This window comes from Dasypus novemcinctus, chromosome 1 (assembly GCF_030445035.2).
Source record: "Dasypus novemcinctus isolate mDasNov1 chromosome 1, mDasNov1.1.hap2, whole genome shotgun sequence".
Lineage (NCBI taxonomy): Eukaryota > Metazoa > Chordata > Mammalia > Cingulata > Dasypodidae > Dasypus > Dasypus novemcinctus.
Genome location: NC_080673.1, coordinates 53,507,730 through 53,651,908, shown reverse-complemented (window position 1 = coordinate 53,651,908; position 144,179 = coordinate 53,507,730). Strand labels below are relative to the sequence as shown.

General features: G+C 38.0%; 2 protein-coding genes across 2 annotated transcripts; one reads left to right on the top strand and one right to left on the bottom strand.

Annotated features, from left to right (window-relative positions):
* The first annotated feature begins 1,011 nt into the window (after positions 1-1,011).
* SCOC (short coiled-coil protein) lies at positions 1,012-54,163 on the top strand. The gene is made up of 4 exons (XM_004471942.5): positions 1,012-1,132; positions 50,591-50,662; positions 51,025-51,108; positions 52,551-54,163. The coding sequence occupies exons 1-4, from the start codon at positions 1,060-1,062 to the stop codon at positions 52,691-52,693; spliced, it is 372 nt and encodes a 123-aa protein (XP_004471999.1). The 5' UTR covers positions 1,012-1,059; the 3' UTR covers positions 52,694-54,163.
* Positions 54,164-65,161: 10,998 nt separating this feature from the next.
* On the bottom strand, positions 65,162-134,845 carry CLGN (calmegin). Its single transcript, XM_004471941.5, has 15 exons — positions 134,711-134,845; positions 100,377-100,526; positions 95,446-95,519; positions 94,736-94,794; positions 90,780-90,921; positions 87,491-87,572; positions 85,868-86,060; positions 82,984-83,173; positions 74,334-74,447; positions 74,061-74,211; positions 72,163-72,378; positions 70,968-71,093; positions 70,607-70,766; positions 68,959-69,059; positions 65,162-65,683 (listed from the first exon to the last, which is right to left on the bottom strand). Exons 2-15 carry the CDS (start codon positions 100,515-100,517, stop codon positions 65,603-65,605), a joined length of 1,830 nt encoding a protein of 609 aa, XP_004471998.1. The 5' UTR covers positions 100,518-100,526; positions 134,711-134,845; the 3' UTR covers positions 65,162-65,602.
* Between the last annotated feature and the right edge of the window lie 9,334 nt (positions 134,846-144,179).

Sequence of the window (144,179 nt, the reverse complement as noted above, 5' to 3'; positions counted from 1 at the left end):
TTGGAAAACTCGGGGGGATGATTTTATTCTGGAGAATTTAATTTTTAATATTCAGTATTCCTAGCAGCATCTATTTTGCTTGATAGAGATACCATGAACTCAGGTGAATTTTAAAGAATCCTATGTATCAAAGCACTTAGGGTAGAATGTAGCAGGTAGCAACTCAAATTTCATATTGGCTTAAAATTCTTCAGCAAATATGGCTGATATTTTCCCCCTAAGGATTGATGATGTTAAATTCTAAAATAGTTTTGGTTTTGTCTATATATATATATTTTATATATATATATAAAAGGAAAAGTAGTTGTAAAATAATTTTTCCTTCTATATCAAGTGCTCTTAATAAGGACTGGTGAGATCAACATTCCTCCTTAGAAATAGAGGAGGGAGGTCATATCATTGTAATGCACTTTCTGGGAGTGAGGTGGCTATGTAGTAATAGGAGAGGGCACCAATGAGCTCAACACGTTGAGTATGTTGTTTCTTCCCACGTGCCTCATTGTTTGCTGTGGTGATTGTTGTGGCTGATATTTATAAAGTGGATGCTATGTACAAGGTACTTTTCATAGAGAATCTCATTTAATCCTTACAACAGACTTATGCCCATATTACAGACAGGACATCGAGGCTCAGGGAGGTGAGGTGACTCGTCTCCATGGCATGCTGCTCAGTCACCGACCAAATCTTTGAAGAATTTATCAGAGGTGTCCAAAATATCTGTCAATCATATAAATTCAATTTCTTCCCCCAGTTTTGACCTTAGGTTTTTTGAAGATTGAAGGTAAGGCCAGGGTACTGTGTTGTGCCAGCTCCACGGCCTCCAGTAAAGGGTTGTGACTCTTTCACTTGTGCTTCTAACCATTTCCAGTTAAGGACACAATACTCAGATAAAACTTCTCAAGTGGAAAGCAGGAACAGGATGGCTGGTACAAGGATCAGAGAGCACCTGCTTGCACGGACGCACATTTATTAATGATTTAACAAGGGTGATCACATGGGACAACTGCCACTCTTCCCTGCCCTCATTTCTCTCACTAACAGGCCTGAAAACTAAACAAGATGGATGGGCTCAGCAAAGAGGAGGAGGAGGAGGACAGCACGTTCACTAACATTTCTCTGGCAGATGACATAGGTAAGGAAAGAAACTCATGAATTCTAAACCATAAAATTCAGCAACTGCTCAGCATGTATTTAAAACTATAACTTTTATTTATTTTTTGGTAAAATATACTTGTAGGAAACTTGAAAAAATATAGCTACAGAACAATTTTTAAGCAAAAGCTGTTTTTCTTTTTCCTTTTAAATGGACTATTTTAAAAGTTCCTGCAGTTATATTATATTGGCTTTTAAAAATAAAGCAACAAATGAAAATATAAAACGTTTATTTCCTAAAAGCTGGAAATGAGATCTGAAAGTTGTTGCTAAAACAACCTACGATTTTATTACCATATTTTGTTAATTTATGGTCATTTTCTTCTCTATTTCATGAAATAATTTTATCATTTCTGAAAAATAGAACACAATATGATGCAGTTAGTTATAAGGATTATTTAATAAAATATCTTCAAGGAAGGACAAAGTTGCTGAATTCAATACAGAGAAGGGAATAAACTGGGAGTGGCTCTAAAATGTGGCTGGAAGGGATAACTATTGTGGACCATTCAACATCTCCTAGAAGACAGACAGTGCTGAGTTGCACAATATTAACTGGACACGCTTCAAACTTAAACGCACCTAAGCCTTGTCTTTTGCTTTATCTTTGCTTCTTGTTTTTTTGCTTTCGGTGGAGGCCGTTGTTTGGTATCCAAGTTCCCTTAGCACAATCATAGGAAGAAACCAGCAAGACTGCAGCTAAGCAATGGGGGTTACAGATTTTGATTAACAGAGAGCAGAGCATGAATATTTAACATCAATTGCTCTTTCATACAGCCACACTTCTCCACTTTCTCCCTAAATGCTCAGATTCAAAAAGCCTCTTTCCAACGTGCGGCCAGACAATTAGCACAAACCGCCAGGCAGAGCTAAGCTTCCCCTCCTGGCACCGTGTAAACATGCTGGGGCTTTGGAAATCAAAGAGGAACATTTTTAGCCTCTATAAGGGGGAGGAAAAGGTACAAGGTACTGGTGCTGTTGAAGAAATGGGATACCGCCGGCCTTCGCGTGCTCGCACTAGGGTGTTTTAGAGAGTGACAGAGCTACAGAAGGCAGTGAAGGAAACAAAGCGCAAGGGAGACCTAAGTGTCTGAGCTTCTAGAAGGCAGGAGGAGCAGTGAGCATGAGGGTGGGTAGTCCTGTTTGCCGTGGGCGGGAGCGGTTCGCACTGATTGCTTGTCTGCTCTGGGTCTGACTCAGCCCAGAGTTCTTTCTTCATTGTACCGTGGGCTGTGCCTGCGAGCAGAGCAGAGACAATCCGCGTCTCTGGGTAAAAGAACCTTTCTGAAACCACCCTCTCTCCTCCCTTTACTGCGCCTCCTCACAGCTCCCCTCCATGTCTCATGAAAAGTAGCAAGAAATTTAAATTCAGGTGTCTAGCCCCCCGTTGGCAGGAGATTTGAGTGGGGCTCTGTCAGAGATGGTCGCCAGCTAAGCCTGACAATGTGGGCGTGCGCGCGTCACAAGGCTGCGCGGGAGGCGGGTACGCGAGGAACCCGGATGTATAGTCATGGCGATGGCGGCCGGCTTTGGGGGCTTTACTCCCACCAGGACTTTATGCCGTCAGTGAGACGCATCCACGGGATCTCAGTGCACAGAGGGCTTAAAGGACGGCCCAGCGGGGTCACCAGCGGTGAACTGAGAACCTAGGACTATTTTGTTTTGTTTCCGTATTTCAAAATGCCAAATGGAAATTGTTCATATACTCGTGACCTAGCACGCATTTTCTTGGCTTTGGGAGAAAATTTTATCAACTTGATGTGATAGCCCTAGTCAGCTTCTGTTAATCAGAGGTTCTTGGCCTTTGATCAATAAAAATAGAACAAATTATGAAGTACCAGCAGCTTGTTTAGTAGGCATTAATTCATTCTAATGGTGGGATCCATCCAAGAGTAAACCATTAAAAGCAGCAATAAAATATTAAAAGGGTATTGCTTATATTATGGAAAAGTTTAGTCCAGTTTCTTAGTTTTCTTCTTGATGAATGTGTGTGTGCACACATGTACGCGTGTATATACGCGTATGTACATATACATGAAAAAGAGGCCCGGAGAGGCTAAGTGACTTGCCCAAGTTCACAGAGCCATTTAGAGGCAGGGCCAAACAGGACAGGAAGGAAGCATTTATTGAAACCCTATTGTATCCCAGGCATAATGCTAGGTAATTTTTGCATCTTACTTAGTCTTCTTCACAATGTAATTGTCCTCATTTTACAGATGATAAAACTAGAGCTCAAAAAAATTGATAGATTAAATCAGGGACACTCCCCCTAGAGCTGACATTCAAACCTAAGTCTTAAGGCTGCAGACACTTCACCTGAGCACCCTTCTCATCTTACTATTTCACCTTGCTAGTTCCTTGTGGAACATAGGGAGTGCTGGGGAGAAACTATATGAATACTGTGTAGTAATGGCCATGTTTGTTCATACTTAGCTCTTCAATAGTTTATTGGAGCTGAGTGCCAAAGAAAGCCTTGCCCTTTCCATTAAACTAAAAAGTGCAAGGATTATAGGCCCTAATGGGTTCTTTGATGATTAACAAAAACAAAAACAAACATTGGGTACTGGGTGCTAGCCAAATGTGGTATTTGCAGCAACTGGATATGGAGGCTATCAAGTGAGGACAATTTAGTTGTACTTCTGAATATACAGTCAGGTCTCAAATACTTGGGCACTGATACTCTGTGTGGCTGCTTCAGGCCCAGTCAAGTCTTCTTTAATCCTGCCCTCACCTGACCATGTTTTTTATTCAGAGGACACAAGGGAAAGGAGAAGAAAGCATTTGCTAATTCAGGGACAAGGTTTGTTTTGGGAGAGGTCAGAAAGCTTCAGTTAAACTGAAGACTTTCAGTTTATCCTTGTTTCCTTTTTTAGGTAATCTTGCTTCTCCATTAATAGGGGGTCAGTGCCAGCAGTTATTCACCTCATGAGCCAGTTGTGTTCAATAAATTCATCTCAAATGACCCCCATAGAAGTGCAGATATACATGATAGTTAGGACACCAGGCATGGTCCCCAAATTGTTGCCCAGGGTACTCCAGGCCACCACAGTGAACTCACAGGGTGCCTCAACTTCTGTCGGATACCGTGAGAACCACTAGCCAGAGACTGGGCAGAGTTTCACATTAAATTGTGCTACGTTCCTTTTGGTGATGTCATATCTTTTCAAGCTGGGCTGTGGTTGCTGTGATAAAATGCAAATTGTGTGAAAATCTATACAGAACAGGAAATGAGGGAGTTTCTTTGAGAAGGTTGGGGAAGCTGAGCGATGCCCAACAGGCCCACCCATCCCATAAGTAAACAGTCGTGTTTATTTAAGAATGAAAGAAAAACATATTTTCTTTGAATTTAGATGTGTTTTTTCAAATGGCTACTACACTATTTAGGACATAAATACTTAAGATGTTGGGCCTAAATACTTGGGTGGATCTGTTAGGTATTTCTCTTGACCTTTGAGGCACTGTGCAAAAATTAGTGAGACACTGAGGGTGCTGTGAACCAAAATACTTTGGGAACTTCTGGTCTCAGCTACACTGTAGCTGACCAAATTGGCTCTGCCCCTGCAACCTCAGAAGAGGGAGCCCTACAATGCAAGACAAACTGCACGTTTCATTTCCTTTCCTGTCCTGAAGGGTTTGATCGTATTGACCTTTCCTTTTTTTCCTTTTCCCCTGGCTTCTCAATTTCTTCTTTGTCCTCTCATCGTTTTCAGGCTCCTTTGGGTACTTCTATCCCTCAGATGTTTCCTCAAGATTCCATCCTTGGCCTACTTTCTTCTCTCTTTAGAAACATCCTCTGGATGATCTCATCCACAACCCCTGATTCCATTTTCACTGTCCATGCTAAATACTGGTGACTCTAAACCAGAGGTGGCAAATCCAAATGCCTCAGGAGCCAGGCAATGTATATGTGGGGAAGAAGTAACAGGATTGTTTTGGAAATTGAATGATAAAATACTAAAGCTACCCTTTACCTTTTCATGATGGCCCTCACTTCTTATGTGTTGATGTTCCTCCCATTGCGGTACTCCTTTATTCCAAGGCTTCTCCCCGACTCTGTCCTCTAAACCTCTTCTGAATGATCAAATGATCATATCAGTATATGATCATTTATTTCATTCAATTTCCAAAACAATCCTTTTTAAAAAGTTTATTAGGCTTTTCATCATGTATCTTTTTTAATATACTGGACATTGTTCTTAATATGGTTTATTTCACAATGGCATCTGAAATTTAATCCTTTCAAGAAGGACACATTTTGTTTATATGTGAAATAGATGGGAATATTTTTCATTTCTCACCATCCTTTTCTTGAAACACTTAGTTGTCTTGGGCTATATTTCTTTTTCTACTTTCAAGAGAGAGAACCACTGAAGAGCTAGTTTACTTTCCTCTTAACTCTAAGAAAAACAGCAGGGCAATTGTGATGATAAAATGGCATCCAACGCTGACGTCAGGGATACAGTCAGAGGTGGTGAGGACAGTGGTTCTGTTTAGACACGTGTCCTGCTCAGAGGGCAGAGCCACTTTCCTGTTCTAGCTGAACGTCTCCATAGAGTAACAGAAGTGCAAATATTCTGAATTTTCAAGAGACACCAGAAGTTTTTCACTTTTGTGCAATTTCCTGATTTTTCCATGTTTTTCACTTAATTCTAATTTAAAAACAACATGGATCCAAAAAAATACAAATGCAAGACAGATGTGCCAATAGAAGACACTATTTTCGGACTTCTGTTCTTGAATCTTTACCGCTTGTCTTTATCTTGCTTTTGAGTTTCAGATTCATAGTCCAACTGCCTGCTAGTCGCCTACATATCCTCCAGGTATCCCGAGTAAACTCTTCATCTTTCCCACTCACCCCAAATCATAATTTTACTGACTGCCCTCATCATTCCCGTAGGTATTTAAGGTAGAAATCTATGTGCCATCTTCTCATTGCTTCATCCTTCACAACCGCATCTATCACCGATTCCTGTTGCTTTGACCTTGAAAATGTTTTGGAAATAAATCTGGTCATACCCATCTTGATACCATGTCCCTGGATCAGGCCCTCATTATTCCCCGCATAAAACACATCAACCTTCCAACTGTTCCTCTTATTTCCATTCTTATCCCTTCAAATCTACTCTCTACACTGGGGGTTGTTAACCTTTTTTTGTTCCAGGACCCCTTTGCCAGTCAGGTGAAAACCATGGACCCCTTCGCAGAGTGTAGCAGCAGATAGTTTGATGATGCTCAACTAGCACCAGGTGTAACAACTACCGTAATTTTGTAGTATGGATGAGCATAAGCGATTTTTCGAGATACGCAACAATTGTAATGTGATATGAAATGAGTACTACTGTAATTTATTGCATACATTCATAAGTGAAGGAAATGCTAGACTGAATTAGAAGTCAGAGAAAATAAAGATAATAAATTGATTTTTTTTCAGTTAAAGCTCATGGACCCTTGTTAAAGATCCTGCTCTCTAGTGACTATGTCATTCCCTCTCTCTGCATAGAACAATCACTTCCTTGCATCCCCTGTGGATGAAGTTCAAGCCACTTAGCATGGCATTTGAGCTCTTCCTACTTTCCCTAGCCCTACTGATCTCCTTAGTGTCATTTCCTGCCGCACAATTTGGGCTCTATAGGAAGAGCCGTTACTGTTCTATGCACACACTGGCTAGTTTATGCCTCTGGATTCTGCTGTGCCGCACCTTTTCCTGGAATAACACCACCGGCCGTTCTCGCCTGCCTCATTCCTACTCATCTGTTAAGACCCCATTCAGGCATCATCTCCTCCAGGAAGCCTTCCTTGATCATCGTAGGTTTTGTTAGGTTTCCTTTCTCCTTCTTGAGCACCTGAGCTTACCACTGTTTTGTTTTCATATCATACTGTATATGTATATGGGTCCTAACCAACAGACTGAGAGCTACCTGAAGACAGAACCTGGGTTTGAAATGTCTGTACTTCTAGTACTCAGCCCAGCGCCTGGCACATAATATGCATTTAATACATTTTTACCAAAGAAATCTGGCTGTTTTCATTGTGTATTGGGGTAAGGCCAGTTAGGCAGGCCAGTCTTAGCTGAGAATTGACTCCTAAGACCAGCATTCCTAAATTGTCTCCACTTTTTTGAGCTTCTTTCCTTCTTCCACATCAGGGTCAGTTTAATTCAGTTCTCAGAAAACATTTATTGAGCACCAACTAGTACCTACCAGGTAGTAGATAGGACCAGAATATATGAAAAGTTGGCACAGGTTGGCCTAGTGGGAAGGACTTGAACTTTGAGTCAGAAATGCCTGGATTTGAACAAGTTATTTAACATCCTTGAGCTTTACTTTCCTCTGCTGCAAAATGACCATAGGAATATGTTGCCAAGTTGTTTTGAAAATTAAATGACACAAAAAAGGAAGCTTCTTATACTAGCCTAGTAAGTACACAGGACATTTCAGTTCCTTCTCTGCCCACCTCAAGGAGTTCCCACGAAAGTTTCTTGAAAGGCTGCAAGATTTGTGCCCATCAGTTCTCATGGTAACGGCGGGGTCAGGGCCCAAGACCGCTGCGTGTGTCTGTGGATGGTAGCCAGCATTGCACGCTGACTTCCTCCTGATCAAGGAAATTTGGAGAAGAGGAGGGAGGTGAATGTGAACAAACTCTTTAAACCAGAGCACGGTTCTTTCTTGATAAAAATACTAAAGCTACCCTTTTACCTTTTCACGATGGCCCTCACTTTACATGTTGATGTTCCTCCCATCGCGGTGCTCCTTTATGCCGAGGCTTCTCCCCGACTCTGTCCTCTAAACCTCTTCTGAATAATATTCAAAGCTGCTTCTGCATCTGCTTTTGGCATCAGCCAATTAGCCCTCATTGTAAGGTTGTAATAAGCTTCCCAGAGAAGTGGCACAATTGTTGTGCGCTTTTATTCAGTGCTGCTTCCGACCACTATAAGGAAAATGTAACAATACCCCCTCTCGCCCTGCTGAAAGCAGCCTCAGTTTGAAAAGCTTTCAGAAGGCCATCTGCCATCCCTCAGCCAAGCTGAAGATCAGACACGAGGCCCTGCATTAGTTAGCACTACAAGTAAAAGGTATCAAGGGTCTGTACTCCTTTTCATCTCATCCTCCATTATAATATGGGCTAAAGAAGGAAATAGGCTTGTGGCTACCCAGCTGAGAGAAACACTGAGGCATAGCATGAGGATTGTCGGTGAAAAGGGAGCAGGCCTTTCTTTTCTGAGGGTGAATGGAGCCAGTGTTTGCAGCCGCCACCACACTCCCCGGTGTGTGTTGCGCCGCTGCTAATGGCTTTGCCCGGTTCCACTGGACATCTTGAGAGAACGTCGTGCAGATGAGAGAGTCAGCGCATAGATACCATTAAACAAATATGCAAGGATGGGCAAGCGCCTGGGTGTGTGTGCTAGCCAGGGACAGCAGAAGCTCTTCCTAAGTCATCACTATTTACACTGTCCAGTTAATTCGGCCATGAATATTAATTTCAAAGATTATTCCGTCATCCTTAGGGGTGTCAAAAAGATCATCTCTAGTGTGGTGGAAATGTTATTTTTAGTGAAATTGAACATGCATCTTCATTTCACCAGCAATGGCAGAAAGTTCCTGCAAATCTTAATTGGCATTTGGGATCCATGTAAGTATAGATAATGACCTTGAAAGAGTGAAACTCTCTGTTCCTGTAAGCTGAAGATAATATGGACAGTGGCATTAGGAATGCCTCCCCCGGCCCAGGAAAATGCTTTAGAGACTTAGTATAGGAGATTCAATAAGAAAAAGAAGATTAGCTGTGCTTCTCAGCAGCTTCTGAGAGTGCTGTGGCTCTGGGGTCACTAATGTATTGCTAGAAATGATAAGTGCCCTTACTGTGAAAAAAATCTTCAATTAGAGGAAATCCATTTAAATGATCTAGTATAATGCAAAAATAGTTTTAATAAACAAGCTTAAGAAATGGAGTATTAGGGCAGTAGCTAAATGTTTTCAGTAATCTAGTGTGTTCTCTAATTTTCTCATCAAAGGATAAGTATTAATATTTTGACTCTTGCTTTAAAAGACAAAACCATCCATCAGTTGCCTTGTATCAGCAATGTGTTTTTTTCCTTCTTCATTAGATGAACAGCAAAGGAAGAGGAGTCAGATTTTTTTTTTCATGTTAGAATTACTTGAAATCCTTCCTCATTGTGCTCATTTCTTTTTCCAAAGAAAAATCCAGAGCCGATCCTGAAAACCAAGGCTGACTTACTTACCTGATCTCATGAGCAAATGAGAGACTGACCTTTCCCAGGTCTTCTTCCCATCACGAATGGGCCGGGTGGCTCCAGTGCAGCCTCTTGGTCCTTTTTCTATGGACAAAGACAGATTAGATGAACCAGCTTCTGCTGGGCTCCCCAATCCTAGAAATAAATATTTTAAATGATCCCGAAGTTCTGAGTGACCCTCAGAACCAGAGTTACTGTAAAAGTGATTCCAGAAAATATGCTTTGCTTTCACAGACAGACTTTAGGATTCATTTTCATTCCTCTACATTGGAAATATAAAGGACTCAGTGGCAGTCCACATGAACGGTCCAGGAGAGTGAGTCTCCCTCGCCGGCTTTCTCTTACTGAGGCCAGGTCTTCCCTCCCCCAGCCTTCTTGGGATGCACACAGCCAGCACCGGCTCTTTCCAGCCCTTACCAGACTTTCTTCTCATTGAATCATTGAATCATTGCTCCCTTCTTCTCCACACACAGGTTTCATTGTCATCTTAGTAACTTGGCTGTGCATATGTGTGGTTCTTGCATTCCAGTAGCATGATATAAGTAAGAGCTGTTGGAAAAAGCTTGTATTTTTTTCTTCCCTGCTGTTTTTTCCTCCCTGCTGTTTTTGCTGTCTGTATCCATTCTCTGTATCTATTTCTCTTTTTTGGTCTTCTTTTCACTTCTTTCTCTTCTAGAATTCACCAGGATTCAATCCTGGGGACTTCTGATGTGGAGAGATGTTCCCTGTCCATTGTGCCACCTCAGTTCCTGGTCTCTGCTGTGCTTCACCTTGACTCTCCCATTTGTCTCTCTTTTGTTGTGTCATCATCTTGCTCTGTGACTCATTTGTGTGAGCACTTGCTCACCACACAAGCACTCTGCTTGCCGTGTGGGCATTCGGCTCACCACACAGGCACTGGCTTACCACGTGGGCACCCACATGGGCACTCAGCTTGCCATGCGGGCACTCGGCTCGCCATGTGAGCACTTGTGCGGGCACTTGGCTCACCACACGGGCACTTGTGTGGGCACTCGGCTTACCGTGTGGGCACTTGGCTTGCTGCATGGGCTCTCGAGCGGGCACTCAGCTTACCCCGCAGGCAGTTGGCGTGCTGCTGCGTGGGCACTTGGCTCACTGTGCAGGCACTCAGCTCCCCATGCAGGCACTGGCTTGCTGCGCAGGCACTCTTTCTCTTCCTCTTCTTCACCAGGATGCCCAATGATCGAACCCGGGTCCTCCCATATGGTAGGTGGAGGCCCTATCACCTAAGCCACATTCACTTCCCAAAAACCTTGTATTTTAAAATACTTCTGTCTTTTCTTATCCCTCCTGAGATTCTTTACTGCCTTTTTTCCAGGGGATAAAAGGCTTGACTACTAGCTGGTCATCTGTGTGAATATTTTGCTTTAATTTTCATTCTTGATGGCAAGGTAAGTTTTTCTAAGGACATGATAACTATCTAGAAAGGTTCATTTATAAAAATATTTAGAAGATTTTTTTAACAATGTTTCTTATCCCTTGCCTATTTTGGAATTTTAAATGGTTTGAAATTTGTTTTTTTATAATGTTCATCAGCTCACACAGTGGATTCCTGTCCCATCTACTTTAAACACTTTAAAGAAGGGAAGAACAGAAAATCTGTAAATAAAACGTTATTGGTGTATAATTTGAAATACCCTTTAGTTGGCAGTGTTTAGTGATTCTTAAACTTCTCATCCAGTGCCTCTCTGTGAGATACATCATGATTATCAAGCACAAATGCACCCTCAAAGATCCTGTATTTCCTGGAATTTCTCAAAGAATACTTTTTACACAATATTTTTTATTAACACAAACAGTAATTCCTTTATTTATACAATTTGTAAGGTGGGACATTATCTTTCTTCTGTAATATGGAATCATCTGCCTGTGAAAGGAATTACACAAATTCATAGCTGATCATTTTCTAAAAGGAAACTGTGGATGTAATATTTCTGCCATGTTCCAGTGATTACATATTTAGGGGCTCTTTTTTTCTTTCTCTTTTTAGAGAAGCAGAAAAACTAAAGCAGGTGTTGGAGAAAGATGATTCATCAGCTGCCATTCTAGTTATCCTTTTGGTTCTCAGTTCTGGTGGCCATTAAAAAATCAGTTGGTTTCTTTATAAATCCTTCATATTAACAACAACAACAAAAACCCATCATCACATATCGCAAATAGAAGTGAGTTGTGAAATAAAACATTGGTCACAAAATTATATATTTGGAGTAATCCCACATTCTATTAACTAGTAACATGGTTCTTAGACAAATACTGAAATAGCAAATATTTATTGAGGCCTTATTACATGCCAGGCACTGTAGTAAAGACTTCACATTCATCATCTCATTTAATCCTCACAAAAATCATATTGGTAGGTATTATGTTCCCCTGTTTTTCAGACTGAAAACAGAGGCTCAGAAAGTTTATTCAATAACCTGTACAAAGCAGAGCTGGGATTCCAGGCCAAGTCTGAGAGGTTTTAAACCTCTGCGAAATGACAGTGCCCAGGAATAAAAATTACTAGATAGGTAGCACAACCGCATCATACTGTCTAGGTAGAAGCAATGAGATGCCCACACTGCAAGTATTGAATAATAAAATATGGACCTCTAGTTATGTTATGAGGTCAGTGTTTCAAAAATGTAATCATAGACTCAGAGGACAAGAAGAGCCCCAGAGGTTCTCAACAATACTGGAATACACTCAGACAGGGAAGGCAGAATGTGAAATTCTATCCATGTTGTGACTGCAACCATGTAAAAGTAATTTATGTATATGGACTAGGATAGGAAGGTAACTTGGAAAAATGTATTTATTAGTGTGAAGGGATTACAGGTTATTATATTTTCATGTTATATTTATGAAATAATTTTTTTCTTAGAAAACAAGATTAACCCTAGAGTTTTTCTAATATACAGAAGGTATTCATCCTAACATGGGTACTGATTTTGAGAAACATGAAAATAACAATGTTTGAATGACAGACATCTCTCAAAACATCACTATTGCCTTTTGCATTTTTACTGATGCATGCAAAAAATTGCCTTAGAGAAATAAACTCTAGAAAGTGGCAGATGCAGCCATTGGACATGCAAGGAGAGGTTGGTGGAGTGGGGGAGATAATGCATTAATTGTAGTTGCCATGCTTCAGCACAGTCATACTTCATTCGTTTAAATTTTTTAAAATTTCAAAACACTCTCAAAGTATAGAAAGTTTGCAAGTACAGTACAAATAACATTTTTCCTCTGAATCATTTGAACATAAGTCGCCAACCCACTGCCTCATCATGCTAGGATACTTTAAGGTGCGTTTCCTATAAACAAGGACTCTCTCCTTTATTACTACAGTACAGTCAACAAAATCAGGAGAATTACACTGATACATTATTATCACCTAATCTTCAAACCCCATTTAATTGTCTTGATAAAATCCATTATAGCAAAAGGATCCAGTTTGGAATCATGCATTGCATTTTGTTGTCACGTCACCATCGCCTCCTTCAATCTGGAAAAATTCCTCAGTCTTTACTTGACTTTCATGATCTTGACACTTTTGAAGATTATAAGGCAGTTATTTTGTAAAATATTCTTCAGTTTGGGTTTGTGTGATGTTTTCTCATGATTAATATGTTTGACAAGAATATCACAGAAGTGCTGCTCTGTTCTTCTCATTGTATCCTGTCAGGTGATACATCATTTCAATTTGTGCCTTTACTAGTTATATTAACTTGATCCTTTGGATACAGGAGAGTCTTACTCTTTTTTCCTTTTGTAATTAGCAAGTATTTGAGGGGACAGTATTACTCTTTAAAAGAAAGGTAAGGAAGGACAACCAACAAGGAGAAGTTGAATATTTATTCACGCATTTATTAATTGCAAATATTTAATGAAAATCTCCTCAGTGCGAGGCATATAATTCAGGCTGTCAATTCAGTTTCTGAACTGGGTGCCAGGCTAGGTTTCTCCTGCACTGAATGGCCCCTGTGTTGAAAGCAGGTGTAGGCTGCATGCATTATATTATCATGGGGCTGGGTTCTGCAAAGATGTTAACCTCCATATCCCACAGGAGATGGGATGCTTATAAATTGTACCTTAGTATTTTCCCATGGATCTCAAAATCAGTGCTTACCTTGGGATTGTGACTTTAACTTCTACATATCAGACATATGACTTTGACAAAATGGTGATAGAGATCAGAATTACCTTCATCATTTCCTTATACTCCTTTTTCTGACCCTTCCTTCTATAATTGTTTTAAGGAAAACATATCTTCAATTTTCTTCCCTTTTCAACTTCTAAGTGGTTGATTAATAGGAGAAACCAGGTTGTTGTACCTCATGCCTTCTGGTTTTCTTCCCTTTTCATCATTCCTGCCACAAAGTTTTTACCCACTCTGTTCTTTTTCTTTACCCTGCCTTTTATCCTCTTCTGAGTGCTCCCACTGGCTTTGCTTCTCCTTTCCATTGTTTTCTCTATCCTCCCTCCCTTTTCCCTTCTCCCTTTCACATCTATGTTTTCCTAAATTTTCCACCTTTCTTCTGTCATCTTTTTAAAAAAGATTTATTTATTTCTCCCCTTACCACCCCCCGCCCCCGTTGTCTGTTCTCTGTGTCCATTTGCTGTATGTTCTTCTGTGACTGCTTCTATCCTTATCAGCGGCACCAGGAATCTGTGTTTCTTTTTGTTGCGTCATCTTGTGTCAGCTCTCCGAGCGTGCGGTGCCATTCCTGGGCAGGCTGCACTTTCTTTCGCGCTGGCAGCTCTCTTTTTGGGGCACGCTCCTTGCGTGTGGGGCTCCCCTATGTGGGGGGACACCCCTGCATGGCACAGCACTCCTGGGCACATCAGCACTGCGCATGGGCCAGCTCCACGCTGGTCAAGGAGGTTTGGGGTTTGGACCGTGGACCTCCCATGTGGTAGGCAGACGCCCTATCCATTGGGCCAAGTCTGCTTCCCTCTTTCGTCATCTTGATCTCATCTTTGTATTTTTTGTTCCTCTAGTCCTGCCACTGATTTTTTTTTTAATTTTTAAAAAATATTTTTAAAGAAGCTTTAGATTACATAAATGTTACATCAAAAATATATGGGGGAGGGAAGTGGATGTGGCTCAAGCAGTTGGGCACCCAGGTTTGTTTCCCCATGCCTCTTAAAGAAGAGAGGCAAGACAGCAAGCTGACATGACAGGCTGACACAGGAAGCTGATGCAACAAGATGACACAGCACAAAGATGCAACGAAGAGACATAGCAAGGAAACACAATGAGAGATGCAATAAGCAGAGTGGAGGTGGCTCAAGTGAGTAGGTATCTTCCTCCTACATGGGTTCGGTTCCCAGTGTCTCCTAAAAAACAGATGAACAGAGAGCAGGCAATGAGCACAAACAATGAGCATGAGTGGGTAGTAGAAAAAATTAATAAAACTAAATCTTAAAAAAAAAAAAACATAAATGGGGGGGATGTGGCTCCGTGGTTGAGTGCTGGCTTCCCACATATGAGGTCCCAGGTTCAATCCCCAGCCCTGGTACCTCAAAAAAAAAAAAAATGTATATATGTACACACACACACACACACACACATATATGGGCTTCCCATATACCCCATCCCCACTCCCCCCCACACTTTCCCACATTAACAACATCTTCCTGCCACTGGTTCTTTATCATGTCTCTTGTGTTACTGGCTTTAGATTTGGGGATCAATTAATACCTCACTAATCTGAGTTGAATAATTTTTTTGAAAAATTTTAGTTTTATTTTAAAAGGAGTGGACTGGAAAAAGGAGGCCTTTGATTCAGATAAATTAGGGTGTAAGCACTTATAATTTGCATATTCCAGGATAGTTACAAACATTGCTGCTGAGTTCATTCCCTGTTGAGATATGAACATTGCTACTAAAGCTAATGTTTCTCTTGGTTTTTATTACTTTATGGAATATGTCTTTCCTCTAGGCAGCATTATGTAATGATTAAATTTCCAGGCTCAGAAGTTGAAGTCTTTGGAATCAAATCTTGACTCAGCTAGCTTAGGCAACATTGGGAAAGTTATTTAAGCACTCTTAATTTTAGTTTCCTCATCTATAGCATGAAGATAGACATGCCTATCTCAGAAAGATGTTGTAAGAATGAAATAAGACAGTTCTTGTAAATGCACATGATACCAGGTAAATGCTGAATGTATGTTATCTATTATACAGATGACATTAGATGACAAAATTCTACCATATGATTTCTCTACTAAAAATCTCTTTCCAAATATATTAAAAATATTTGTGATATATAATGGTAAAGCCTCTACAATTAATCTTTCCAATTAAAGATTCATTTCCCAGAAAAGATCATGTCCTTAGAACTACTCCAAATCTGTGGGTATGGAAGAGAGTGGAGGTGGCTCATGTGATTGGGTAAGGGGATTCAGTAAAGGGAGCTTTTGATTAGGTCACTTTTGATTAGGCGGCTTTAGGGCCTTTGATTGGACTAAGTCAGTGATGCATGACCCAAATTTGTTCTCTGCCCTCTTGCTGGGGTCTTACATAAACTGAACACTGGAAGCAGAAACATACACAGAGAAAAACAGCTGTCATTCTGATACTGCCGTGTGAGAAAGGACTCCAGGGTTGCCTGCAGTTGCAAAAAGGCTAAGAAGTCCCAAGAGACTGAATGAAGTACTAGAGGCTGGAGTCTGTGTGTGCTCTAGATCAGGGCACAGAGGCAGGTAAAGAAGCCCACACAGAGAAGCTCAGAGCTGAAGAGACCGGCCCTGCCACATGCTTGATCACCCACAGCTGAGCTCTGGGAGAAAGCAGCCTGGAGAAGAAGGCAAATACCCAGAGAGTTACCATGTTGCCTTGCCTCATGGCAGGAGCCAGGATCCGACCAGCAGCCAACCCTTGGTGAGAAAGCATCCCTGATGATTTGGACATTCACAGCCTTGGAATTGTACGCATTTGCCCTAATAAATCCCCATTATAAAAGCCAAAAAAATCTTTTTTGAAGTTTATTTTTATAAAATTGTCATGACCCCTATGTAAACTATAAGAAAACTTGAATTTGTATGATAGTTGCGCTAAAATCCGCTTACAGTTCTTTACCGGTCTATCTGAAAAAGCAATTATTTTTCTTTCTCCATTAGAAAGGGATTGACAGAGGTTTTGGTCAGTGGTAGGTTCTGAAGACTGGAAATGTGATGGCTGGCCGTTTTATTACTGTCTCTCTGCCTCCTCTTTCCCACCTGGGCCACTGCCCATGACTTGCCCTTGAAATGCCTCCCTCTGGTGAGCCCTGCTCAACCTCAGCGGCTTACATTCAAGGAAGGGTGCCACCTCCACGTGGTGGGAAGGGAGGCACTCAGTGCCTTCAGGAGAGGCCTGCAGAGTTCTTTACACACTACTGCAAAGCCTCAGGCCCAGGATCTCATTTTAAGAAGGCAAACAGAAGGGAATTTTCAGGAGAACAAGCCAAAAGAAAAACAAAACAAACAAAACAATGAACAGTTCAAGCCATTGAGTGCAAGAAGAATTAAATTCAAGGGAGTGAGGCATTGAATGGCCTGGGAGTGCAGAGGGAGAGCCTACTTGGCCAGAGGAAGGCCTTTGAGCCAGCACTGTCTGGGAGGTGGTTGAATCAAGCAGGGGAGGACAAAGGTGAGTAAGCTGAGGAAATTTTATAGTTTCCCAAAGGGACGTTTCTGCTTGACGAACGTAGCCTTTTTTAACCTAGTTTCCTCAAGTGAAGCACAGAAAAGGATTTGAGCGACTATTTCTTCAATTTTCCCGAGAATGGTAGGTAACTAGTACTATCCTGGACACTAGGAGAGAGGTTAATGCACTGCCGGGGGCTACTGTGCTCTCCTGGAAGGGCTGCAGACGGTACAGGCTCTCCCATCCCTCTGGCCGTTGTCAATATAGATTACCAATTTTTTTCAGAACTCGGAACTAAAAACCACGGAATCATCTTTGACCCATGTCTCCCTTTATCCTCCGTGGTTGATTTAGTCAGTCAACAAATCTTGCTCTTACCTCCTCACAATGGTCATGGTAAGATCCCCTCCTCTCCATTCCTACTCCCCCTACTGCAGCCTGGCCTCCATCAGCTCAGAACTGAATATTCTAATGTCTTACACACTCACATAATGGAGCGTCTCTGAATCTGTTTCCTCATATGCGAAATAAAAATAAGCAGGGTACCTATTTGGTAAGACTGTGGTGAGATCTGAATGCGATATCTTGTGTCAGATGCTTAGGATGGCACTTTACACACATGGACTCCACCAGTGCTAGCTCTTACTACAGTTGTTATGGCCCGCGCTCCTGCCCCTGTTCTCTTCCTGCTTCCACTCCCCCTGCATACTGCACAATAATCTGTATAGAAAATGTGTCACTCATCACCTTACAATCTATCATATTGAATTCCTGCCTCACTTTCCATACCCTTAGCTCACACATGATTCACTCTTTCAACTCTTAATTCTTTATGGCTCAAACTCTAGAGATGGAACCTTATTTCCTATTACTCCCAAACATGTATCATTTAGCTGTTCATTCAATACATATTGCATCCCTGCTATATGCCAGGTATTGAAGATACAGTGGGAATTGAGAGAAGCAGTGCCTACCCTCATAGAGTTGACAGTTGGGAGAACCAGAAGTCTAATGGCAGGAAAGTCTCTTCACCATGACCCCACACGTTACGTGCGTGTTCCTAACCCAGTCCACACTGCTCTTTCCTCTAAAGTTCTACTATATTTGGTACCAACCTATTTTATAGCTGTTCTATGTATCTCATTGACTACATTATTACTTTTTGAGGGAATTCCATATTCCCTGAAGTGACCAACACATTGGCTGTTCAAAACCTAATTTTCTATTGTGATTCAGTCTTTGATTTTTTTAGGATCCTCTTTTGGGCCCATATTTTAAAAATAGCAATATCTTTAAATTTTGCAGTCTCATGGAGGAAGAAATTGTGTTTTTATCAATTAGAAATCATTTGACTGAGAGCTCATTGATTTATAGATGTTATTATTGCCTGTTAATAGAAGATTAACTGAAATCCCACTGGTATTCAAGAAGAATATATTATTTTGTATTTTACATTCAGTAATTTCCAGAATCAGAGATGTTTCTTTAATACATTATTTGTTCTGATTATTATTGATGTGTAACACCTTACCCCAGAACTCAGTGGTGTAAAGGAGGAACCACTGATTGTGTTCACTATGTTGCGGTCCAAGGACTCAGACTTGCCTGGGCTGTTTTCCTGGGGTGTCTCTCAGGCAGTGTGGGCAGATTCGGCAGGGGCGGCAGTCATCCGACGTTTGACTGGTTGGACATTCACGATGGCATACTCACGTGGCTAGCAGCGGATGCTGGCTGTTGGCTGGGAACTGAGCTCGGACTGTCAGTTGGAGCATCTACATGTGGCCTTTTCAGGAGGGCCTCAGGGTGGTTGGATTTCTTTATGGTGGCTACTTTCCTCCACAGCAAGTGTCCTGAGAGCACCAGGTGGAAGTTGAATGGTCTTTTATGACCTAGCCTCACAAGTCACACAGTATTACTTCCATCGTACTCTGTGGGTGGAAGAGGGCCAACCCTGTTCAGATTCATACCCCTCGCCTTGATAACAGGATGTCAAAGACTTTGTGGCCATTTAAAAAAATCACTACAGCTCATCCTCTGTGGCTACACATTACTTATATTCTCCCAAATGTAAAACACGTTTTTCCTCTCTTGAGAGCATCCAAGGTCTCACCTAATATGATGTCAGATCAGGCTCAAGATCCAGGATCTCAGCTAGTGGGTGCAGATGAGGATGAGGCTCCCCTGGTTTAGTTGTTCAGGAAGGAATCCTTTCCATCTAAACACAAGGGAATTAAAGAGACAGAGTCTCTGTTCCATGTGCACCCAAAATACAATTGTGATATGGGGACAGGATAAGGTCAGTACTCCTCTTTTTTAGCATACAGCCATAAACAAAACTCATAGTATCTGAAAGGCAGTGCGTTAAAGAGGAAAGAGCATTAGATGCAGAACACTTGCAGTGCCACCCCTGTGGTGAGACTGCAGGAAAACCAATTTACTTCTTTGGGTCTCATTTTTTACACTTGCCGTAATAAGACTGAGAAATCTCTTTGAGAGCACTTTCAGCTCAAAATTCTGTGATTCTGTGAAATGCCAAAGTAATGCTACTTGAATATGAACAGATACAAATCAGTGTGCATGACTGTCATTGTACAACTGGAAAATGTTACTAAACGAAGAGAAAAAATAAGGTATGAAAAAAGTCAAATTTTGTTGTGAAATGGAAACTTATTTTTAATCAATTTCGCCACTAGAGGTCACTAGCACACCATCGCAAAGAGAATAAATGGGCCAAAGCGCTTAGGGAACTGCATTCATGCATTCATGTCTATTTTAGTTTATTCTGAATATCAACCGACAGTGTCAGAAGCATGTGAAGATGAGGTGACATCAGTGACTCTAGGTAATATTACATGAGCGCCCAATGCTCCAAAAGTGTGAAGAGCCAGGACCAGAACAATTATAAGGTAAACTACTACTTTGGCGTTCCTGCCTTGGCACTGGGATGTGATAAGGGGTAATGATTTGATAGAAAGTAATGCAAACTCTGAGGTGAAAAGGCTCTATAGAAATCCAAATTTCATCTTCTAATGCAACACAGGCATTTCTGCTTTTTATGAGATAGAAAAAATAAGGACCTGGAGTGGACCACTCATTTATTCATTCCACAGTATTTCCAGACAGGCCTTCAGGCACTGTGCTTAGCAATGGGGCAACAATGATGAACAAAACACAGCTGCTGCCTCAAGGAATTTAAGAAATCTGCTTACAGCGAGGCTTCTCTCAGATTCACTTGGTATTACAGACCACTGTGCCAGACAACTTGCCCTTAATTTTTAAAATTTCATCTTCCCAGCAGATCTGTAAGGCAGGTACTATAATTCTTACTTCTATGGCTGAACACTCACAGCACAGTAATGGTCAGTGGCTCTTTCAGGTAATGTCACTGGTGAGCGACAGAGCTGGGAGTTGAATATAGGCGTTATTACATCAAACACAAAACTGAACCACAGAGATACCTGCACAGACATTTTAGAATGTCGAGTTGGGAAGTGGCCATTGTTGCTTGTTAAAAAATGTATATTAAATTTTATTGTAATATTAAACTCTTCTGACAGGAAAAACAAAGCTGTAGGTGAAATTAATGCCTTGAAGCATAAATATCCTTAGAGATATCCTCAGAAGAAAATTCTGTGAGTGAGAAGGATGGGGTTTTGTTTTGTTTTTCAACTTGGACACTATACCTCTAAGGGAATGTCAATTTTCATCCCAAATAAAAGCTTACCCTACATTTTCTTACAATTTGCTTCATGTAGTACATAGAGTAAACCTACTTCAAACTCCAGCTCCCTTGATTCTTTCACTAAGGACTAGTAGCCTGGAGTTCGGGGTTCTTTCCATAGCTTGAGCAGTTATTTTTCCTACCTATTTCAGGGGACCTGAGCTGATTTAAACTAGTTGCTTTAGTAGCAGATGCAGAATGCACAGAGGCCATTTGTGAGAAGGACACAGGCAGGACTTCTACCCTTCACTAGCAAGTTTTTCGCTGGTGTTCTGCCGTTACTAGAGGAGAAAGGGAGCCACCCTGGCCAGATTTATGAGTCCAGCAGGGGAAAATTTGATCTGCTTTTGCTGTGAAGAATGCTACTAATACTAACTACCCTGGTAATCACTATTTTTAACCAATTGACTTAAAACATAAACTATATAGTCAGTCTTGTCCTTACTTTTGATTATTTCGAAGTTTGGCCTAATGGCAAAAAAAGGGGAGGGGGCAGGGTGGAGAGAGAGCTGCAAAATACAACTTGATGGCTTCAATAAGCATTCATTATCATTATTGTGCATGAGTTTTATTGCAATCTCCAGGTGGTGTACATCTCTCTTTTATTGACCTTTAGCTATCTCACTGACACTTTTTGATACATTTTATGTATTGAACTATTTTAAGGCATGTGAGAAACTTCACTTGAAAAATTTTATAAGGAGGAAGAAGAATAGGAATCTGTCACAAAAACGAAAGATTATCCAGTTAGAGGTTTTTATGTGAGACAATCCACCAGGGGTCCTAGGCTCCCCCCCTCCCCCCCGCCCATTTTTGCTTGTATGCCAAGAGGTCCAGGCCCAGACCTAGCCTTTATCCAGGCTATTTCTTGGGTGTATTTGTGGTGAGCAAACTTTAAGGAATGAAGTGATGCTTCCCCTGGACCAAGAACGGGCAAGCTTGCTTCTGCTTGCTATAAAAGCAATAGATCCCAAGATCACTGTTCCTCTCCTGGGATGCACCCATCGTGTGTGCAGGCATCTATCTGGGCCCTCGGCATCCCCCCTGTGGGACTTGGAGAAACTGGGGAACAGATGGAAACCAATATGAAGCTCGTGCTGCTGCTGAGCTCTGAGTAGTAGAATTCTTTGACATGGACCCACATGTCTCGTCTTCACCAGCATTCATGAAGCAGCAGCAGACTAACTGGCTAGCTAGAAAGTAGTGGGGGAGAGTGTAAACTACAATGTAAACCATTATCCATGCGGTGCAGCAGTGCTCCAAAATGGATTCACCACATGCAATGAATGTCCCGTGATGATGAAAGAGGTTGTTGATGTGGAAGGAGTGGGGTGAAGGGGTGGGGGGTATATGGGGACCTCTTATATTTTTTGAATGTAACATTTTTTTAAAAAAATAGAGAGAGAAAAAAAGAAAGTAGTATCAAGTCTCTGTTTCCATCAGACTATGAAAGGGGAACTCTCCCAGGTTGATTATTTTTTAGCATAAATGATTACCAGGGAAACAGAACAGAGGATTGTGCTTGTATATTGAAACTAAGCCATTAGCAGTCTAGAATTTAGAGCTTTGATAGCAATTCATGTGCATGCTTTTTTAGGATATTAGTTACCAGTGTAACCCTGACTCCTATGTCCTTCAAATATTTACTTTCTATCTTTACTGAAATAGAATCTCCTTTATGTGGGACCCCAATTTATTAATCTTGAATTTTTAAAAAAGATTTTAAATTTATTTACCCGCCCCCCCATTGTTTGCAGTTGCTGTCTGCTCTCTGTGTTCATTTGCTATGTGCTCTCTGTGTCTGCTCATCTTCTCTTTAGGAGGCACCAGAAACCAAATCCAGGACCTCTAAGTGGAAGAGAGGAGCTCAGTCACCTGAGCCACCTCAGCTCCCTGGTTTGTTAGGTCTGCCATCATTTTTCATCTTTGTGTCTCTTCTGCTACATCATCTTGTTGCATCATCTTGCTGTACCGCTCGCCTTCTCCAAGGAGGCACTGGGAACTGAAACCGGGACCTCTCATGTGGAAGGCAGAAGTCCAATTGCTTGAGCCACATCCGCTTCCCTATTAATCTTGATTTTAAAGCCAGATTATTTTATAAAACTTCAGGAGAACATGTATACAGTTGATATGATGGATAATGGCAGATCTGTGTATAGAGAATCACAGAATCACAAACCATAAAAGTTGGAATGGGGAGGCTCAAAGATAATTCACTCAGGATAACTTTTGAGAACCTATACCAGATATAATGCTAAGAGAGCTAGAAGGTCAGACACAATCAAGTGCTCAAAGGCTGACTGTTATATATATAAGCCCACTATAACTCTGTGGTACTGTTATTTCAGAAAATCTTTAATAGTACTGTGTATGGTACAGAAGTAGAACTAACTCTACTCCAAGCTATCGTTTAAGGAATCAAGGGTCTCTAGTAAACTGTTTCACCACTCCCCCCCACAGTATTATAGTTAATTGACTAACTTTTAGATGCCCCACAGTATCTATATCACAACAGACACTAAAGTAAGCATTATATATACATACACACACACACACACACATACACTAGACTCATTAATAGCCAGGAACAACTAAATTTTCAACATTTAAAAAAAATTATAAAATCTAGCATTGGTTAGGTAAGGGGCAGGGATTGCTCTCACACCTTATAGGTGGGACTATATATTAGAACAACTGGTTTGAAGTTCAAGCAAGCAATAGACATTAACAGTTTTAAAAGTGTATAAAGGGAAATGGATGTAGTTCAAGCAGTTGGGCTCCTTTCTACCATATAGGAGGTCCAGGGTTTGATGCCCAGGGCCTCCTGGTGAGGACAAGCTGGCCTGTGAAGCGAGCTGACCCACACGGAGTACTGGCCCACATGGGAATGCTGCCCCATGCAGGAATGCCATCCCGTGCAGGAGTGTCAGCCGATGCAGAGACCTAGCACAGCAAGATGTTGCAACAAGAGACACAGAAGAGAGAAAATAAGAAGACGTTGCAGAACAGGGTACTGAGGTGGTGCAAGAAAGTAATCACCTCTCTCCTACTCTGGAAGGTCCTAGGATTGGTTCCCAGAGACGGCTAATGAGAATACAAGCAGACAGAGAAGAACACACAGCGAATGAACAAAGAGAACAGACAAATGGCGGGGGGAATAAATAAGTAAATATTTTAAAAAGTGTATAAAAACTTTTCACCTAGAAATTTCTTTTCTAGATTGCATATTAAAGGAAAATGGCAAAGGGGAGATGCACAAAGATTTAGAGCTTCATAGCTGATGCTTACATACACGCTGCACCCTTACACTGTAGCAGAAAAATAAGAAGCAACCTGAATATCCAGCAACATAGATATGATTAGTGACATTATGATACATACATGGAGGAGAAATTAGTTAGCCATCAAAAATGTTTTTGAAAGATTATTTAATCATTTTGAAAGATATCCAGTTTGTTTTTTAGATTAAAAAGGCTACAACATGAAAAGCAAACTTTTGAATGAGTAAATGAGTGGAGAATTGGATGAACAAATATAGTCTGAGCCAGAACTGGAGCCCAGGTTTCCTCATCTTCAAATCAATGCTTATTGCAAGATTGATAGAGTTTTTTCAAAACCTGTCATTTGCATGCCAGCATTGCAATTTTTTGTCGTATCTTCCTACTACCTGTGTACCATCATTTAGTTAGTCATTTTTGAAATTAATTTTTTCTAAGCAATAATATGAGCAAATTGAGAGTAACTTATATTTTCCATATTTTTCTATTATGTTAAAATAAATACATAACTATTTTTAAAAGTGTATCTTGCACAACCAGAAGTAGAAGCATCAAACTTTTGGAACTATGCATTAGACAATATTTTCCAGAGAAAAATAAGCACCAGGACTGCATAGACTCATTCACAATTATTTTCATTTTTGTCAGAAAGTTCAAAGCACGATTCCATGGAGACCCTGAAATCCTTCTGAATTTTCATTTGAGAAACCTTCTAAAAATACACTAGTTATTTTCACATTTCCTTCTATTGGTTGAACAAATGAATAAAGATGGTTCTGATTAAATTATCCAACCATTGACCATTATGAGAAATTATAATCTTGAAAAAAGTGTACAGGAACAACTTTTGTTTGCCAAATAGCAATACGGCATATTATTAAGTTTACTTCTGAAAATAAATTTCAACAAATAGGACATATTCTTCACTCACCAAATTGAGGACAGCATTAATTCTCCAATGAATTCAATAACCTTTCAAGAGGAAAAAAATAAGCAAAAAAGGAAACTGTGAGTTCTTATTTAGGAATGAGATGAAACACATTTTGCAAATTAATGAGCTTAAAGTATCAGGGAACACACCTGGTTACACTTGAAAGTTATCAAAATGCCTCCATTTAGCATATTTCACTTTAAAATATCCACAGTATGTTTAGAATCCTCTAATTACTTAAAACAAGATAGAAGTTTTTATGTGCATGATGACAGTATGTCAGACTGGATCATCAAAATGATCCTGGAAATTTCTATTTTATTATTCATCATTTCCCCCACATAAAACATTGCATTGCAACAGGAGTTTTCAATTTGGAGTTCCCCTATCCTCTATTAAAAATTAATTTTGTGCTTTCATTTACATGATCATATAAAATCATTAATATACGAATATTCCAGATCACATTGGATTTTCATCTTAGAAATAAATTTGTCTATGCAATTTCAGTGGTTTCTATTTGTACTTGTGTGCTTTTCTTATTCAGAAGAGGGAAATTTTTGTGGCCAAGAAACTTTTTAAACCATTTTTTAATTGAGAAATGTAATGCAAATATAGACCAGAGTATAAAGTAAATCTATAGCTTAATGAATGTTCAATTCACTTCATGACCAGTTTGACATTTTACGCCCCTTTTATATTTTATTTTTACTTATATACTATTCCTTTTTTGCCACCACCATTTTGTCATTTCAAGAATTTGTCATTTTTTTGTTCATTCAAAGGCATAGCTGACTTATCAGCAACACTAGTTTATCGAATTTGCAACTTTTCGGGAATTGCTCTCTAAATTTTTTGTGTATTATCTTCAGATGGTTTGTTTAAAGACTTCTTAAAATTTTAAAATATCAAGCAGGACACACTTGATTTTGTAATTTATAAAAGGTAAAAGCCCTAAAATAACCATATCCTACTATTTCAAGCATTTTCTTGCCTTTTTAAAGTATCATTCAAGGATACATCTTTAAAGACTGCATTAATTTTGTCTATTTTAAAAAATATGGCTAATCCTTTAAAAATATTGACATCCTTAAAATAAGGACACATGACATATTTCACAAGAAGAGTACTTTAACTGATCTTCTTTCCTTAGAATAACATGAAACACCACCAATATGTTCAAAATCTTTTCCCATCTTCCTCTTATAATCTTTCTGGGAAAATTTGCCAACAAATACACTTGGCCTCAAGAGAAATTTGGAAACACTCAGCTTTGGCTCTTACCTATCATTTAAGAATTCCAGTGATGTAGAAATAGCAAATGAGCTGAAAGACTTATCAGACTGACCCACTGTACCAGTTCTGACCAGTTAACACTCTAGGATCAAAACTAGAAAAACTTTGGTTGAATACCTATTCTACCTCTTGCTTTCCATGCAACCTCTTGGAGGCTGTTTTCTCAGGATGACTGTAATGATCAACCAAGAAATATAATATACCAGGCATCGTTTTATACATTGTAGCTTTACAATGTGTTTTTGGCATCTGGTTGGGCAGGTTCTCATATCATTTTTCTTCTAAAGATTTTCTTGACTATTATTGTGTACTTACTCTTTCAGTTCGTCATGTTCCATTAAAGTCCTTTTGGATTTTGCATTATAAGAGTGCCAGAAGTAGAAGAAAGAAGAAAGGGGCAGAAAGTATAGTAAAAGAAATAATAGGAAAGCAGACTTGGCCCAGTGGTTAGGGCGTCCGTGTACCACATGGGAGGCCCGCGGTTCAAACCCCGAGCCTCCTTGACCTGTGTGGAGCAGGCCCATGTGCAGTGCTGATGCGCTCAAAAGGTGCCATGCCATGCAAGGGAGTCCCCCGCGTAGGGGAGCCCCACCTGCAAGGAGTGCATCCCATAAGGAGAGCTGCCCAGCGCCAGAGAAAGTGCAGCCTGCCCAGGAATGGCGCCACACACACGGAGAGCTGACACAACAAGATGATGCAACAAAATGAAACACAGATTCCTGGTGCTGCTGATAAGGATAGAAGCAGTCACAGAAGCACACACAATGAATGGACACAGAGAGCAGACAACTGGGGGGGAGGGGAGAAAAAAAGAAATAACAGAGACTTTGAAAACTTAGCAAAAGATGTGAATATGCACATCGAAGAAGCTCATAGAACACCAAACAGGATAAATATTAGGAAAAGTACACCCTGGCATATATTTATTACACTGTCAAATGTAAAGTATAAGAAGAGAGTTCTGAAAACTGCAAGAAACAAGCAAGGTGCTACATACAAGGGGGTCGAATTAATTTGAGTGCCAATTTCTTATGAGAAACCATGAAGGCAAGAAGGTGGTGGGTTGAAATACTTAATGTACTGAAGGAAATCAACTGCCAGCCATGACTTTTATATCTGGCAAGAATCTCTTTCAAAAATGAGGGAGCGATTAGGACATTCTCAGATGAATGAAAGCTGAGGGAATTCATCACCACTTGACCTGCACTACAAACAATGCTAAAGGGAGTTCTTCAGACTAAAACAAAAGGATACTAGACAGTGGTTCAAAGCAGCATAAAGAAATGAGACTTGTGGTAAAGGTAACCATTTGGTTAATTATAAATGTCAGATTATATTGTATTGTTAGGTATGTAACTCTACTTCTTACAGTCTACAGTGCTAAAATGCAAACACATAAAAAGTAATGATAAATCTAGGCTTTTGGACATGCAATGTACAAAGATACAAGTGGTAACAAGTACAAGGAAAAATGGCTGGGAACAGAGGGTATAGGAAAGGTGTTTCTATTGAAGTAATGTTAGTATCAATGCAAATATGGTTGTTATATATTTAAGAGAGTAAATTTTAACCCCATGGTAACCACAAGGAAAATAGATGAAAAATATGTACAGGTAGAAATGAGAAGACACTCAATATGGCACAACATGAACAAGGAAATAAATATTTTAATAGAAGTAAGGGACAAAAAAAGGTATAAAACTTGCAAAGGCTAAACAGCAAAATGGAAGAAGAAAGTTAAAGTTACAAGTAGTTTGAGGGTAAAAGGATGAAAAATATATATACCATGTGTGTAGGAATCAAAAGAGAGCTAGGATGGCTAAACTAATATCAGATTAAACTCTTATGAGTGATAAAGATGGTCATTATATCCTGATAAAGGGAACAATTCAACAATTTAAAAAATCAATTATAAATATATATACACTTAACAGCAGAACCCCAGTATATATGAAGCAAATACTGACAGATTTGAAGGCAAGAAATGGATAGTTCCACATTAATAGTAGGAGACTTTAACATACCCCTCCAATAAATGGATACAACATTTTGTCAGAAGATTAGTAAGGAAGTAGAGAACTTGAATGATATGCTAAACCAACTAGATCTAACAAACATATATAGAACACTGCATCCAATGAAAACAGAATATATATTCTTCTTGAATGCACATGGGTGATTTTCCAAGATAGATCATATGTTGTGTCACAAAAAAGACTCTATATTTAAAAATATTGAAATCATTTAATGTATATTCTCTGACCACTATGAATGAAGCCAGAATTCAAAAACAGAGGGAGTTATAGAAAATTCATAAATATGTGGAAATCAAGCAACATCTTCTTAAACAACCAATGGTTTGTAGATGACATCAGAAGTAAAATTAGGAAATAACTTGAAGGAAATGAAAATGAAAGTATAGCATACCAAGAATTATGGGATGTAGCAAAGGCAGTACTGAGAGGGAAATGGAAAGCTCTAAATGCTTATATTAACAAGAACAAAGACTTCAAATCAGAGACCTAACCTCTCAAAACTCAATGAACTGAAAAGAGAAAACTAAACCCAAAGTAAGAAGGAAGGAAATAACAAAGATTAGAATAGATATGAATGAAATAGAAAACAAACAAAAAGCAGAATCAACAAAACCAAAAGTTGGTTCTTTGAAAAGATCAATATATTCAACAAACATTTGTCTAAAGTGACAAAGAAAAGAGGATACAAATAACAAGAATCAGAAATGAAAAGAGGGACATTACTACTGATCCTGCTGAAATAAAAAGGACTCTAAGTTGATACTATGAATAACTGTATGAAAATAAATTAGATAACCTAGGTGAAATGAACAAATTCTTAGAAAAATACAAACTACCTACATTGACTTAAGAAGAAATAGAAGATCTCAACAAACAATTATTAGAAAAGAAAACTTCCCAACAAAGAAGAGCCCAGGACAAGATGGTTTCAGAGGGGAATTTAGCAAACATTCCAGAAGCCTTTTCTCCAATTCTGCTCAAAGTCTTCCAAAGAAACTCAAGAGGAGGGAACACTCCCTACCTCATTCTACAAGGCCAACATCACACTCAAACCAAATCTGGATAAAGATACCACAAGGAAAGAAAACTACAGACCAATATCTCTTATGAATATAGATGCAAAAATCCTCAAAAAATACTAGCAAACTTACTCCAACAGCATATTTTAAAAAATTAAACAACATGATAAAGTGGGATTTATTCTTGGCATGCAAAGTTGGTTCGACATAAGAAAATCAATTGATATAATGCACTACATTAACAGAATGAAGGACAAAAACCACACATGATTGTCTCAATTGAGGCAGAAAAGGCATTTGATGTAGTACAGCACCCTTTCTTGAGAAAAGCACTTAGAACACTAGGAATAGAAGGAAACTTCCTCATCATGATAAAGGGCATATAAAAAAAGCCCACAATCAACACCGTATGTAATGGTGAAAGACTGGAAGCTTTCCCTCTAAGATCAGGAACAAGACAAGGATGCCCACTGTCATCACTATTCAACATTGTACTGGAAGTTCTTAGCAATTAGGTAAGAAAAGAAATAAAAGGCATTCAAATTGGAAAGGAAGAGGTAACACTTCCCCTATTTACAGATGACATGATCCTATATGCCGAAAATCATGAACATCCACAACAAGCTTCCAGAGCAAATAAACGAATTGAGCAAATGGCAGGGTATGTCAACAACCCCAAATCAGTAGAGCTTCTATACAGAAGCAATGAACTACTGGAAGAAAAAAATTTCCATTCACAAATGATACAAATATCTAGGAATAAATCTAACCAAGGATGTAAAGGACTTAGACACAGAAAACTACAAAACACTGCTAAAAGAAATTAAATACCCAATTGAATGGAAGGATATTCATGTTCATGGATTGGAAGACTTAATATCCTTAAGATGTCAACACTACCTAAAGCAACTTATAGAGTCAATGCAGTTCCAATCAAAATTCTAACAACCAGTTTGTAGAAATGGAAAAGTCAATCATCATATTTATATGGAAGGGTAAGGGACCCTGAATAGCTAAACAATCTTAAAAAGAAGAATGAGGTTGGAGACTCACACTGCCCAATCTTAAAATATATTACAAAGCTGCAGTAAACAAACAGCATGGTAATGGAACAAGGACAGACATATAGACTAATGGAATAGAACTGAGAGCTCAGAAATCAACCTTTACATTTATGGCCAACTGATTTTTTTTAGGAGGTACTGGGGTTGGATTTTACACCCAATGCACTAGCAACAAAAGAACAAATAGATATCTGGGACCTCATCAAAATTTAAAACTTTGTTCCTCAAGGGATCCTATCATGAAAGTTAAACAACTTACTTAATGGGAGAAAATATTGGAAGCCACATATCTAATAAAAGATTAATATCCAAAATATATAAAGAAATACTGAAACTTAACATCAGAAAGGTAAACAAACCAATTTTAAAAAACGGATTCAAGAGATGTCCACTTGAACAGACATCTCTCCAGAGAATATATTCAAATGTCCAGAAAGCACATGAAAATATGCTCAACATTATTAATTACCAGGAAATGCAAATCAAAACCCAGAGATACCATTTCACACTGATTAGAATGGTTCCTATTAAAAACTTGTAAAAATAACAAGTGTTGGAGATGATGTGGAGAAATAGGAACAATAATTCACACTGCTGGTGGCATTGTAAAATAGTGCAGTTTCAGTAGAAGACAGTTTAGTGATTCCTCAGAAAGCTAAGTATAGAACTACCATATGACCCAGCAATTTCACTATTAGGTAAATACCCAAAAGAACTGAAAGCAAGCATTCATACAGGTATTTGCATACTGAAGTTTATAGCAGCATTATTCACAATTGTCAAAAGATGAAAGCAGCCCCAGTGTCCAGCAACCAATGAATGGATAAATAAAATGTGGTATTTATACACACAATGGGATATTCTTCAGTGCTGAAAAGGAATGACGTCCTAATACATGTGAAAACATGGATGAACCTTGAAGACATCGTTCATCGTTAGTGAAATAAGCCAGGCACAAAGGACAAAATAGTATGATCTCACTGTCTTCAAACAAGCAGTGTAAGTAAACTCACAGAGTCAGAATCTAGAACAAAGGTTACCAGGGGATGGGGTGAGGAGAGGGAATGGGAAATTAAGATTTAAAATATACAGGGTTCCTTTTTGGAATGTCAGCAATACTTTGGTAATGGATGGTGGTAATGGTAGCAAAACACTGTTAATGCAATTAACAACATTGAATATGATTAAAACAGAAAATATTAGGTAACAGAATAATATGGTAACAGAATAAAATTTTTAAAAAAAATCCATTGAACTACACTACACAAGCAGTGACCCTAGGTTAAACTATGGACTTTAATTAACAGTACAGTTATAAAAACATGCTATCATCAATTGTAACAAATGTTCCCCACCAATTCAAGGTGGTGTTGGAGGGTGGCTATATAGGAATCCTGCATTTTAAGCATGATTGTTCTGTAAATACACAGCCTAATAAAGGAAAAGGAGATTAATATAAAAATGTTTTATAATTTCTCTTGTTAATTTCCTCTGTAATTCATGGTTTATTTAGAAGTATAAAGTTTAATTTCTAACTATTTGGGTATTTGCAAATATCTTTCTGTTATTGATTTTAGTTTAATTCCTTTGTGAGCAGAGAATGTATTTTTTATTATTTTAATTACTTTAAATTTCTTGAACTTTGTTTTATGATACAGATGTTATTCCATTTTGGCAAATACTCCATGTGCACTTGAAAAGAAAGTGTATTCTCCGGTTATTGGGTGGAGTCTTCTATGTATGTCAATTAGGTCAATGACCTAATTGTTCAGGTTATTCAGGTCTTTTATTGTAATAATTCCCCAAACTTGCCTGCATGTTAAAATCACCTGCATATCTTCAAAAACTATTCATGCCTTTATCCCAACCTTAGGGATAAATTAAATTATCATTTAATTAGTCTGGAGTATGGCCTTACCTTTGAACTTAAGGAATTCTTAGTTGATATTCTTAGCTGTATACTTGTTTTATAAATTACAACAGGGGGAAGTTGATGAACTCTCCAACTATGGTTGTGGGTTTTGTTCATGTGTTTTGTAGCAGTTGTTAGGATTTTGTATCTTCCTGATTAATTGACTCCTTTTTTTGGTATGTAATGTCCTCTTTTACCTTGATAATATTCCTTGTTCCAAAGTTCTACTTTGATATTATATAACCACTCCATCTTTTAATTTTTTTATATAGACATGTGGATAACATATCTCTTTCTCTCCTTTAATTGTCACTTATCCATGTCTTCATATATTAAGTAGGTTTCTTGTAGACAACATAGTTAGGTCTTGCTTTCTTATACAGCATATGAATCTTTTCTCTTAATTGAGGCATTTAAGATAATTTACATTTACTATAATTGTTTTCATTTAAATCTACCACCTTGCTAGTTGTTTACTATTTGTCTATTGTTCTACTCCCCCCCCCCCCATTTTTCCATGTTTTGGGGATTAAATATGTTTTAAGATTTTATTTTTCTTCCTTTCTTGGCTTATTAGTTATATCTTATTTTGTTTTAAAAATTTTAGTGGTTGCCCTTTGATTTACAACCTAGTTCTTTAAGCACCTACAAATCATAACAGTGTATATATAAAGCAAGAACCTCACAACAGTTTATGTCTAATTTCTCCCTCCCATCCTTTCGCTATTACTTTCATATACTTTTTAAATTTATTGAAATATATCGCATACATAAGCATACATAAGCAGTAAGTGTATAGTAATAATTGTGAACTTACAAACATATATAACATCATACGTGGTTCCTATACCTGACCCTACCATTGACACCTTGCATTGTTGTTAAATATTTTTAACTAATGATTAAACAGCATTGTCAAAATATTACTACTAAACAAAGTATTTCTTCCCCAACCCACCCTATTATTATTATCTTTATATCATTTATATATGAACATATATAAACAATAAGTGTATAGTAAAAGTTGTGAACTTACAAAGCAAACATGCATAACATTATACAGGAGTCCCATACATCAACCCTCCACCAACACCTTGCATTGTCATAGACATTTTCTACAAATTATGAAACAACATTATCAAAATCTTACTACAAATTATAATCCTTATCTTACATTTGGTGTCCCCAAACCACTCTATTATTTTTAAAATATATTTTTATGACAGAAGTTGTAAACTTATAAAATAACCATGCACATGTGCAGAATTCCCAAACAACATCCATCTATCAACACACTACACTGTGGTTGAATATTTGTTACAGATAAGATAGTATCATCCGATTGTTACCACAGTGTACACTTAGCACACATTTTCCATACTTCCCCACTATCAACACAGAACATCTTTGGCATAGATGCAGAATATTATATTACTGCTGACCACAGTCCATAGGTCACTCCAGTTGTAGTTTTCCCATGTTTCTCCACATTCCCACACCTGATGTACATTTGCTCTAGCTAACAAAGGACAATCTTGCATCAGTACCATCAACCACAATTCTCATCTACCTATTAGTTTACCATGTTATTCAGTTCCTAGATTATCCTCCAGCATTCTGTCAATTGGCATTTACATAACTAGACTACCATTTTCAGTCACGTCCTCATTTATAAACTAGCTGTTACTATGTATTTCCATCCACTCTATTATTTCCACACTTTCACAGTAAAGCTAATTAAAACTTCTACTTACGTTAAACATCAGTAGTCCTTCTCAGTCCTCCTCTTATCTCCTTAAAGAATCCACCACCTACCACCGGGTCTTGAAGCTATTTTCCTACAATTTCTTCTAGAAATGTTATGGTTCTTTTTTTATTCTTAGGTTTTGATCCATTTTGAGTTAATTTTTTTTGGATAAACTGAGATATAGGGATCCTCTTTCCTTCTTTTGGGTATGGATATTCAGTTATTTCAGCACCATTTGTTGAATGGACTGTTCTGCTTGAGCTGTGTGGGTTTGATAGTCAAAAATCACTTGACCATATGGGAGGGTCTGTTTCTGAACCATAAATTTGGTTCCATTGGTCTATTGTGTCTGTCTTTATGCCAGTACCATGCTGTTTTTACCACTATAGCTAGGTAATAGGATTTATTTATTTATTTTTTTAAGATTTATTTATTTATTCCCCCCACCCCCACCCCAGTTATCTGTTCTCTGTGTCTATTTGCTGTGTCTTCTTTGTCCACTTCTGTTGTCAGCGGCACGGGAATCTGTTTCTTTTAGTTGCATCATCTTGTTGTGTCAGCTCTCCATGTGTGCAGCATTATTCTTGGGCAGGCTGCACTTTCTTTTGCACTGGGTGGCTCTCCTTACGGGGTGCACTCCTTGCGCGTGGGGATCCCCTATGTGGGGGACACCCCTGGGTGGCCCGGCACTTCTTGTGCGCATCAGCACTACACATGGGCCAGCTCCACACGGGTCAAGGAGGCCCGGGGTTCCGTGGACCTCCCATGTGGTAGATGGATGCTCTAACCACTGGGCCAAGTCTGCTTCCCTAGTTAATAGGATTTAAAGTCTGGAGATGAAAGTTTGCTTTTCCTTTTTAAATGTTTCTGACTATTCAGGACCCCTTACTCTTCCAAATAAATTTGATAACTATGTTTTCAATTAGAAAAGTGCTGGTGGAATTTTTTTATTGGGGTTGCATTGAATTTGTATATCAATTTGAGTAGAATTGTCATCTTAATGATATTTAGTCTTCCAATCTGTGAGCATGGAATGTTCTTCCAGTTATTTAGGCCTTTTTAAAAATTTCTTTTAACACTGAGTTGCAGTTTTCTGAATACAAGTGCTTTACATAGTTGGTTAAATTTATTCCTGACTATTTGAGCTTCATCTGTTATATTTTATTTTCACACTCTTCTGACACTTTACTTTTATTGATATAATCTTCATTTCTAGACTCTCTTCCAGGCCTCTCTCTCCAGTCTTTTATTTTCTGGTTCTAGCACACCCTTTAGTATTTTCTGAATATCTGGTCTCTTGGTTAGAAGTTCTCTCAGTTTCTGTTTATCTGTGAATATTCTAATTTTGCCCTCATTTTTGAAAGACAGTCTTGTTGGATATAAGATGCTTGCTGGAAGTTTTTCTCTTATAGTATCTTAAATATATCATATGACTGCCTTCTTGCCTTCATGGTTTCTGGTGAGAAATCAGTACTTAATCTACTGGATATCCCTTATATATTATGCATTGCTGTTCTCAGAATTCTCTCTTTCTTTGGCATTTGATATTCTGTTTTATATGTGTCTTGGAGTTGGTCTAGTTGGATTTTTTCAGATGGGAATATGTTGTGCTTCTTGGACATGGATAACCATGTCCTTCAATAGGGTTGGGAAATTTTCTACCATTATTTCTTCAAATATTCCTTCTGACCCTTTTTCCTTCTCTTCTCCTTCAGGGACACTGCTGACATGTAAGTTTGCACATCTTTTGCTGTCATTTAGTTCCCTGAGACCTTGTTAAATTTTTTCCATCTTTTCTTCATCTGTTCTTCTTTTGTATGTTCACTTTCAGAGGCCATTTCTTCAAGCTCACCAATCCTTTTTTCTGCCTCCTCAAATCTGCTATTAGATGATTCCATTGTTTTTATATTTTCATTTATTGCACCTTTCATTTCCATAAGATCTATTTTTCTATGTATTCTTTCAAATTCTTCTTTGTGTTCATCTAATGTCTTCTTAATATCCTTAATCTCTTTAGTCATCTCATTGAATTTATTAAGATTTTTTTGAACACCTATGATTAGTTGTCTCAACTCTTTCATGTCATCTGGACATAAAGTTCCTTTAACTGGGCCATATCTTTCTGTGTCTTGGTGTGGATTGTAATTTTTTGTTGATGTCTTGGTATCTGACTTACTAGAGTATTTATTCTGGGTGCAGTTTTTCTCTTTAGTTTAGGGCTTCCTGCCCTTTCTCCTTGCTGGTTTTGCAGTAGGAGCCAAGGATGTAGTTGGTGCTATAAGCTGTGGAGGCTCAAGCTGCCCTTATTTCCACAGGGACCTATGAAGCTCCTCCCAAACTTTCTCCTTTTCAGGGGTAGTGACAGAATCACAGCTGTGTGGAATAATCGACCTCATGCAGGCGTAGAATGGAGTTGCCCAGAGAAACTGATGAAGCTTCCTGCCCCTTTCTCTCCTGCCTGCATTGGGAATGGAGCTGCAGGTATGGGCAGCAACCTATGTTGTGAGGGTCCAAGATGACCACAGTTGTCCTGGTAGACTTCGAATTATTCAGTCTGTGTCAGCCAAAGTTAACTGCAGTTATCTGGATAGGTTGGGGCAGGGCCTGCCTCCTTCCTGCCAGAGGTGGGGCTGAAGCCTCGGTTTGGGCTGCAGGCTGATCTGGGTGAAAGAAAACGGTCTCTACCATCACTGTGATTTTCAGTCGGCCCAGCTTCCCCCCATGCTGGGGGTGGAGTCAAAATGACAGCTACCAGCCTCTTTCTGACTTGGACAGGTTCAAACTTCAGCTGTTCTTACGGTTATACTTTAGTCAGTCGAATTTACTATTCAGTAGCTGAAATCAGTGGCCAAGTGTATCTTCCTTCCCTGTTTTTGGGAAACAGAGCTTCCAATTCCAGCCACAGAATAGCTCCTCAGGCTTTTGTGCTGCCAAAGGAGGATGATCATCAGACTCCGTGGCTTGGCCTGTAATTTTCTGGAGAGGCTTCCTCCCTGCCACAGGTGGGGCTGGGGCCTAGGCTAGAACTACAGTCTGATCTGAATGGAAAGAAGCCAGTCCCCAGCAGCACTGTGATTTTCAGTCTGCCCTGCTCCCCCCTGTGCCAGGCACAGAGTTAAGATGGTGTCTACTGGCCTCTTTCTGACTTGGAAAGTTTCAAACTTTAGCTGTTCTTAGGATTATACTTTAGCCTGCTGAATTTACTCATCAGTAGCTGAAGTTATTGCCCAATGGGAAGTGGAGCTTCCAATTTTAGCCACAGAACACCTCCTGAGGCAGCTTTTGCCTCCAGTGGAGGATGGGCACCGGCCTTCCAGGCGTGGAGAGCTCTACTCATGAATCTTCTTAGCAGATGGGCAGTCTCCTCCTTCCATTCCTTCAAGGATGTTGCAGGAAGCTCTTCTGGTCTCCTGGAGCCCCCAAACAGGTGCTTCAGCTAGCTCCAGAGAGCTCTGGGAGTTTGCTAACTGCCCTGTAGCAGGAGCTGAGTCTAGGACTGACTCCTTAATCTGCTGCCATCTTGCCGGTTGTCTCCTGCTTTCATATATTTTAATTAACATATGAAATAAAACCACATTGTTACTATTTTTACTTTATTTTCTAATAGTAATATATTATATAAATAAGTTTTATTTCAATAAAATGATTAAATTCTCAGGTACTAAATGGAAATGATCTGGTGCATTTAAAATTTTTTTAAAATAATAAATTATCTTTTTAAAAAAGATATATAAATTTTTAAAAAAGTTACATTAAAAAATATAAGAGGTTCCCACATACCCGACTTCCCACCAACAGTGAAGGTGTGTTCTTAGTTCTCCATATCCTCTCTAGGACTTACTGTTTTCTGTTGTTTTTTTTAAAATAATGGCCATTCTATGTGGTGTGAGATATTTCATTTTTGTTTTGATTTGCATTTTCCTAATACCTAGTGTAGCCCTTTTCTGTATTTAATCATTTCTTTTTGTAGACATAAACTCCCATTTGGTATCATACTTTTCCAGGGTGAAGAACTTATTTTACTTGGTGTTTGGCATTTGTTAAATTTTTAGCTTATTTGTTCTTACCTACTTATATAGGGGTTATCTCTTTCTACCATCCTCTGCTAAAATTTAAACAGTTTGTGTGCTGCATCTCACCTACAGGGCTTGCCACTCTTTGGAATTCAGTTTAGCTGGTTACCTTGTGACCCAGCTCCGTGATGAGCTAAAGAAAATCCACACTTTACATATTATCTGACTGTTTTCTCATTGTTAGTTTGGGAATAACATTCATTTGCAGTTTTCTACACCCTGAGCATCAGTGGAAATCACCTGACATGCTGTAGTAAAACATCACTCTTGCTCCTTAATCAACTGAAAGAATAAAGTTGCCATTTACTGAGATAGTGAAGACCATGGGAGAAGCAGGTTTGGTGGAGAGGTATATGGAATAAAGAGTTCAGTTTTTATCATATTGTGTTTGGCGTGCTCACACCTAAGTGGAATGTTAAGGAACCAGATATATGTCAGGAGCTTACATGAGGTATTTCTGTTAAAGGTACTAATTATGGAGTTGACAGCATGTAGATGCTATTCAATGCCATAAGATTAAATAGAGAGTGAGTATAAATAGGGGTCTGTGGATTCTGACATTTAATTGTTGTGGAGACCAGGAAAAGGAGAAAAAGAGACTGAAAAGAACAACAAATGTTGAAGAAGAACCAAGGGGAAAGGAGGTCTGGATGGACAAATAGAAAAGTATTTTGATGAGAGGGAGTGGTCAACTGGGTCAAATGATGCTAATGAAATGCTAATCAATGGAGATGAGAACAAAGAATTGAGGGGAAAAATTCCTTTATGATCATATGGCACTAACAATGTAAAGTTTTCACTTGTTTGGGTGTCTTTTGCTCGTTATTTCTTTCTAATTTTACTTTGTCTAAGGAATTTATGGTTTTTGCACTTTTCAATCACTATCCTAGAAAATTATTGCAAAAGACTTGAAAAGCAAATTAATTTCCAACTTCCAAGTCTAAGAATTCTATCTGATGTATATTTATTATTTATTTATAATTATCAGCTTTACATCTATTACAAAGTAATAATTTAAACACTGCTACCCAATGTTAACATTTTGCCATATTTGATTCAAATATTTTTTTCCTTAAGAAACTAAACATCTCGATAAAGCCCCACCCCCATTACCTCTCCTGAGGGAAAAAACCACAATCATGCTGTTAATAGCCTTCTAGTTAATGTTTTTCTACATTTGCTGCCTATCTATTTATTCATAAGCAATTTACATTATTGTTTCTGCCTATGTTTTTACATATATGTAAATGGTTTCATACTTCAGATAATTTGCAGCTTTTTCCAGTCAACATTACGTATTTTGGACTCATTTGTGTTGATACATATAAAACTGATTTATTTAATGGGTTTATAGTTTTGCATTGTATAAATAAACTACAATTTATTTATTTGTTACCTTGATTCTCATTCAGGTTTTCAATTTTTTACTATTAATGCAGTGTTAGGATGAACATCTCTCTATATGGTTTCTTGTAGATAGATACTAGATATGGAAGTCAGTTCATATTATGCACATCTATGGTCAAATTATTTTCCAAAGTTATACTAATTAACACAATGTATAAGAGTTCTTCTCTTCTACATCTCTATCAGCTAATTTTTTAAAAAAGCCCCTCCCCCCCCCGTTGTGTTCTCTGTGTCCATTCAGCTGTGTGTTCTGTGTCCGCTTCTATTCTTGTCAGAAGCTTGGGAATCTGTGTTTCTTTTTGTTGTCATCTTGCTGTGTCAGCTCTCCATGTGTGCAGTGCCACTCCTGGGCAGGCTGCACTTTCTTTCGCGCTGGGCAGCAATCCTTACGGGGCGCACTCCTTGTGCATGGGGTTCCCCCACACGGAGGACACCCCTGCGTGGCACAGCAGTCCTTGTGCGCATCAGCAGTGTGCATGGGACAGCTCCACACAGGTTAAGGAGGCCCCGGGGTTTGAACCATGGACCTCCCATGTGGTAGGGGGAAGCGCTATTCGTTGAGGCAAGTCTGCTTCCCTATCAGTTAATTTTTAACAGTCTTGTGGGTGTGCAGTATTTTACTGTTTTAATATGAATATCCTGATTACTAATGAAGATAAACACTAAAAAATATTTTTGGCCAGTTTTATTCTTCTGTGAGTTGCCTGGTTATATTTGTTGTATATTTATATCTTGAGTTGTTTGACTTTTCCCTTTTGTTCAGGAATCTTTATAATTTCAGAGCATTACTATTTCTTGGTTGTAAAATTGCAAATATATCCTCCTGCTTGTGGCTTGTTTTTAGCTTGGTTAATGGTGTCTTCTCTTCTGATTATGAAAATTTTAAATTTTTAAATGATCAAATTTATTAATATTTTCCTTAACTGGAGATGTGTCTGGATTACACTCCCAGCAGCAATGAATGAGAGTTCGTTCCCACATCCTCACCAACATATTCCTTATCAGACACCTTTATTGTATACCAACTTCTAAGCATCTTCCTTTCCTTTTGTCTATCCTGTGTCAATGCCACCTTTTTAAACTTTCAAAGGTCTTCTTTTAAAATTGAGGAATCATGGTATTTCACTGACGCTCCCGCTTCTGCCCATAAATACCCTTTCCTTGAATTTGAGTGATTTCTTCCTAGCCCAGGGTTTGAGTATACCGAGCTCCTTGTTAGTAGCCAGGATTATCATACTAGATACTTGATCCCGATATTCAGGGTCCAGAGACTGGAGAGCAGCTGACACTGGAAAGACGCTGAGACTGGAAAGTTGCTACGCTGGTACTCACATGCTAAAGTTCGCCTCTGTGCTGTTATTGGCTATTGCTCTTCAAGGACCCGCCCACTCCGTCTCCCACTATAATGACCTCAGTCCTGATTGGATGCCAATGTCCTTTTGTTATGGGGAAAGGTGGATCCCGGTGTTTTGAAATAGGATTGTGGCGCCTAGTAGCTAGTACGCAGGCGCGCATTGCTGCGTTGGGATTGGCGGGCAACTGGGCGGAGGGGGCGTGACTCTCCCCTCGGCGCAGGCTCTGTGGGCGGAGAAGGCGGAGCTGCTGGTGTCTGGCCTGAGCTGCCTGCCTGACCCCTCCCTCTGCCGGCATCTGTTACCGCAGGTGAGGGTCTGGCCGGGTGCGACTGGAGTAGCGGCCTCGGCACCGCCTGGGGCTGGAGGGCGGGGTGGGCTGGACGCCGCCCGGAAGAGCGGCCTGGGCTGTGGGCGCGGCGGCGGGGACCTGACGCCCGTCAGAGCCCCTGCGCCACCTCTTTTCTCGCCTCCTCAGTGTGCCCAAGAGGTTCCTTAGGACAGGGGCCACCTTCGGTCCCATAGGCTGCCGCCCTGCCGCCTTCTCCCCGCAGCTCTTGCGTCGGAGACCGCGGGAGGGGCCTTGTTTGGGTGGGATGGGACCTGGCTCGCCTGCTGTTGGGTGCTCGGGGAGGACGTTGAGGCGGGGCGGGAGGCGAGTGAGCGGTAGAATGAAGGCTGTGACGTCTTCCCAGGCGCCGGGACCCAGGTGTGGGTTCCATCGGATTCTCTTAAGGGTAGAGCTGAACACGGTTAGGTGAGTAAGGATTCGAAAGAGAGGGTTTTCCCGAAAAGGCAGGGCTTCTGTTTTACAGTGTATCCACCTTATCGGTTCTCTGACCTAACAATATTAAGGAGAGGTGATATGCCGGCTATTCCCCACACCGAATCTATCCCTGAGGACCCAAACCTGTTTATCCTTGCGCCTGTGCGCCTCACTGACTAAATTCAAGGTAGCTAGCCCTCTTTAGGGATTTATCTTTGGTTTGGATCGTCATTTGGCCACACAATCCTTGATCTTGTGAAATTTGAGACTGGATTTAGCCAACCAGAACCAAGATAAAACATGGAATTTGACGTTGATGCTCGACGAAGGGAATTAAATTTATCTTTAGTTTCTTAGTTGTTGGTAGAAATACCAAAGAAATTTGGTATTTCTGGGGTTGCAAAATGTTTGGCAAATTTAGATTAGGGCCATATTAAAGTTTTTTCCCATTCCATTATGTACATGCATAGAGTAAAGCAGTAAAGTACGATAAAGCACAAACATTATTTTAGTAGTTCTACTCCACTAATAAATGGATGACATATGATGGTAGATCATAATTGAAAATCAGTTTGAGAATCAGAGTTGGGTGGTTGGGATTGGGTGGATATCAGGAACAGTCCCAAGATCTCAAGGCTCGTTGAGCATAGCTGTGGTGGTGTGGTGGAAAAACCCAAACTAGAACATTGTAGTCTTGGTTCTGTTGGGTAGTAGCTCAGTGATCTTTGGTAATCCACCTATCTTTTGCCTTAGTTTCTTTATTTGTAAAATAGAGCAGCTAGAGTATGATTTTTCCAAAATTCTTTTTATGGCCTGAATTATGTGAGCTAAAAGGGAGAAAGGATACTAACATTTATGTGTATCAACTCATTAAGTCCTTATAACAGGCTCCATGAGGTACATACTATTATCCCTGTGTTTTAGGTGAGGAAACTGGCTAAGAAGTTAATCTTATCCAAGGTTCCAGAGCTTGTAAATGGCAGAGCTAGGATTTGTACCATGCAGTCTAAGTCTTTGTTCTTAATCACTGTGCTGAACTGTCTCTAGAGAAGAGGGATACTGTAATAATATTAGTAAGAATTGTAGACGTATATTTGGTAAAATGATAGTCTTTGGCCATGGTTAGATATTTGGGCACTGAAAAGATTATTTATTTAATGAAATGAATCTTTTACTGATGCTTACCATAGCTATTGATCCATGTTCTCACTATACCTTCTGTTTCCTGGATGTAAATTTTTAAAATAATTTTTAATTCCCTTCCATTGACCAAGGTTGGATGAGGAGAGACTCCAAAATTTACTGTGATTTTTGAGAAAAGTTTTGCAAGGTCTAACCTAGGCTTAGGTCAGAATTGAAGAATATCAGAGAAGCATATCCATTTTAGAACTAAGGCAGGCTTAGAGCTGACAGCAGTCTTGGGTTGAAGAGAGCCTCACCATCCCAAATCTGTTTCAATATTCCCACACTTGAGATGCTTTGGTCTGGATTCCCCCCTTTTTTTTCTTGTCAGATTTCCATTTATATGTAGGAATGTGAGAATTTTAAAATTCTCTTATTTTAAATGTCAATTTTAAAATGTACCCTTATCGGTACATTTGACAAGAAATTAGATTGATGAGATAGCGACTATAGATTAAAAAAGGGTTTTACAGTTGGGAAAAACGAGTCTTGTATGAGTTCATATTGTATGGTACTGTAATAATGTAGTAATGAACAGGAGTTTCAGAGTTTCCAGATTGACTTTATTTTGAAAGAAAAGAATATCCATGGCTAAAATACTTTGGCATGGAGAGCTCAACAAACTTTTTGACCAGGTATAAATCAGCTATTACTCTAAAATCTACTGAAAGACTTTGAATATATACAATAGAATTTTGAGGCCATTTGATTTAATCACAATAGAGAAAACTGCTACTTTTTTGTTGTTGTGGAGAAGTGGTGAGTAATGCTTTTGCCCTTTATTAATCAGTGATATCCATTTGTACAAGACTGCCACATACAGTTGGGTAGGTTTTACACTGTACAACTCTTGGGGTTCTGTCCGTTACATAGACCATGACCTGAATATTCTCTCTCAGGTTGTGTGGTATATCCTACAGGACTGTCTTGGTGGTCCTGCTTTGTGCTTCTGCCCCACCTCAATACTGAATGTTTTTCTATGCATAATTTTTCCTCTAGTAAGGCCTTGCCTTCCCTACTCCCCATTTTTTTACTGTCTTATTTTTAATTTTTTAAATTTTAATTTTTTAACTTTTTCAGATGTCACAACCATTGATAAGCATGCTTCTGTTGTTTGAGTTACATGTGGCCAAAATTTCAGAACCTAGCCTTCCTACATTGGCCAGTCTGGAACACTTGTATTTTATAGAAGACTTTTGGGTTTAATTTTAAAGATTAGACTGAAAAATAAACAAATATACCACAACCCTATAATACATTTGATTTTAAAATCAGAGGTATTAATTTAGTAATTATCTGCTGCTTTGGCTTGTGTATCTTATAACTCTTCTCAGCAACTATGAAAATTCTGTTTAGCTGCAGTCCTTTTTTTAAAAATTTATTGAAATATATTACTCATACATAAACAATAAGCGTATAATAGTTGTGAATTTACAAAACAAACATTTATAACATCAAACAAACATATATAACATCTCACCCTACCACCAATAACTTGCACTGTTTTTAAACCTTTTTAACTAATGATTAAAGAGCATTGTCAAAATATTACTACTAAACAAAGTATTTTTCCCCTAACCAATCCAATTGTTATCTTTATATCATTTATATATGAACATACATAAACAAGTGTATAGTAAAAGTTGTGAACTTAAAAAGTAAACATGCATAACATCATACAGGGGTCCCATACATCAACCCTCCACCAACACCTTGCATTATCATGAGACGTTTGTTACAAGCTATGAAAGAACACTGTCAAAATCTTACTACTAATCATAGCCCTTATCTTACATTTGGTGTGTTTTTCCCCAACCCACCCTATTATTATTTTTTAAATATATTTTTTTACGACAGAAGTTGTAAACTTATAAAACAATCTTGCACATGTGCAGAATTCCCAAACAACACCCATCCATCAACTCACCAATATGTGGTGTGTCATTTGGTATAGATAAAATAATATCATCTGATTGTTACCATGTCCATAGTGTACATTTGGCTCACATTTTCTATACTGCCTCAGTATCAACACAGTACATCTTTTGCATAGATGCAAGAATATTATATTATTACTACTAACCACAGTCCATAGGTCACTCCAGCTGTATTTTTCCCATGCTTCTCCACATTCCCATCACCCTGCAGTAGTGATAAACATTTGTTCTAGCTAACAAAGGACACTCTTGCATCTGTAGCATCAACCACAATTCTCACCCGCCTCTTGGTTTACTGTGCTATCCAGTTCCTAGATTATTCTCAAGAATTCTGTCAATTGGCATTTATATAACTAGACTACCATTTTCAGTCACATCCTATTTATAAACTAGCTGTTACTCACTGTGTGTTACCATCCACTCTACACATTTCCACAATTTTACAGTAAAGCTAATTAAAACTTCTACATACATTAAACATCAGTAGTCCACTCAGTCCTTCTCATCTCCTTTAAGAATCCACCACCTACCACCAGGTCTTGAAGATTTCCAATAATTTCTTCTATAAGTTTTATGGTTCTTTTATTTTTAGTTTTTTAATCCATTTTGAGTTAATTTTTGGGAAAGGTGTGAGACAGGGGTCCTCATTCCTTCTTTCAGCTATGGATGTCCAATTTTTTCAGCACCATTTGTTGAATGGATTGTTTTGCCTGAGCTGTTTGAGTTTGACAGGCTAGTCAAAAATCACTTGACCATACCTGTGAAGGTCTGTTTCTGAACCATAAATTTGGTTCCATTGATCTACTGTGTCTGTCTCTAGGCCAGTACCATGTTGTTTTTACCACTATAGGTTGCAGTTTTCTGAATACAAGTGCTTTACATCATTGGTTAAGTTTATTCTTGACTATTAGAGTTTTATTTGTCATATTTTATTTTCACTACTCTTTTGACACTTTTAATTGCTTTTATTGTTATAATCTTCATTTCTAGACTGTCTCCCAGACTCCTCTTTCTGGTCTTTTCTTTTCAAGCTCTAGCATACCCTTTAGTATTTCCTGAAAATCTGGTCTCTTGCTTAGAAATTCTCTCAGTTTCTGTTTATCTGTGAATATTCTAATTTCACCCTCATTTTTGAAAGACAGTCTTGCTGGATATGAGATTCTTGGCTGGAAGTTTTTGTCTTGTACCTTGTATCTTAAATATATCAGACCACTGTCTTCTTGTCTCCATGGTTTCTGGTGAGAAATCAGCACTTAATCTTATTGGATATCCCTTGTATGTTATGCATTGCTTTTCTCTTGCTCCTCTCAGAATTTTTTCTTTGTCTTTGGCCTTTGACATTCTGATGAGTATGTGTCTTGGAGTTGGTCTATTTGGGGTTTTTTGGATGGGAGTACATTGTACTTCTTGGACAAGGATATCTATGTCCTTCAATAGGGTTGGGGAATTTTCTAACATTATTTCTTTAAATATGCCCCTTTTCCCTTCTCTTCTCCTTCTGGAACACCCATGACACACATGTTTGCATGCCTTTTGCTGTCATTTAGTTCCCTGAGACCTCGTTCAGCTTTTACCATTCTTTTCATCATCTGTTCTTTTGTATGTTCACTTTCAGAGGCCATTTCTTAAAGCTCACCAATCTTTTCTTCTGCCTTCTTAAATCTGCTATTATATGATTCCAATGTTTTTTTAATTTCATTGATTGCACCTTTCATTCCCATAAGATCTGCTGTTTTTCTGTATATGCTTTCAAATTCTTTGTGCTCGTCCAATGTCTTCTTACTATCCTTAATCTCTAGCAGTCGCATCGAATTTATTAAGGAGATTTGTTTGAATATCTATAATTAGTTGTCTCAACTCCTTTATGTCATCTGGAGGCTTATCTTGTTCCTTTAACTGGGCCACAGCTTCCTGTTTCTTGGTGTGGATTGTAATTTTTTGTTGGTGTCTTCGCATCTGGCTTACTAGAGTATTTATTCTGGGTGCAGTTTTTCTCTTTAGTTTAGGGCTTCCTGCCCTTTCTCCTTTGTTGGTTGTGCAGTAGGAGCCAAGGAGGCAATTGGTGCTATAAACTGTGGAGGCTCAAGCTGCCATCATTGCACCAGGGACCAGTGAAGCTTCTTCCAACTTTCTCCTTTGCCAGGGGAAAAGGCACAGCTATGTGGAATAATCCACATGCAGGCCTCGACTGTAGTTGCCCAGAGAGACCGCTTCACATCCCTTTCTCCCCTGCCTGGGGTGGGGATGGAGCTGCAGGTATGGACAGCAATCTATTTAGTGTGGGTCCAAGATGACTGCAGTTGCCCTGGTAGACTTCTGATTTTCAGTCTATGCCAGCCAAAGTTCCCTGCAGTTACCTGTATAGGCTGGTGCAGGGCTCCTCAGCCTCCTCCCCTCCAGAGGTGGGGCTGAAGCCTAACCAGGCTGCAGGCTGATCTGTGTGAAAGAAACTGGTTCCTGCCCACACTGAGAGTTTTAGTCAGCCCAGCTTCCCGTCAGGCTGGGGCGGAGTCAGAATGGAGGCCACTGGCCTCTTTCTGGTTCACACCCCCATTCCCAGGGTTATCTCTTAGCCAGCCAAGTCTCCCATTCAGTAGCTGAAATTGGCAGCCAACCATCTCCTCCTCCCCTATTTTTGGGAAATGGAGCTTCCAATTCCTGTCACAAAACAGTTCCTGGGGTGGCTCATGCCACCAGAGTAGGATAGTCACTGGCCTTTGCAGCTTAGGGGGTAATTTCCCAGAGAGGCTGGCACAGGTCCCGCAGCTTCCTCCCTGCTGGAGGTGGCACTGGGGCCTAGGCTTGAGCTGCAATCTGATCTGGATGGGAAGGAGCTGGTCCCCACCAGCACTGGGATCCTCAGTCCGCCCTGCTTCTTCTTGTGCCAGGCGCGGTGGTAAGGTGGCAGCTCCTGGCTTGGGACAGGCTTTCTTTCTGACTTGGACAGGCTCAAGCTTTAGCTGTCCTCAGGATTATACTGTAGCCTGCTGAATTTTCTCATCAATAGCTGAAATTGGTGCCCAGCCATCTCTTCCTGCCCTGTTTTGGGGAAGTGGAGCTTTCGATTCCAGCCACGGAACAGCTCCCAAGGCGGGTTGTGCCTCCAGTGGAGGATGGGCACCAGCCTCCAGGGCGTGGAGTGCTCTACCAAAAGTCGTATCTGTAGGTGGGCAGTCTCCTCCTCCCACTCCTTCAAGGATGTTGCAGGATGCTCTTCTGGCCTTCTGGAGTGCCCAATCAGGTGCTTCAGCTAGCTCCAGAGAGCTCTGGGTGTTAACTAACTGCCCTGCAGCAGGAGCTGACTCTAAGAGCGCCTCACTCGGCCGCCATCTTTCTGGTTGTCTCCCGGCACTTTGCTGTAGTTCTTTTTTAAAAAGTGAACATTAGAACTCTGAAGCATTTTTTTAGCAGTAGTAGGCATACAGAAATAGAGTTGCAGGGGAAATGGCCAAGCTCTAGTCTACTGTTGCTGAGCACTGCCAAGGTCCCTTACTGTAGCTTTTGTGGGTTCCCTCTGTCATCACTGCCAGCCCTGCTTTAGCCAGCTGAGTTGTTGAAATGGTATGAAAAATGAAGTGACTGGCACCTCATTAGAAGTGTGCTTCTTTCTAGGGAATTGTTACGTTTTCGCTGCTAACAGTCTCCTCCTATTTTAAAGAGACATGTTGATTGGATGGAAAGAAATACTTTTTGAAGTGTGGTTTTTGAATACCAGAATAGGTTGAATAACTTAACCCCCACAAAATTTTTTTTAAAAACAAATTTAATCATTGGTCTGTTTGGATTTATGTGTATGTGCTAATTTATACTTTCTCTGAGGTATACAGACCCTGAGGACTAAAACCATATAAAAATAAAAGAGCAGCTGTAATGCTTGATGAGTGATAGGATGCTGGAAGACTTGGTGTGGGTTATTTAAACATTAAGTTAGGGAAGTGGACTTGGCCCAGTGGTTAGGGCATCCGCCTACGACATGGGAGGTCCAGGGTTCAAACCCCGGGTCTCCTTGACCCATGTGGAGTTGGCCCATGCACAGTGCTGATGCGCTCAAGGAGTGCCCTGCCACGCAGGGGTGTCCCCCGTGTAGGGGAGCCCCACGTGCAAGGAGTGTGCCCCATAAGGAGAGCCACCCAGCACGAAAGAAAGTGCAGCCTGCCCAAGAATGGCACCGCACACACACAGAGCTGACACAGCAAGATGACCAACAAAAAGAAACACAGATTCCCGGTGCCGCTGATAAGGATAGAAGCGGTCACAGAAGAACACACAGTGAATGGACACAGAGAGCAGACAACTGGGGGCTGGGGGGAGAGAAATAAATTTAAGAAAACACAAAAAACACATTAAGTTAATTTATACCCTTTGCAGTTAATTCTTTAATAATGGTAAGCAAAGGATGTTTAGTATCTTTTTAAAAAGGTTATTTTATGGTATCTTGAGTAATGTGTGGAGATATATTTCTATATATTTATATATAGCTATATATATATATATATATAGCTATATATATAGCTATATATAGCATTCTATTTCCCTATTCATGCTAGTACCTGAAGTGTAACATAAATTGTATTAAGTGTAGCTGTGACAGAATATACAATAACTCTTTTGTTTGTGATTCAGGTTTCTAGTATGTAGACATTCTTGTTCTATAGGTTTGGGTTTTATTCTTTAGCATATGGTGGCATACCAATATCTTGAATACAGTAGGTGCTAAATAAATACTTGTTAAAAGAATAACAACTCTGATTAAGACAGATCTAGATTGCTTTAGTATAATAGATTGGTTAACAGATTTGCTTTTGGTAACAACCTGGTAGCATTATTTAATACATTTTGAGCATACTGAATGACTATAAAATGAATGGTATCAATAAAGCAGAACATTCTGTTTCCCAGCAATTTTGTGCTCTGATATTTTGGAACCTTTTACCCAAACAATAATATGTTAACGTTTATTTACTCATTTACATCCTGATTAATCTATTTTGGCTTAACCATAACCATGGGATAACAAATAGACATTTTTCTAATGTTGTAGATAGTATTTTTCTTTGGAATTCTACGTATTTTTAAAAAATTAAACAATATATGTAAAAAAATATTTTAACAATGAAGATTATTTTGAAAGCGATTTGTCTTCATCCCTGCCATCATCCCTTAATGTGGGAGCTGTTTTCATTTTCCTGTGTTCCCTTTATCCATATTTGTGCATTTTTTACATAATTTACATCAGAGATTGTACACTTTTGTAGACATTCTTCCATGGTATTATAGTCATAATTATTTTTAGTAGCCATTCCATTAAAAATTACCACTATAATTTGCCAGACTCTGAATGAACAGTTGTTTCCAGTTCGTTGGGTTGTGAATAAGGTTGAAGTGAACATTTTTATATATAAAACTTTTTTCTTTGTAATTGTCCTTAAGCTAAATTTCCAAGAGTAGAAAAGGTTTAAATGTTTTTATGAATATTGTGCTGCTTTCCAAAAAAGACTATGCATTTAAATTTTGTATTCAATATTTGTGTTTTTCCTATAACCTTGCTAGCACTGATCACTTACTTTTACAAAAACTAATTAAATAGATGTATTTAATTTTATATTTCTTTGATTATCAAGAAACTCAACATTTTCTCCTGTTTACTACATACTTCCTTTTTGTAAACTTGTTTGTAAATATCCTTTATTTACCCATTGTGTATTTTGTCCTTAGAAATGGTAGTGTGTGGGAATAGGGACTATTGGATCACATTTAACTAAATAATCATTTCGTAAAAAAGTATTTTTGCTATATATATCTATGTTTCTTAACTTTTTCTTCATTGCAGACCATTCTTCGAGGGTTTTGTATCCAAGGCCCAAAAGTTTGTTATCCAAGATGATGAATGCTGACATGGATGGTATGTTCTTCATTTTCCTTTTTGTATATTCCTGGTATTGTGGATACTTTTGCGTTATTAAGCAATGGAAAGAGCAGAGACGCAATAATTAGACGACTTGGATCTTGTCTATCGTATTTACTTATTTATAACCCATCTAGTTTTAAAAGAGATCTAAGGCAGCTTCCATATTACTTAACTGTTAGAATTGGCTTGTCATTTTATCTTCATACCAGTGTCCTCATCTATAGTATGGGGGCTGGATAACTTTTTATTTCACAGGGCTCTGGTATGACTATAAAGCATTTTGCAGATTCTTAGGCACTACATTACACACATGGTACCTATGTTAATTAATAGTAAATTGAATCTTCTTATTACAGCCGTTGATGCTGAAAATCAGGTGGAACTGGAGGAAAAAACACGACTTATTAATCAAGTTTTGGAACTCCAACACACACTTGAAGGTTAGCTTGCATTTTGTAGTTTTCTTGAATTCATCCAGTTCTTTGAAATTCTAAGCATTTATGTGGCTGAATTTTGTATATATTAATATACAGAATTTTTAAAACAATAAACTTTGAACAACATTTCAATAGTTTTTTTCCCTTTCCTGCCTGTTAACTAGGCTGGCAGTTTTAAAGAACAGATATGGTTCTTTATAGTGTTCTTAGGTTCCCCTCTTTAAGGGCTCTCTTATTTTCCATTAAATAACTAATACGATGCTATTTAGAGTATGAGAGCCCCTTTTTAAGTCCCTCTCATTGTGTTACCAAAATCACTTTAATAAAACTTACATTAAAATAAAAACAATTAACCTATAGAGATTAAAAAGGAATTGAACTGAGTTTTTTCATTTTCTGATGTCTTACATAAAATACTACCACTGAAACGTCTTTGGTTTTTAATGAAATTAAGAGCTTGTGTTTTTGGAGCCAGACTGAGCAGATCTTGTCCCTCCAGTGACTTCCCATTTCACACAGTTAGTAAAAGTCAAAGTCCTTACATTGGCCAATATCTATGAGTTCCCCGTTAACTTTCAGAGTCATGACACTCTCTGCCTCGTACACTGACCTCCTTTGTGTTCCGAAAAATGCCAAGCGTGTCTGCTCAGGGCCTCAGCAGTTGTTCCCTCTGCCTGAGCCTTCTTCCCTTAGTTATTTACATATCTATAGGGCTTTTTCCCTCACTTAACAAAAAAGAGCATCTCTTTTACTTACTGTCACCCTTACCTGCCTTATTTTTTCTCCAGACCAACTCATCACTGTGCCACAAACTATATACTTGATTTAATGCCTGTTTAACCCCCACTGCACATACTCTTCTCCACGTGTACAGACACGCATACATTAGTGTGTAAGCTCAGTGAAGCCTGGACCTTCTTTTTTTTGTTGTTGTTGCTCACCGCTGGATCCCCAGCATCTTCCCCAGTTCCTCTTAGAGGGCATAGTATATATTTGTTAAATGAACAAATGTGGGTATTTGATCATTTTTAAAATTTTAAATAAAAAAAAATTTGCTAGTGTAAAAATATAAAATTTTCAGTTGCTTGGAAGCTGACTCACTATCCAGTATATGAATTCAGCTATAATTATCTTTACTATAAATATCTTAAACACTTACAGTAAAGACATGTTCTTATGCTGGTAAGATGTTGGAAGCAGAATTTACGTTTTAAAAGTCTTTTAAAAAAAAGAATGATGTGAACTATATTTCAACTTATCAAAATCTGTTTTTAGGAAGTATTGCCTACTGCTTGGCACTGTTTAACTTCTTTAAAGTAATCTGAATAGAAGAGAAAATTTAAAGATTGTGGTATCTCTTAAACATGAGTCTTAAACATTTTGTAATATGGAGTCATTGCCATCATTTCATTGTTAATGGGTTGTTTTTTTTTTTTTTGATATAGATCTCTCAGCAAGAGTAGATGCAGTTAAGGAAGAAAATCTGAAACTAAAATCGGAAAACCAAGTTCTTGGACAATATATAGAAAACCTCATGTCAGCTTCTAGTGTTTTTCAAACAACTGACACAAAAAGCAAAAGAAAGTAAGGTGTTGAGATCCATTCTGTCTTATGGACGTGCTGCTGATTTTTTTTTCCTTTAAAATTTGGATAGATTCCAAAAGTTACAGTACCTTTGTGGCTTCATTGAATATTTATGAATATAATGGCAGATCTAGGCACAATTAAGAGCACTAAAAGCATAACTGGAGCCTTCTATGAGTTTGTGTATTATCTTAGTCTATGAAAACGTGCAAATGTATTGTAGAGACTTTATAATTAGAATTGTATATATTTATGAAAACTTGAAAATCAGTGTTTTATCAAATTTCCTTTGATTTACAAGTTAGCATTGTCTTTTATTATAGGCTTAGTAAAAGATGACACAAGAAAATAATTACCATGTTGTAAAAAAGTGACCAAAATCATGTACTGAATACACAGCTTTATGTACCCTGCTTACCATCTTGTGCCTCTTTTTCATTTGCCTCTTCCTTCCCATTTCCCTTCCCCTAAGGAAAAGTTGATCCACATTTGTAAAAGTAGTTTTAATAGTTAATCATTTATGAAAATAACCTGAACTTATTGTTGAAATTTAACCAAAATAAGATAGTTTCTCAGCTATGGCCTATAATTTGTTAAATTTAATAACAAGATAGGCCTGTTAGTTTCTCTTTGATAAATTGAAAACAGAGGTGATAAAAATGATTGTTCTTTAAAACTGTGAATTTCCAAATTGGGAAGATTTGTTCAAAACTTCTACATGAAGTGACCCACTTAGTATATGAAAAGATGAGATCTGGTTGTGTGAGTGTGTGTGTGTTTAAAATAGAAAATCTGGAGAAACAGAAATTGAATGGAAAAATAAATAGTAACCAACTCCAATGTTTTCATTACAGATTTGTGTCATCTCTGGCATAGATTTTTATATGTGAAAGTGGATTAAGTCTGACTAACCTTATGTAAGCCACATCTGGAAGAGAACAATTGCAGAGTTTGGTTTCTTAAGTTTTTTTTTATGGTGCCCAGAAGATCAAGTTTGCAAAACCCTTAAGAGTATATTAGTATCAGAATTATGAAGAAAATGGGAGAGTTTTACCTACATACTAATTGATAATCTTTCTCACTATTTTCTCTCACTAGTTTTTGAATTTTCTGTAAATCCAACTACATGGTTTACAGTTTTTGACATCCTTTTACTAGAGTTTTTAAAAATTCAGTTGTAGATTCTATTTGGTAAAGGAATTTATTAGAAGTAATGTTAAAATGTTAATTATAACAGGAAGAGATCCACTGATAAACAGCTTGTGGTTTTAGATTTGGGCCACTTTTAATCATGGAATAATAATTTTATGTTTGTATTGGTGCAAGTAAGATTCAGTAAATGACTTTAGCTGTATAGATATTTAATAGTCATACTGCAAACATTTTGCATCCCTTTTGTGACCTAGTTTACAAATGTTTGAAAACTGTGTTGCAGTTCTGCTTTGCTGTTTAATAAAAAGCTGTTTCGAGCGATTGTGTTGTGTTTTGATGTGGTAGGTAACTGGGGCATGTAATGGTATGCCCAGGGTTCAAAGCCACAGGATAAATAGCATATCCATCTCGTTGGGTGTTTGTGGGGAATATTATTATATATATAATATTATAGGATATTACATATTAATTTTAAAAATAAAAGCATCTAGAGAAAGATAAAGGATTGAAGATCTCCTGGGTAAAGGGAATTTTATTTTCTGGGTTACCTAAGCTACTATAACAAGAGACCCAATGATACAGAGTATGAAATAATATATGTTTCTCTTCCAACTAATGGTTCCAAGATGAGCATTGTAGACTGCAGACCTGGTTTTATGTAATCATTCAAAGACTCGGGTTGAGGATGACTCTGCCATTTTCAACACATGGCTTCTAAGCCACTCGTTATTTTCATTCTAATTTGCAGAAAAAGCATGTTTAAGTGTGCAGATAGGCTTTTTGGGCTGGCTTGGAAATAACTCTTGGTATCCCACATTCCAAAGGCATAAGGGCTTATATACGTGAGCTGAGAAAGGTTGTTCCTGGCTGGGCAGCCATATTCCAACTGCAGACTTTACTATGATGGAAAGAAAATAAAGGAGTTTGGTGGTAACTGGCAGCCTCTGCCATATTCCTCTTTTTTTGCTATAAAGTATCTCTGCACAATCTTCTTTGCATACATAGACTATACTTAAACACTGCTCATCCAATTACTGAGTCCGCTCAAAGTCCAGGATCTCTGGTAAAGTTGATCCCTTGTAGATGTGCCTTCTTATAGTCTGACAACCTCTAAACTGATGTGCAAATTATTTGCTCCCACCTTCGCCCTACCCTATGTAATGGAGAAATAGTGGAGATAGGATGCCTACATAAAGACTCAAATTTGTAAAAAGAAAGAAAGGGAAACACTCATTGATTCAAAGTGATTGTGGAATGTTCTGAGGGAGGCCCTGTGAAGGTAGTGAAGTTCCTTGATTAGACCCCAATTCTAATCTCTGGCAGATACTCCCTTGTTCATTGTCCTCCATGGTTCCTTTATTTGGGAAGTTCTTCCTTATCCCTTTCCCCTATTGCTACATGTGAAATAAAGGGTTGGGGGATATTTTCTCAGCATTTTTCACAATCTTTCTTGTGGGAATTGAGTTTGATATCCATCGTTTTGAGACAAAGCTTGGGTTACTTAGTACAATTCCCTCAAAAATAATGTGCTGGGAACCACAACCAAGCTCTTGTCTAGACCAATTTCCCAAAGAATATTTTTTCTTCATCACAGGGTCCTGACTTTTTAATGGAAGCTATCTGGGTGCTAACTGAAAATATGACTGCACTGGGAATGCTACACCTAGCTTTTTGCCCTAAGGTTGAGTCCCTTTGTTTGACTTAATGGTTGATCAAGAAGTCTTAATGGACTATTCTCCACCACCTTGCTCACCTCCCTCACCTCCAAAATATGTTTGGAGCCTTTCCTTGCTATTCAGGGTACAGCACCATTTGGCTTTCGTAACCCTGTGATAATCCTAATATTCGCACGCCCTCTATTTCCTAGCATTTCTCCTTGGAAATGGGTCAGTTCTTTACTGTGATACCTTTCTAAAAGCATCAAGGAATAGTCAATTCATTTAACATTCTGACCTTTTCCCACTGCTACCACTAGAGCTATCAGCCTTATAGTTGATGACATGTTGCTTGACATACATGTCCTATCTGTGAATTGACATGTGAATGGTGAGCCAACACCCACATTTTGTTTTTTGTTACGACAGCACCTCATTTCAAGATATCAATTTCAATGTTAGAAATAATAGGTGAGAGAGTGCACAGAGACAAGGACTAGCTTCCTAGCTCAAATGCTGGAGGAATGGTGATTGACAGGGAAAATCAGCACACCCCTAAACTGCATGATTCCCCGGTGGGAATTCCCTGACTCCTGAAACTGCCATTCTATCCATAATTTGTCCTCTTCTCTGCAGAAATTTACTATAAGTAAATTTAACAGACCCACAATCCCTTATCAGGAACTTTTTTTTTAAGATTTACTTTTTAAAAATTATTTCTCTCCCCTTCCCCCGTTCCAGTTGTCTGCTCTCTGTGTCCATTCGCTGTGTGTTCTGTGACCGCTTCTCTCCTTATCAGGGGCACCGAGAATCTGTGTTTCTTTTTGTTGTGTCATCTTGTGTCAGCTTTCCGTGTGTGCGGCGCTATTCTTGGGCAGGCTGCATTTTCTTTCGCACTGGGTGGCTCTCCTTATGGGGTGCACTCCTTGCGTGTGGGGCTTCCCTATGTGGGGGACACCCCTGCATGGCAGGGCACTCCTTGCACGCATCAGAACTGTGCATGGGCCAGCTCCACATGGGTCAAGGAGGCCTGGAGTTTGAACTGCAGACCTCCCATGTGGTAGGTGGATGCCCTAACCACTGGGCCAAGTCTGCTTCCCTTATCAGGAACTCTTTAGGCCAGATGTTTCAGAATTTTGAATGTTTCACATTTAATAAAGCATGATGACAAATACCATAATGGTTTGGGGCACCTGTAATCAAATGTATTAAAATTTCTGTAGCAAATTTTATGAAAAAAGTCAGATAAAGATTACAAAAAGCCTGTCAGGTGAAATCAGGTTTGACTGCCACATGAGATTTGATGCCAAATAGATGAAAAAATACTTTTTCGGTTTTTGTATTTGGGAATTGTAACAAAACATTTCATAGAAAATCATCAATCCTATCAGTTTAAGGACTTCCAGAAAGATGGCAGACTAGAAAGACATGGGACTCTTCATTCCCAGAAAATAATAGCTAGAGGACAGGCTGCAGTAGCCTGAAAAAAATCTAGGGTTTAGCACACCAGGAGAAGGCTGGACACTGCCCAGAAGAGAAAGGGACAAACGAAAAGAACTGCGATGGGACATTCATTGCATTTGGTGAATACATTTTGGAGCACTGCTGTACCACATGGATAATGGTTTACATTGTAGTTTACACTCTCCCCGAGTCCACCCAGTGGGCCATGGCAGGACATACAATGTCCAGCATCTGTCCCTGCAGTATCACCCAGGACAACTCCAAGTCCTGAAAATGCCCCCACATCATATCTCTTCTTCCCACTCCCTACCCTCAGCAGCTACCGTGGCCACTTTCTCCACATCAATGCTACAGTTTCTTCCATTACTAATCACAATAGTTCCAGAATAGAATATCAGTAAGTCTACTCTAATCCATACTCTATTCCTCCATCCTGTGGACCCTGGGATGGTTATGTCCACTCCACCTCTGTATCGAGTGGGGGCTTAGATTCCACATGGATGATGGATGCAGTTGATGTGGGAGGAGTGGGGTAAGGGGGTTCCAGGGATCCACATCCCCAGGAAAGGGGAGAGAGAGGGACATAGCTTAGGGTTGACAAAACTTCTGACCCACAAATTTGGTCTGCTGTGTCACACCCAGCCCTTCCAGGGCAAGTGGGCCTGCACCATTGTTTGGCTTGGGAGCCAGCTCAGGACTAAAGAATTCTGTAGCTAAAGAAATATGACTCTCCCAGTCTCCCTCTCTACTAACCAGGACTGATTGTTGAAGCCATAGTGGGGAGTGGAATTATTTCCTACCTAGGAATAGGGAGGGGACTGCCTGCAAAGGCTGGAGAAGGTCTCTGAGAAGTTTGAATTACAATGGTCTTAGCCTTCAGGCAGGAACCTCTATCACACTGATCAGGTTCAGTCCCTGTTGGAGCAGACACTGAGAGGCCTGCCCAAGAATGCGATCTACTGATCTGCTGGCAAAAAATGAAGTACACACGAGAAGACGGAACCATCTACATGTAAAATCCACTAAAAGAGGAGCTACAAAAAGGGGGAGGATGTTGGGTATATGGGAATCCCCTATATTCTGTACATGACTTTTCTGTACCCTGAAGCTTCTTTGAAGATAAAATAAAAAATACAAGGAAAAAAAAAAGTAAACAAGAGACTTTTTCTGGTCTTTACAGCCTCTCTCCTGAAGGCCCTAAGAAGCCCATCTGCAACCCATTACTGAGTCCAGAGCACAGTTTTGAGCAATTAACAGGGACAATCCTAAAGACCCAGATTGAACCAACAATCAAGAACAGTGGGGTGGCAGACTTGGCCCAGTGGTTAGGGCATCTGTCTACCATATGGGAGGTCCGCGGTTCAAACCCCGGGCCTCCTTGACCCATGTGGAGCTGGCCTATGCGCAAGTGCTGATGCGCACAAGGGGTGCTGATGCGCACAAGGGGTGCCGTGCCATGCAGGGGTGTCCCCTGCGTGGGGGAGCCCCACACTCAAGGAGTGTGCCCCGTAAGGAGGGCTGCCCATTGTGAAAAGAATGTGCAGCCTGCCCAGGAATGGTGCGGCACACACGGAGAACTGACACAACAAGATGATGCAACAAAAAAAACACAGATTCCCATGCTGCTGAAAATAACAGAAGTGGACAAAGAAGAAGACGCAGCAAGTAGACAGAACAGACAACCGGTGTGGGGGCCGGGGGGGGGGGAGAGAAATAAATAAAAATAAATAAATCTTAAAAAAAAAGACAGGAAAGAGATAAATTCACAAATATGTGGAGGCTAAACAATACACTCCTAAATAATCAGTGGGTCGACGAAGAGATTGCAAGTGAAATCAGTAAATATATTGAGACAAATAAAAATGAGAACACAACTTATCAAAACTTATGGGACATGGTGAAGGCAGTCTTGAGAGGGAAATTTATAACCATAAATGCTGTATTTTTAAAAAAGAGCTAAACTCAAAGATTTAACTGAACTAGAAAAACTAGAAAAAGAACAGCAAACTAATCCCAAAGCAAGCAGAAGGAAAGAAACAATAAAGATCGGAACAGAAATAAATGAAATTGAGAGGAAAAAAAAAATAAACAAAACTAAAAGCTGGTTCTTTGAGAAGAGCAATAAAATTGACAAACACCTAGCCAGACTAACAAAGAAAAAAAAGAGAAGACACAAATAAATACGATCAGAAATGAAAGAGGGGAAGTTACGACTGACCACACAGAAATAAAAAGTATCATAAGAGGATATTATGAGGAACTGAATGCCAACAAACTAGACAACCTAGATGAAATGGACAAATTCCTAGAAAAGCACAAACAACCTACACTGATGCTACAAGAAAGACAAGAACTTAAACCAATCACATTTAAGAGATTGAATCAGTCATCAAAAATCTCCCAACAAAGAAAAGTCCAGGACTAGATGGCTTCATAGATGATTATACCAAGCATTTTGAAAAGAACACCAATCCTGTTTAATCTCTTCCAAAAGATTAAAGAGGAGGGAAAATTACCCAACACATTTTATGAAGCCAACATCTCCCTAATACCAAAGGCAGATAAAAACACTAAAAGAAAATTACAGATCAATCTCTCTAATGAACATAGATGAAAAAATTCTCAAAAAAACACAAAAAACAAAAACAAACACTTGCAAATTGAATCCAACAAGATACCAAAAGACTTATACATTATGACCAAGTGGGATTTATTTCTGGCATGCAAGGCTGGTTCAACATAAGAAAAATCAATCAATGTAATACACCTCATAAACAAATAGAATGGAAAAAAAAAACCATGATCATATCGATTGCTACAGAAAAGGAATTCAACAGAATCCAGCATTCTTGAAAAAAAAATTCAAAAGAGAGGAATAGAAGGAAAATTCCTCAATAAAATAAAAGGCATATTTGAGACACCCATAGCCAACATCATACTCAATGGGGAAAGGTTGAGAACTTTCCCTCTAAGATCAGGATCAAGACAATGATGTCCACATTCACCACTGTTATTCAATATTGTACTAGAAGTTCTAGCCAGGGCAATTAGACAAGAAAAAATAAAGGCATCCAAATATGAAAAGAAGAAGTAAACTCTCACTATTTGCAGATGACATGATCCTATATTTAGAAAATTCTGAAATGTCTACAACAAAGCTACTTGAGCTAATAAGTGAGTTCAGCAAAGCGGCAGGTTACAAGATCAACACACAAAAATCAGTGATGTTTATGTACACTAGTATTGAACAATCTGAGGAGAAAGTCGGGAAAAACTTCACTTACAATAGCAACAAAAAGACTCAATACCTAGGAATCAATTTAGCCAAAGAAGTACAGGATCTACATGCAGAAAACTACAAAACAATGCTAAAAGAAATCAATGATGACCTAAACGAACACAAAGACATTCTGTGTTCACCAACTGGAAGACTAAATATTGTGAAGATGCCAATCCTACCCAAACTGATTTATAAATTCAATGAAATACCAATCAAAATTCCAACAGCCAACTTTACAGAAATAGAAAAGGCAATGACAAAATTCATTTGGAAGGGAAAGTGCACCCAAATAGCCAAAAGCATGCTAAAAAAGAAGAGCGACATGGGAGGAATTTCACTGCCAGACCTTGAAACATACTGCAAAGCTACAGTGGTCAAAACAGCATGGTACCAGCATAAAAATAGACATATCAGTGGAATTCAAAGTCCAGAAATAAACCCTCACCTATATAATCTATTGTTTTTTTGACAAACCTACCAAGTCTATATTAATGGGACAAAACAGTCTCTTCAAGATATGGTGCTGGGAAAACTGGATATCTATAACCAAAAGAATGAAAAAGGATCTCTCTCACTCCCCATACAAAGATAAACTCAAAATGGATCAGGGACCTAAATATAAAATCCAGGATCATTAAATTATTAGGAGAAAATGTAGGGAAACATCTTAAAGACCCTGTGGTAGGTGGTAGTTTCTTGGACCTTACACCCAAAGCATGTGAAACAAAAGAAAAAAAATAGATAAATGGGACCTCCTCAAACACTTTTGCACCTGACAGGACTTTGTCAAAAGGCTGCAGCTGACTGAAGGGGAGAAAATATTTGGAAATCACATGTCCTATAAAGGTTTAATATGCAGGATATATAAAGAGAAGTAACAAAAAAAGGCAAATGACCTGATTAAAAAATGGGCAAAAGACTTGGATATACAAATGCAAAAACAAACAAACAAAAAACACAAGAAAAATGTTTATCAGTAATGATTAGGGAAATGTAAATCAAAACTATAATTAGCTATCATTTCACACCTATCAGAATGGCAACTATTAATAATGGGGAGAACTACAAGTGTTGGAGAGGATGTGGAGAGATAGGAGCACTTAATCACTGTTGGTGGAAATGCAGAATGGCACAGCCACTGTGGAGGACTGTTTGGCAGTTCCTAAAGAAGTTGAATATAGATTTACCAAGTGACCCTGTACTACTACTATTGGGTATATACACAGAAGAACTGAGAGCAGTAACATGAACAAAAATCTGCACACCAGCGTTCACCACGGTGTTATTCACAATTGCCAAAAGTTGGAAACAACCTAGGTGTCCATTAATTGATAAATGGATAAACTGTGGTATATTTACATGACGGAATATTATACAACTGTAAGAAATGAAGTTGTAAAGCATATGACAAATTGGATGAACTTAGAGGACGTTATCTTAAGTGAAGCAAGCCAGACACAAAAGGATAAATACTGTATGACTGTGCTACTATGAATATATTAGTTCGTATTAGTAACATATTGTATGATTCCATTTTTTATAAATGTAAATATAAATCAAGTTTTAAAGACAAAATTTTATTTGTGGTTAAGTAGGGCTATGGGAGGCAAGCTAAGTGGTATGGAGTTTTGTTTTTGGAGTAATGAACTAATTCTAAAATCTTTTGCAATGATTAATGCTCAACATTGTGATTATTCTAAAAGCCACTGATTTATACACTTTTGATAGATTGTATGATATGTGAGTATATCTCAATAAAACTCCTTTATACATATTGTGAAGAATAGCCATTAATAGCAGCTATATACAGAAGGGGAAACAGATACTGACAGGTAGAGAATTTTCCTGTTTATTATTATTACTATTGAAATAAAATGCTGTAATAATGATTGAACTGATGAATGCACACTATGAGATTATACCAAATACCACTGATTGTATACTTTGGATAAACTGTATGCTTTAGAATATGTATCAATAAAACTGATTTGTTAAAAACAATCCTGTGAGTTTGTACATCTAACCAGTTTAAGTCACATCTCTATTTCTGTCCATTACTCCTCCTTTCGATCTAGTTCCAAAAGAATCATGTAAATTACAGAATCCAAAATTAATTTTGTGGCCCAAAGCAAAGCAAAACAATCTTAATTTTTTAAAATGCAAAGTCTTTTCTATCTTCTCCAATAATTTTGTTTCTTCCTATCCTAATATGGTTTGGTGGTCATCATCAGATAATTTTTCAATGAGATATAATCAAAATTATTACCAGCAAAGACCCAGAGATTGAGATCTCTTGTAACCATGGATGAACAGAGGAAGTGACCACATGAAAGTTTTAAGAATTAAAAAGAATTAAAGAGAATGATCTTAAGGGCCTCTTTATCAGAGAAACAAACTATAGTTTATTTCACTTAATTCTTACAGATTAATGGTATTTAAAAACAATTTTACTATAACAGAGACTTTATGTTGGCTTTAGGATTTAATTTACTTGACAATGGTGGGGAGGGGAGTATTGAATGATAATGGCAGAAGCTAAAATAATATATTATAATTGTATATTTATCCTGTTTTAAATTTTATACATTATAGGTGTCTTCTCATCGTGTTTGACTTGTTATTAAAACCTGAAAGTACCCCCAAATTTTACTAAGAATGTATTATATTCATTTGACGAGTACAAAATGTGTGATGTGTTGTAAGGTACCCTTAGGGTTAAAAGATCACTTTCCAGTTTTCTCATCTTCTCTGAGACTACCCTTACTCTTCCATGCAGTTAGATTTCTAAAGTCAAATTCCAGAAGTATTTCCAAAGACATTTTCTCTCCAATCCACTCCTCATCTTGACCTATCAGATTAAGGGTAATTTTATTTCCTATGCTCATCATAGCCATCATAGTGTAGAAATGCACAGGAGCTATAATTTGGGAACAAATTATTGAAATTTGGTAAAAATGCTATTATGTGTTAATAATTTATATACAAGATTTAAGTAGCCCTCTGATAGTAAGACATCTGATATTTCATCCCCAAATCCTCCTAAAGTTAAAATATATAGTCACAGTTGAAAACTTGCTCATAGACGTCTAGCTTATAATTTGTTTTAACTAGTCTGAATAGTTTTTTTAATTGGATATAAACCTTTTCAAACTAGTATTCTAAATTCCAGGTATCATTGCTAGCGATTAATTTTAGTACGTAAACAGTCCCATCCTGTGTCTCTTCAAAATGAGGGACTGATACCACAAAAAGACAAATAATTCTAGTTAACATGATGTCTTTCTAGAGAAATAAAAAATTTAAGCAAGGTTATCTTTAAAATATTCAAGAAAAGTTAAGCTGCTTTAGCTAAGTTAAAAGCTTTGAAAAAGGCCAATTAAAACAAAGAAAAATATATTTCTTTTCCTCCTTTATTAGAGAAAAGAATGAAATTATTTTAAAGAACAAAGGCAGATTAGGAAAGAATCTACACCTTTAAAAGAAAAATGAAGATATGTGTATATTTCCCCAGGTTTTCTCTATTGCATGAATCTAGAACACATTATTTGTTAAGAGTTTAAGTTCTAGTAAAACCTATCTGCGACAGTATATCCATGGACAGGGCAATTAGCAGTGACCTGGCAAAATTGGTTGCTCAAATTTTACCACTGCAAGCTCATGGCATTTAACCACATGTTAAAGTTAAAATGAATCTGCAACCAAGAAAGTAAAAAAAGCTTTAATAAGTCTTCAGAAAAAATGTTCACATACAAAATACTTGTCAGCCAAGATTTCCATAAAATTGAGAAAGGATTTATCTCCTTTAGTAGCCATTTACTGTCAGAGTATTCTCATCTAGAATTATTATGTATGTCTAGTTCATTTGGGCATTCTAAATACAAAGGGAGAGGAGAAGTCGTCCTTGCAAACTGTGTTAAATTCAGTTAGTATAAATACAAAGTTATGGTTAAATATCTGTTCAGTTTCCACCACCAATTTATGAAAGTTGAGCAAACAGCAATGGAACAAGGCACTTAATTTCATTTTCAACTCACTGTCTAACCTAAGGGTAAAAGTATACCTAGCTGTTTGTCTTCCTTTAGAAAAAGAAGATACTATAGACTCATTTTCCTTATATATCAGCTCTAAATGCATCACTGGGGAGGGGCTGTATGGGAACTCATTCAGGGCTTGCCCAAGAATGGGGTAAATGTGTCCATGAAGGAACCCACACTCCCACCCAATGAGCTCTCTAGATAGTGTTCAAGTAGTTCTCCAGATCACCTTCTAAAGTGTTTAAAATTGTTAGCCAAGCATAAAAATTTCTTCAGTAAAATATTTAAAATGGAACAAAATAGCCACATTATAATTAGTTTGTGACTTGGGAACTGCTTTAAAAAGAGGAGTAGTAGTAATAGTTGCTCCTATCTACCTTAGAGACAGCTCTGAAGAAAATAGACTCAAAATAGATTTGAATTTGCCAGGAAAAAAGCCAGATAAAAATACAAGACATTTTAGCTATTGGAATCTCTTAATGATCACCTGAAAGAAAAAATAACTTAAAGCCTCCCCAAAATAATTTATCTGTTAAAAAGGGTAAAGAAGGGAAAAATGTTTAGATTTTATTTTCAAGAGCAGTGTAGGTATTAAGTCGTTTTGTGAATGGGCTAAGCCATTCTGGCATAAAGCAAGTATAAAAGCTTGAAAAAAATCTGTACACTATTTTTCATAAATCTATTATCTTTGCGTTCAAATGTAAAATATGTTGCACTAATACTCAGTGATTCTATGAATGACTTATACATTTCTGTTGTGTTGACTTGTCTGTCAACAAAGCACTTCACAAAGGAATGTATAATATTAAATGAACTGACCAAAATTATAATTTGACACAAAATAGGTAAATATAGGTCACATAAAACACTTTCAATTGTTGACAGAATCAAACAACCATACAGAAACTTTATTGCATTTAGCTCTGTACAACAGAACACTCTCATTTTTATTATAGGTCCACCAATTATGTTGTTATATTGCCATTTAAGTGTAGCTTTCAATAACTGAGTTTTCCAAAAGCAGTGAAACTGCTACATATTATTTTGCTATGTACAAACCAAAACTATCAAAACTGTAACATTTAATGATATTAATCTCTTAAATCTGATATGTAACTTGCCAGTTTTCTTTTATTCTAAATTCAAAGAGGCGACAACTTCAGAGATATTTTTTCCCCTCTGAAAAGAAAGACTAAAATAAATGTCTGAAAGAGTAACAATGCTAGATATTAGGACAGGACGTGGATATTGATTCAAGTTCAGTTGTGGCACAATGATATTATAATGCCAAATATCTCTGTCAGGAATAAAAAATACTTGAATATAGTTTATTCTTTTCGTACTCTTCTTTTGCGAACTGACTTTACTGGCCCATCTCCAGATCCTGTGCTCTCATCTGCTTCTTTCATCTAGAAAAAATAATTAAGAAAAGGTTAATTTTAGTACAATGGGTAACTGATAGTAGTAAATAATTTATTCTTCATTCTACAAAATACATACTCTATCAATCAAATGCTACCTTACATATGTTCCTTTCCTTCATGCAATTGATTATAAACATGTATAACTAAATGTGTTTTCATTTGTTCACCTTTTGGCATGATTACATTTTTAGAAAAGCCTTGCTTATCAGACTAGCATCTGACAAGAACTACTATGAAGAACTCAGTTCAAGATTTTATGACTTTTTATGTAAGCTTTTTGCAATTAACTAATGGTCATATAATATTTTAATTTTTAAAGTAGGATTATTAAGCACTGACTATTCATGACAATCTTTTTGTAAGTAATGAATTGCTGGGCTGGTTTAACAAAGCCTTTTACAGAATATCTGGCATATACTTCCTTCAGAAAATTATGACAGAGGAAAGGGAAACAGTACAGTAGTGGTCTGGCTTTTTCTTTTGCTTTTATTATCCCTCCAGAATAAGTAGTCAGTATAAAAATCAGTTTAAAATAGTGGAACAAAATTAAATAATTAATTATATGATATTACACAAATGAGTTATAATTATTTCTCAAGATTACATAATGTATAAAGAATTGACTTATCTCACTGACAAATATATGTAAAATGTTTTAAAAGTCTGGATGATGGAATTTTTTTAAGATTTTTAAATTTTTTCTCTCGCCTCTCCCCCAATCGTCTGCTCTCTATGTCCATTTGCTGTGTGTTCTTCTGTGACCACTTCTATCCTTATCAGCTGCACTGGGAATCTGTGTTTCTTTTTGTTGCATCATCTTGTGTCTGCTCTCCGTGTGTGTGGTGCCACTCCTGGGCAGGCTGCACTTTCTTTCGCGCTGGGTGGCTCTCCTTATGGGGCACACTCCTTGCGCTTGGGCGCCCCCTACGCTGGGGACACCCTTTGCGTGGCATGGCACTCCTTGCATGCATCAGCACTGTGCATGGGCCAGCTCCACGCAGGTCAAGGAGGCCCGGGGTTTGAACCACGGACCTCCCATGTGGTAGGCGGACGCCCTATCCTTTGGGCCAAGTCCGCTTCCCCTGGATGATGGAATTTTATGATCATTTTAAAGGTACACAAAATGCTTTGTGAAGCAAGATGTAATTAAAATACATAGTAATAATACATTGTAATTACTAGTACATAGTAACACATAGTACAAATAAATTTATTAGAGTAAAAGCTGGAACAATGTCTGTTTCTGTTCTGGAACAAATTATCTTCATTCAGCTCCCTCTATTTTTTTTGCTGTTGTTATGTGTCTACTCTTTTTTTTTAAATTTTATTTTAAAAGAAGTTTTAGGGAAATGGATGTGGCTCAACCAACTGGGCTCCTGTCTACCATATAGGAGATCCAGAGATCGATGCCCAGGGTCTCCTGGTGAGGGCAAGTTGGCCCACGCAGCAAACTGGCCCACGCAGAGTGCCGGCCCATGCAGGAACACCACCCTGCGCAGGAAAGCCGCCTCATGCAGGAATGCTGGCCAATGTGGAGAGCTGGCGCAGCAAGATGACATAACAAGAACACAGAGGAGAGAAAATAAGAAAATATAGCAGAACAAGATGTTGAGGTGGCGCAAGAGTAATCGCCTCTCTCCCACTCTGGAAGGTCCCAGGATCGGTTCCCAGAGCTGCCTAATGAGAATACAAGCAAACACAGAAGACGACACAGCAAATGGACACAGAGAGCAGAAGATGAGGGGAACAGGGTGGGAGTGGGAAGAAATAAATAAATCTTACAAAAAAAAAAAAAGTTTTAGATTATAGAAAAGTTACATCAAAAATATAGGGGATTCCCATATACCCTCCTCCCCCCTCACATTTTCACCTATGAATATATCTTACATTAGTATGATACATTTCTTACAATGGATTCACAAATATCGAAGTATTGCTACTAACTATGGTCTATAGTTTATATTTTGCACCATACAATTTTACAGGTTTTGATTATATGTGCTAATATAATAGCCTGTATCCATTACTGCAATATCATGCAGAACAATTCCAATGACCTAAAAATGCCCTATGTTCTGACTCTTCTTTCATCCCCCTCCCCTCAGAACTTCTGGTAACCACTATCAGTGTTACAAATTCTTCCATTACTACAATAATAGTAAGTCTACTTTAGTCCATGTTTGCATTATCCTTCATGATTGTTCATTACTCAGTCTTGAGGATTTCGCGATGGTGATGCCTGCTCTGCTTCAGTTTGAGAGGGAGCTGAGATCTTATGGGGCATATAGAAGGAACTGTTTTGCTTTCAGCTTCCTCTAAATATGGATATTCATATTAGATAATCATTCCCAAATACTCCTTAAAAACTCACACGGCAGTCAGATCAGTAACCAATAAGTGTTATAAGCAAACAACAGTAACAACAACAAATGTACTTGGGAGATTTCTTCAAATAGATAAAAGAAAAGTTGTTTATTTCATCACATAGAATAGGCGAGGCAGAATTATTCTTTTGCCCTACTCAAAGCTAAGTAATTATACTGGTTAGCCTGGTGACTCTGTGGGGAAAGACTACGTATCTCTTAGAGGGTTATAGTTAGAGAAGTATAAAGTAGAGAAAACAAACTTTTGGTATATGCTGGATAAAAATAGAGGGTTGTAGTTCTGAATTATGCCCTGAATGATCTGTGATTCCATAATAATAAAAGAAAAAGGCATGTGTAAAGTTCCAGTTTTATATCATAATGCAAAATGGGTTAGATATCAAAGTACTGGAGAAAAACTAGTTTATTAAGGGTCTGAGAAAAACACTATCAGACAGTACTCAATTACTCAATGAAAGAAATATTTTAAAATGTCATGAAAATATCTCAATAAGAATGTTTTCACAACAGTTATGAAGAAAACTGTCTCATAGTAATCAGGTTGCCAAAACATATCCAAATGGTCTGTTATAACTTTTACTAGAATGTTTTAATGATAAATAATATATATATATTTTTACAGATGAGGCTCTGTGTTTAGATTTTTTAAACCACAGGGTTACTTTATACATGAGGCATTAAAATGATATAGTATTTCTTAGTATTTTCTTGCCTTCTTTATGGATACATTTAAAAAACAATATGTAAGTGCTATGAAAGTTGGGAGAAATGTGGCAAAAATTCCGTCACAAACCAAACAACTGCTTTTATTGAAATGTTATTTATAGATAATAAACAAATATAGAAACTAGTTTATTTTGTTAAAGAGTTGCTTACCTCATCCTCTGATCCAGACTTATTTGACTTATTACCTTCGTCTTGCCCTTCTATGATTTCAATTTCTTCTTCACTCTTTTCCTCGGGTTCACCTTCCTCTTCTAGAATGTAGATTTAAAGGCAAATACTTGAAGTTAAAAGTTTGCTACTGAAAATTATTAAATAAGAGGGATTTGTTGAAATTCCAGTATTTTAAAATAATTCCTTAAATTAGAAATGAAAAAATAATTACAAATATTCATTATTTTACTACATTTTATAAAGAAGCCATTGTATTAGAAGTGAGGGACAGATTAAATAATTAAGTGTTCAGTTGGTATGTAATATGTAAACCAAAGAATTAATGTATCATCTTTCCTGTGTTCATGTTTTGGTAATATTTCCTTTAATTTGTGATGATCATTTACCTTCAAATGCAATTTATTTATGCTTGTTATCAGTATACATCGTCACATATATATATTTTAAGTTACTGACCCTCCTTCAGATTCCATCTACAAAACCTCCAAACTTGTCACCATCATTACCAAAAGATATTAAGTGTGTCCTAGGAGCTACCTCACCACCAAAAATGATGTGGTTGGAGAAAGAGAAGCTGATCAAGCATCAGCTCTCTCTTTCCTAGGTATTCCCCAATCTATAATGTGAGACTACCTGGATATATGAAGGTGCCTTCTATAAAAAGACCATTTGATACTTAAATATTTTAATGGATGCTCCATATAAATGCCAGCTAAATAGGGTTATATCTAGATATCAATACATTAAGCACTAAGAAGTTATAAAGGCTTTGAGAACTTTTAATTAAGGAATCTGTTGTTTTAGATACTCTGATATACACACACGCATATATGTATATATATGTATAGTGTATACACATGTTGTGTACACATGTGAGTGTACATGTGTATACACATACATGCACTCACCCATGCACTTATATTTTTGAGAGAATCTGGCTTTTAAGTTGACTGTCTCACCAACTACAAAGTTAAAATTAGTGCTTCAAGGGCTCAATATAGACCTTGGCTTGATATTCACATTTGCACCTGGCAAATATCAAGTTTTATTTCTACCTATATGTGCAAAGGAGGTCTCTATGGAGGGTCACTTCAAAGCCTCAATTTTCCAGCTCTAATATCTATGAGTTCAGTATAAGGTAGGAAGGGAACATATCATTCAGGAATCCTTTCAAGACATGAATGAAGTTATTTTTCTCTACAATAAACTATCATTCATTTGAAGACCTGGTATTGATTTTGTTGTTGTAATCAAGTGCCTTATACCTATAACACTTTCTAAGAGGCCATGAGCTATAACTTCCATCTCACCTTCAACATTCTCAGAGGCAAGAAAAATCATTGGGAAAAGCTATGTCATATGGCATTCATAACCAGTAGGTTCCAAAGCATCTAGCCAGTATTTAAATCTCTTATTTCCTACTAGACAGAAATTTAGGGTGGATGCTCAGGGCACAACTTTTGGTCAGGGGCTACAGATCATCTTTGCCGTAGGCACTCATTCTTGGGGATTGAGATGGGTATAAATTTGATAATAAGCAAGTGCAACAGCAGGTGTTTACCAGATAACATACTGTTTATATGAGCTTTGCCCATAGTCTCCATATAAATCACCATTATCTTCTCACCTTTTTCAAGAATTTCACCATCACTTTGCTTTTTTTCCTCTTCTAAATCTATTGGTTTCTCCAGGGCTGCTTTCTCTTCCTTTACTTCTTGCTCTAATGCTCCTTTTGTTTGTGGTTTACATATATCCGTTTTTTTATACTCTGCATCTACATATTTTCTCTGTGGGGGTTTAACAAACTATTTTAACTGAATCAAAGAATTTTTTTAAAAACAGCTTTTTTTGGTAATAGCAATATATATACAGTGAACTACAAAAAAATTTTTAAAGGAAATTTAGTTTACTTTTAAGAACTACTTGCTCAATTCATAGAACTTCTAAAACACTAAGAAATTAGAAAAAGTGCAGGAAATTTTCTTTACCTTTACTTTTCTTGGCCAACAAAATAAACTAATTAATGCTATTGGCAACCCTGCTGTCACAAGGTAAATGAGCCAAAGCCATGGGCGCTCTCCAGCAGCTTCTATTAACTGCTTCAATACACCAGGCTGTGGGAGAAATAGGCGGGAAAAGGCAATTCAGATTTGAAACTGTGAAACAGTTTTTTACCTAGACATTTTACATTAAGGAGTAATGAGCATGCAATTTAAAAAAATGCTTTATTCTCCCAACTGTTATAAAATGTAAGCCTTTTATTATTAGCTTGCATTATTGAGACCTTGTAGTAGAATATAATGCAACTATATAAGTGGAAGTATCTAAACTGCCAGCAAGAATAATGACAATTTTCTTTTTTAGTAGATCTCAGGATAGAACTACTTTTATGAATGTATCAGAAGTATACTATTCTCTGATAACTCATTCTGTAACTTTAAAGGATCTAAGAAAACCATACATCGGAATTATGTGCTTAAATTTTTTTTTCTCTTAAAAAAACAAACATTTTACATCTGATCTTCAGTAAGAGAACTGTGTTCATTAAAATAAAATGGAGAACCTTCAGAGGTTTTTAGCCAAAATAGTTTTACCTTTACCTATTCTTTTGATGGTTTCTGCTAGTGTCCAAAGAAAGCAAATGTAAGATATAAAGTTTTCTTTGTAGTAATTCATTTGAAAGATACAGTCTCCCAAGATGCATCATCACAATATGTTAGCTTAACTTCCTAAGTCGTGTAAGATTTTTAAAAAACAATTTCATAACTTTAAAATTTTAAATGATCTGTGCACTCTTTTAAATGAAAAGTAGTTAAAATGAATGAAGTATAACATTTACATTACTGTTACCATTTAGGCTTTGAATTGGCAAGGTGACAAAATACTAAGCAGTCTTGATTTCTAAAAATGGCAAAAAGGCATTAACTCCTATTCAAACTATCATAATTCAATGAATAGAATGAGGTCTTACATGTGCATATAGAATTCATTATACAGTTAATATGCAAGTAGTGTAATATAGTAAAGTTAAATATTCTGTCTATAACAATTTATTCCAGTACATTTCCTTGATATTTAATAATTATTATAATTATTTATCTTTGAAAAGAGACATCTGAATAATCTATAAGAAGGATCAAATCTTATTATTACTATACTTTGCATTACTACCACTAGTCATACCTCGTTAGCACTTGCTACCATTATTTTCACACCCCAACTATCTGTAGCCCACTGATCTGCCACTTCCTTTTCTGAGCAGATAATAAAATTATCAAAGTAGATATCAGAGGTCATAGACCAAAGCTCTAAACCAAGAGCACGGAAAGAAGTCAGAAGAAATGGATGATCATCTTCAAAATAATCTGGATTAGGAATTTTTCGAGGACTCCAGATACCCTGGAAGAAGAATACAATTGAAAGAATTTTAAAATGAAATAATTTCTTTATAAATGCTATCCAAGAAGTAGCTGCTGTTGAATTAAAATAGCAATACCAACTGGAGAAAAAGAAAAAACTTTAACTGATATTAATTCATTGTGAATTCACTAGAAATAAAATCTTCTGTCTTATTCTGTACACAATGTTCCCTATGAATAATACTTCCTTTAAAGTATGCAAAAAACATACACAAACTATTGAATAACTGAGTGTCACAAATAAGTCACACTATTTTAAATAATTAAGATTTAGCATAGTTATTCAAGGTAAGATGTCATTAAAATTGCTAAAACCAGGGAGCTCAATGTAAGGCAAAAACAGAAAAAAGCCACTCTTTCTAATGTCCATGACAGGCTTCAATAATCAATCATGCTTCAACCTCAAACAATGATTCAATGTAGAAGCTCCATTTCTTAAGTGATTAAATTGTCAATCAGATCAAATGAATGCAACAACTGGATCACTCCTTGCCTCACTCAGCCCTCCAGGGGCACTGCTGTAGTGCCGGGCACTAGGCAAGTACGAAGGAGACAGTGAGGATCAAGACAGACTTGGGGGGAGCAGACTTGGACCAATGGATAGGGCACCCGCCTACCACATGGGAGGTCCGTGGTTCAGACCCCAGGCCTCCTTGACCCGTGTGGAGCTGGCCCACGTGCAGTGCTGATGCATGCAACGAGTGCCGTGACACGCAGGGGTGTCCCCCGTGTAGGGGAGCCCCACGCACAAGGAGTGTGCCCCGTAAGGAGAGCTGCCCAGCACAAAAGAAAGTGCAGCCTGCCCAGGAATGGCGCCGCACACACAGAGAGCTGACACAACAAGATGATGCAACAAAAAGAAACACAGATTCCCGGTGCTGCTGATAAGGATAGAAGTGGTCACAGAAGAACACACAGCGAATGGACACAGAGAGCAGACAACTGGGGGGAAGGGGAGAGAAATTAAAAAAAAAAAACTAAAAAACAAAACAAAACAGACTTGGTTCCTGAATTTTGGTGTTTAACGTTGAATAAGGGAGATAAACATTATAGAAGTTACAGAAGTCTTAGTAGTATTTTTATATAGCATTTAGTAATATTTTGTGATTTACTAAGATAAATCACATTGAGCAATTAGAATATATAGCTACATATGTATAAAAAAACATTAGAAAATGTCAGTGAGTAAAGAGAAACACAAAACTAAAGAGTTAGATGGATAATAGAATAATTCCTATTATAGAAATTTAGGTACCCTCAAAAGTTGTCTGATTCATGTTATTAGAAAAAAAATCAACTTTAATAATACTGAAAACAAGCAAATTAATTAAGTAGAGACATTAATTATTATCAGAATTCATTTCTTATAATTACTTCTAATATAGAACTTTATTCCAAATTGTGCATTGATTACTAGGAAAGAATATAATATGAAGTGATTTATCTCCAAATTCTTAAATTTATTTCCCCAGAAAATAAAGAATACGTTAATCTTTGATATATAAAATAGTTGGGATCTATTTACTTTGACTTCTTAAGATAGCTAAGATGCACTATTATGAATCAAATTTTGAAAAGATAACATTATCTTATTGGTAATTAGATATATAACCAAAAATATTACAACATTTTTAACATTAGATTGGAACAAGTAGTTATTACCTGGTAGTTAGGGTTATCAATCATTGGAGGCGTCCATACTCCTTTGTATTTTGGGTTATCGATCATGGGAGGTTTCCATTCACCACACCCAACTTGACAAACTGGATTAGGAATACGAGGTGCTTCCCATTCTCCATCCATGTCTTCATTCCTTAGGATATGAGAATAAAGCAAAAAAGTGACCTCAAGTCTCTCCTGTCAATCATATAAACTAGTAACAAAAAAGCAAATAAGAAATATTTGAAATTGATATTTGAAATGAAGAGTGTTTACCAGTCATCAGGTTTCTCAGCATTAGGATTTGGGATAAATCTTGGTTCATTATCAAGCCAGCCATCAGGTTTAACAACACTTGGATCCTCTATTTGTGCAGGTTCACTTTCATCCCTGAAATACAGTATTTTATGTTAATTATTAATTATTTGATAAGTTAATGTACATGTTACAAAATCTAGAAGGAATCCACAAGGCATTTCTTATTCTTCTGCCTCTCCTCCTCCTTCCTTCCCCTGTCTTCCATCTAACGTGAGCCAAAATCTTCTGCTAACATGAGTCAAAAAAAAGTTTTTTTGTATATACTCCCTGTTGTACTTTATGCATGCAGGCATATGTGTGTGTATATATTACATAAATGGTAGCATAAAATACATAATTTTAGACCTTGCTTGTATCACTTAAAAAAATTATCCATTGATGCTCCATTGCTAATACATACAAATAGCCCCTTCATTCTTAATTTCTGCATAGTTTTCTGTTGTGGGTATTCCATAATCTAAAAAAATGTTTTTAAAGATACTTAGTACTTTCTATGTACATAAGCATTACATAGAGAATACTGAGGATTCCCATATGCCCCGCTCCTCACACCACCCATATTTACCCACACTAACAACATCCCTTATTAGTGTGGTACATTCATTGCAATTGATGAACACATTTTGGAAAATTACCACTAAGCATGTATTATAGTTTACATTGTAGTTTACACTCTCTCCCACACAATTCTGTATGTTGTGGTGAGATATATAATGGTCTGTATCAGCTGTTGCAATGTCATTCAGGACAGACAATTCCCAAGTCCCAAAAATGCCCCCATATTACATGTCTTTTTCCCTCTCCCTGATCTCAGAACCTCCAGTGGCCACTGCCTCCACATCAATGATATAAGTTCTTCCACTGCTAGAATCATAATAAGTCTATAGCGGAATACCAATAAGTTCACTCTAGTCTATAGTTCATTCCCTGATTCTGAGGATTCTGGGATGGTGATGCCTACTCCACCTCTAATTGAGAGGGGGCTTCAGTTTCATACAAAATGGATGGGACTCTTTTGCTTGCAGTTTGTAGATTCTCTCATTTGCTTGGTATGGTGGTTGCCCATCATCACTTCCTTGTTAGTTGTTCTCAGTGAGTCCAATGAACTGGAGAGTAGGCACTGCAATTCCGTTGACGCTCAGGAACCAGCTGGCACATGGACAGCCTAAAGATTCAAATCTCTTGGATGGTATACCTACCAACTCCAGCACCAATTATAGGTTCAAATAAAAGGCACAGAAGAGCCATGGGTAGGGAAACCACAACTGAGTCTAATTCTGTCACACTGGGGAGCAAAAAACTCAAAGTAGGGCCCACTGGCAAGGCACCAAACTCAGGAGCTATCTGTCTTGACCATAGTGCCTGGGTGTCTTCAGAGCCCTCACAAGCCCCACTATTGGGGGTAGTGTCTAATTTGGCAGTCAATGAGATCCTGGTAAGATGTGCATAGGTGTAACCTCTGGAATGACCTCCCGACTCACTTTGAAGTCTCTTAGCCATATGATTTCATTTGTCTTTACCTTTTCCCCCTTTTGCTCAACGTCTTTTTCCAGCTGCATTGCTAATTGGTGCTTGGGAGTAATCCCTTGGTGCCAGGGAGGTTAGTCCCTGGGAGTCATGTCCCACGCTGAGGGGAAATTAGTGCATTTATATGCTGAGTCCATAATTTATTTAATCTATGTTGTCTTCAGGGGTATTTAGTGTTCCCCAAATTTTACTATTATAAATAATTCTATATGCCATTTCTCAATTGTGAGGATACACTTGTAAGAACAGTATACTTTCAATTTTAATAGTGTTTTCCAAATTACTTCTTTCAAGGTTATCCTACATTTCCTGCCAGCAGTGTACAAGAGCACCCATTTCTCCTATCCTTGCCAAAACAGTGCTATCAAACTTTTTGATTTTTGTTTGATAAGTGAAAAATGGTATTGCATTGTAGTTCTGATGTGCATTTCATAGCATACATGCTATGTAAGAACCATTTGTATTTTTTTCATTTCCTTTATATTAAAAAATTAGCCCTTTGTCAGCTATAGGAATTGAAAATATTTGCTGTTAAAAGTCTAATTTAAAGTACAAATATCTAAAATGAAAAATTCACTAAATGGGATAATAGATTAGACACTGGAAAAAAACATCAGTGAACTAGGAATGGAATAGTGAAATAGGAACAGACACTACAAAAATAAGTACAGAGAAAAATAGTGGTTTAAAAATGAACAGATCCTCAGTGACCTGTAGTACACTATAAATCCACCTAACACACATGTAAGTAAAATCCTAAAAAAGGGAATGAGAGAAACATAAATATTTGATGAATTAGTGACCAAGTATGATTCAAATTTGATACAAACTATAAACCCACAGTTCCTAGAAGCTCAAAGAACCCGAAGCAAGGTAAACACAAATAAAACCACAGCCAGGCACAACGAAGTCAAACTGCTGCAAACCAGTAATAAAAGGTTTAAGTAATAAACGTTAAAACCAAACACAGAAAAATGACATATTATGACAGAGAACAAAGATGAGAACAACTGACTTCACATCAGAAACAATAAAGGCCCCAAGACAAGGAATGTTGTTGAAAAAGAACTATCAACCTAGACTCTGATAGTGAATATATCTGTGATGGTTAAGCTAATATGTCAACTTGGCCAGGCAATTGTGCCCAGATGTTTGGTCAAGCAAGCACTGGGCTAACTGTAATACGATGGCATTTATGGACTTTAGTCACCACTGAATTTACTGCAGTGGTAAATCATAGATAGCTGATTACAACTGCATCAATCAGGGAGACTGCCATCAGTAATGAGAAATGCTTTATCCAATCAGCTGAATGCCTTAAAAGGGGAAGTGATTCCAGCATTGACTGAGAATTTCCTGGCTCGTCTTTGGACAGCCAATGTCTCCCAGAATTTGTCAAGAACCTTTACTGGACTTTCATTGGAGTCTCTGGTTGCAGACTGCCTGTGGAACCTGGACTTGTACATCCCCACAGTCATGTGAGAGACTCATAAAATCTCATACTATTGACAGATATCTTTTGTTGATTCTGTTTCCCTAGAGAACCCTAATATAATATCTTTCAAAAATGAAGGCAAATTTTCAGACAAATAAAATTGAAAATATTCAACAGCAGCAGATGTGCACTACAACGCATTAAAGGAAGTTGTTCAAGGGAACTGACAACAGATGGACATTTGTATCAACACAAAAGAATACCAACAAGTACATATGTGAGTGTATAAAAGGTCTTTTTTCTCATTTTAAGTTTCTTTAAAAGATTCCTGTTTGAAGAAAAAAATAATGTTGTGGCATTTGAAGTATATGTAGAAATAAAATGTATGATAACAGCTCAAAGGATGGAAGAGTTAAAATATAAGACATAGTTAGGTTAAATTAGACATGAAATACATAATAATATTTGAGAATAGACTGAGGTAAGATATAGATTCATTCTGTAACTCCTCCTACAACAACCTCTAAAACAAAAACTAAAGGTGAAAAGCTAATAACCCAAAGAGAAGAAAAATATGGAATACAGACTCATGGCACAGGCTCAGTCTCCTTCTTTAGAGACTGGGGCAGCAGCATTCATCCTGAGCAATGGGGCAGAAGTCCCGCTCTCTTCAAATGCGGGGGCATACTCACCTGTCCACACACATAGGCAGCTCCCCTCTCCCGGCCAGAGAAGATATCTTCAGTCCAGACCTCTGCTTTCATATTTCTGCCTTTGAAGTCATTTTTCTTTCAATCTGTCCCCTTTCTGTCCCCTTTAGTCCAGGCTGGCAATGTTTCCACTTATACAGATGATGTAAAAAATTAGTTTGTTTTGCATGCAGCACACAGGTGTCCAGACCATCAGAGAAAAGAACTTTCCACACATCCTTTCTGGATAGCTGCATTTCCAATCCTGACTTGCACTGAAATGGCTTATTGGATCCATGTTCAGTTAAACCCTCCCATGGAGCCTTATTCTCTGGGGACTCACTTTCTGGAAGCTCAGAATTTTCCAAACCATCAATTTCTGGTTTCTTTGTGCCCAGGAGTTCAGTTCTCAGCTTATCCCATTCTCCTGCATTTTACTATAAACTTCAAGGAGAAGCCAGGCTGCACTTTCCACATTTAGTTTGGAAATCTCCTCAGCTAAATATCCAAGCTCATCACTGTCAAATTTCTCCTTTCATCTTACCTCAGGTATCAATTTTTCCAAGTTCTCTACCCCTTTAAAACAAGGTCATGTTTCTTTCAGTTTCCGATGACTCAGTCATCATTTCTGTCTAAGGCCTCATCGTAAGTATTTTCAGCATCCACATTTCTACCAACAGTCTGTTCAAAGCAATCCTAAGCTTTTAAACAAGCACCTCACAATTCTTCCTGAATTCTACCCATTTAAAAGCCTTTAAAACATTTTTGGTATTTGAATAGCAGCACCTCATTTTCCTGGTACCAAAATCTGTTTTAATTTGCTAAAAGCTGCTGAAAGCAGTATACCAGAAATAGGTTGGCTTTTACAATGAGGGTTTATTGGCTTGCAGGCTTGCAGTTTCAAGGCTGAGATAGGAAAGTATCTATATTAAGGCATCAAGAGGCAACATTCTTTACTTGAAGACCGACCACCAGTGATCCTGGACTTCTCTGTCATGTGGGAAGGCACAGGGCAATTTCTGCTGGTCTCTGCCTTCTCCTCAGGGCTCCACTGTTTTTAGCTTCTGGCTTCCCCATCTTTGGATTTCTCTTTCAGCTTCAGTGGGCCTCTTTCTGCTCTTGTGGATTTTTCTGTGTTTCTCCGTATTCAACTCATTTATAAAGGACTCTAATGAGAGGATTAGGAAACACCCTGGGTCATGCCTTACTGAAGCAATTTAACCAAAAGGTCCTTAACTGAAGTGAACCAATCAAAAGTTCCTACTGACAATATGTTTTCACCCACAGGAATGGACTAGCTCTAAGGACATGATTTTCTAGGGTCCAGATAGTCTCAAAAGATGGAAAGACTATCATAAAGACATAAATTCTTTGCGTGTTCACAAATTCAAAACAAATTCATAAAAAATCTCATTAGGATGTTCTAGAATAATAAAGTCTAATAATTCTAGAGGAAAAAAAGAAAGTTAAGAAGGGGAACTTGCCCTATCAGAATAGACCACTCAATAATTGGCATTTAGTATAACTGGCCAATCATATGCAAAAAAAAAGTTTCCTATTTCATATTAAACACAAAAATACATTCCAGAGGAAGGAAATAGCAAAATCCAAACTGAAATACTTTTATAAGAAAATATAGAGAATATCTTTTAATGATACTGGGTAGAAAGGATTTCTTAAATAAGACATAAACCACCAAATACAAAGGATAATGAATCTGACTACATTAAAATGAAAAACTACTGTTCAATGAAAAGTACTGTAGTTAGAATAGAAGCAATATATTAGAAGAAGGTATTTGCATCATAAACCATTATTCCCCAGATTTTATTTTTAACAGCTTATAAATTTTTAAATCAAAAGCAAAGGACAACATTTATAAAAAGACTTTGATCAAAAGGGGGAAATATTAAATACAAATGAGTTTTAATGGCTAAGAGATTTTAAAGTGAGTTGGGAGGTCATTCCAGAGGTTACACTTATATACATTTCAGGAGGATCTCATTGACTGCCACAGTAAACAAAGCTTCAAACAGGGGAGCTCCTGTGGACTCTGGAGACACCTAAGCACTATAGGTCAGGCAGACAATCTCAGGAATTCAGACCCTGTCAGTGGCCTAACTTTGGAATATATGCTCCCCAATTTAAGAGAAGTCAGACTCACTTATAATTTCCCAACACATGGGTCTTCTGCCCCTTTTATTTGAACCTATAATAAGCACTATACTTGTTAAACATATGTTAAATATATGAACCTATAATAAGCACTATACTTGTTAAAGAAATATAAGACTTAAATCTTTGGTCTGTTCATATTCCAGTTGAATCTAAGCAGAGTTATAACACCTACTCTCCAGTTCCTTGGACTAGCCCAGGACAACTAACACAAGGATAATGATGGACAATGCTCACCCCCAAAAAACAGTGGGTATCTACAACTGCAAGCAAGACAGTGATATCGATCTACCCCATGGGATCTAAGCCCACTGGGCATCATGATCCAAAAATCAAGATTGAGGAATGAACAAACCTAAGGAGGAATGCACCTATGGACTAAAGTAGATTTATTATTATTCTAGCAATGGAAGAACTTGTAACACTGATATAAAGGCAGTGGATACCAGAGGTTCTGAGGGGAGGGAGAGGAAAGAATAGGCCTAACATGGGATCCTTTGGGGACACTGGAATTGTCTTGCATGGCATCATAATGATGGATACATTTCATCAAAACCTATAAAATTGTGCTGTGCAAAGTGTAAACTATAATGTAAACTATAGACCACAGATAGTATCAATGCTTCAATATGTGTTCATCAATTGTAACAGAGGTACCACACTAATGAAAGATGTTGTTAATGTGGGAAAGTGTGGGAGGGGGTGGGAGTGGGGTATATTGGAATTCCTCTATATTTTTTGGGTAACCTGTATGTAATCTAAAGCTTCTCTAAAAATAATTTTTAAAAAAGTAAAGGATAAAATCTCCAAGAGAAAACACATTCATAAAAGGAACTAAAATTCACAGAAGAAATCTTAATGGTTAATGATCATATCAAAAGATGCTTAATATTACCAACAATCAAGAAAATTAAAATAATGAGATATTAAATGTACTATAATTAGACTGGCAAACAATTTCAACCCCAATAATACTGCAGCTATACAAATGTAAATTACATTAATTTTGGAGAGCAATTTGGCAATATCTCACATAGCTAAATATGTGTATACACTATGAACCAGCAATTAAAGTTCTAGGTACAGACCTAGAGAAATTCTTCCATTTATCTATATCTATACCTATACCTATATGAAGATATTCAAACATTGCTCACAATAGTGAAAAATTCGAAATAATCTAAATGTGTTTAGTAAGAGAATGGATAATTTTGCATATCTGCAAAAGAAATTTGCTATACAGTAATTAGAAATACATTAAATATCTACATCTACCAATATAAACTGAAAAAAGTTTCAGAATTTATACACTGTGATATTAGATAAATTTTAAAAAGAGTATTATATATTATTTATGGAAACCTATAACATGAAAAAATATAAACTTGAAAGATAAATACCAAATTTATGTTAGTTGCTGCCTTTAGGGAAAAGGTTATAGGGAAAGGGTAAGGAAACAAAGGGGTCTTAGATTTTATCTGCAATGTTTTCTTTCTTTTACTAAAAATATTCCTAAGTAAAAATGACTATAACAACATTAATTCTGAATGTGTTGGGGGTATGCTTCTGTATTTTAAATTTTCCACCTGCTAAACAAATATAATAAGGAGAGAGAGACTGGGAAGGAGGGAAAGAAGGAAGGAAAATTATTCGATCATTTTGCCTCTAAAAATCTATTTTTTAAAAAATACCTGAGTAAAGGGAGAAAACGTCCTACCAGAATAGTTTATTTTAAATAAATGAAAAATGACAAAATAAGAAATTTCATTAGAGGCTGTCAAACCATCTTGTAGAAAATCAATTGTTTGAGTTAAGGAAAAAAAGAATTACCAAAAGTCTGAAAAACTGAAAAATCTAAAAAGGGAAAATATAACAAAGTAGGAAAAGTAATATCATTGAGGTTGAATATAACCAAAATTTAATTTAAAATTAGGGTAAAACGAACAAAAAAAGAAAATAAAAAATTAGGGTATAACAAATAGTTGAAAGTAAGTTGATATGTTGTTGAAACAAACAAAACTGATAACGCACTGATTCTATCAAATACATAAGGAAAAGAAAAACTGAATTAAAAATTAGAAATTCTAGCCATAAAAGAAGAATTAAAAGCCAATTAAGACAGAAAGGTACAGGAATACAATGTTGATAGGATTCTAGGAAAAAATTATCACTATAAAATGGCTATTGTGAAAAATTCATTCATTTTTTTTCTGCAGAACTCAGGTAACCAAAGCTATAAAATTCCTTGAACCAATAATACATAACCTTCCTTTTAAGGAAAATATTTATAATCCTGTAGAATAGAAATAACACCAACACTAGCTAGTGAAAACTGGCTAAGGGAACTGGTATGAATGAATCCTATATATAGTTTTATAAGATGATGAGGATAAGGCTGACGTTAAGGACAAGACATGTTAACTGAAAAAAGACTGCAACACAGTGATAAGGGTCAAAAGAGGAATTAAATTTAAATGAAAGTTTCAGTGTTTTAGATTAATGAATTTTTTTCTACACAGATTCAAAAGCATAAAAAATAAACATTTATATACTGAAAGGCAAAAATTTTTAAATGCAATTGAAATGAAAATTAAAAGAGAGAAAATGAAAAGGTAGGGATGTGCAAAATCCACTTTAGAAAAGCACTTCACCCATTGTAGTATAAAATAAGGAGTTCTAATATTTAAAAGAGTAAGTTTCCTTGGTTGCAAACTTGACTTATATGTTATGCTTATACCTTAATAATGCCAAAAGATCCTTTCCTACTGAATTCTTTACTTACCAGTCTTCTGGTTTGACAGCAGAAGGGTCAGGAATTTTGGCTCTTTCATCCCACTCATCAGGTTTTTTGTCACTGGGATCTTCGATTTCTTTGGGAGGATTGATAGGGGGAACCACATCCTCTAGAAGGCTTCCTTTGTTTACAACTATTTGATCAATTAACACCTCGAAGGTGTCATCTGGATTCAGCACTAAAGGCCAATATAAAGATAATATACACATTATCTTGAGAGAGATTTTAAAGATAAATATAATAAAACTATCCTAAACTTCATGGGTAAAATTTTCTTCCAACCAGAAATAGAGGAATAACCAATGCATTATATTGAAATATGTAAAATCCACTAAATATAAAAATAAAAAAGATAATTTTGTCATAAACTATATGCTTTACAATAAATGCCACAGTACTTATCCAATTAAAAAATATATCCAGTAGTTTGGGACTCACACTACCACTCATCTAACACTCTTTTAATAGTGGCAGAATACAACCAACCCAATTTCTTTCAGCATTTTTTGTATATATATATACAAATGGTGCAACTTTTCTACAAGTTTGAGATTGTTTAAATCGATATAATAAAAGACAATGGAATCTTTTAAGTTACCCTGTATCATTCTTAAAACAGCTACAGAATATAAAATATAGAAACTTTAAACAAAGAAAAAAATCATTCAATAATCACAGCACAATGGTCAAAGTTTTTGCATATAGTAATGAGAAAAGGAAGTGTTTAAGATCATACCTAATTTCAGGCCTACCAGTTACTGCTGTTTCCTAGAGCAAATGATGGATCTAAAGAAGTATGGTACTTATCAGGTGTTTAATAAAAATTAGTTCTTTTTTTCTAGTCTTTTTCGATTTGCTTGCATCATTTTCCCAGTGACCATCATGATTTGCCTATGACTTGAATCTTGGTCTCTTTTTCAATTTCAATATTATAAGCATTTCTCCATTTTCACTTTTAATATATTACATAGAAAACTTCTGTACAGTGACATTTAGGTAATTTCAAATTTTCAGTATACTTTCATATAAATGATTTTCTTTCTTCTGGATTATTTCCTTTGGATAAATTTCTAAAATTTGGTCTTGGTTTTAAAGAACATAAAACTCTTATGGCTTTTTATATACACTACCAGTTTGCTTTCAAATAGGTTGAACGAAGTCACATTATATAAATATCTTCTGTGCTACTTAAAATTTATCATTAATTCTACTTTTTACTAAATGTTTACCAAAATGTCCAGTATTATATCACAATTATTTCAGAAAAGCGCTTTTGGTATAATGGCTTGTATTTAAAAATAAGATAAAGTTGGGGACTGCTTTGACCAACAAACAAATTTTTTTCTACAATAGCAGTTTTTGGAAAGAAAAATTCCCTGGCCTTGGATGGAGCTGAGACTTAAGGAAGGAAGCTGACAGAGTATTTAAGAACTGTCTTGCCAGATTCTGACATGCTGTGATTTAAAGCAATCATGGGCAGACTAAAGCTATATAACCATGTGTCCTTGTGAACAGGAGATACACCGTACAGAACACCCCTGGGGGACTGAATCACTTCTCCACAAAAGCATGTTCAGCTCTCAGCCTCTGGTCCTGAGGGTATGTGAACCCATTTGTAGATAGGACCTTTGAAGATATTATTAATTAAGGTGTACCCTGAATGAGGGTGGACTTAACCTAATATGGCTGAAGTTCTTATAAGCAAAGTAAATAGGACATGGAAAGAAAAGCCACATGAGAAACAAGAAGCTGAAAATCAATGGAACCTGAAAGAGGAAGAAGACACTCTTATGTGCATGGCCATGTGACAGAAAAGCCAAGGAACCCAAAGATTGCTGACCGGTTAGCTAGAAGATAATGACCATAGGAGAAAGCAAATTTTCTAGCCTCAGAAACCATGAGCCAATAAATTCTTGTTGTTAAGTCAACCCATTGTATGTTTGTTTTAGCAGCAGGGAAACGAAAACATCCCCAAAGTCTATACACACCCCATGTCTTTAAGACTTTGGACAGATTATACAAGGCACGAGACTGTATAACACAGTGAACCATGTGGTAGAAGATGGACTGTGGTTAACAGTGCAGATATGAGAGTGTTCTCTCATGAACTATAACAAATTATAATACTAATACATAGTGTTAATAATAGGGGGTGTATGGGAAAATACACCAAATGTAAGCTATGGATCAGAGTTAGTGGTAATAGTCTGATGATGATGTTCCACAACAATGTAAGATGTTGGTGGATGGGTAAAATATGGGAATACTGCATAGCATGCATGATTGTATTGTACGCTCACAACTTCTCTAATAAAAAATATATATTATTAAAATAAAAAAACCCTCCCATGTACTTAAGTAAAACTATGTATGTTAATAAGCGGTTACTTAATATTTAAATATTTGCCACAATCATTATGAGGTGGGACCTAAAATAATCACAAGTGCCTATAGAATAAAATCTAAACTTTTTAGCTTGTGAGTTAGGACCTCCCCTTCTTTATTTTCTACTTTTTCCTTCTTATATCATGTCTAATTTCACAGTTCCTAAAATGTAGTCCCTTGCCCCATCATTTTCTACATTCTATCAATATTTCAAGATGAATACAAATATAATCTCCTTCACTAGGTTTTCTCTGAATCAAGTTGGAAATAATATTGCTTTTGAACTAATAAATGTACTTCATCTGTATCTCTCATATGGTATTTTACTTTGTACTTTGTGCTATAATTATTATGCATGCCTTATTTTCCCAAAAAGATAAGGTCCTGAAGGGTAGGATTCATGCTTGTTTCTCATAAAGCACCTGCCATGAATATGTCAATAGTCAGCAAATATTTTTTAATTTGTGAATGAATTAAAAGGATATACCAAGGGTATAGAGATGAGTCTTCCTGTCTGTAAAGAACTTTTTAAGGTCTACGTCTGGAGGTTTGGCATGTTTCTCTTCAAAAACTCCAGTTTTAGGATGTTTATGCCTGAAGATAAAATGAAGTTTATATTCTTCTCCACATTTATCTGGCCCAAACATAATGGTATAGGATGTTTTATCATAAAAGTTTTCCTTCAAAGAAAATAAGTGTTGGAATTAGTAAACAGATCATTTAATGAATTTCTCTATTCTATTTAATTGGGTAGAGCTTACAAAAATATAACAAATGCTAACTCACCAAAGAATTACTTGACACAAGTGAAAAATAACAGAAGTGGAAAACTTTGAAATTTTGTCTCAGAAGTGTTAGCTTTTAAAAAAAAAGCCCATACTACTTTCCATCCCTAAAGATGCAGCATAGAAACTAAAATTACCCTAGCAACACCATAAGCTTTATTTGCTTTATATGACTATGTGTTAAATTTTATTAAGAAAAACATTAGAGGAAAGTGTATTTATAACATTAGAACAAAAATGATTATCCATATTTAGTATTCAAGGACACCAGAAGAGGTGCTTATCTGATTGCAGATTAAAAAGAGATTCAAGCAGAAAAACTGACAGAGACACACTCCTTGTTCTACTACTAGTCATTTCCCTTCATTTAGCATGGCAAGATGATTAAGAGCATGGGGTATGGAGAAAGACATCTGGGTTAAAATCTACCATTACTACTTTCGCTAGGGGTATGTGGCTCTGAGTAAATAACCTAACCTTCTGTAGCTCCACTTCATCATCTCTGAAGTATGGAGATAATAACACTACCTGTCATATAAGGTTTCTCTGAGTATTAACTGAGTTCTTCAGTTTTAGTGCTCAGAAAAATATGTGGCATTCACTTCAGGTGATAACTACCTTACAGTCTCTAAAACAACAGCTCCATCATATACTGCTAATGTTCTCTCCTTACCTGATCCTAATGGTAGCATACGAAGCCTTTTATTAGTGTTTCAAAGTCTATATATAGACAAACATGATTCTGTCAAATATTATTTTTGTTATATGCAGAAACCCTGACAGAACTACTGTAGAGGAATGCTATTAGAAATGTCCCTGATCTTCAAATAGTACTAATACAAACTCTTAGACTTATAAAGCTACTCAATCATGAAAATATTTTTATATTATCTGTTTTCTAAGTCTCCTATAGGTTGCTAACCCCTGAACTGGCCACACTTTTTTATTTGGCTCTGTGGCCATTTCATTTTACTGCTCTACTATGTTATCTTACTTCCCTTAAAAAACTTAAGATTCTTATTCTGAAAAGAATATAACTCTAAACTAATCTTTCAATGGAATTTATAGACATCAAGTTAGTTTTAATTTATAGGTATGGTAGACTTTTTTATATTGCTAAAGATTACAAAACTGATGCCATCAAGTAGTACAGTTTTATATAAAACTTGAAGGCTAATTGTAAAAACTATATAAATTCATACTGTCAAAAGGATGACTTTCAAAGATTTTTTTGATTTTCACTTTAAAATAAAGTTTCAGGTTTATCAATTGTTCTCTAAAAATATTAACTTTAAAAAGTTTTTTTCAATATTAAAATTTCATACCAGATTCAAACCATCGGTGTCTGCTAGGAGTTTAATGTATGCACCTCCACAATCAATACCATCTTGGAAATTTACTTCATATCTAAATGAAAGGAAAAATAATAGAACTGCAGATAAATAAAAATTAGTAATTGCTCTTTAAAATGCAATGTATTATTCTCAGTTCATTTATACATAAATGTTTTACATTACCAGTAAGCTCTTATAAATCACATCTTCAATGTTTAGGAAATAAGTGGAAATTCTTTTCTACTACAGCAACCCAATGCGTACCATCAAAATATTAAAAATAGAATAATTATAATCCAAGAAAACATAACCAATTTGCTGAAACAATTTTTCCCATTCAAGCTGCTGAATTAAGAAAAAGACACTTTCACTAAAACTACAATACGAAACTTCAAATTCAGATAAAAAATGTAGGCATTATACATAATAGTCTTTTAAACTGAAAAAAAAAAAACAAACAACAACAATAACAAAACCAAAGGCCATTAGGCCCACAAATACAGCAACAGAGTTCTAAGAAATTGCTACAGATTTTGGATAACTAGTCCACTACCCATTTGTCTTTCAGTTCAACTACACCTAAATAATGTTAAATAAGTCATACATTCAATTAAATCATTCCAGAAAAGGATTTCATTAACTCAAAAAATAACCTGGTTTCACAGACCTCAACAGCCAGGAGGTACAGCAAATACAGCATAACAGATAAAAGAGTGTATTGAATTAAGAGTCATCCCATGGATTTACCACACAGTGTAATTCTCAGTAAAAGTTTCTTTTAAAAAAGAAATAGTCTTGGTTAGGCAATGGGACATAGATTTATTGAGCAGAATTTAGAAGAGATTTTTGGTAACTTGATAAATTACATGCAACAAAAATCAATGAGGAAATGGCTGTGAAAGTAAAAAACAAGGAAAAACCAAAAAGGTTACAATATGGTTTAATGGATTAAAACAATAAGAGATGAAAATTAAAGAAGTCACAGGAACTAGTGATCATTTTAATAAAGGACTGTAGTTTCAAATGTTTCTGAAGAAACTTTAGGGATAGGAAAGTGAAAAAAATGGGACACAAAATTATAACATAAGCTACCTAATTAGTATAAACATTTTGCATTGAAAAAACAGCAGGAAATCAAGTAAAATTTTAAGTGATTATCTTTGAGTTACGTCATTATAGTGATTTTTTCCCTTCTTTCTACTATGCTTTATTTCTCAAGCACTCTACGATAGTAGTTACAGTTACTTTTGAATCATAACGACCTGAGATTTATTCTTGGCTCTGCCATTTAATAAATTGACAGCTAGAGCAGAGGCAAGTTATTTAAGCTAAGTTTTCATTTGCTCATCCACAAAATGGGGATACTGCCCGCTATATTGTTATGAGGATTAAAGAAAATTATATCAAATGATGTGATACTAAAGGATCAAAATGTATGAGTGATATATTTCAATAAAGGAAGTATGCAGAATATGTTTACTAATTTTTTAGAGTATAATTTCCCAAGATATTCCATGAAACAGGAATTATTGTTGGAGGGAAAAAATACTTCTCTGGTCAAATATGCTTGGGTAATACAGTATTAAAGTTAAAAAGAGGTTTCTTGAACCAGAACTTTAAGAGGTTAGTATGCTTCCTATCTCAAATATTAGGTTATTTTTAACTTCCAAAACTTATATGACCACATAATATGCATTATAAGGCAATTTGGGAAACAAGTTTGAGTAGAGTTATGTTTTAAATCCACAGTAATTATAATGTTTAATATAAAATCTCTTGATTTTATTTAATCATTTCTTTTTATCAATATTAATAGAAGGCATTCACATGCCTTCTTTGAATTATTTTCAAATATACAAATGACTATTACTTAATTCTTATCGGGCCTCCTTTTCTTTTTTGGGATTATCATTTAACAATTCCTTTAATAATTTTTTAAACTTTTTCCCCAAAGTTTGCTTCTAATCTTGTGATTTCAAAATCTCTAAAATACACGATGGTATTTTAGTTATGCTATGTAGGAGTATGTTTAATATGTTACAAAAAACTGAAGAGATTCTGGAGTGATACAGTTAACAGTTAATGATTAGTCTTTCCATATGCCATAACTAACTTTGAACAGCCAAAATTTCTGATAAGGGAGGAAAGTAACATTTACATCTTTTCTTTTTTTGTTTGTTTTTAATTTGAATTTTCTTGGTTGTTATTGTGTTTGTACTTAATTAGTCAATTTGTTTTGGTTTTATAGTGATAAATGTGAAATGTTTAAGGGATTTATACCAGATTTTATGACAGTACACATTTAAACAACTTTGGAATAAAACTAGTTTATGTCAAAAACAAACAAACAAACCTAGTTTATGTCAATATTAGGTGGGGTGTCAGTGAAAACACGTGCCCTTTAAAAGTGTTCCATTGGGAAGTGGATTTGGCCCAATGGATAGGGCATCCGCCAACCACATGGGAGGTCCAAGGTTCAAACCCAGGGCCTCCTGAGCTGTGTGCAGCTGGCCCACGCGCAGTGCTGATGCACGCATGGAGTGCCGTGCCACACAAGGGTTCCCCCATGTAGGGGAGCCCCACGCAACAAGGAGTGTGCCCCGTAAGGAGAGCTGCCCAGCACGAAAAAAGTGCTGCCTGTCCAGGAATGGCACCGCACACACGGAGAGCTGATGCAGTAAGATGACGAACAAAAAGAGACATGGATTCCGGGTACCACTGACAAAAATACAGGTGGACACAGAAGAACATGCATGGAATGGACACAAACAGCAGACAACTGGTGGGGGGTGGGGTGGGGGAGGGGAGAAAAATAAATAAAAAACAAATATTAAAAAAAAAAAAGTGTTCCATGCTTGAAAGACACTGATCTATCTATATGTATATGTACCTCCTTTTAAAAATAAATTTGCTGCCTTTAAATCTTATCACTGGTTTAACAGCAATATTACAGTTCCACTCTGAATATATTGAGATCAATATCTTAATAGCAAATAATTATGAGATAAAATTAAATTGACAATTTCAGTATGCATTCTATAGTTAACGGTGGCCAAATTTTATATACTACTGTAGATGTTATAAAATCACTATTTTATAATTAGCCTTCTTTTCACCCAAAATCTTGGGTGTATATGTGTGTACATTCAAGCATGTCAAACTGAAAAGGAAAATCTGGGTTTTCATACCCATTATCCAAAATCAAACTACATTCAGAAACCAAATAATACAAATCTAATACAAAATTCAGGAAATAATTCAGAAACATAATAAAACTTACTGAACTATCAAAGGCTTATCAGCAAAAATAAAAGGTTTTGCTAATACAGCAGATATTGCATGATGCTTTGCTCTAGATTTCAATACCAGTCCTCTGTCACCAGGTACTCGGTTTTCTTTCAATTCTTCTATTTCCCACCTTCCTAAAATATAAAGACATAGTAATGCAAATTAAACTACAACAGGAAACACTGACTTAAGAGTTCTTTACCAGCAGTGAACAATATTTTTTTCCATGAATGCTAATTCAGGAAAAATAAATTTTAAAATCAGGAAATAATATATCTGCATTTATATGCATGCCTGCTTTATCTTTTTCCTATCAGAGAAAGGTTTCATTTTTTTTCAACTAAAATTGTGACTAATAAATAGGAACCACTACAGTATTTAAGGTACTTCTAAAGCTAGTTTATTTTGGCTTTCTCTGAAAGGCTTTTTATTTAATGGAATTGCAAAAGCAAGGTTTGTCTGATAGGGTCTATCAACATTGTACTTTTAAAATAAGTTACTTTTAAATTTAGTATGACACAAAGAGCATCCTTAACACAAAATGAGTAGTTTGCTTCGGTCTATTTATTTTGAAATACATGAAATTTATCAGCTACTTTTTCTACTTTGCAGCTACCACTGTAGAGATTTAAATTTTATTTTGGAAACTCTGCCCAATTCACCCAAACTGCAAACACCCTTTCTAGACTAAGCTGATCAGCTCTCAGAGATTTTGGTCAGGAGAGGAGCAAAGCACTAGATAAACACTAAGCTATAACATGGCAGTGCTGAGTGAGGCCTTCTCTGGGCTAGAATTTCTCATGTTGAAGACCAGGAAACTCTTAAAATTAGATACAGTGCAAAGCTAGATGGCCTACCTGTAGTCCAAATCTGTTGTGTTAGACTTTACTCCTTTACTCTTTTAAGAACAGAAAATTATCAACATATTAATTTGTATAAAATCTTCTAATTTTGAAAAATATTGGTATTGCCTATACCAAGAAAACTCAATTTGGCAAGCACTAGCTAGCTTCCAGTATTCTGCCAACACATAATATATAACAGGCACTTCTGAATCAATCGGTATTTTTTATAGTACTTGTCCACCCCCACCCCTAAAAAACAACAATGAAAGAACCTTAGCAGCTTTACTGAGTCAGAGAAGGTTTTCTTTTTTGGGGGGATGGGGATGGAAGGAGTATCATTGTGCACACTTTATTGGGCTTTTAAAAATGCTTAAACTTCCAGATTTCTTTTTCACTTCCCCACCCCCAATTTAGTTATACTATCCTTTTCTACAAAGATGAATTTAATTTTTCTTTCTCTCACATCACTGTTGAGCTGTATTATCACTACTACCTGTGGTTTGACAAAAATGTCAAGAAGTAACAACTTAATCTTGTGGATTTTCATAATATTGATAGTAAAGGATTTAATAAAACTGTTGGTTTTTTCCCCCCAAATATTATAAACATTTATCAACAATGAAAGAGATTTTTAATTTTTAAAAAGTTGTGACAAGGTAATTATTCCTCATTAACAAAAGGTTTCTTGACTTCAAAAAACTTTCTACAACCAGATAATTTATTTATTACACCCAAATTCTGAACAATTATAATGTGATATAAATTCTGCTGTAAATAAAATTTCAAAAATAACTAATCTAACTGTAACACATTATAGTGAGTAGCAGCTGGTTTTTCATATGGGATTGTGGCTGAAAAGGGTAGTCTAGGGATGTAAATATCATTTGAAGGAAAGCTAGAGAATAATCTAGGTACTAAGTAACATAGTGAACACAGAGGTGGATGAGAATTGTGGTTAATAGTATAAATCCAAGAGTGTCCTTCTGTGAACCAGAACAGATGTACGTTACTATTGCAGGGTGGTAGGAATGTGGAGAAGCATGGGAAAAAAACCAATTAATGTAACCTATGGACTATAGTTAACAGCAATACTGTAATATTCTTGCATCAATGCCAAAGACGTACTGTGTTAGTAACAGGGGAGTATGGAAAAAATATGCCAAATGTATGCTATGGACCATAGTTAGTAATAAGAGTCTAATAATCTTATCTCATGATCTGTAACAAATGCTCCACAATCGTGTGGGATGTTGTCTGGGAATTCCACAAATGTGTATGATTAAGTTCACAAGTTCTGTAATAAAATTATATTTAAAAAATGCATCTATCAATCTCCAAATAAACCCATATTTACTGTAAGTATGTCACTAAAAGATTTACATTTAAATACAGCATCTATACTTTTATTAATAACATAATCTGATAATGTAAATAATTTCCCCTCAAATGCACTACCTTTACCCCAGTACATTTCTTATCAGATTTGCTTACTCCTTAAAAATCAGGAATGAATTTTACTCAGGTGGTACTTGATTGAAGCAGTGATTAACTATGGTGAATCCTAATTATTCTTGCCAAAAAAATTTGATATTTCTCTTAACTAACCACTACATATAGGACCCTGCTAGTACTGATATCCACAACATCATTTAAAGAAACTGGATTTAATAGGTCCCACATTTTCAAACTTGCTCTCAAGAAACTGAAAAAAACCAGTCAGAAACCATAGTGAAATCTAATATGCTAGAAAATTATTTACTTGGATATATATGTATACTAAGATGATAGACCAAACTTGGGTGCTGAGATTTGTTTGATTTTTAATTTTTGTCTAACAAGAAACATAGACTTAAATTCACCTTAAAGATAAACTATATCTTAATTTTAGAGAAACTCTGTCAATGGATTCTCTAAAATAAAAATGTAAAGCAAATATCTAACTAATATCTAATATAAATGATATTTTTTCATTATAGCAAAGATTTATTCTTGGAAAAAACTATAAAGTACCCTAAACATAGATGTTTTAAGCCAAGAATTGCTTGATAATGCATATTTCTGTAGGTATATCTTAAGCAACATTATATTCCTGCAAACTTGATGCTTCTTTGGGGGAAATTACTGGCTTCTTTAAACGGACTTAGAAACCACCACCAGCACCACCAAAAAACAATAAATGGACTTAGACTGAATGCAGTGTTGCTTGTTTTGTGTGTGTATGTGTGTATATGCCATATATATATGTTCTTTTTGAAATATGAAAGGACAGGGATTTGTTGGGATGGAGAAAGACATGTAGGCATGATCTTTATTTCATACTAAGACAGAAACTATGACGAGGAACTAGGCGGCTGCCATCCTATGCACGTGGTTCTACATGTGTTGTTGTTCTGATGTAACCATCTGTTGGGGTCTAAGGGTAAGGCTACATCCTTGTGTGCCTGGGGTCCTATGAGAAAGCAAAAATTTCCACTATCAGCCCCCTTGAGAAGAGGCTAAACTTGCTTCAGAAGATAATAGTTGAGGCTGGTTTTAGATTAAAGGGAGGAAGAAAGTATTTTTTCATACTCTAGGGATGTCCTGTTAAGAAGAAAAGATGAGCCTTGCATATAGGACAATTCTTTCTATAACTAAGCCTGAAGATATCCTGTTAGAGACCCTATGATATTGGATGTAGACATAAAAAGATGGGCTTTAAGAATAGCCACAGATCTTGTAGCTCTCAAAAATTATTCTTGTAGTTGTCTTCAAAAGTTCCCAAACCACCAAGAGAATCTGCCTGTGAGCTAAAACTTGATCTGAGAGTGCTCCTGCTTGAGCTGAACAGTACAGAATAGCAGTCAGGAAGTAATAATTCAGAACATGCAGGATACTAACTGCAATGGAGGGAAAATTCAGCTGTGCAGAGTTAGAAAACTTGATGGTATAGATTGCCCAGAGATTACCAGAAATAATGGAGAGAAGACAAGATAAAAGACTGTACATTCAAAGGTGAAACAGGATTGAGCCTCAGGCCAAATTCAATTTAATAGAAATAAATATAATCTCAAAAGTTGGCGAATTCTAGGTCATACTGTTTACTTTTAATATTTAAATATTTTACCATCATAGATAGAAATCTCAGCATCTGCATCATCTTTCTTTGCTTTTGATAAGACCCACCTGTAAATAAAGTAGAAATCAAATGTATGTCATTAAAAACAAAACTAGCAGTTTATAAATACAATTTATACTAGAAACACAACAAAAGTTTACTTAACACATTCACTTTTCATTTAAAAATGCATTACTAGAGACTAAATAAGTATGCCTATTTATAATCCTTCAAGGTGTTAAGCCAAATTTGGAATCTACATTTTACCAGCTATATGATCGAAGATAAAAAAGCATGCTAAGCCTCAGTTTCCTCACCTATAAAATGGAGATGAAGATAGTACTTACCTACTTAGGATGGTGCCAGGCATCAATAAATATTACCATTTATTACTTTTATCAATATTTAGAAAGGAATAGTAACTCAAATTTGTCATCTGAAATTGGATTGGTAATATCTATACTAGGGAATGAAGAAACGTTTTCTTCTCCTTTCATTCAGAATTCATTTGTATATTTTCCTTGTATTAATGAGTAACTACTCAAACATTTAGATTAATAACAAAGATGGTGTTAAGGTACTATTTTACACTGTCAACTAATAAAGTACTTTAAAATTTTTATGGTTCTGCAGTAGACGCACTTTTCATAGGCCAATAACCAATAATTTTGGAAAAGCTATTCAAATCAAGGGAAACATTCTCCTGAATGGATACTCACCCAGCTAACATTCCACTATCAAAGGTTTCTGTAAAATATACTTCGCCTGTAGGCTGAGGTGTCTTATATTTAATCTAGAAAATATATTTAAAAAAATCTAAAGTTATTCATCTTTGCAAATATGTTAGATAAATACTCTCGCTGGCTAAGAAACTAGTTTGTAATGTACATTATGGATAATACAAACATGAGGTGACATGGTGTCTGACCTCAAAATTCTGTATCCTATTAGTGATAAGATATAAGACAATATAAGAAATACAATGATAGCAAAAATACCGTATGCCCAAATGGAAGATACACTGACTCCTATCACAGGAGGAATGGGATTAAGTAACTAGAGAAGAATTTATGACACATGACTTGGCATTCTAAGAAAAGATTCTAATAAGTCACAGTATTTGGAGATAGCATGAACAAAAGCATATAAGATGAATTCCTAATCTGAAAACGTACTACAAAGCTATTGCAATCAAAACATGGTGGTATTTTCATGAAGATAGCTACATAAACCAATGCAATAGAGTTAAGAGTCCAGAAATAAACCCACACACCTACGGTTGATCCTCAACAAGTGTGCCAAGTTCACTCAATAGGGAAAGAACAGTCTCTTCAACAAATGGAATTAGGAAAACTGGATTTCCACATGCAAAAGGATGAAAGTGGATCCCTAACTCACAACATGTACAAAAATTAACTCGAAATGGATCAAGGACCTAAATGTAAAAAGCTAAAACCATAAAACTCTTGGAAAATAGTGAAGTCTCATGACCTTGGATTTGGCATTGGATTCTTAAATATGATACTAAAAGCAGGAACAACAAAAGAAAAATCAGATAAATTGGACTTTACCAAAAGTAAAATTCTTATGCATCAAAGGATATTATTAAGAAAGTGAAAAGATAATCTCCAAAATGGGAGAAAATCATACACACAAGGATGGTTTTTTTTTTTTTTTTAAAGGAAAATAACAATGTTGGTGAGGATATGGAGACATTAGAATGCTTGAACATTGTTGGTGGGACTGTAAAATGGTTAAGCTGCTGTGGGAAATAATTTGGAAGTTCCTCAAAAAGCTAAAGATAGAATTATTATTTGACTAGCAATTCTACTTCTAGGTATATACCCACAGGGACTGAAAAAAGGGGTTCAAACAGATACTCATACACTTACTCATAGCGGAATTATTCACAACAGTCAAAAAGTAGAAACCACCCAAGTGCCCATCAACAGATGAATGGATAAACAAAATGTGAATATACAATGGACTATTATTCAGCTGAAAGAAGAAACACAGTTCTGATACATGCTATAGATGAATGAACCTTGAAAACATGTTTTAGAGAAATAAGCCAGACACATAAGAACAAACACTATATGATTCCACTCACATGAAATATCTAGGATAAGCAAATTCTTAAAAAAAGAAGTGTACATTAGAGGTTACCAGGGACTGGGAGGAGGGGAAAATGGGGAGTTATTACTTAACGAGTGCAGCAGTTTGAAATTATTTCATGAATCTCAAAAAGAAAGACTGTTTGTGAACTAATCCATTCCTATCGGTGTGAGACCCTTTCAGTTGGACTATGTCCGTTGGTGTGAGTTAGGCTGAGTCTCTACCCTTTCACTGGATCTGATAAAAATGGAGACACACAGAGAGAGGGAGACATCAGACACAGGAAAAGGAAGCCACCATATCTGATACTGCCATGTGAGAGAAAACAACTCCATTTCACCCACATCTGAGGGGAAAGAGAAAAGCCTTTGAGGCTCAAAGAGCCGAGGCCCAGGGAGAAATGAGTCATATGACTCATAGCTTAGAGCTGAATTCAGGAAGAAACTGGAGCTGCCATGTCTGAGAGGCGAGGTCTTGTAAGAGACAAACCCAATACTAGGGTCGCCTACAGCTGCAGATAGGCGGAAACTGCAGCAGAGATTGGCAGCTATCTTGTTTTACCACGTGGCAGCTGACTTTTGTGAGAAAGCATCTTTAATGGTGCCTTGAGTTGGACTTTTCATAGCCTTGGAACTGCAGGCTTTTACCCCAAATAAATCCTCTTTATAAAAGCCAGGCCATTTCTGGTACTTTACATTGACAGCCCTTTGGCACAATAAAATAATAGGTAATGTTTGGGGTGATAAAAAAGTTTTGGTAATGGATAATGGTGATAGTACTTCAATACTGTAATATAATTAAAATGCCACTGAATCATACACTTAAAAATGATTAAAATGGTGAATTTTACTTTATAATGTTATCACAAAAAGTATATATGATGAAAAACTTAGTAAGCATGTAATTTAGTTTAAATTTAACCCTTGAGTTTCACTGTTAAGTGACCACAAGAGGACGATGTCTGAGATTAGGTGCTCAGAGAAGTAAAGGGTTCACTGGCAAAAGAAGAAAGATGCTAAGTATTCTGGACCACAAAACGTTATGACTAGCTTTGTAAGGAGCAGCAGCAGCTAAATTTAGTGGGTACTTTTTATTTGTAACTCATTGTTGTAAGTATAATGTAAATGTTAGCAGCTATGGTGGTGGTGGCGGTGAATGGTAGCTTCTTTAATCCTCACAATATTTCTATGTGGGAAGTACAAGTATCCTACCCATTTTATTATGATGAAACTGTATAGAGAGGCAAAGTCATTTGCCCACTGTAACACACTTAGATAATTATCTGGTTCCAAAGTTTATATACTTAACCACTACATTAAAATTTGTACTATATATTGATTATCAACAAGATAATTTGAAAGATAATTTATTGACAATTTGAATTATGATGAATGAATAAAATTTTGCCGAAGGTAACAGAGCAACCTGGGTCCTTCCTGAATCAGTCTTTTGTGGTATTATTTGTTTGATTAATTATAAGCATTTTCCTTTCTGCCTTTAGGAAAAGGATGCAGAAGTACTTCTTCCATTCTCAATGTTTCTAACAGAATATTTTTCTATTTCTTTAAGGGAAGAAACCAGCAATTAAACAAAATTCCATAAAATTAATTGCCTCCAAAATTGCCACTCTCCTATGAAGATTACTGGATTACAATTACACCATTGTCTATATTTTTATGGATTGGCAAAATGAGTAATGGTGCCACTATAAGCTACCTTCGATTAGACCATCTCTAAAATAAACTGCGCTTGTATTCTGCCCTTTCTTTTTACTTTCTTGTACTTTATCATGTCTAGATTGCTTGTGCTCTAAAATTAGAAGCATCACAAATCATTCTTCGGGATTGGATGTGGCTCAGGCAGTTGAGAGCCCACCTCCCACAAAGGAGATCCTGGGTTCAGGTCCCAATGCCTCCTAAAGAAGACAAATGATGAGCAGACAATGAGCAGGCATTGAGCAAAGATAATGAGCAGATGTAAAAAAACAACAAGCAAGACAATAAACAAAAACAACAAGCAAAAAACCAAACAATGAGCAAACAGATGAAGGAGCCATCTTGGGGAAGAGGGAAGATTTTTAAAAAAAAATTGTTCTTTTTCACTTTTTACCATCTTCTCGATCATGAAATAGTTAATAGTATAACTGCCAGTCTCTTTGAGGTACTACCCTCCAGAGACCCTCATAGTAGTCATTTCAAGCTCAGTCATTAACATTTTGAGTACTTACTTTCTGTAGATCACAGAAATAGATAGTAAAAGAAATGCCCTTGCTGAGTTTAAAATTTAACACGGGAAAACAGAATATTTACCTGAAACAACTGAACAACACTTGCATTTGCCAATACAAAACTCTAAAAGGAAGTAAAGCAATGAAATCTATAAAAATATATAATATACCATTGACCATTTAAGAGTAGCTAGCACAATTAATGCTTTCTCAACATAAAAAATATTTCAGATTAGCACAGTATTAACTATGAATATTCCTCAATGAGAAAGCTCTTTTGGATCCTCTACGTATACAAAAGTCTGTGAAATTTCCCAGACTCCTGTTACTCACCATCTCAAAACACACACCTTAACAATGTAAACACATAAACATGGGTCAGTCCTACTGAAAGCATCTCTCTTTGCCACTTTGCCACTTCTCTTTCTATGCATCTCTGAGCATTTTCTTACCTCAGAGAAGTATTTAAAAGAGAGAAAGACACTATGTACTTTCCTTCTAGGATTAACTGCAAATTATATTACCTTTACATTTACCTGCAAAGGGCTAGGAATGTCAGACATAGAATGAAGACTCATCTCTCAGCTAAAGTACTTAATTCTCTTTAACCAGTGACAAACTTCTGATAGTACAAGCCTCCTGCATATTTATTTGGTAATAAAAGTGTGCTGCTAGGTACCATACACAAAAGTAAGAGAATGACTGTAGTACAGTGACAATCTAAAAATACAGCAACAAGAGAGGTGGAAAAAAGCAATGCTGGGAAGCGGACTTGGCCCAGTGGTTAGGTTGTCCGTTTACCACATGGGAGGTCCAAGGTTCAAACCCTGGGCCTCCTAGACCCACGTGGAGCTGGCCCATGTGCAGTGCTGACGCACTCAAGAAGTGCCCTGCCACGCAGAGGTGTCCCCCGTGTAGGGAAGCGCCACGCGGAAGGAGTGCACCCAGTAAGGAGAGCTGCCCAATGGGAAAGAAAGTGCAGCCTGCCTAAGAATGGCACCACCCACACAGAAAGATGACACAAGATGACGCAACAAAAAGAAACACAGATTCCTATGCCGCTGACAACAATAGAAGCGGACAAAAGAAGACAACACAGCAAATAGACACAGAGAACAGACAACTGGGGTGGGGGGGGAATTAATAAATAAATCTTTAAAAAAGAAAAAAAAAGAAAAAGCAATGCTTTCCTATCTACTTAGAAAATTTTAAAAATATATATTAGAAAGGAAATGAATCTTAAGAGAGAGCTCATTCCTATGTATCATATGAAGGAATAATTTATAACTCATTTCTCAATAATCATACCTCTGAGGAAAGTCCAAGTTTATTAACATCAACTTCTTCTGAATTCTCATCAAAGTCTTCCATTTCAACACCATCATCCATAAATTCAGCATTTACTGAGATGAGAAGACCCAAATATAGCCAAAAGCCTTGAACATGCATATTGATTATCTGTGAAGTTAAAGGTAATCATTGAAAATAGAGCAAAGTTGTAAAAAATACATATAAATGTATTTACAAAGAAATACTTTATCCTTAGTGCCTCTTTTATTCTAGGGTGGCTTTTAGAGTAAATCATTAACAAGATTAAATTTAAATTGTGCTTTGAACATGTAAAAATACAAACTCAAATCTCATAGGAAACAGATGCTACATCTGTATTCCTTCCTCCAAAACCAAAGAATCAATGGCACGATACCTAAAGATATAGATAACAGTGAGTATCAAACTCAAATAATGTGTGGGCCCCTTTAAAAGAAAGAAAAACTTCTCATGGTTTTTAAATGTTGGCTTAAATGATTTTTATTACAATGTTGCTTAAGTATAGAGAAATATACAATATAAAATTTATAAAATCAAATACATTTATGTAAATACTAACAAAACTAAAGAAAAAAAGCTTTCAAACTTAATGTGATAGTGTTTTGTTGAAATCAAATCACTCCTAAAGGGAACTTTGAGTGTTTATTCCTCCACATAAACTGCTTGGAAGTTAAAACTCCCATCTTTTCAACAGGAAAAAAAATCTGAAAAACTGAAAACCAACAACTCTTCTTAGAGTCCTCACAGAAATAAAGTCACACAGGAAAAAAGTGAACTGAAAATTGGATAAATAGACAGATATAAAGAAATCACAGCTTACCTGGAGCAGAAACCACTGCTGGAGCCAGAATTCAGTAGGAATACTTAAAAGGTTAATTGACTAATTGCTGTAGGCTGAGTGAGGGCTAGATTGAGATACAAAAAACTCCTGGAGGCTCAAGCTTGGCCGGCGTGGGTGGTGGTGAGGCAAGGAAGAGCGAAGGGGAGAACTAAACGTTTTGAAACACACCCAGGGTCCTCTATTTTCCTTAATTATACTCCCAGGGTCTAACTGACCTGGGGAAAGAAAATACCCTTTCTGTCTCACCTAAGGGGTGAAAAAAGAGAGACAACTTGTGACGATCACATCCCAGGTGCCCAGGCCCACTCAAAGTCTAGACATAATCACGGGAGTAGAGAACTTCCCCTCCCCCTACACGCATGACGAGTTCAGCAGGGCTTCTGTGTAATTACAAGAGATTACAGCTGAAAGGAACTACAAGGCTCAGACCCTATTTAAGGGGTCTCTAAGGAAACCCAAAGACAACAGGGGAGATGAAAACAAGAACGCCAGAGGAAATTTAGCCTATGACATAGCTACAGCAAACAGTAAACACAGCCTAACTCTTAATCAGACAAATGTAAACATTGTGATATAGGATTTTTACCTGGCTCTCAAAAAAATTACAATGCATTCTAAAATACAAAAAAAACACTGTTTGAGGAGATAGGACAAATATCAGAACAAGATTCAGATATGGCAGGGATTTTGGAACTATCAGAGTGGGAATTTAAAATAACTATGATGAAAAAGGACAAAAAGGTAGAAAGAAAAAAACAAATAAAAATACAAAAAAAATTTCTTTAAAACTGACTAATATACTAAGTGCTCTGATGTAAAAAGTGGAGAAAGTGCAAGAACAGGTAGGTAATGTAAGCAGAGAGATTTTGATTCTAAGAAAGAATCAAAACAAAATTCTAGAGAAAAAACCCTATAACAGAAATGAATGCCATTGATGGCCCATCAGTAGGCTTGGACATAGCTGAGGAAATAATCAGTAAGCATGAAGATATATCAATCAAAATTTCCCAATCTGAAAAGCAAAGAAAAAAAAGAGACTGAAAAAATTGAACAGAATATCCAAGAACTGTGGGACAATTGCAGAAGGTGTAAGATATATACATATATATGGGGTTACTAGAAGGAGAAAGAAGAGAAAAGGGAACAGAAGAAATACTTGAAGTAATAATGATCAAAGATTTTCCAAAATTACTGATAGATACCAAACTACAGATCCAGAAAGCTCAGAAAAGACCTAGCTGGTTAAATACCAAAAAAATCTACACATAGGAATATTATCTTCAAACTTCAAAAAGCAGACAAACAAAAAGTCTTGAAAGAAGCCAAAGGAACTTATCTATAAGAGAGGAACAATGATAAGAATTACATCAGACTTTTCTTTAGAAATATTTCAAGCAAGAAGAGAGAGGAATGAAATTTTTCAAGTGCTGAAAGAAAAAACCTACCAACCTAGAATTCTGCAGTCAGTGAAATTACCTTTCAAAAGCCAAGGATACATAATTTCTGAGATAAAAAAATTTAAGGGAATTTTTCACTAATAAACTTGCCTTACAAGAAGGTTTAAAAGAAATCCTTCAGAGAGAAGGAAAATGACTGAGGTTAGAAACTCAGATTTAGATATGGAGGAACACTTGGAAGAAATAAAAGTAAAATAAAATATTTTACTTATTATCGAGTGGTCTATAGATAATAGTTTGTTCAAAATATAGCTTATGGATAAGTGAAAATTATGACTGCAATGTTATAAGGGACAGGAGAGAGGAATTGGGAATACTTTGTTGTATGGTACCTGCACTATCTATGAAGTGGTATAGTAATATTTAAAACTGGACTTAGATTAGCTATACTGCAAACTTTAGAGCAATCACCAAAATAATTTTTTTAAAAAGAAGTATAATTGATATGCTAAGAAGGGATAAGAAATAGAAACATACTGGAGAACAGACGTAGCTCAAGTGGTTGAGTGCCTGCTTCCCATGTACCAGGTACTGGGTTTGATCTCTGGTACCTCCTAAAAACAACAAACAAATTAATGAAGAAACCAACTCTCATTGGGGAGCAGATGTAGCTCAGTGGTTGAGCACCTACTTCACATATACAAGGTCCTGGGTTCAATCCCCAGTACCTCCTAAGAAAAAAAAAGAAACATAAAATGCTCAATCTAACCAAGAGAAAGCAAAAAAGAGTGGAAAACAAAACAACAACTAAAAGAATACAGAGCAACAAATAGAAACATTATAAATATGGTAGTCATTAATCTATATCAATAATCATTTTAAAAATGAAATTGGTCTAAAGACACTAACAGCAAGACAGGAACTATCAGAGTGAATAAAAAATTAGATCCAACTGTTAGTTGCACACAGGAAGCTGCTTTAATTTTTATTTTTTTGGTTTACATTATTTTTTTTTCTAATGAGCATTTTTTGAAGATACATAGATCACAAAAAATGTTACATTAAAAAATATAAGAGGTTCCCACACCCCATCCCCCCCCCCCACACCAACAACCTCCTTCATAATTGCGGCACATCCACTGCATTTGGTGAATACATCTTGGAGCACTGCTGCACTGCATGGATTATAGTTCACATTGTAGTTTACACTCTCCCCCAGGGTTATGGCAGGCTATATAATGTCCTGGGTTATGGCAGGATATATAATATCCAGCATCAGTCCCTGCAATATCATTCAGGACAACTCCAAGTCCCAAAAATGCACCCACATCACATCTCTTCATCCCTTTTCCTGCCATCAGCAACTACTGTGGCCACTTTCTCCACATCAATGCTACAGTTTCTTCAATCACTAGTCACAAGAGCTCTACAGTAGAATACCAGTGAGTCCACTCTAATCCATATTTTATTCCTCCATCCTGTGGACCCTGGATGGTGATGTCTACTTCACCTCTATATTGAGAGGGGGCTTCGATCCCCCTTGGTTGTTGGATGCAGTTTTCCTGCTTGGAGTTGTAGGCACTCGGTTCCCTGGTGTGGTGGTTGACCATCCTCACCTCCCTGTTAGCTGACCTGGGTAAGTCCAACGAACTGGAGAGGAGGAGTTGCAACTCTGCTGAGGCTCAGGGCCCAGCTGGCACATGGCGAGTCCAGGGACTCAAGTCTCCTGAGCATATACTTTAATTATAAAAACACAGATAGATTAAAAATAAAGGGATGAAGATAGACAGATGGACATGCAAAGTTAATACTAATCAAAAGAAAGCTAGAATAACTATATTAATTCTAGACAAAGATTTCAAAGTAAGGAAAATTATCAGGGATAAGAGGGGCAAAACATAATGATAACAGGGTCAATTCTCCAAGAAAACATACAGATCCTGAATGTGTATGTACCTAAAAACAGTGTCAAAATAAGAGGTAAACATAGATAGAACTGCAAGGAGATACAGAAAATCTACTATTTATATAATTGTATACTTCGGCACCCTTTAAAATATAATTGTCAGGTTCAGCAAGCAGGAATTTAGAAAGGATATAGCTGAATTGAACAGCATCATTAAGCAATTGGCTCTAATGGACTTTTATAGGATAGTTAATTTAACAACAGCAGAACACACATGTTCTCAAGCTTACATGGAAAATCCACCAAGACAGCCCATATACTATACCATAAAACACATCGTAACAAATTTAAAAGAACAGAAATCATAGATAGTAGGCTCTCAGTCCCTGATGGAATTAAACCAGAAGTCAGTAACATAAAGGTAACCAGAAAATCTCAAAATATTTCAAGTATAACATACTTCTGAATAAAAATGAATCAAAGAAGTCTCAAGGGAAATGAAATATTTTTAACTAAATTAAAATGAATATACAATTTCTCAAAATTTGTGAACTGCAGCAAAAGCAATGTTTGGAGGGAAATTTATAGTATTGAATGCATATATTAGAAAGGAAGAAATATCTAAAATCAATTAGATAAACTTCCACCTTAGGAAATTTGAAAAAGAAGAAGAAATTCAAACTAAGCATATGAATAGAAAAAATAAAAATTAGAGCAGAAATCTATGAAATTGAATACAGAAAATTAATAGGGATAATCAAAGAAATCAAAAGCTGTTTCTTTGAAAAGATCAATAAAATTGACAAACCTCTAGCCAGACTACCCAAGAAAAAGGAGAGAAAACACACATTATAAATATAAGAAATAAGGCAGGATCTGGAGGGAGTTCCAGGAAAATGGCATTGAAGTATTCAGGCAGAGCCCAAGTCTCTTACAATAAAAAGAATGGAGAGGGAAGCAGATGTGGCTCAGGCGATTGGACTCCTGACTACACATTAGAGGTTGCTGGTTCAGATGCTACTAAAACAGACAGCGAGCTGACTCAACAAAAAGAGGCAACCAGAGACATGGGGAGGAAAAACAGAATGAGAGACACAACAAAGCAGAAGCAGAGGTGGCTCATAGACACCTCCCTCCCACATCAGAGGTCCTGGGTTCGACTCCCAGTACTTCCTAAGGAAACAAGGAAGATGAACAGACTCAACAAGTGAAAAACAAGGGGGGTGGGGAGAAATAAAAAAAATCTTAAAAAAAAAAAAAAGAATGGGGGAACGGCAAAAACCTATCCAATGGAGCTGCTTTGGAGATATATAGAATGGGAAAGTCCTTGCATCATACGGGAGGGAACTAGACAGATAAAGAAGCCAAAGGAAAATCGTGAGTTACTTGCCCCTGTGGCTGGAAACAGCACATATACCCCACCCTCAAGGCAAATAGACTTAGTAAAGTCCCTGACTCAAATGAGTGGGAGGGAGCATTCCTAGGGAAGAAGAGGGGTCTGGCAGAGGTGGAGAGTGGTTTCTTTTCAATGAGTTTGGTCAGCTAAGCCCCCTTTGAATCTTGGAAAGGACCCCTATGGGCACTGAGGAGACCATGGGGAAAGGGGAGGGGGGAATTGATCAGGCAGGCTGCAACAGCCTTTCCTCTTAGGCCCCTTTCTAATTTTTATGATTTTTTACTTGTATTGCTTATTTATTTCCTAGCTCTTGTATGGTTACTTTTCTACCTTTTTAAGAATTATTACTACTACTATTCTTTTTCTCCTATCATTTTTCTTTTCCATGGTCCTAATTTTTTTCCCAAGAGAACACAGACAACTGCAAGGAAATAGAATAAGAGGAACCAAGTATCAAAGAGGAACCTTACACACACACAAATAACAAAATAAAACCTAGAGTAGAAAGAGAAGGTAATCAACCAAATAAGCCCACCAATATAAACAAATGCCTAGACACTAACAAAAAATTACAAGCCACACTAAGAAACAGGAAGACACAGCCCAGTCTAACAAACAAACTGAAAAACAGGAGGAGATGCAGAAAGTGAAACAACTAATCAGGGATGTCCAAACAAATATCATGAATCAACTTAATGAAGTGAAGAATGAGATCAAAGATATTAAGAAGGCACTGGAAGAACATACATAAAAAGATAACAGATGTGGTGGTGATGAATGGCACAATGCAAGAAATAAAAAATACACTGGAAGCATATAACAGCAGCTTTGAACAGGTAAAGGAAAGAATTAGTAATATTGAAGATAGTACATCTGCAATTGCATAGATAGTAGAACAGATAGATAAAAAGATAGAAAAAACCCAGCAGGGACTTAGGTATTTGAATGACAACATAAAATGCTCAAACATACACATTACAGGCTTCCCAGAGGGAGAAGGGAAGGGAAAGGGGGCAGAAGGAGTGTTGGCAGAAATAATGGCTGAAAATTTCCCAACTCTTTTGAGGGACATGGATGTACATGTCCAAGAAGCACAGCACTCCCCAAACAGTACAAATCCTAACAGTCCTACCTCAAGACAAATACTTGTCAAATTGTCCAGTGCTCAAGAAAAACAGAGAATACTGAAAGCAGCAAGAGAAAAGAGATCCATCACATACAAGGGAAGTTAGATTAAATGCTGATTTCTCATCTGAAACCATGGAAGCAATAAGGAAGTGGTATGACTTAGTTAAGGTGCTAAAATGAAAAACCTGTCAACCAAGAATTCTGTATCCAGCAAAGGTGGCATTCAAAAATGAGGGAGAGTTCAAAATATTCACAAATAAACAGAAATTAAGAGAGTTTGTCAATAAGAAAACTGCAAAAAATACAAAAGGGAGTTCTCCAGGTTGAAAGGAAAAAACAGGAGAGAGAAAGTTGGAGGAGAGTGGAGGAAAGAAAATTATTGGTAAGAATAACAAAAAAGATAAAAAGAGAAATAAAAACAACATTTGACATACATAAACCTAAAGAAAGTATGGTTAATGTAAGTAATTCCTTGATAGTAATAACAATGAATGCTAATGGATTAAACTCTTCAATCAAGAGACAGATTGGCAGAATGGATAAAGAAATACAATCCTACCTATATAATGTCTACAAGAAACTCACCGAAGACTTAGGGACTCAAGGAGGTTGCAAGTGAATGAATGGAAGACAATTTTACATGCAAACAATAACTAAAAAAAAGGGCAGGAGAAGCTATCTAATGTCAGACAAAATAGACTTTAAATGCAAAATTATTGTAAGAGACAAAGAGGGACACTATATATTAATAAAAGGGGTTATCTATCAAGAAGAAAGATCATAAACATATATGCACCTAACCAGGGCACCTCAAAATATATGAGGCAAACACTGGAAAAACTATGTGGGGAATAGATGCCTTTACAATTATACTGGGGGACTTCAATACACCATTATCACCACTATCATCAATAAAGAAACAGAGACCTTGAATAATACATTAGAGGATCTGGACCTAATAGACATTTACAGAACATTACATCCAAATACAAAGGATTATACATTCTTCTTGAGTGCACTCAGATCATTCTCCAGGATAGATCACACACTAGGCCACAGAACAACTCTCAACTAATTCAGAAAGACTGAAATTATACAAAATAATTTCTCTGTCCACAATGGAATGAAATTGGAAATCAGTAAGGGACAAAGAAGCATATCAGGCACCAAGATACGAAAGTTAAACAATACACTCTTAGACAATCAGTTGGTAAAGAAGAAAACTGCAAAAGAAATCAGCAACTACCTTGAAACAAATGAAAATGACAACACAACATATCAAAACCTATAGGATGCAGCAAAAGCAGAGCTGAGGGAAATTTATACCCATAAATGCTTATATTAAAAAAGAAGAAAAGAGGTAAATCAAAGGCCTAACTGCACACCTGAAGAATTAGAAAAAGAAAAGCAAACTAATTCCACAGCAAGTAGAAAGAAGGAAAATAACAAAGTTTAGAGTGGAGCTAAATGAAATTGAAAATAAGAAAGCATTAGAAAAAATTAACAAAACCAAAAGCTGGTTCTGGGAGAAGATTAATAAAATTGACAAACCCTTAGCAAAACTAACAAAGAAAAAAGAGAGAAGATGCAAATACATAAAATTAGAAAAGAGGAAGGGGATATCACCACTGACCCACAGAAATAAAGAGTATCATAAGAGAAATTGTATGCCAACAAGATCATAACTTAGATAAAATTCTCGAATTCCTAGAAACACACAAGCAGCATACATTGACAAAAGAAGAAATTGATGAGCTCAATAGGCCAATCACAAGTAATGAGATTGAATTAGTCATCAAAACCTCCCAAATAAGAAGGGCGCAAGACCAGATGGCTTCACATGTTCTACCAAACATTCATGAAAGAACAAACACCAATTCTGTTTAAACTCATCCACAAAATAGAAGTGGAGGGAACATTGCCTAACTCATTCTACGATGTCAATATCACCTTAATACCAAAGCCACACAAAGATGGCACAAAAGAAGAAAACTATAGACAAATCTCTCTAATGAACCTAGTGGCTTGAATCCTCAACAAAATACTTGCTAACTGTACACAACAACATATCAAACGAATTATACACCATGACCAAGTGGGTTTCATCCCTGGTATGCCAGGATGGTTCAATATAAGAAAATCAATGTAATACACAACAGTAACAGATTGAAAGGAAAAAACCACATGATCATTTCTAATGATGCACAAAGAACATTTGACAAAATATAGCACCCTTTCCTGATAAAAACTCTTCAAAAGATAGGAATAGAAGGAAACTTCCTCAATATGATAAAGGGTATATCAGAAAAACCCACAGCTAGCATTATATGCAATGGTGAAATGGTGAAAGCTTTCTCTCTAAGATCTGGAACAAGACAAGGATGCTCACGGTCACAACTCTTATTTAGCATTGTGTTAGAAATACTTGCTCAAGTGCTTAGGCAAGAAAAAGATACAAAAGTTATCCAAACTAAAAAGGAAGAAGTAAAAATTTCACTATTTGCAGGTGACATGAACCCATACATAGAAAGCCCTGAGAAATCTACAACAAAGCTTCTAGAGCTTACAAGGGAGTTCTGTAAAGTGGCAGGATACAAGATCAATGTGCAAATACCAATAGTATTTCGGTACACCAATAATGAGCAATCTGAGGAGGAAATCAAGAAAAAAAATTCCATTTACAGTAGTAACTAAAGAATCAAATACCTAGGAATAAACTTAACTAAAGATCTAAAGGACTTGTACTCAGAAAACTACACAACATTGTTAAAGGAAATCAAAGACGACCTAAATAATTAGAAGAATATTCCCTGTTCATGGATAGGAAGACTAAAGATCATTAAGATGTCTATCCTACCCAAACTGATTTACAGATTTAATGCTATCCCAATAAAAATTACCACAGTATTTTTTACTGACTTGGAAAAGCTAACTATGAAATTTATTTGGAAGGGCAAGGGGCCTCGAATAGCCAAAGATACATTGAGAAAGAAAAATTAAATTGGAGGAATCACACTACCTGACTTTAAAACATAGTGCAAAGCTACAGTGGTCAAAACCACATGGTATTGGCACAAGGACAGACATACTGACCAATGGAACACAACACAACTCAGAGTTCTGATATAGATCGTCACATATATGATCACTGATAATAATCAAAGCCACCAAGACCACTCAACTGGGATAGAATAGCTTCTTCAAAAATGGTGCTTGCAGAATGGGATATCCAAATCCAAAAGAATGAGAGAGGAACACCATCTCATGCCTTACACAAAAATTAACTCAAGATGAATCAAAGATCTAAATATGAGTCAAGACTATAAAGATCCTAGAAGATAATGTAGAGAAGCATCTACAAGATTTTGTAGTAGGAAATGGTTTCATAAACTTTACACCTAAGCATGAGCAATGAATAGAAAATAGATATATGGAACCTCCTCAAAATTAAAAACTTTTGCACTTCAAAGGAGTTTGTCAAGAAAGTGAAAAGACAGCCTACCCAAAGGGAGAAAATATTTGGTAACCATCTATCTGATAGGGGCCCAATATCCAGCATATATATAAAGAAATCCTACATCTTGAAAATAAAAAGACAACCCATTTAAAAAATGGGCAAGTGATTTGAATAGTCACCTCTCAAAAGAAGCAATACAAATGGCTAAAAAGCACATGAAAAGATGCTCAACATTACTAGCTATTAGGGAAATCCAAATCAAATCTGCAATGAGATATCATGTTACACCCATTAGACTGGTGGCTATTAAAAAAAAATAGAGGACTACAAGTATTGGAGAGGATTTGGAAGAAAGGGAACCCTTATCCATTCATTGCTAGTGGGAATGTAGAATGGTTCAGCCATTGTGGAAGATGGTTTGGTGGTTCCTCAGGAAACTATCTATAGAACTGCCAAATGATCCAGTAATCCCACTGCTGGGTATATATCCAGAAGAATTGAAAGCAGGGACATGAACAGATATATACACACCAATGTTCACAGTGACATTATTCACTACTGCTAAAAGTTGGAAGCTACCCAAATGTCCAGCAACAGATGTATAAGCAAATTGTGGTACATACATACAATGGAATATACTCAACTTTAAGAAGGAATGCAGTATTAACACATAGGATAACACGGATGAATCCTGAAGACCTTATGTTGAGTGAAGTGAGCCAGGCACCAAAGGACAAATACTACATGACCTCACTGATATGAATTAAGCAAACTGAGCAGACTCAATACAGCTGGAGTTTAAAAGGCAGGTTTACAGGAGACAGAAAGGGAGTAGAGGGTTGTGAGCCAATGCCCATATGGGCAAAATCTGTGATAAGGTGGAAGGGTGTAGTTGTTCAGTGCATGGGCGTTGACAGTGGTGCAATGATGCTATTGGGTTTGCCAGTGCTGGTCAGTGTAGGGGATGTGGTGGGGGCGGGGGGGTTGGACTATCCATGGAACTGGGGGGATGGTCAGAGAAAAAGCAAGTGAACTCTGGGGATTTTGAGGTTTATGGTTAAAACTACAATGTTTGGAATGTTCTCATGGCAAATAAGGCAGGGGAGGTTTACTAGTGTAGGGTGTTAGATGTGTGTATGGGGGGGCATACAGGACAGGGCACACCTCTGTGGAATATGTAAATGTTCATCTTGTCATAGTGTGCTGTAACAGTGGGTGGAGGCCCACACAATAAACAGGAAAATATTGAACTCCCATCCTGGGGAGTCCTGCTATATTCTCAAATAGAGAGGCAAGAGTCTCTCAAGAACATAGGCAGTGCCTAATAAAAGAAAATAGACCAATATGTTAAGTCCTCAATATTATTGCAAGTAACTATGAATCTTATTCTTCACAAAGTGAAACTTAGTGGTTACCATAGGTCCCAAGGGTTGGGAGAGGGAAAATAGAATAGCTGGAACATAGGGCATTTTTAGGGCATTAGAATTGTTCTGCATTATCTTGCAATAATGGATACAGGTCATTTTAAGTTTAATAAAAATTTATAAAAGTGTACAGTCTAAAATGTAAATCATAATGTAAACCATTGACCATGGTTAGTAGCAATGCTTCAATATTTGTACATCAATTGAAACAAATATACGATCTGAATGTAAAATGTTATTAATAGTGGAGAGGGGAAAAGGGGAAGGGTGTTGGGTATATGGGATTCCCCTATATTCTATACATGACTTTTTTTATTTTATTTTATTTTATTTTTTTATTGATTTTGTAATAATATTACATTAAAAATATATATGTAAGGTCCCATTCAACCCCACCCCCCCACCCCACCTCCCCCCCCCCCAGCAACACTCGTTCCCATCATCATGACACATCCATTGGATTTGGTAAGTACATCTTTGGGCACCACTGCACCTCATAGTCAATGGTCCACATCATGGCCCATACTCTCCTCCATTCCATCCAGTGGGCCCTGTGAGGATTTACAATGTACATGACTTTTTTGTAACCTAATGCTCCTATGAAGATAAAATGAAAAAAATAAGACACTGGGGGAATATACAGAAGAAAATGTCACTGTACATATAAGACAACAGATCTTACAGTGATGAAAGATGAAATGTCTAAAATTTTTTTAATTGTATAAAATTTTAAAAATTAAAAAAAAATTTTTGATAAACAATATCCATGTGAAAAAACAAGCAATAAAAGAAGGATAATCTCAACTGATTGCATGGACTTTGTAAGTATAATAAAGGAAACGGATTGGGCTCCCATCTACCATATGGGAGGTCTAGGATTAGATTCCTGGGGCCTCCTGGTGAAAGGCAGGCTGGCCCATGTGGCAGGTTGCCTGAGTGGAGAGCTGACCTGAGTGGAGTGCTGACCCACATGGAATGCTGGCCCACGTGGAGTACTGGTCCACACAGGAGTGCTGGCCCACGCAGAGATCTGGCACAGCAAGATGATGCAGCAAAGGGAGACAGAGCGTTGAGATGATGCAAAACACAGCAGACCAGGGAGCTGAGGTGAGAAACACAGCAGACCAGGGAGCATCTCTCTCTCATACCAGCAGCTCCCAGGATCAGTCCCTGATGCTGCCTGAGGAAAAGACAAGCAGACACAGAAGAACATGCAGAGCAGACAGCAAGCACCAAAAGAAACAAACAAACAAAAATTGGGGAGGGAATAAATAAATAAAACAAATCTTAAAAAAAAGTATAATGAACTTTGGTTAGTAGAAATGCTTCAATATTGGTTCATCAACTATAACAAATGTACCATACTAATCTAAGATGTCAATAATAGGGAAAACTATGTGTGTATGTGGGTATTATTAGGGGAGGGGGTAATATGGGAATTCCCTATACTTTCAGTGTTATTTTTCTGTAAATGCAAATCTAAAACTTCTCTAAAAATAAAGTTTAATATTATAAAAAAAATTGTAATGAAAAATTCTATGCCCACAAATTTGAAAATTTATGTGAAATGGACCAATTCCTTGAGAGAAACAACCTACCAAAACTCACACAAGGACAAATAAATAATCTGAAAAGGTCTATGCCTATGAAAAATATGGAATCAACAATTAATGATCTTCTAAAAGAGAAAGTACAAAGCCAAGATGGTTTCACAGATGAATTCTACCAAACACTGAAAGAAGAAATTATGCCAATTCTCTACAGTCTTTTAACAAAAGAAAAGAAAAGAAAAGCAAATACTCCCTCACTTACTCTTTGAGGTCAGGATTACCAAACTGACAAACCACACAATGACATTACTAGGAAAAAAAAATTACAGACCAGTATCTCTCATGAATGTATATGCAAAAATCCTTAATAAAATGTTAGCAAATCAAATATAACAGTGAATAGGAAGAACTATACACCATATCCAGTTGGGATTTATTGCCACTTACAAGGCTCGCTCAACATCTGAAAATCAGTTAATATAATTCATCATATTTACAGGTTAAATTAGATGCAGAAAAAACATTTGGCACAAACCAATATCCACTAATGATTAAAAACTCTGAGCAAACTAAAAAGAGGGGAACTTCCTCATCTTGATTAATAACATATACAAAAACACTTAGAGCTAACATCATACTTAATGATGAAAAAATAGATGCTTTTCCCCTAAGAAAAGGAACAAGACAAAGTATCCCCTTCAACCACTCCTAGTCAAGAGCATACTGAAGTCCTTGTTTGTGCAATAGACCAAGATACAGATTGGTAGGTAGAAATAAAACTTTCTTTGCAGATGACATGGCTATTTATTTAGAAAATACCCCCCCCCCCCCGCCCACACCCCACACACAAAAGGACATACAACACCTGGGAAAGTAACCGTATCACTATGGTGGAGTAAGACATGCTGGTATATATCTCTCTTAGAAACAGCAAAAAAGAAAAAAAAAGGGAAGGGGGGAAGAGAGGATAAACATTCAAAACTCTGGAAGATGACTCAGACTAAAGAACAACTCCACGAACACTAAATCACGGGAAATTTAAAAAACACCTAAAAATGGTAGGAGAGTGATGGGATGAATTTACCAGTCTGAATCCCTCCTCCATGCTTGGATCTCCATGGCAGTTTGTGTGACTCATAGCAGTGGCTTAGTGGCCAAGGTATATTCGAGTTCAGGTCTGTGGGACCTGATCTATCCGTGGTGGTGGCTGGGCACTCCATACACATTCAAGTGTGGGTTCCTGTGACCTGATCAACCCATGACATAGCTGGGAGGCCCACACACCCTAAGGTTCAACTCACCCAAAGTGGCAGTTTGGTGACTCACAAGCATTTCCAGTTGAGGCCCTGGGACCTGATTACTAGCGCACCCAAATGAAAATATTGAATATTTTTGAACACTGACCCCAACTGTCTCCAAAGAAGACAGACTTGAAAATGCAGACCAGAATGCAAGAGTGGAACTGAACTTATCACAGCTGCCAGGGAGAAAAAGCTTTAATTAAAAAAAGGGCTCATTGCTGGGAGGAAAAAGAAGGAAGATGAACTACTTTCCTAGAAGGAAAACAGTCACATATACTGGGAAATTCTTACTAGTTTCTGTGCACACCCAGGGCAAGACACAGGCTCAAAGAAAACCTGAGAAGAACTAAACTGTTAACAGTAGACTACTCTATTTGTTCAGTATAAATTGGGCTAAGCAGAAGAAGAAGACGGTCAACAATCAACCTACATTAAACCATAGACAAGTGGAAGAATTTGACTTCCAGAGTTAGTTCCTCAGAATAATCAAATGACCAGACTTCAAAAAAAGATCTTAAGACAAAAAAAGAAATATGAAGAGATGGACCATTTAAAGTACATCACAACGAAAGAGTACAGATATTGAAACAACTGATCAGAGATGTTAAGTCGATTTTCTAAATAAGTTCAGTGAGTGAAAGGGAAACATGGGCACAGAAATAAAATAAGTTAAGAAGATGATACAAGAACAAATGTAGGCAAGCAGTTGTAGCTCAATCAGTTGGGCTCCCATCTACCATATGGGAGGCCCTGAGTTTGTGTTCTTGTGAAGGCAGGCGCGCCAGCATGCTGCAAAGAACCACCCAGCCCACAAGCACCATGCAACACCAACTCAGCAAGGTGACGCAACAAAAAGGGAGACAAGTAAAAAGAAAACACAAAAGAGTGCACAGTGAATGGACACAGAGAGCAAAACAAAAAGCAAGCCACAAGGGGGGGTGTGTGTGAAAAATAAAATAAATACAGGCATACAGAAGAATGCACAGCAAATGGACACAGAGAGCAGACAGCAAGTAAGCAGCAAGGGGAGGGGGGAGAACAAATGGAATAATTAGAAAATTTTTAAAGGGTCCAAACAGATCTTTTTGGGAAAAAATGAAATAACAGTTTAAAAATACACTAAGTCCTTCAAAAACAGATTTAAACAGGCAGTTAGAGTAGTAAACTAGAATACAGGGCAATTACAACAAAAAGACTGAAGAGCTGATACAAAAAAGAATTTTAAAAAGTGCTGAGTGTTGCTATTCTAAGTTAGCAACCCCTGCTGTGGGCTGCTACTCTAAGTTAGCAACCTACGAGGACCGGGCGGGCTTCCACGGCTCGGCGGTGAGCCCCTAGGCCAACGCGTAGGCCTAGGTTCTCCAGGCGTGGGGGACGCGCGGTAAAAACCACGGAGACAGCCTGTGAGAATGAGCTAGTCTAATTTATTGTGGAAACACACTTGATTATATAAGGTCGGGTCAAGGGAGGGGTAGGAATTGGGGCGGGTAAACTACCGGGCGGTAGTGGATAGGCGGAACTGTGCAGGCAGCTATGAAGTAGGCGGTGATTAAGAAAGGGGGCAGATTATGAGTTGGCTAAGTGGACGGGACTGGCGGGAAGGATAGCAACGGCTGGAAAAGGGAGATAACAAAGGCTAGGAGGAGGGGTGAAGGGAGGCAGCAACAATTGCTCCTTTTGTTTTATAAAAAAAAAGGTGTGAGAGAGTAGAGGGATGGGCTGTGGAGGGTGAGAGAAAAAGAGGGCAGGATTGACTGGCGATGGGCAAATGACATATCATTTGGCCAGAATGTATGCATAGCCCTTAGGGTTGGTGCGTGCCGGTGCTAGACGAAATATCTAACATGATGTTGCGCACGCTTTTTTGGGGTGGATAGCGCTGTGGCTAGCTTAACTGCGAAGAATTCTCAGACGTATAGCAATAAAGGGGGGCGGAGGGTGCACCCAAGCCCTTTACGCCGAGGGAAGCGAACCCGTACCGACGGCTAAAGTCAGAGAGCTTCACAGCAAGCAGCTTCACAGGCGGGATGTACAGTGGGAAGGGGGGTGAGGACGTGGTCGAGATTGAGGAATGGAATCAGAGGTAGCAAGACGTTGGTAATGGATTTGAACAAATGAGGAAAATACACTGTCAGCATGATCTTTGGCAAGGCGGATGATTCGTCGAATGGCCCAAGGACCAACGGTGAGACCTAGGATGATGAGCAGAACTGGGGTTAGTAACGGGAGGAGATAGGGGAGGAGGGGCTGCAGAAAGCCCCAGGAACCAGCAGTTTGGGCTCGTTCAAGTCGGCGTTGGTTGAGACCTTTTTCAAGTTCTTTTAAGCTGGAGTCTACTAAACCGGTATAGTTGGCATAGACGCAGCATTCTTCTCCCAGAGCTGCACATAGGCCACCTTCTTTGAGGAGGAGGAGGTCAAGGCCTCGGCGGTTTTGCAGGACAACTTCTGAAAGGGAATTGAGGGAGTCTCTAAGATATTTGATTGCATCTCGGAGGTAGATGATATCAGAGTCTACTGCTTGTCTGAGGTTTTGGAGGGCGGAGGCTTGTGTGGCTAGGGCTGCAACACCAGTGGCAGCTCCAGCTGTAGCTGAAGCGGGGGGGGGGGGGGGGGGGAGTGGGGCTTTATGGGGGGAGGAAGCTCTTTCTTTTTGAATGAGTAGCTTGAGCTGTTGGTGAGTGCGCTCAACAATTCCTTGCCCTTGTGGATTGTAGGGGATGCCAAAATGGTGTGTGATGTGGTACATTTGTACGAAGCTGGCAAAGGTGGCACTGTGATAGGCTGGTCCATTGTCGGTTTTGAGATCCCAGGGAATTCCCATGAATAGAATGGCTTGTCGGAGTGCTTTGATGCAATGTTTAGCGCTCTCTCCTGTGAGGGGCACGGCGTAGCACAGGTGCGAGAAAGTATCAACTGCAACATGAAGATACTTAAGGCGTCCAAAGGCGCTAACGTGTGTGACGTCAAGTTGCCAGCGGGAGTTAGGCCGTAGGCCGCGGGGATTAGCTCCGCGAGGCTGCAAGGGTCCAAGAGGCAGCAAAGGTGCACATGTTTGGCAGGAGCGCACAAGATGTTTACATGTTTCAATGGGGAGGTCTGGGAAGAGCTTTTGAATGGATCGCGCTGAGAAGTGGAATTGAGAGTGTAGGAGCTTAGCTTGGTTGACAAAGTCTCCCAGTCTTGTTTTGTCAGTGAGGTTTTCTTGAATGGCAACTGGGCATACATGGCGGCCGGATGCTAAAGCGTCGGCGAGGGCATTTCCTTGAGCTAGCGGTCCTGGCAGGCCAGAGTGACTTCTGATATGAGCAATGAACCAGGGTTGTTGCCTTTCTTCAAGCAGTCGCTGTACAAAAGCGAGTGCTTGGTCAATAGTTAAGTCACTGGGTAGGAAAGTAGCAAGCGGGAGGCTGCGACACACTTGTAAAGTGTATAAGCTGTCTGTGAAGATGTTAAGAGGCTGGTCCGGGTATAGATTGAGGACTGCGGCGACAGCTAAAAGTTCACCTGTTTGGACAGAAAAGTCATTAGCAAACACCAATTGTCGTGGCTTAGGTTCTCTTGGCGTATATATGACAGCAGCGAATGCCTTTTTTGAAGCATCGGTGAAAGCAGTGATGGCAAAAGGAATTGGCTTTCTTGCGGGCAGCGGATGGAACGGGTTGGAAAATGCTAATTGAGATACCCCTTCTAGTAGTGGATGATGCGGATAGTGATTGTCAAAAGAGCCACGAAAGAATTCTATTAGGCTTTGCATTTGGGCATTATTCATAATGAGAGAGGTAACTTCTTTTGCATCAAAGGGCCAAACGATGGTGTGTGGCGGGACGCCGTACGTTTGTATGGAGAGAAGTACTAAGTCAGTGGCTAATGTGATCCAAGCCCTTGTAAATGGGCAGATTTTTGGGAGTTTACTTTTTGACGTGTGTAGAAAAAGAAGAGGACCATCTTGCCATAGGAGACCCGTTGGGGTGACTGGTGTTGGCAAAACTAAGGCAAGGATTGGGAGATCGGGAGAGAATCGCTCTAGGCGGCATTGCTGGAGTGCAGCATTTACTTGTTGGATGGCTTCTTTGGCAGCTGGGGTGATGGTGATGGGGCGAACGACTGCAGCGGATGGACTGCACTTAGTCTGCAGGAGCTCGAAAAGGGGTTGCATTTGCGCTGTTGTGATGGGGAGTGCTGATCGAAGCCAATTGATTTGTCCGCAAAGCCGTTGGAGCTCAGTCAGCGTCATGTGATCAGAAACATGGATTTGCGGGCTGGTGGGCCGAATATATTGATGAAAATGAAAGCCTAAGAACTGGAAAGGTGGCTGGGGGTTGACTTTGTCAGGTTGCACTATTAATCCAAGACTTGAAAGGTTTGTCGTAACTGCAGAGAGTAAATCATTGAGAAGTGTGTTAGAACTTGCTGCTAAAAGGAGGTCATCCATATAGTGGATGATGTATGTGTGCTCTGGATGGAACTTAGAGCGTAGCGGCTCAATGGCATGATTGACATAGAGCTGACATATAGTTGGACTGTTCCGCATGCCTTGTGGTAGTACTCGCCATTGGAATCGGAGTGCTGCTCCTTGATTGTTGGTACGCGGGACTGTAAACGCAAATCGTGGACAGTCTCGCGGGTGAAGAGGAATGGAGAAAAAGCAATCTTTGATGTCAATGGTGGCTGCATAAAAATGCTGAGGGACTGCAGTGGGATGCGGGCAACCAGGCTGAGGTGATCCCATTGGCTTAATATGTTTGTTAATTTCTCGAAGGTCATGAAGGAGGCGGAACTTGCTCGTGTTCTTTTTATTGATGACGAAGACTGGCGAATTGTAGGGACTGGTAGACGGCTCAATATGCCCTGCTTGTAGCTGTTCTTCGACGAGGGCAGAGAGAGCTTGCAGTTTATGAGTTGGCAAGGGCCACTGCTCGACCCAGATGGGCTCCTCTGTGTCCCATTCCAGAGGGATAGGGTCAGGTCTTGAGATGGGAGCAGTGGCCCCTATAAGGGGGGGGGGGCGGCGCAGCTATGAAGGCTTCTGTGGTGATTCGAGCTTTTAGCTGGCTGAGTACATCTCTTCCCCACAGGATGGTTTGGATTGAAGAAAGGACGAGTGGACGAATCTGGCCTTTGTGACCTTCTCGGTCGCTCCAATGCAGAGGCTGGGAGGTTTTCCAGGAGGTAGCAGCTCCCGTGGCGCCGATGACTTGAGGGCCGGTTTCGAGGGGCCAATGATTGAAGGCGGCGATTTCAAAGGGAATACAAGAGATTTCAGCACCAGAGTCTAAGAGCCCTTCAAGCCATTGTCCGTTTATTTTAAGCTCTAAGGAAGGTTTTTGGTGACGTTTGATAGGCATTGTCCACATTAAGGTTTTGGAGCTCTCTGGAGGGCCTCTTGGGGGAGGGGCTGAGGCCTGCCCCGCTGGAAGTTTAAAGGCTGGGAGATACGTTGCGATGAGCGGCAATCGCGGGCCCAGTGATACCCCTTGCCACAGCGCGGGCATGGTGTGGGGGGGCCTCTTGGTCTGTGCAGTGCTACAGCAGGGCGGGGAGCTGCCTGTTGAGGGCACTCGCGGACAAAATGACCGGGCTGACCGCATCGAAAGCAGGCAGAAGTGGAGGCAGATGACACAGCCATGGTGGAAGCGAAGGCAGCAGTAAGTGCTTTAGTCTGTGGGTCAATATCTCGACAAGCCAATACCCATTCATGTATTGGCTTATCACGGATAGGAAGAATAACGGCCCGGAAGGGTGCAAGGCACCCATCGAGAATGAGTTCTTTTGCTAACACAAACTGAGCATCTTCATTAGTAATTTTCCGCTGGCATGCTTCTAAAACGCGTGCGACAAATGCTGGAAAGGTTTCTTGCGAGTCTTGAAGCATTTGCGCAAATTTGGTGGACTGCTTGGTAGAAACTAAAGAGAACGATCGCTGGACAAGAGCTTTTACTCGGTGCCAAAACCCTGGATCTATGTTTATATAAGAACGAGGGTCAGCATAGTTGTTAATTCCTGTGTAGGCGTCAGCTGGATCTTGGATACCCGCTTGGACATTTTCTACCACTTGCTTATCAACAGCTACTTGATAGTAAGCACGCCATTCAAGGAACTGGCCTGGCGGAAGGATGGAACGGGCTAGAGAAATCCAGTCATAAGGAAGAGCAAGTTGAACCCCTAACTCTTCTATTAATTGTTGGACATATGGGCTACCTATGCCGTCTTCTTTAACAGCTTTGCGAAGAGTTTTAACTTCTTCGGCTGTGAAGGGAAGCCAAGTCTGAGGGCGCTGCTGCGTGGGCAGCGGGTTGAGCGGGTATAGCTGGGGGGCGGGAGAATGTGCTTCGCTAGAAGCAGGTGGGGAGCTGCTGCCATACGGTGGTGGCGAGGGATGAACGGTAGCGGGAAACAGATGAGAGAATGATGGCTTAGCAGCGTCAAGGCGGCAACAAACTGGCGGCGGGATATTTTTGGGCGCTGGACAAGATGGCGGAGCGGCGACGTCACTTTTAGGCGCCTGCCAAGATGGCGATGTAGTTACGTCATTTTTGGGCGCCGGCCAAGATGGCGGCGAAGTCACGTCATTTCCGGGGGCCGGCCAAGATGGCGGCGACATTATGTCCGGGGCAGGGCCGGAAGATGACGAGACAGGGAGGGGCGGGTAAAGGTGAGAGGAGGCGCCTTTGTTCCCGCCGGCGGGCTCGGACATAGGTGAAGAAGAAGCCGGAAGTGTGCCATTTTGGGCAGAGGTGGAAGAAAAAGGAGAAAGTCCGCTATTTTGAGGAGCTACTGAAGCGGCTTCTGCGGGCCGTGGGGAGCGCGGGCGGGGAGGTTCGCGCTCGAGAGCGGCGGCGAGCTGGTCAGACAGAGAATTTGGGTCGCCAGGATCATCGGGCTCATAGTCATTGGGTTGCTTAACTGATTTGTCTCGGATGGCTTCTGACGGTGCACCAAGGAGACAGGCGCGTATGGCTACTAGAGCAGGCAGCAGGCCGTGCGGAAAAGACCGCTTTTCATGCTCTATGGCGGAGGTGACTCGATCTATGAGTCGAGAGTATGTGTCTGGGCTCCAGAGCTGGCAGGTGGCGAGCCACGGATTAAGAGGGAGTAGCAGGTCCCAATATTTTTGGAGCTGTTTTAGGGAAACGTGGACTCCACTGGTATCAAGCAGGGCGGCTAAAAGCCGAACCTGAGGGGTATGGTGTGAGGAGAGAGAGGTGCCCATAGTGGGAGAAGAAAAGACGGCGATGGGGTCCCTACCTGGAGAGCTGAAATGGTCTCCAGTAGACAGCAGCAGCAGCAGCAGAGAGGGGCCGGAGGGTGGTGGAAGGAAAGGATCCCGGGCGAGCCCCCAGCTGTGAGCTGCTATTCCAAGTTAGCAACCCCTGCTGTGGGCTGCTACTCTAAGTTAGCAACCTACGAGGACCGGGCGGGCTTCCACGGCTCGGCGGTGAGCCCCTAGGCCAACGCGTAGGCCTAGGTTCTCCAGGCGTGGGGGACGCGCGGTAAAAACCACGGAGACAGCCTGTGAGAATGAGCTAGTCTAATTTATTGCGGAAATACACTTGATTATATAAGGTCGGGTCAAGGGAGGGGTAGGAATTGAGGCGGGTAAACTACGGGGCGGTAGTGGATAGGCGGAACTGTGCAGGCAGCTATGAAGTAGGCGGTGATTAAGAAAGGGGGCAGATTATGAGTTGGCTAAGTGGACGGGACTGGCGGGAAGGATAGCAACGGCTGGAAAAGGGAGATAACAAAGGCTAGGAGGAGGGGTGAAGGGAGGCAGCAACAAAAAAGTGAGGTGAACCTAAGGGACTTTTGGGCCAAATTAAAGTATACCAACATATATGAGAGTCCTACAAAGAGAAGAGAAAGAGAAAGGGACAAAAAGAATATTTGAAGAAATAATGGCTGAAAGCTTCCAAAATTGATGAAATATATTAATGTTCACATTCAAGAAGACCAACAGATAGATGGGGCTATCTTGCTTGCAGTTACAGATACTCTGTTCCTTGGGATGAGTGTTGTCCACCATCATTTTCTTGTTAGTTGTCCTGGGTGAGTCACTAATGAGAGATGTTGTTAATGTGGCAAAGTGTGGGAGTGGGGCATATGAGAATTCCATATTTTTTAATGTAATATTTATGTAAGCTAAAGCTTCTTTAAATATAAAAAATTAATTATAAAAATATATACATATAAAAAAGTCTTATTATAAAGCTACAGTGATCAAGACCGCATGGTATTGTAAAGGGTAGTCTAGGGATTAACTATCAATTGAAAGAAAGCTAGAGAGTTATCTAGTGACTGAATAACATAGTGAACCCAGAGGTGGATGAAAATCAAGTACAAATACAAGAATGTCCTTTTGTGAAGTAAAACAAAGGAACATCACTATTGCAATGTGGTAAGAATGTGGAGAACATGGGAAAATACAATTAATGTAATCTATGAACTATAGTTAACAGCAATACTGTAATAGTCTTACATTGATGCCAAAGATGCACTGTTAATAATAGGGGAGTATGGAAAAAATATACCAAATATATGCTATAGACCATAGTTAATGGTAATAGTCTGATGATATCTCATAATCTGTAACAAATGTTCCACAATATAGTGTGTTGGTGGAAGGGTGTTGTATGGGAACTGCACACATGTTCATAATTGTTCTATAAGGTCACAACTTCTCTAATAAAAATACATTTTAAAAAAAGACAGCATGGTATTGGCAAAAGAATAGACAAATAGATCAACAGAACAGAACAGAAAGTCCAGAAACATAGAGTGAACTGATCTTTGTCAAAGGAACAAAGGCAATTCACTAGAGAAAGGAGTATATTTTCAACAAATGGGGGCTGGAACACATGCAAAAAACGAATTTAGACTCAGACTTTCATACTTTCACAAAAATTAACACAAAAAGGATCATAGCGGTAAATGGAAAATGGAAAATTATACAATTTCTAGAAGATAACCTAGAAGAAAATCTAGGTGACCTTAAGTTTGGTAGTGCCTTTTCAGATACAAATATATGATCCATGAAATAAAATGTTGATAAGTTAGACTTCACTAAAACTTTAAAATTCTGCTCTACAAAAGACATAGTTAAGAGATGAAAGGAAAGCTACAGACTGGGAGAAAATATTTGAAAAACACATGTCTGATAAAGGACTTCCATCCAAAATATACAAAGAACTTAAACTGAAACTCAACAATAAGAAAACATTCAAACCAATTTTAAAAAGGGCAAAAGGTCTGAACAGATACCTCACGAAAGAGAGTATACAGATAACAAATGATGATATGAAAACTTGCTTAACATATTACTAGGAAAATGAAAATGAAAACAATAATGAGCTACCACCAGATACCTACTTAAATGACTCAAATCCAGAACACTGTCAATGCTGAAGAGGATGTGGAACAAGAGGAACCCTCACTCATTGCTGGTAGAAATGCAAAATGGTACAGCCACTTCTGAAGACAGTCTGGCAGTTTCTTACAAAGCTAAACATAGGCTTACCATATGATCCAGCAATTGTACTGCTAGGTATTTACTGAAATAAGTTCAAAACTTATGTCAATACCAAAACCTGCACGTGGATGTTTGTAACAGTTTTGTTCATAATGGCCAAAATTTGGAAGCAATCAAGATGCCCTCAATAGCTGAAAGAATAAACTGTGGTACATCCATACAATGGCATACTACTCAATGAAAGAAATGAGCTAACAAGCCATCAAAAGACATGGAGGAAACTTAAATGCATATTGCCAAGAGAAAGAAGCCAGTCTGAAAATGTTATACTGTATGATTCCAATTATATGACATTCTGGAAAAGGCAAAACTATAGAGACAGTAAAACATCAGTGATTACCAGGGGGAGGAAGGAAGAAGGAAGGGACAAATAGGTGGAGCATGGGGGATTTTTAAGACAGTGAAATGATTACACATGATACTACAATGGTTGATACGTGGCAGTATGCATTTGTGAAAACCCATAGGACTATATAACAGGAAGAGTGAACTGTAATGTAAATAATGGACTTTATTTAATCATGTATTAACATTGGTCCATCAATTTTAACAAATGTACCACACAAATCCAAGATGTTAAAAATAGGGAAACTGGGGTAGGGTATGGGATCTCTACTTTCTGTACTATTTTTCTGTGAACCTAAAACTACTCTAAAGAATAAAGTATTTCTTTGAAAGATCACTGCAAAAAACAAGAAGCAAAAAAAATGGGGCATATTGCAATCAGGATGACAGATATGGAGAAAGTTCTTTTTTATTTAACATTCCTATAATATTGTGATTATTCAATTATTTAACTATGTCTCTTTTCATATAACACAAATCTTCTTTACAGCACGTAATTTGTCTGCCTCTTAGAAATGTTTGATTTATATAATTACGTCCTCCTGGATTTCCATAGATGTTAAATATTCAAGTTTTCTTTCTTGATGCCAGTGTACTTTTAAACAGAAAGTAAATATGGGCACTTGGTTATAAGGTGGTCAGTTATACAGATTATCTAGAATATAGTTATACTACTTTTTAAAAATTGCCATCAACATGAAAATTAAGAAGAAACTCTTAAAAAGACCACTTAGACCTTCAAAACCTTATTTGTAGACCTGGCACAATGAGAGAGCACTTTATACACACCAGAATAGCTATAATCAAAGAGACATATATCAAGCCTTGGGAGGATGTGAAGGATTTGGCATCTTCATGTATTCCTGGAGGGAATGGTGCAGTCACTTTGGAAAACAGTGTGGCAGTTCCTCAAAATGTTAAAAATAGATTTACCATGTGGCCCAGCATTTGCCACAGGCACCTGAAAATGAAAACACATGTCCACACAAAAACCTGTACATGAATTTTCAGAGACATTTTTCATAACCAAAAAGCAGAAAGAATCCAAATGTCCATCAACTGATGATGAGTGAACAAATGTGGCCTATCCATGAAATGGAATATTATTCAATAAATAAAAATGAATGAAGTACTGATGATTCAACATGGATGAATCTCAAAAACAGTATGTTAAGTGAAATAAACCAGTCACAACAGACCATATGTTATATGACCCCATTTATATGCAAAGTTTAGAATAGGCAAACCTATACAGTCAGAAAGTAGATTGTGATTGCCCAGGGAAAGGGACAGGAGAAAGGGCTGAAAGGTACAGAGTTTCTTTCTTGGTGTCATTCTAAAATTTGGACTATGCTAATGATTGTACAACTCTGTAAATATACTAAAAACCACACATTTTAATTGGGTAAACTTGATGGTATGAGAATTATGTATCAACAAAGGTATTTTTTTAAAAGATGGTTAAAAAATATTGGAATCTAACACATAATTAGTTCAATTGATTAAAACCCATTTTAATGAGATCAAAACTTTACAGGAATGCATGGGTCAGTTAATCTTTATTTCTTCTAAAGATCAACTGAAATAACCTTAAACTGTACCTTCAAAGAACATGTTTTTAAAAACATCAATAATGACCTACCAAAATAAGCATTCTATATTGAGAAGTGTATTAAAGATGGCGTCATGCAGAAACAGTACAAAAAATGATGCCTGCTGTCGATGAGTTTGTGTGGGACAGGATCAGAGAGGCATGCAGCTTTGCCCCATAGGAGCCATGTGTCATGTTATCACTCAGTCTCCAAGTACAAACAGACCTTCTAGTTCAAGAAAAGGGTAAGGGAAAGGACAAATGAGTTTATATGGCTATGAGTCTCCAAAAAACAGTCGGGAGGCCATCTGAGAGGGCACGCTTATGCACACCTCAGCAGAGTCCCAGAGACAGCCAAAGTAGATACAACCCCAGGTACTGGTTCTCCTGAGGGCTACAGAGACCCACAGATCCTGTGGTCATGGAAAATGACTGTGGAATTCAATGCCATGTCAGTTGGCCCTACTTTGGAGTTTGTGTTCCTGAGTGTGATGGAGTTGGACTCAGATGTGAACTTTCTATACATGCCTCTTCTGTCACTTTTACTGCACCTGTGGTTGGCACTGGGGTTAGTGTATACTCAGGAGACCTGAATCTCTGGACTGTCCATGTGACAGCCAGGCCCTGAGTCTCAACAGACTTGCAAATCCTACCCTCTGGATTACTGGATTTACCCCAGCCAGTTAACATGAAGGTGAAGAAGGTCAACCACCACACCAGGGAGCCAAGAGTGCCTACAACTGCAAGCAGGAGAATTGCATCCATCATCCATGTGGAATCTAAGCCCCCTCTTGATATAGAGATGAAGTGGACATAACTGTCCCAGGGTTCACAGGATGGAGGAATAGAGTATGGATTAGAGTAGACTTACTGATATTCTACTATACTACTATTGTGATTAGTAATGGAAGAAACTGTAGCATCGATGTGGAGAAAGTAGCCACGGTAGCTGCTGAGGGTAGGGAGAGAGAAGAAGAGATATGATGTTGTTCTGGTTGATACTGCAGGGACAGATGCTGGACACTGTATGTCCTGCCATGGCCCACTGGGTGGACTGGGGGAGAGTGTAAAGTACAATGTAAACCATTATCCATGTGGTGCAGCAGTGCTCCAAAATGTATTCACCAAACGCAATGAATGTCCCACGATGATGAAAGAGGTTGTTGATGTGGGAGGGGTGGGGTGAGGGCAGTGGAGGGTATATGGGGACCTCTTATATTTTTTGAATGTAACATTTAAAAAAATAGAGAGGAAAAAAAAAAAGAAAGAAAAGGGTAGGGACACACATCTGTGTCAAGAGCAGTGTCCAGCCACCATGAGGAAAAAGACTATATAAGAAAAACTATACAGGAAAAAAAAATTGCTCAAAGTCACATGACTGGATATGTGAAAGGAAAAAAAATATTAGAATCCATAACTTTTCTTCAGCATACCATTCTATCCCTTATTTTAATATTACCCCATTACTTTACTATATGCTATTGATAAAGCAATGGAAAGAAACCACAAAATTGTAACAATACATTTTCAAACCTCTTGGAAATTTTCAAAATTTAGGTTATCATTAGTACTAAGTGATGAAGATATTTATTCAGAAACAGTTATATCTACTTTACTATAGAAATGAAATACTTAAAAATGAATTGTAATTAGTTACAAACCATTTGCAGACAATGCGATTGTACAGGAAAACACTCTCCGTTCAGAAAACTACTTAGACCAAGGTTGTTGTTACTGTATATACATATTTTTAAATCAGAAATACAGAACAAATGGTTTCTGCTTAATTCTGCACTGTTCTATCACTATTCAATGATGCATGAGCTGACAACTTGAGAATCAGATCATGAAGCTAACAGTGTTCCTTGGAAATCTGTCACACTGTCATGCTAACATGTCATCAAACTCCAAACAAAACCATGACGTTTATTGCATTTCATTTCTTAAAAAGAGGGTTTAGATATTGCCAGGCCTGCACTGAAACCTTGAGAGGCCTGAAGAAACAGCAGCTCTACAAAATAATGGAAGTAACTAGGTTATGCAATTTTAGTGCTTCAAAAATTTGTTTATATAAGTATGAGTTAGACTGTTTAGTGCTGATGCCAATCCCTTCCCTCCTTAAAACATAACGAACCCAGTTAGTGTTTTAGGCTTATTCTACTTTATGGTTTTCTGAGACCACTAAATTTCAGTAGTGCCTTCATGAGGAAGAAGGGAGGCACTGAAGAAATGCATTGATGTGCCCCACCATGTAATTTTCATCTCATGTATATTCTCCATACTGTTTCCAGGCTGGTCATTAATAAACTCAAGTACAAGTAACTTTAGCAAAGTATGAGGTGCAAATCTCCCCAATTGTTGAAAACCTCAAAGAGTTTTGCCAGCATCACCAACACCACCTAATACTTACTGAACCTCCACTGCCAGCCCCAAATCAAATTATGCAAGGCAGCCCATTTACTGGTATGGATGTAATACTCAGTCACACATCAAAGGCAGACAGAGTACTCAAAAAAAAAAAAAAAGGTAATCACAAGATACCCAATATCTGTTGTAAAGTGTGACAGATATTGGCAGCTGATCGCCAAACTATCTTCTCTTTTTCAAGAAGACATAACTAGACTATATTTCTCTTGGTGTTAGGTATGACTAGTGACTAGACCAATTGCCAGCACTTGTCCATAAAAACTTCCCATGACCAATCTTTCAGGATCTTTCCCCTTCAGGTTTGGTGCGGGCAGTGTTGGGAGCTATGCTAGAAGATGGTGGAGTTACAAGGCAGAAGGAGCTTCAGTACCTGAATCACCACTTAGAGGAGAGCCAGCCACCCATCTGGAACAGCAGAAACTCTATTGTGTCAAGCCTCAGAGACTTTCTTCTTTTCTATTTGAGCAGCCAGCACTTCCTTAACTGACAATACTGTTAATTAAAACTGGTTATCTTGGAAATACTTCAAGAAATTGAGGAAAAAATGGGAAAAGAACCACAAAAGCAGAAATAGTTGGATATGCAATGAAATGAAAGACTGTGGCCTTCAGAGGGGTAGGCTGGGGGGTTGGCAAACAAAGTTCTACAAAGCATTCTAAGAACTCTAGATCGGACCCTATAAAAGTCAGAAACCACTTTTACAGATCATGGAAAGGATCAGAACACAAAGCCTGGATATGGGAGTGTCCTAATTATAGAAAGAATGAACTGCATCTGTACCAAGTTTTTAAGACCATAGCTACACACTAAAATTAAAACTAAGTAGCACCATTTTAAAAATAATATGCTTATATAAACATTATAATGATACATTTACTTATTTATTTAGGATTTATACTCCTTCTACCTAGTCTTGAAAAATAATTTGAGTCAACTTGCAAAACCCAAAACAGACAAAAATATAAGCTCACTAAGGGCTGGAATTCTCACTCTGTGATTTCTGTATTCACACAGCCTAAAAGAGTGCTAAAACGGGATGAACAGGAACATACATATGTTTATAGAATAAGTGAATGAACAAATAACAGAAAAAAGTTAAAAAGGAGAGACACACAGCTGTTAACCAAGAAACCAGTTAGGATGTAACAGTACACTTAGCAGAAGGGCTTTTAGGCAAATAGGGAAAAACCAGAAATAAACAGAGTGAGTTTGCACTGTCTAGTAAAACTCTACAAGATCCTTCATGGGATGGGGGGAAGGATCTTTTCTAGGATTTAATGCCTGAAAAAATTTATGGAACTGTTACATAACAGATGCCTTTAACTAAGGCTTCATAAGAGACAGAAATAATTACATCAATGTTTCTAACACTGACCTTTTAAAGTTTAGGGTACACTGTTACAACCTAACACAATAAAATTATTTCTATAGGAAAATGAGATAATGATTCAGCAGGTTTTAAGTTTTGTGATCTAATTTAATAGAGCGGAGCATATCATTTTTTGAAATTCTATTCTATGTCTATGAACAAACATCCTATTGAGTTAGTTTTCTTTTTTACAGAATCTAGCTATAGGCATGCTACATTTTCATAATTCTACTCATAATTGAATTTCCTAGAAAAATAATAAATAGAAAATTAGATTTTAAAGTTTTATGTTACCACATCATGTAAAAAAAGAAAAACATATTTTCACCAAAATTGAAGTGAACTGTTAAAACTGTCTAGCTATGTGGCACATACAAAATTCATTTTGGAGACTCACAAATGAGGTGGGCAGACAGGTAATCAGAATGTCCTAGAGAGGCAGCCTTTGTCCAAAAAAGTTGTAAGATTTGACTTGAAATGTAGCTACTTTCTCACAGAAGCAATTAGCATGCTTCAGAATAAGTAGCATCAGGGATTTATTAACTTTTTTGGTGGCTAATGTTTCTCCAAAGCAATTCAGGAGTGGTTAACCAGTGGATAATAAAATTCATCATACACTATAATTTATTCAACATTTATGACTGTTAATTATATGCCAGGCATTTTGATAGACATGGTAACTACAGTAATTAGCTGTATAATAAGTAAACTATAATGAGTTTAGTGGCAGAAAAATAAAGTGTGACAGACAATAATTGGGAAATTGAATTTACCTGGCAAGGGGTCAAGAAAGAAACATTTAAAGGGACAAGAGACAGAAAAGACAGCTTTCCCTAGGGCAAGGCTGAAGACAATGAAAGGGAGAGAGTGGAGCAAGAGTAAGAAGTAGTTTTTGAATACTTGCTGTTTCAAGCATATTAATTCCAACCTATACAACATCCTATGACAGAGGTATTAGTATCTCACTTTACAGATAAGAAAGGGAGGCTTGGGAGGTAAGTAACTTAGCCAAGACTACACAGCTACTAAGCAGAATATGCAAGACCCAAAGTTAGGTCTAGCTTTAAGCTCTACATTCCTTTCACTAAGCCTTTAAGTTTAGAAGGTTTAATTACTCATCCTCACTAAAAGGCATTAAACTTCTAGGCCTATCAAACAAGTACATGGTTAAATATTTTCTTGCTATGTTCATCCTTTTAGACATATATTCCAGTTTATGTGGGTTTTATATTTTAAAAGCTGTGCATCTAAATTATACATATATGTATATAATATATATGTATATGTGTTTGTATATATATATATATATACACACATTAACTGTTAATAATTCTGGCTTCCTATAGTAGGCTGAAAACTGGCACCCATAATCCCTAGATCCTGTGAATGTTACCTCACATAGAAAAAGGGGCTTTGCAGATGGAATTAAGGTTGCTAACCAGTTGACCTCAAAATAGGGAGAGTACCTTGGATTATACAGGTGGGCCCAGTGTAACAACATGGGCACTTAAATGTGGAAGAGAAAGGCATGATGGTTAGAGAGAGAAACAGAAGAAGAGGAGGTAGGCAGATTTTGAGGAGATGGATGGCCTTGAAGTTGGTAGGTAGCCTCTGGAAGCTCAGAACCGCCCTCAGCTGACAGTCAACCAAGTGGGACCTTAGTCCTAAAATTGCAAGAAACTGGATTGTGTCAACCTGAATAAGAAAGCAGATTCTCTCCCCGAATAAAGCTTCTAATAAAGAATGCAGCCAGGCTGACACCTTGATTTCACAACTTGATTTTAGCCAGGGGAAACCTATGTCAGACTTGACCTAGAGAATTGTGAGATAACATTGTATTGTTTCAAACGGCTAAATGTGTGGTGCTCTTGTTATGGCATCAAAAGAAAACTAACACTCTCCCTCTCATTCCTTAATTCTGGCCTTTTCTCTTATCTTTGAAACTCTTCCTTTCAACTAAGTGTTAGTTGATAAATGCAAAAAGCATTTTTCAGTACTTCAGTGGCCTGCTATCCCAGAACTTGCTGACCATGTACTACCTCCTTCTTGGAACCCAGTCTCCTTTCTTGGTTTCCGTAGTACTATTCCTGATTCTTGATTCTCTTCCTTTTCTCTACCTGATCTTTGTCTTCTTCATGGGCACTTTCTCTAATCATTTTGTAAATGTTGCTGTTCCTTAGAGTTCGGTCTCTAGGCTTTCTTTTCTTACATTACATATTCTCCTAGGTTGACTGATTATACTCTTGGCTTCTACCTTTAAGCTAGCTAAGGACTCCCAAATCTTATCTACAATTCAGTGGTCACTTTTAAGTGATCCATTTTCAAAGATGTCCCAAGCACCCACTAATGTGAACTTTTCTTTCCTTTCAAACCTGCTTCTCTATATCCCTCATTACTTATTCCCACTAACTGCATTTCTCATTAACCAAATCAGCCAGTTACTTTGTAATCATTGTAAGACTATTTTCTCACTAATCTCCTTATGTCATTGGTAACTAAATTCACTTGGGTATTTCTTGAATGTCATCTTGCTTTTAATCCCAATGGAACAGACTTAATTTAGGAACCGTCATTTGGAAAGATTAGTAAAATTCCACTTTGCCTCTTTATTTCCAGTCTTGCCAATCTCCAAATTCATCCTCTGCCTTCTGGTTTAGCATGACTTTTCTAAAAACCAAGTCTTATTTTACTACTCATTTATAAAAATGATCAACAGTTCTGTGTAGTTCTCAGTATATATACTTCCCCTTCTAAGCTTCACAAGAAATTTCCATTTTCTAACACTCACTGGTTCAACGCATTCCTGCTTCGGTATATGCTATTTTCTTGTAATTGAAACGCCTTTCTGCTGTTAATCAGTGTTTTATTTTTTGGTACTTCTTATGTTGTATTTTAATTAAAAATGCAAATGCACATTAACTCCCCAGTTTTATTTATTTTTTATTTTTTAAAGAAGTTTTAGATTACATAAATATTACATTGAAAACATAGGGAATTTCCATAGACCACCTCTCTCCCACTTTCCCCCACTAATGTCTTTCATTAGTGTGGTACATTTGTCACAATTGATCAACACATATTGAAGCACTGCTACTAACCATGGTCTATAGTTTACATTATGGTTTACTTTGCACCGCCCAATTTTATAGGTTTTGACAAAATGTATAATGACCTGTATCTGTTTTAATGGCAAGGTGTAGAACCCAACTCATATTACGTATGTGAGTATGGGTCCTATTCACATACATGGGTCCTACTCACATATGTATGTGAGCCTTAAGAGTAGTTCTGAAAATCAACTATATTTGAAGCTTAGTTATTATATGGCTTCAGGAACTGAACTATATAATAGTATAATAAAAAGTACACTGATCTTGGCAGCATTACATTAAGAGTCTAGTTTTATTATTAAATGGACAAGTGATTAAAACTTCTCTGGGACTTTTTTTCTCACTTGTCAAGTGAAAGGGTTGAACTAGAGTATCTCAAAAAAGTTGACAATTCTAGTTTTCTAATTAAGAACCTAAAACTTACTAGGTACTGAAAACAGGTAGTAAGGCTAATTTAAAGTACTGTCTGATTTCTACAGACCCATTAACATACTTACATCGTTCACAAAATAATTAACCTCATCAAGTAGATAAATAAGATAAAGAATATAGAAGGTCCTGCTCTAAGGATTTGGGAATAAGGTTTAAATGTGATTGGAAGATCAACCCGGTTAGAAGTGAAGGCAAAACTGCAAACTGAAAGGAAGTGATTAAATGACCTATAACGCGATGTAGACTAGAATCAAGAGTTTGCTGACTTTTCTGGGAAAAAAAGTTTCAATACAAGTTAAGTCTATCCACTCGCAGCTTCTTCCAATGGCCATTCGATTTACCTTCTCTTTCTCCATTCTGAGCTTTGATGCACTTGCTTTTAAATCCCAAGCAAATGACTCTGCGTTGCTGGAGACAGATGCTATAAATAAAATCAGCTAAAGTGTCTGAATGATCGTAAACAGGCTCTAAGCGATAATGAGTCTCCCGTAATTAGGACTTCATGGGAGTCAGCTCAGTCCTCGCGCTCCCTCCCCAGCGGCGCGCGGTGAGCTCCCGGCAGCTCGCCCTGCGGGGCGGGCGGGGACCCTTCGCCTTGACAGAAGTGGAGATTGCGTAAGCCGAGCCTACTTTATTTTGTTTGCGTTTCTGTGAGGAGGAGCCGGCGGAGGGAGCAGCGCCGGGACGCCCCCCGGGCCCCCGCGGCCCCTCGGGAGCGCGCTGCGCGGGGCTCGAGCGCCGAACGGGGCGGAGGGGGCAACCGCGGGAGTAACGGCCCGGCGCCCGCGGCCGCGTCCTCCGCGGGGCGCCGGCTGCCCCGGCACCTGCCTCCCGCGCCCGCCCGGCGCAGCAGGTGGGCCCAACCGACCCGCAGGGGGCGTCCTCCCCCGCCGCCCGGGCGGCCGGAGCGCCGCCGCCGAGCCTCGCCCGCCGCTCCCGAGCCGGGCTCCGGGACGCCGCCCCCGCCCTCACCTGCTCCCCTTCAGCCTTTCGGGTGGCCCAAGAAGTGGGTGCGGCCCAGGAAGCCTCCCCCGGAGGGAGGCGGCGACGGTTTTGACCCCTCACCCCAGGCCGAGCGCCAAGGGCAGGGGAAGGTGGCCTGCTGCTCACGCACCTGTCCTGCGGGCCTGTTTTCAGCAGTGGCAGCTCAGATGTCCGCGTCGCTGCCACTGGGTCCCCGCGTCTCGCCAGACCAATCCCGCCTGCGGCCGCCCGGCAGCGACTGCTAACCGCGCATGCGCGTGCGGCTGCGGGCGGGGAGGCGGCGGGCGGCTCGGGCCGCGCGCGTCGGCTCCGCGGGGCTCAACCGCCGCCGCGCAGGGCCCGGCGGGGCCGCGGCGGCCGCGGGCGGCGGAGCGCGCACTCCCGGCCTCGGTCCCGCTCAGTCGTAACGGGGGCCCGGCGCTTGGGTTGTCACAAGACGGGTTCGTCGATATTGGCTCCCAATTTTTTTCTCCCCGGAGCGCCGGCTTTCCCTGCAGCAATGCACTTGTACCTTCTGCTGCAGAATAATTGTGTCCTGAATTTTGTGTAAATCACATTTTTGAGCAGCGTCCAGATACAGATGCAGCAAGATTGATGACCTAGGCTTTTCCTAGAGTTTTACTGTTAGGAAATAAGGGAAGTCCTTGTTATCAGCAGGGCAGCTTCTTATTTCCTGTCTCTATGTAGAAATGAATATGTCGTTAAATAATAACGCAAATCGATTATATAAATATATCAATAGTGTAAGTATAGTATTTTTCTTTCTGACGGTGTTAAGAATTGACAGCATTTATTGCTTTCACTATGCACTAATGGTTTTACATTCATTATCTCGTTTAATCTTCACAACCACCTGCGTGAGGAAACTGAACATCATAGCTTGTCCAAGCTTATACAACTAGCAAATGTTGGAAACAGGGTGTTATAACCCAGCTCCTGAAGGGCACAGTTTGGTCAGGCGGTGAGATCAAAGAACACACCTGGCATTTAGTCAGGCATAAACTTTATTCACAGAATCTCTGAAGCCATCAGTTCAGAGAATGAAGATAATGCAAGGCAAACATGAGAAAATGAGGGGTAACATGTAAGGGGTTTCAGAACAAGGTCTTTCCATAGGGTATGAGAACAGAGTTCCTGCCAGGGTCATGCAAAGCATGCACATGATGTTTTCACCACGCTTGTAGGAAGGACGTTTACCACGGGCATTTAATGCTTTGGGAAGATTATAGCTTCCAGTAATATGTATACATTCTGTCCTTTCTGGGGAGGGTTGTTCAGTATAAACATAGTATTGAGTCACAAGCTTCTTTGTCCAATAGATGTTGGATCATGCAACTTTTACTAATATTTTATAGGAAATCTTGAATTTGTTATAATCATGATTTAAATTTTATTGCAAAGAATAAAATATTTAATTGGCTGATGAATCTGAAACTTCTCTTAGAGATTCTCAGATTAAGGGATAAATAGCTTTCCATGCACACGATATGATTATGTCAAAATCACTGAACGTTTTTCACATTGTTCAGTATTAAGTTCATGATTTTTAGACTGTTGATGCAGTCACTTCCTGGAAAAGAGACAAATTTGATTTCAGATACTTGTAACAATATTATGCCTTAATCTCTATTTCTTCAATCTTTCCAAGTTCTGTTAGTGAGTATGGTTCTGTAGCTCATAACAAATACACTAGATTTGCTCAATAAGAATTTTTGAAAGATTCGTTAAAAAATAGTTTGTAGTAAAGAAGCTGAAAATGAAAAAATAAACTAGGTGGACTTGACATGCAGGAAGATGGTGTCAGAGTAGGTACACAGGGCTCAACTCACAAAAACAAAGGAAAAAGGGCAAAAAGCTATCTGAGGCAGCCGCTCTGGGGATCTGCAGCCCAGGAGAGTGCCGCACATCAGGAGGGAGACAGAAGCCAAAAGGAAGCCATGAGTTACTCTTCCCTGTGGCTTGGAATGGCACATAACCCCCACTCTCAAGGCGAATTTCCTCAGTAAAACCCCTGGTTCACTGCAGCTAAATGGGTGGAAGAGGGGTCTGGTGGAGGGCAGAGAGTTGTTTCTCTTTAGTGAGTTTGGTCCACTGAGCCTCTTTGAATCTTGGTAGCCAGTCTAGCAAGTGGAGCTGAAAGAAATCCACTTTTGGGGGAGCTGAAGGCTAAATAGGTGTGGGACCAGCACCCAGCAAACTCGGAGAAAGGGAGAGAGGGAGAGAAGGGCAGAGAAGTGTAAGGGGTGGGGGAGAGAGGGTGGGTGGAACAGAGGGGAAAAAAAGAACAGAGGTACTACTGATAATGGCCCCAGGGAGAAGGGAGGGCGTATCTGATCACGCATGCTATCAACCCGCCCTGGGGGAGAGGAAGTAAATCAATGAGGGCATGGGCTGCCAGGCGCCCAAGAGCCGGGGAGAGAAAGAAGCCTGGAGAGAGAGCCTGCAAATTGTTAGAAGCCCAACTTGCCTGTCGGGAAGGAGAGTAGGAGGGAGGCAGATGAGCTTTCAGAAAACTACCTAACCTGGGTGTAGCTCAATGGATGAACTTGGACTTCACATGTACTAGGTCCTTGGTTCAATCCCCAGTACCTACTAAGAGAGTGATCTAGTCGGTTGTCAGGCAACCAGCTGGCATCTTGTGACAGAGAACTTATAGACTGATTTTGTTGTGTTGTGGGTTTTTTTTTTTTTTCAGTTTTTTTTATCTGTTATTTTATATTTTTCGTTATTTTATTTTTTATTCTGATATTTTATTCTAAAATGGGTAACTTACCTGTGGAAAGCAGGCTGCAGGCTGATTGACTGATGACCACTGGCATCCTGAGATGGTTCCTAGGGGCCTAAGAGGGAAGCCTGCTTTTCTGGGTTGTTTTTTGTTTTTTTTCCTCTTCCTTTGCTTTCCTTTTTTCTTTTCCTTCTTTATTCTCCTTATTGTATTTATCTCTTTTCTTTGTTTCATTCTCTCCTCTTCCATTGCTTTCCTCTCATTACACCTTCTCTTCTTTGGTCTTCTTCTTTTTTCTTCTCATCTTTCCAGTCTTTTATTTTATTGTATTTTTTTCCCAACTTTTTTTCTTATTTCTTTTATTTTTAAATTATTTTTCACTAATTACTTTTTCCCCCTGCTCTTTTATGGTTCCTTTTCTATTTTTTAAATTTATTATTGATTCTTTTTTCTCTCCTATCTTTCCTTTTCTCTGGTCTTAGTGTTTTTTCAAGGGAACATGGACAACTACAAGGCTGTAGAATAAGTAGAACCAAGTGTCAAAGAGGAAACTTAATGCAAAACAAAACAAAATAAAACCCTAGAGTAGGAAAGAGAAGCTAACCATCTGAATAAGCCCTTCAAGATAAACAGATGCATAGACATCAGCAAAAAATTACAATCCATACTAAGAAAAAGGAAGACATGGCCCTGCCTGATGAACAAACTAAAAAACAGGAGTATATACAGACTGTGGAACAACTAATCAAAAATATCCAAACAGATATTGTGAATCAACTTAATGAAATGAAGGAAGAGATAAAGGATATTAAGAAGGAACTTGGGCGGGGATGAGCCTCCCTGGCAACGAGGGACCACTATCAACTACCAACTGATGATGCAACTGGAAAATGACCTTATACGGAAGGTTCAATGCGGATCAGCAGAATATCCATGTCTACATAAAATACCATGACTTTAAAATGCTGTTTGACCTAAAGTAAGGGGGAAATGGAAAGGAGAAATGAGTTTATATGGCTACGAGTTTCTAAAAAAGAGTCTGGAGGCTGGCAGAAGGTTTGCCCTCATGCACAACTGAGCAGAGTCAGAGAGACAGATAAAGCAGATACAACCCCCAGATATTGGTTCCTTTGAGGGCTAAAGAGACCCATGGGAGTTATGGTCATGGCCGATGGGGTTAACTACCAGGGCAGATGGCCCCTCTTTGGAAATGGTGTTTATGTGTGATGAATCTGGACTCAGATGGGATCTCCCTTCATAAGACTTTCATGCTAATGTGCTGGAGGTGCAGTTAATGTTGGGGTTTAAGATATATTTAGGGGATTTGAATCTCTGGACTGACAATGTGATAGCCAGATCCTGAGCCTCAACAGACTCCAGCACCTACAATCTGATTTATTGGACTTACCACACTCAGCTAAGATGGAGTTGAAGAAGGACAACCACCACACCATGGAGCCTAGAGTGATTACAACTGAAAATGGGAGGATTGCATCCAGCATCCAGGTGGAATCTGACCCTCCTCTTGACATAAAGGTGCAATGGACACAACCAATCCAATGTCCACATAGAAGAGGTGGCATTGGATTGGGAAAAGTGGACATAATGGACAAAGGGTATGGGGGCAGGAGGAGATGAGAGGTGGAGGCGTCTTTGGGACATGGAGCTGCCCTGGATGGTGCTTCAGAGGTAATCACCGGACATTGTAAATCCTCACAGGGCCCACTTGATGGAATAGAGGAGAGTATGGGCCATGATGTGAACCAATGTATATGAGGTGCAGAGGTGCCCAAAGATGTACTTACCAAATCCAATGGATGTGTCATGATGATGGGAACGAGTGTTGTTGGGGGGGGGGGAGAGGGGGGGTGGGGGGGTGGGGTTGAATGGGACCTCACATATATATTTTTAATGTAATATTATTACAAAGTCAATAAAAAATAAAAAAATTAAAAAAAAAAAAGGAACTTGGGGAACATTCAGTAGAAATAGTAAACATACATAAAAAGATAACAGATCTGATGGTGATGAATCACACATTGCAAGAAGTAAAAAATACACTAGAAGCACATGACAGCAGATTTGAACAGACAGAGGAAAGAATTAGTAACACTGAAGCTAGTACATCTAAAATTGCACAGATAGTAGAACAATAGATAAAAATATAGCAAACATGTACATTCTAGGCATCCCTGTGGGAAAGGGAAAGGGAACAGAAGGAGTGTTAGAGGAAATAATGGTTGAAAATTTCCCAACTTTTTTTGAGGGACAGGGATGTACATATCCAGGAAATGCAATGCACCGCAAACAGTGCACCACAAACAGTATATAAATCCTAACAGGCATATCCTGAGACATAGTTATCAAAGTGTCAAGTGCTCAAGACAAAGGATACTGAAAGCAGCAAGAGAAAAAAGTTCCACCACATAAAAGGGAAGCTTGATAAGATTAAGCACTAATTTCCCATCTGAAGCCATGGAAGCAAGAAGGCAGTGGTATGACATAGTTAAGGTGGAAAAAAAAAGTGCCAGACAATAATTCTATATCCGGCAAAGCTGGCATTCAAAAGTGAGGAAGAGTTCAAAATTTACAGATAAATGGAAAAAAAGAGAGTTTGTCAATAAGAAACCTGCCCTTCAAGAAATATAAAAGGGAGTTCTCCAGGTTGAAAGGAAAAAACAGGAGTGAGAAAGTTGGAGGAGAGTGTAGGAAGGAAGATTATTAGTCAGAATAACTAAAAAGATAAAAAGAGAAATAAAAACCACATATGCTATATATAAACCTAAAGAAAAAAATGGTTATTGTAAATACTGCCTGACAGTAATAACATTGAATGTTAATGGCTTAAACTCGGTAATCAAAAGACTCAGATTGGCAGAATGGATAAGGAAATATGACCCATCTATATGCTGTCTATAAGAAACCCACCTTATACCCAGGGACTCGAGGTTGCAAGTGAATGGTTGGAAAACAATTTTACATACAAACAATAACCAAAAAAGATGGGAGTAGCTATACTGATAGTGGACAAATTAGACTTTAAATGCAAAACCATTTTAAGAGACAAAAGAAGGGCACTATATTTTAATAAAAGGGTTTATCTATCAAAAATAAAGAACAACATTAAACATTTCTGCACCTAACCAGGGTGCCCAAATACATGAGGCAAACACTGGAAAAACTAAGTGGAGAAATAGATGCCTCTACAATTACAGTGGGGCGCTTTAATATTCCATTATCACCATTAGACATAACATCTCAAAAGAAGATCAATAAAAAAACAGAGTCCTTGACTAATACATTAGAAAATCTAGACCTAATAGACATATACAGAACATTACACCCCAAAACAGTGGGACATACATCCTCCTCAAGTGCACGTGGACCATTCATTCTCTAGACTAGACCACATGCTAGATCACAGAACAAGTCTCAACAAATTCAGAAAGATTGAAATTATACAAAGTAATTTCTCTGACCATAGTGGAGTGAAGGTGGAAATTAATAAGGGTCAGAGAACCAGAATAGGCACAAAGATAAGGAAGTTAAATAACACATTCTTAGACAATAAGTGGGTCAAGGAGGAAATTGCAAAAGAAATCAGTAACTACCTTGAAACAAATGCAAATGACAATACAACATATCAAAACCTATATGTTCTTTGCAGCAAAATCATTGCTGAGAGGGGAATTTATAGCCGTAAATGTTTATATTAAAAAAGAAGAAAAAGCTAAAATCAAAAGATTAACTGCATACCTGTAGGAACTAGAAAAATAACAAACTAATCCCAAAGCAAGAAGGATATAACAAAGATTAGAGTAGAACTAAATGAAATTGAGAACTTAAAAAATAAAAAAACTGGAAAAAATCAACAAAACCAAAGGCTGGTTCTTTGAGAAGATTAATAAAATGGACAAACTCTTAGCTAGACTAACAAAAAAAGAGAGAAGATGCAAATACATAAAATAAAAAGACAAAAGAGGGGATATGATCGCTCTTATTTAACATTGTGTTAGAAGTACTTGCTCAAGCACTTAGGCAAGAAAAAGAAATAGAAGGCATCCAAATTAGAAAGGAAGAAGTGAAAATTTCACTAATTGCAGGTGACGTAATCCTATACATAAAAAACCCTGAAAAATCTATAGCAAATCTTCTAGAGCAGATAAACAAGTTCAATAAAGTGGCAGGATATAAGATCAACATGCAAAAATCAGTAGCATGTCTGTACACCTATATAAGCAATCTGAAGAGGACATCAAGAAAAAAATCCTTTACAATAGGAACTGAAAGAATCAAATATCTAAGAATAAACTTAACTAAAGATGTAAAGAACTTGTACACAGAAAATGGCACAATGTTAAAGGAAATCAAAGAAGATCTAAACAAATGGAAGAATATTCCATATGCCTTGATTGGAAGCCTACACATCATTAAGATGTCTGTTGTACCCAAATTGATTTACAGACAATGCAATCCCACTAAAAATTACAGCAGCATTTTTTACTGAATTGGAAAAGGCAGTGGGCCCTGAATAGCCAAAAATATATTGAAAAAGAAAAATTGGTCTGGAGGAATCATGCTATTTGACTTTAAAGCAGACTACAAAGCTGCAGTAATCAAAACTACTTGGTTGGGAAACAGATGTGGCTCAACCAACTGGGCTCCCATCTACCATATAGGAGGTCTAGGGTTCAATGTGAGGCCTCCTGGCGAGGGTGAGCTGGCCCATGTGGAGTGCCGGCCCATGTGGGAATGTGGCCCCACACAGGAGTGCCTCCCTGCGTGGGAATGCCACCTCACGCAGGAAAAGCTACACTGCGCAGGTGCTGGCTGACGCAGAGAGCTGGTGCAGCAAGATGACACAACAAGAGACACAGAGGAAAGAAAATAAGATGTAGCAGAACAGGGGAGCTGAGGTGGCTCAAGAGAGTAATTGCCTCTCTCTCACTCTGGAAGGTCCCAGGATTGGTTCGCAGAGCCACCTAATGAGAATACAAGCAGACACAGGAGAACATACAGCAAATGGACACAGAGAGCAGACAATGGAGGGGGGGATTAAAAAAAAAAAAGATGGATCAAAGATCCAAATAAAAAACCTATATCATAAAGCTCCTGGAAGATAACGTAGGGAAGCATCTATGAGGTTTTACAATAGGAAATGGTTTCATAAAATTTACATGCAACATGAGCAATGAAAGAAAAAAAATAGATAAGTGGGACCTCCTCAAAATTTAAAACTTTTGCACTTCAAAGTAGTTTGTCAAGAAAGTGAAAAGGTAGCCTACTCAATGGGAGAAAATATTTGGTAATCATATATCTGATATGGACCTAATATCCAGCCTATGTAAAGAAATCTTATGTCTTGAAAATAAAAAGACAAACAACTCACTTAAAAAATGGGCAAGAGATTTGAATAGACACTTTTCCAAAGAGGAAATACAAATGGCTAAAAAGCACATGAAAAGATGCTCAACATCACTAGCTATTAGGGAAATGCAAATCAAAACTACAGTGAGATGTCATCTTACTCTATTAGACTGGCAGCTATTTTAAAAAAAACAGAAGACTACAAGTGCTGAAGAGGAGGTGGAGGAAAGAGAACTTTCATCCACTGCTTGTGGGAATGTAGAATGGTGTAGCCATTGTGGAGGATAGTTTGGTGGTTCCTCAGGAACTATCATATGATCCAGCAATCCTACTGCTGGGTACATACACAGAAGAATTGAAGGCAGGGACATGACCAGATATATGCACACCAATGTTCATAGTGACATTATTCACTATTCCCAAAAGTTGAAAGCAACCCAAATGTCCATCAACAGGAGAATGGATAAGCAAATTGTGGTATATACATACAATGGAATATTACTCAGCTATATAAGAAGGAATGAAGTATTGATACATGGGACAATATGGATGAATCTTGAAGACCTTATGTTAAGTAAAGTAAGCCAGGCACTGAAGGACAAATATTACATGATCTCACTGATAAGCAAAAAAATAGGTGGACTTTTGCTAGATTTAACATCATCTTAGCCATTTGTCATTCAAAATCTTGGGAACACATTTTACTCTATCTTTGGCTTCTTTATCCAGGGCCTCCATATATTAAACTCTATCTCTGTAAAATCTTTTTTTTTTTAATTGATTTTGTAAAAATATTACATTAAAAAAATATGAGGTCCCATTCGACCCCACCACCCCCACCACACCCCTCCCCCCCCCCCCCCAGCAACACTCACTCCCATCATCATGACACATCCATTGCATTTGGTAAGTACATCTCTGGGTATCTCTGTTCCTCATGGTCATTGGTCCACATCATGGCCCACACTCTCCCCCATTCCATCCAGTGAGCCCTGGGAGGATTTACAATGTCCGGTGATTGCCCCTGAAGCACCATCCAGGGCAACTCCAAGTCCCAAAGGCGCCTCCACATCTCATCTCTTCCTGCCATTCCCCATACACATCAGCCACCATGTCCACTTTTCCCACTCCATTGCCACCTTTTCTCTGAAGTCCTTGGATTGGTTGTGTCCGTTGCACCTCTATGTCAAGAGGAGGCTCAGATTCCACATGGTTACTGGATGCAATCCTCCTGCTTTCAGTTGTAGGCACTCTAGGCTCCATGGTGTGGTGGTTGCCTTTCTTCAACTCCATCTTAGCTGAGTGAGGTGAGTCCAATAATTCAGATTGTAGGAGCTGGAGTCTGTTGAGGCTCAGGGCCTGGCTATCATATTGTCAGTAAAAAGATTCAATCCCCTAAATATATCTGAAACCCCAATACCAACTACAATTCCAGTAAAGTAGCATGATAGTCTTATGAAAAGAGATCCCCTCTGGGTTCAGTTTCATCACGCAGAAACACCAGCTC

Coding starts and splice junctions, on each gene's coding strand:
- SCOC (XM_004471942.5), top strand. CDS start 1,060: ATGGATGGGCTCAGCAAAGAGGAGGAGGAGGAGGACAGCACGTTCACT. Junction 1,133..50,590: donor TTCTCTGGCAGATGACATAG/GTAAGGAAAGAA, acceptor TCTTCATTGCAG/ACCATTCTTCGAGGGTTTTG. Junction 50,663..51,024: donor GATGAATGCTGACATGGATG/GTATGTTCTTCA, acceptor TTCTTATTACAG/CCGTTGATGCTGAAAATCAG.
- CLGN (XM_004471941.5), bottom strand. CDS start 100,517: ATGCATGTTCAAGGCTTTTGGCTATATTTGGGTCTTCTCATCTCAGTA. Junction 70,767..70,967: donor GTTGGCCAAGAAAAGTAAAG/GTAAAGAAAATT, acceptor AAACCCCCACAG/AGAAAATATGTAGATGCAGA. Junction 69,060..70,606: donor TGGTGAAATTCTTGAAAAAG/GTGAGAAGATAA, acceptor TCTACATTCTAG/AAGAGGAAGGTGAACCCGAG.